Source organism: Vitis vinifera, chromosome 1 (assembly GCF_030704535.1).
Source record: "Vitis vinifera cultivar Pinot Noir 40024 chromosome 1, ASM3070453v1".
Taxonomy (NCBI): domain Eukaryota; kingdom Viridiplantae; phylum Streptophyta; class Magnoliopsida; order Vitales; family Vitaceae; genus Vitis; species Vitis vinifera.
The window spans coordinates 23,815,065-23,949,525 of NC_081805.1; the positions used below are offsets into that span (position 1 = coordinate 23,815,065).

At 34.9% G+C, this 134,461-nt stretch overlaps 9 protein-coding genes across 24 annotated transcripts; 3 read left to right on the forward strand and 6 right to left on the reverse strand.

Annotated features, from left to right (window-relative positions):
- Positions 1–17,697: 17,697 nt before the first annotated feature.
- Positions 17,698–60,584, forward strand: LOC100264763 (protein ACCUMULATION AND REPLICATION OF CHLOROPLASTS 3, chloroplastic). 8 transcript variants are annotated; one of them, XR_009466924.1, is made up of 18 exons: positions 17,699–17,858; positions 18,041–18,444; positions 32,025–32,083; positions 33,676–33,740; positions 37,604–37,738; positions 42,262–42,310; positions 48,671–48,783; positions 48,875–48,946; positions 49,226–49,336; positions 49,646–49,827; positions 54,855–55,139; positions 55,243–55,331; positions 55,482–55,882; positions 57,686–57,790; positions 57,903–58,040; positions 58,747–58,913; positions 59,530–59,681; positions 60,155–60,584. XR_009466924.1 is itself a non-coding variant. In XM_059740784.1 (17 exons), the coding sequence occupies exons 2-17, from the start codon at positions 18,104–18,106 to the stop codon at positions 59,600–59,602; spliced, it is 2,373 nt and encodes a 790-aa protein (XP_059596767.1). In that variant the 5' UTR covers positions 17,698–17,858; positions 17,984–18,103; the 3' UTR covers positions 59,603–59,936. The 8 variants fall into 8 exon arrangements, 7 of the variants coding, with proteins under 7 accessions (XP_059596767.1, XP_019077224.1, XP_059596707.1 ...); XM_059740784.1 differs by lacking the exon at positions 60,155–60,584 and having other exon boundaries at positions 17,698–17,858; positions 17,984–18,444; positions 32,037–32,083; positions 59,530–59,936; XM_019221679.2 differs by lacking the exon at positions 60,155–60,584 and having other exon boundaries at positions 17,698–17,858; positions 32,037–32,083; positions 59,530–59,936.
- On the reverse strand, positions 60,515–76,370 carry LOC100263129 (uncharacterized protein At4g15970). The gene is made up of 4 exons (XM_002273178.5): positions 75,922–76,370; positions 72,564–72,929; positions 60,982–61,463; positions 60,515–60,853 (listed from the first exon to the last, which is right to left on the reverse strand). Exons 1-4 carry the CDS (start codon positions 76,255–76,257, stop codon positions 60,790–60,792), a joined length of 1,248 nt encoding a protein of 415 aa, XP_002273214.2. The 5' UTR covers positions 76,258–76,370; the 3' UTR covers positions 60,515–60,789.
- Positions 76,371–76,861: 491 nt separating this feature from the next.
- Positions 76,862–84,276, reverse strand: LOC100247607 (regulator of G-protein signaling 1). 2 transcript variants are annotated; one of them, XM_002267821.4, is made up of 11 exons: positions 84,010–84,275; positions 83,013–83,133; positions 82,820–82,883; positions 82,611–82,695; positions 82,029–82,102; positions 80,566–80,757; positions 79,017–79,105; positions 78,635–78,873; positions 78,182–78,306; positions 77,340–77,461; positions 76,862–77,246 (listed from the first exon to the last, which is right to left on the reverse strand). In XM_002267821.4, the coding sequence occupies exons 1-11, from the start codon at positions 84,084–84,086 to the stop codon at positions 77,034–77,036; spliced, it is 1,401 nt and encodes a 466-aa protein (XP_002267857.1). In that variant the 5' UTR covers positions 84,087–84,275; the 3' UTR covers positions 76,862–77,033. The 2 variants fall into 2 exon arrangements, with proteins under 2 accessions (XP_002267857.1, XP_010654971.1); XM_010656669.3 differs by lacking the exon at positions 79,017–79,105 and having other exon boundaries at positions 78,635–78,890; positions 84,010–84,276.
- Positions 84,277–87,123: 2,847 nt separating this feature from the next.
- Positions 87,124–93,127, reverse strand: LOC100252714 (uncharacterized). Of its 3 annotated transcripts, none has more exons than XM_002273007.4 (8): positions 92,889–93,127; positions 91,757–91,815; positions 91,181–91,480; positions 89,867–89,927; positions 88,617–88,741; positions 88,268–88,330; positions 88,038–88,162; positions 87,124–87,526 (listed from the first exon to the last, which is right to left on the reverse strand). In XM_002273007.4, exons 1-8 carry the CDS (start codon positions 93,004–93,006, stop codon positions 87,391–87,393), a joined length of 987 nt encoding a protein of 328 aa, XP_002273043.2. In that variant the 5' UTR covers positions 93,007–93,127; the 3' UTR covers positions 87,124–87,390. The 3 variants fall into 3 exon arrangements, with proteins under 3 accessions (XP_002273043.2, XP_019077240.1, XP_010654976.1); XM_019221695.2 differs by lacking the exon at positions 92,889–93,127 and adding an exon at positions 92,829–92,853; XM_010656674.3 differs by lacking the exon at positions 91,757–91,815 and having other exon boundaries at positions 92,889–93,023.
- Positions 93,128–94,420: 1,293 nt separating this feature from the next.
- Positions 94,421–103,041, reverse strand: LOC100257864 (trans-Golgi network-localized SYP41-interacting protein 1). The gene is made up of 9 exons (XM_010656680.3): positions 102,894–103,041; positions 102,545–102,743; positions 102,123–102,389; positions 98,710–102,048; positions 97,330–98,185; positions 96,605–97,236; positions 95,285–95,429; positions 95,125–95,206; positions 94,421–94,782 (listed from the first exon to the last, which is right to left on the reverse strand). The coding sequence occupies exons 2-9, from the start codon at positions 102,713–102,715 to the stop codon at positions 94,680–94,682; spliced, it is 5,595 nt and encodes a 1,864-aa protein (XP_010654982.1). The 5' UTR covers positions 102,716–102,743; positions 102,894–103,041; the 3' UTR covers positions 94,421–94,679.
- A 6,704-nt stretch (positions 103,042–109,745) lies between these two features.
- On the forward strand, positions 109,746–110,958 carry LOC100263223 (GDSL esterase/lipase At3g48460). The gene is made up of 2 exons (XM_019223320.2): positions 109,746–109,922; positions 110,277–110,958. The coding sequence occupies exons 1-2, from the start codon at positions 109,770–109,772 to the stop codon at positions 110,787–110,789; spliced, it is 666 nt and encodes a 221-aa protein (XP_019078865.2). The 5' UTR covers positions 109,746–109,769; the 3' UTR covers positions 110,790–110,958.
- Positions 110,959–112,293: 1,335 nt separating this feature from the next.
- Positions 112,294–114,983, reverse strand: LOC100240870 (E3 ubiquitin-protein ligase AIRP2). 4 transcript variants are annotated; one of them, XM_019221717.2, is made up of 6 exons: positions 114,640–114,983; positions 114,006–114,099; positions 113,395–113,557; positions 113,158–113,224; positions 112,827–113,061; positions 112,294–112,702 (listed from the first exon to the last, which is right to left on the reverse strand). In XM_019221717.2, exons 1-6 carry the CDS (start codon positions 114,659–114,661, stop codon positions 112,492–112,494), a joined length of 792 nt encoding a protein of 263 aa, XP_019077262.1. In that variant the 5' UTR covers positions 114,662–114,983; the 3' UTR covers positions 112,294–112,491. The 4 variants fall into 4 exon arrangements, with proteins under 4 accessions (XP_019077262.1, XP_019077258.1, XP_010654999.1 ...); XM_019221713.2 differs by having other exon boundaries at positions 114,006–114,102; XM_010656697.2 differs by having other exon boundaries at positions 114,006–114,123; positions 114,640–114,733.
- Positions 114,984–116,055: 1,072 nt separating this feature from the next.
- On the reverse strand, positions 116,056–121,569 carry LOC100240962 (probable LRR receptor-like serine/threonine-protein kinase At1g67720). The gene is made up of 15 exons (XM_002267632.4): positions 121,183–121,569; positions 120,421–120,955; positions 119,807–120,318; positions 119,553–119,685; positions 119,326–119,397; positions 119,166–119,234; positions 119,010–119,081; positions 118,751–118,819; positions 118,220–118,389; positions 117,875–118,128; positions 117,471–117,597; positions 117,306–117,371; positions 117,032–117,218; positions 116,809–116,941; positions 116,056–116,572 (listed from the first exon to the last, which is right to left on the reverse strand). Exons 1-15 carry the CDS (start codon positions 121,250–121,252, stop codon positions 116,249–116,251), a joined length of 2,793 nt encoding a protein of 930 aa, XP_002267668.1. The 5' UTR covers positions 121,253–121,569; the 3' UTR covers positions 116,056–116,248.
- A 7,356-nt stretch (positions 121,570–128,925) lies between these two features.
- On the forward strand, positions 128,926–131,266 carry LOC100245965 (E3 ubiquitin-protein ligase AIRP2). 3 transcript variants are annotated; one of them, XM_002272481.5, is made up of 5 exons: positions 128,926–129,241; positions 129,763–129,934; positions 130,084–130,150; positions 130,264–130,498; positions 130,603–131,266. In XM_002272481.5, the coding sequence occupies exons 1-5, from the start codon at positions 129,156–129,158 to the stop codon at positions 130,808–130,810; spliced, it is 768 nt and encodes a 255-aa protein (XP_002272517.2). In that variant the 5' UTR covers positions 128,926–129,155; the 3' UTR covers positions 130,811–131,266. The 3 variants fall into 3 exon arrangements, with proteins under 3 accessions (XP_002272517.2, XP_019077281.1, XP_019077283.1); XM_019221736.2 differs by lacking the exon at positions 128,926–129,241 and adding an exon at positions 129,274–129,446; XM_019221738.2 differs by lacking the exon at positions 128,926–129,241 and adding an exon at positions 129,478–129,669.
- The last annotated feature ends 3,195 nt before the right edge of the window (positions 131,267–134,461 follow it).

The following is a 134,461-nucleotide window of genomic DNA, read 5'->3' on the forward strand; positions in this document are numbered from 1 at the left end:
AACGACTCTAGGTCGTGAGATCTGTGCTTTAAATGGAAAAGAAATGACTCTAGGTCATAAATGAGAAAAAACGACTATGGGTCGTGAGCTTTGGGCTCTAAATGGAAAAGAAATGACTCTGGGTCATAAATGAGAAAAACAACTCTCGGTCATGAGCTTTGGGCTCTAAATGGAAAAAAAATGACTCTAGGTCATAAATAAGAAAAACGACTCTAGATCATGAGCTCTGGGCTCTAAATGGAAAAGAAACTACTTTGGGTCATAAATGAGAAAAATGACTCTCAGTCGTGAGCTCTGGGCTCTAAATGGAAAATAAATGACTCTAGGTCATAAATGAGAAAAAAGACTCTAGGTCGTGAGCTCTAGGCTCTAAATCGAAAAGAAATAACTCTAGGTCATTAATGAGAAAAACAACTCTGGGTCATGAGCTCTGGGCTCTAAATAGAAAAAATGACTATGGGTCATAAATGAGAAAAACAACTCTAGGTCGTGAACTCTGGGCTCTAAATGGAAAAGAAAAAAAAAAGACTCTAGGTCATAAATGAGAAAAACGATTCTAGGTCATGAGCTCTAGGCTCTAAATGGAAAAGAAATGACTTTGGCTCATAAATGAGAAAAATGACTCTGGGTCGTGAGCTCTAGGCTCTAAATGGAATAGATAAAGAAGACCAACTCGAAAGTGGATAGGAAGTAAATAGGCTCAATGTCGTATACTCGAAATGCTAAGGGTCGGACTACTGAACTTAAGAAGAGAAATGTGCCCTAGTATCCAGGGTGCTCGCACTACTGAAACAATCAGTGAATCAATCATTTGTTGAAATCAATGGGTTATAAACCAATGCTTCGTGACGAACCTCTGAAAAATCTGAATTGAAAGAACTCTCTATGTCTCAAGAGCTGCTCTATCGATGAATCTCAAAAAGTAAATCTCGGAGTGTGTATATCGCGACTCATCTAAAAGCAAATATCAAAGTGCACAAAAATACTGCTCATCTGGATAACCCAATCTACAAGGTAACAATGACGAAAGCAATCTATCTCATGAGCATCTGGCTAAAGGATCCACCCATGCTTCTCAGGTGAAACTTGATGTGATTCATCTCTATCTCATCAAATCCATACAGGGCAATCCTGATACAATCAATCGTCGAAAGCCCCAAACTAGTACTCAATCTAAAACCAAGTTGGTCGTTGTCTCAATCTCAAGGATACTCAAAGAAAACGGGGAAATATGTCCCAATATAAGATCTGATGTCAAAGTCATGAGGTAAATAACCAACACTAATCATCCATCTGTGTACCGCTGCCCAAACACAATCTCACCAAGGAGAGGAGAATATGCCCCAATATGGAATCTGATGTCAAAATCATGAGGTAAACAACCAACAATAATCATCCATCTATGCACAATCTCATCAAGGAGAGGAGAATATGCCCAGTATGGATATCTGATGTACAATAAAGAATCTGTCAAAATCAATCAAACATCTCTATAACCATAAATAAGGATAGCCATACCGTCCAACAACAACTAGGAATCTCGAAGAAAAATGGGAAAATATGCCCCAGTGTGGGTATCTAATGCACAACAAAAGGATGAATCCAACATCATCAATCAACTATCTCCAGCTCAACAATAATCCACTAGTCCATCTCAGAAATACTCCGCAAAGGGAACCTAAAATCATGAAAACTGTCAATGAGCTCAACAATGCTCCACTAGAACTGATGTCATCTTAACATACTCTATTAGGGATCTCTAATCGGTGAAAATGCCTAGGCTCAAAGTAGAGGCTCATCTTAACCAAATGAAAGGGGAATATGTCCTAGTATGATAGTTGATACACAATAGAATGGGAAACCGAACAACGTCAAATATCATCCATAAGATGAAGCAATCATCTACATTCATTACTAAATCATCTCCAAGCATCAATGAAGCATATCCTAGAAGAAGAAACGGGACGACGTCTATATGTCAACCAAATCCCAAACACCAAACTAAGTAGAAGTTGTCAAAGATAGCATCTAATCTCATGGCCTCAGGGTGGTGTTAAGACACGGGACATAACGTAGGTCAAGGTGATATGGTGAAAGAAATGAAGGGAAACTAGGCTCAAATACCTAATGATCAAACTCATACCCTCATGTACAACATGTAATGCATAGAAAAGTCTCATGAGCCATGGACTTAAAGGTAACTAAAGAAAATGTCGATGGAAAAACAAGAGAAAGGATAAGTGGTCCAACCATCAACAAAACATGTGAATGATGTGAAGAAGATATCGAATCAATAATGTGTATAAATATGTAGGGAATGGATAAAATGTGAAACGAAGATCTGGAAAGAGGTGATGAGATACAAAAGAAGACAATGAGAAAGTGGAATGAATGATGATCAACCCATATTAGTACAATAAAGAAAAGTCATATCACCAATGATGGAATGATGGATAAGACAATGATTCGAGACCCTAGTAAAAGGTCACTCATCTCTCATACCTAATACATATCTACCATGATCCAAGAAGCATAGGATCTCATAGAACTCTCACATGAACCCTCGACACTCTAAATGCATAACAAGAGTGGCTCAAGGAATGAAAACTCATATAAAAATATCACAAGAACCCACAATGACAAATATACCCAGTAAACATACCTCAAAAGGTGATATAAGTGCCCAATGGAGCAAGATACCATACACAAACATATCATTGCGATTTTTTCTTTTTTTCTTTTTTTTGAATGCGCCTGCTCTGATCATCAATAAATCGAACTCCAATGGGAAAGATATAAGGAATTAACAAACTCTCTCAAATCACTGATGCCTACATGAAACCCAACCCATGAGACAACCTCTCAAACTAAAATCTCTGAATCAATGCCAAATGATGGGATGAATTGAGTGATATGAGGACCCTCTTTTGCACCAATATGTGAAGAATCATCAACCCAAGGAAGAGAAGAGATAAGATGAAACAAATACTGATAAAAACAAAAAAGAGAATGAAAATGTGGTGATAGTAAAATAGAACAAATTGGGTAATAAGGGGATGGTAACAAGAATGAGAAGATATGTTTATAAGTCTAAAGCTCATGAGACTTTCCTAGCAAAGCATGCATTACATCAAAGAGCCTCAACCCGAGTGTAGAAATGGTAATCAAGGTTATAAGAAAGAAAGAAAAAGGCTTTAACGTACCATGTGAGGCTCAATGGGCTAGCAACGGTCTAATATATAGATAGAGGTGATAAAGTGTAAGGCTAACCAAAATTATGGCCACCCATCCTACGATCATGGTCTCAAATGTAATACTTCTTTAGCTTATCCACATTGGTAGGGTCTGAGAACCGGTCTCTATCCAGATATGTCAATCATATTTCCTCTCTGTGGTCAACTCTTTAATGACAAGCAATGTATTCCAAGTAAGTCCTTAGGGTCTCCTGAAATAGATGAATCTCCATGACCATAACTGGGATAACATCATCCTCAAGCATATCATTAACATAAGCGGGATGCCCCAACATAAATAAACTGAATATCTTCTGAACTCTCAATGATGAAGATCTCAAGCATATCAAGAGAATGAACTATCTCTGGCTAATCTATGCTAACCATCCAATTATCATCCAATATGTCCATGTCATGCTCGTCATGAAGAAAACCATGTCAATCAAATCTCCCAACTTAGAGAAAAAACTAACATCCTCTATAAGAACTCTCATCTTATAAACTTTGACTCAAAATCCACTAAACTCATCATATGTACGACGTCACCCTCAACAATGTCACTAGCTAACTGGGTGGTGGGGGGGCAGTAATGAATCACACGACATATCATCTTGAACTAAAGGCTATCTATCTCAATGTCCATCAATCATTTGGCTCAAACCTGCTAATGCCTCCTAAATGAAGTCATGGTGACTGTAAGTTGATCAACTGTAACATGCTAAGGATCCATACCTGACTACTTTGAAACCTTGATCAATCTATCTCCAACTCTAATCTAAGAATTCGAATCCAAACCACAATGAATAACACTTATATAAGGTACATAGGCACGAAAAGAAAAATGACATGAAAGAATCTCAGAAGATGTGGAAACGCACTAATCACAATGCAGAATGGTGGCCCAATTGAAACTTAAACATGACCAATCTTTGAGCGCACCAAAAGGAGACCATGAAGAGGATAACTGAACCCAATTGTGACCAAGGCAGCTCTGAAGGTTCACAGATGCACCCACTTGTAGGGATGAAATCTTAATTGGGTCTAGGTTAACTTGCAAGGTTGAGATGGCTCTATAAGATAAAATGGGTGGGTTAAAGGATCCCTAGCAGAAGCAATTGTACTCTCCGATGGTACGCAACCCTCTGCACGCCTCCAAGGAGATGGGGTGCTTTCATGCAAGGTGGTCATCACCTTCACACATACACTTCCTCGCTTTCCTAAGGGGTTTCCTAACGGTGAAGACTCTCCCATCTCTCAACACTTAGGGATAATCTAAAGTACACATTGAAGGATGCGGGTGCATCCGAATAACCTAAGATCTAAAGTGAGATAGTAAACAGAGACAAGGAATCATACAATCATGCAGGAGCAAGGGTTGTCATGCAACAAACAGTCATACCAAGCAAATAGATATCATACAAACAAAGTTCTATCTAACATATGTGAGAGTGAATCATGCTAAAGTGAGCAAGCAATCAAATGATCATTCAAGGCAATCAAACGTGTTAAGATAGCAAAACAAGCAAGTAAGCATATTGGATTACCTTACCTAAAAAGGAGGTACCCTCTAATCGACCAATTAAATGCCACATTCTCCTACACTAGTGTTCAAGCTTGATCCTCAAGATCCCTAGCGGAGTCACCAATTTGTGGACCCACATTTTTCACATGTGTCCCCACTCTATGGCGAAACTCATTTTTACTGGTGAAAAATTAGTTTTTGAAAAATTGGAGTCGTTACTTATTTTATTTTTTATTTTAAAAGGAAAATAAAATAAAAAAGAAAACCCTAAAGCAATACATAACGATCATGTATAAAGCAATACATAATTTCTAGAATTAAGATACAAAGGTAAGAAGCGTACCTGGATAGCATAGGTAATAAATAATAAAATAAAGAAATCCTAGCATGCTTGTTATCTAATTAACATAGCAAAAATTATCAAAGTATACAAAATAATCAATTATCACATATATATTATATATAATTCCTAATAAAATAAATGGATATGATTACGACAAGTAGCAAAGATGAGTTTTGAAAAAAATGATTTTATATAGGGGTTTCACCAATTCCCCAATTGATATACACAAATTTAGCCAAGAATTAGCCTCTTTGTTTGAGACCACTAGCTTGGATTCATGTCTTACTCAAAACCATAATTTTTATTGAAAACTGAGAAATATGCGAACCGATCAAGACATGGTTGCATATTATTTAAGAAAATTAGATTTTGATTCTAATGACTCTAAATGAGTTTTTGAAATGCACTTTAATGAGGAAAATTTTTTAGAAAAGGTTTCTTTTTAAAAGGAAAGACATTATTCGCAAACGACAATATGCAAAGATCAAACATAGGCAATCCAAAAGAAAACAAAATCACAAAGTAAAATTTTTTAGTAATAAACAAAAACTAATAAAGGTGAGGGTAGAGGCCAATCTTCATGATTTTCCAATGGCCTTTGAAAATTAAATTGCACAAAGAACTATCAAAGCAATAAACTAAATGACTTTCAATCAAATAAAATTAGAAGATATTGATCAAGAATTAAAAATGGTGAATCAAACACATAAGTTGAGAAGAATAATCAAGAACTAACATAAGATCAACCAAACACATAAACACATCTAGACTAAAAAAGTTGAACTATATCAAAATTAAAAACATGAACTTTATCTAACCTAATTAACTAAACTACTGGATTAAAGTAACTAACACACTTGAACTAAAAGATAAATTAAAACTGAACTAATTCGGAATTAAAAAACATGAACTTTATCCAACATGATTATTTAAACTAATGAATTAAAATTACAGACACACTTGAACTAAAAAATTGGTTAAAACTAAACTAATTCTGAATTAAAAAAACATAAACTTTATCTTATAGGATCAATTAAACTAATTACCTAAAACTCCTAAAAACACACGAATTGAAATGGGACCAAATTAAATCAAGGCAAACTAAAAACATGATTCTCAAACATAGAATCAATTTTATTAATGGTCTAAAACTATAAAAGTATTCAAACTAAATAGCTGAATTAAATTTAATCAAAGTAGACTAAAAACATGATTTATTCACATAAAATTGATTAAATCGAAAAAATTAGAAACTCACAAACACATCATGAAGAAAAATCAACACTAAACTAAATCGGAATGAAAAATAAGAACTTTATCATGTAGAATTAATTAAACTAATTATGAAAAAACATTTAAACTAACGAAATAAATTAAAATTAAACTAAAATAAAATTTTAAAAAAGAAATTACCTTCAAGAATGCATGTTGTTGTGTCTCATTGGAGAATGGTGCGACCTATGTGCTTTCCTTGATAAATCATTCAGATGACCGCCCTTCCTTTTAGAATGTGTGCTTTTCCTTCCACTAATGGAGCGACCTAGTGTTTTTTTTTTTTTTTTTATTCCCTTGTTAAATGGCAGCCCATTTTAAAATTCTGGTAGTGGTACCCTTAAAGGCAAAAGCCCATGGAAATCTATTGTGTGTGTGATCTCATTCCCATATAAAGTGGATGGTGTTCCTTTAATAGAATAGTGGGTTGCTACTAGTATGCCTCTAAAGTGGCAACTTGTGGAGAATATTAGAAGAATAGGAAACAAAGAAATCCAAATCCAAGAATTCCACATCCGGCCAACTGTGTGTGCTGTTCTCCCACTCTTCTTCAAACTCTCAATGGTAGACTTCCACAATTTGCTCATTTAATCACCCTTTCATTAACCAATGAAGATATAAAGGAAGATCTCAATGGTATAAAGTTATATAAGGCTCAATACCTAAACATCTGTCAGTAGTTTGCACTCTGCCAGAAAATTTAATCTATGACCAAAATTAGGGCAATGATCATAAAGATACCAATCATCAAGAATAACATCTTCATATGGTAATCTGCTTGTTGCCCTTGAGTTGGTGGATGCTGAGGGAATCCATGAGCATATCTACCATGAAATAAATTAGAAAATCCATATGGGAAACCAGCATCTGGCCCACACATGGTAGCATCAGGGAATCCATGCACTTGAAGGTTAGAAAGCGATGGGAAAAACCCACCAAAAGCTGCAGACAACGTGAAGTTCCCAAATCTTTCAATTTCCATTGGTGCAAATCCCCTTAATCCTCCCATAAACCAAAACCCATGTTGTAGAAAATGATTTGCATCTGGTGGAATAGTCATTTCAAGTCACTGGCCTGTTGGACGATTTGGAATGTTAATACCTAGAATGGACTTTGATCTTGGATTTGTTGATGCAATTACTCATAGGGACATCAATAAGCCTATGACGACCTCCAATTGGAACAACTGGTTTCTTCATTCTACTGGTAAGAGAAAATAATCGAGTCTCAGAACCTTCACCCAATATGATTTCAACCACGTTATTTGGGTCAGCATGTTGTTTCTCAAAAACTGGTCCTTCAAATATCATATTCCCTTGGTCAATATCCGGTGTAAGAACAACGCGGTTAATCGTTTTGGCCTTTCATTCACTTCTCAAACTTTTCCATTGTCGATTGCTGAAACTACTATTCCACAAACTGGCCCTAATTCTTTGCCTAAAACTTCTCTAAGTTCCTATAGAGATGAGAATCCTTACACTTAATAATCTTAGACACGATACTCAATTGTCTTCGAATCCCCACTTCATCAAGCCAGAAGTTATGCCAAGTTTTCTTCATAAAACCTACGAAGCACTAGAAGGCATCATGGTCCTCCTCCATCACCGAAATTATTAGGGAGAGTAAATCACTAATCCCTTGGCAATAACCAATTTCTGAATCATAGAGTGTATAGGCTTCTAGAATGGAAACTAAGCACGCAACATGGAAAATATTGCATGGCTCCAAGTGATCATAATCCTTCAATCCAACACTCTCTACAAATCTCTATGCCTTGATCTCTGACACATCAACCTGAGATGGTGAATAAATGATCTATTCAGCATTCGCTCGCACAACATCAAGGCAGATGATCCTCTGCCATGTTGCAAAATCGTCATTCATGCGGAATTTGGAGCCACTTTCTGTCTCAGATGGAAAAGAATTCTCCTTAGCATGATCACCAAGATCATTTTCTTCAGTTCCTTCAGCAACAAAGAGAGGTATGTTGTCAATTTCTCTAGAAGAGTTAGAATCACAAGCCTGAGTAACTAGTAGGGGCATCTTCACAGGTAAATCCACTTTTTTCACCATCCTCTTCCAGTTGTGGTGCTGTTGATCCTTCTTCTCACCTCCCAAATGCTCAAAATTTTGTTTCCTTGGTGCAGCTGCTTCCTCTTCTAGTCTTGGTGCTCAGCTAGTCCTTCCTCCACTCCCTCATTCTCTATTTGAAACTAATTGATGGCGAATGTCCAGAATACCGCAATTATCGGCGATAAGAGGAGAGAGAGAGAAAACGTGGTGGTAGTGTGTAAACCCAAAAGTTTATTAGTTTTTACAGGATCTAGAATAGTGGAAGAACTCTACTATGATATGTTTGTTTTCATCCATCTGCAAGGTCAACTGTAAAACACGATTCTCAAGCATTGTCGCTCGCTCCATAAGTGTGCCTTTGTGATGAACTTCCTCAAGTGCAGATGACAGAATCTTGAACTCCTAATCTTCTGGCTAGCTTTGTCGGATGGCAGAACTGGAGGAATTTTGCTTTCTCACCGAGCAATGCTTCTCTTCCAGAAACTGCAGCAGGCGATCAATGCAATCTAATCTTAGGATAATAGGTAGGGGTGAAGGGGACTCCTGCTTTTTTTCTTGCTCCATCTGAAAGTGCACCTGTCCAAAAACTGACAACCAAGTTTTTTTTTTCCAGCCCCCTCCGGTCTTCTTTTCTATCGTGCTGAAAATTTTCCACTCTCTCTCTCTTAACACAGTCCTTCTTCCATCCCAATACCTGCTGAATCATTTCCTCAAAAAATATGCTAAAAAACCTTCCAAAGTGTGGTCTCAAGCTTCCAAAAAAAAAAATGTGTTTGACTTTCCTTCTTCATGGGCTCCTCCAGGATTCCTTCCAAGTCTCTTTATTTAGTCGTGATCTAATATCCTTGATGACTCCCAGTCCCATGCAAAATTCTAAAATAAAATTGAAATAAGAAATCATGTAATTGGAAGTCAAGATCAAAATGGAATAGAATAAAAAAAAATGTTAAATCATATAGCCACAAAATCTAAGATATTAATTCATGGAATTAAGGAATGAATAAATAAGTAAATAGACCAATAAATTGATAAAGGTATAAAAATAAATATTAGACGTATGCAATTAGAAAAAAAAAATCAAGAAATTAAATTAGTGCAATGGATTATAATAATTTAAACGTCAAACTCAAACTATAAAAAAAATAAAAAAAAATTCATTTCATGCAATAAAAAGTCAAGGCAATACTCATCTTATCTCGATAAAATAAGTAATCAAAATTAAGAACATGCCTAAGTGAACTATGCTAAAAGAAGTGTCCAAGTGACCTATTATTAAAAAGTGCCTAAGTAACCTAGGGTGAATGTGTGCAAGTTGGAAGGTGTCTAGGTGAATCTAAGTGGGTCAAGGTGAACCTAAGTGGGCCTAAGGTGGTGCCTAATGGGCCAAGCACACCTAAATGGGCCTAGGGTGCCTAAGTGGTCCTAAGGTACCTAAGTGGGTCTAAGTCTAAATTAGGACTGCCAAGAGTCATAATGGGGTTAGATATATCCCTTAACCAAAGTCCCTAAGATGGCTCAGAAAAGATAAGCTACACAAGTAGTAATGGGTCACTAGGGAATTGTTGTAAAGTACCGAACAAATATCTAATAGGACATGTGCTAAGATGACAAAATGGAGGGTCTACAATAGTATTTTCTTATGGATCCGAATGGTCCTTACTCAAGCTCTCACTCCTTAATGGCATGTTATTTCTAAGGATTTATAGGCTTTTATTTATATATGTGCATAATTTTTTTTTTTTTGTAAAAACACAAAACTACACAGGAGCTAGCTTATGAATGGTTTTTTTTTTAATTGGGTCAATTAATTAATAGGAACTCAATAGAGTCAATTAATCAATAAGGACCTAGTGGGCTAGATTAAGTAAGCCTAGCCCAATATGGGTTTAAGTCACTTAAACCCACAAGGAAATCTATATAAATCCCCTAAGCGTTTAAAGTTTGAGACATTAGTTCATTATTGTCTTCCAAAAAGAGAGCCCTAGCCTTCATCTCTATAAGGAGAGAAGTTCACCCTTCTCAAGTGCCAAGTTTTAGGAAAGAGCTATTGGGCATAAGATCTTTGGTTTTCGAGATTCTTTTCACCAATTGGAATTGATTTGGGAATATTTAGATCAAAAGCAATATTTTTAAACCCCCTAGATCTAAGGTTGTTCATATAAATGCTTTAGAAAATCATACACATGCACCTTTGTGATCCAAGGCTTGGATTGAGTTTATCCAAGGTATTCCTACAAGAATAAGGTCAAATTTCTTAAATATGAATTTCCAAAAAAAAAAAAAAAATTCACAAACCTAAATTTAGCTTGTGTACCGAATTTCTTAAGTTCCAATTGGTTTTGCGAATTACATTTTGCAGACACAAGGTCATTACCCTTTGGATAATTGCTCAAACTTCTATCAATCATGTATCCTTAATTCTCAATTTTTTATTTTTTATTTTTGGATTATTTCCCTTATAAGTGTTTCATCCTTGTTTCACTTAATAAAAATCCTTTTCAACTAAGAAAATCTATATTAACTTGGTTACCATATGGGTATACTATGCTTTGTGTGTGCTTTGAAACTTAAGCAAAAAATAACTAACAAAAGAAAAATCTAAATACTAAGTTATCAACCTGACTAACTATATATCTTTATGATCCTAGGTATAAAAAGACAAGGTAAATGAACTACTATTCTTAACTATCTATGTTTTATCTCAAATTATAAAGAAAAACATCATACTTAAAAGGATTTTATGTAAAAAAAAAATTATGAGTCACTATAGAAAAATAGGAATCTCATTAACTTACCAGAAGCATATTATAAAGTCTCCATATTGTCCCCATAGTACATAATTTTGATCATATTTGGTGTTCCTCGCTTCATTCCGTTGCATAGTATACGCATAGGATCCTCTTTGACTTTTCTATTCTTCTCACTCCTTGGTGGTATGCTTGTTACTTGCCTTTGACATTGATTCTTGAGTCACTTTTGGAGACCTTTTAGAGGGGTTTTTTTAGATCTATTACATAACTTTAAAAGTACCCAAGGTTCCCGTAAAGTTTTAGCACAATCGAAGCTTATTTTGACACTTTTTGATTATCGAAACCTTTTTTTGGTGTGTTGTCAAGTCCACCGGTAGACTTTTAGAGGTCAACTAGTTGCAATCAGGTTGACCAATAGACTTTTAAAGCTCAATCGGTTAAGTCTAATTTTTTTCCTTTTTGCCTATTTTTGGCTCTTTTTGGAGCCTTTTTTTCCCCATTTTTTAAGGGTTCCTAAGGGTGTTTTTTTTAAGACCTTTAACTCTAAGATAGTGTATCTTTGGGTTTAGGTTTAGTTTAAAAAAGTTCTAGGTGTTTTCTTAATCTTTAGGTAGATGATGATAGCATTCAAATCTCCACTCTTCTTTGCCTTATAAGAAAGGGCCTTGGAAGCTCAGTTTTAGGGAGGATTTTCTAAGCTTTAGAGATGAGACACTGCCAAAATTGTAAGAGGAGGAAGAAGAGCTCTCTTGGAAGGATTCTTGGCATTGAAGCTTGCTTGAAAAATAGGTTTGGTTACTTGTGATGAGAAAACTTTGTAAGCATGATTTAATTTCACTTTTTATCTTTCAGTTATAATTCATTCTTCTTCTCTTTTGATTCTTTGAGGATATATACTTGTTGGATGTGGATATTAGAGGTCACACATTGGATTGTTGGTTATTTATTTATGATCTATGATTGTTTTTCTTCTTCTTTTTTTTTTCTTTTAATTCTCCTTGATTGCTTGAAAGATAACTTAATATTTGATTTATCTTATTGTATAGTGGTTTTGAAGTTTGATTTTATTTGATTTTGGTCTCTTTTGGTTATTTTTACCCATTTTCAACCTCATTAATGATTCATGAAATGATGATTTGCTTGATTTTGATTTTTTTTTTTTTCTCCTTAGAGATTTTGGTTTATCCATCATTTTAAACGATTTTTGAAAACCTTTTTTTTTTTTTTTTTTTTGATTTTGAAATAAATTTGAGACTCATATAAGTGTTTGTTTATTTGTCAAAATGAATTTTTTATATAAAAAAATACCTTTTGAACCCTATTTTGTTCATTTGCTTATTTTCTTTTCAAATTTGGTTGTAGAAGTTCTTTTTCAACTCTCTTTGGTTAAGTTTTCAGACATTTTTTTATGGCTACTTCATGGTCAAGGATCAAGTCTCTCACCATTGGTTTTGATCTAACCTTTATGGTTGAGAAAAATCAATGGTTGCTCTTTTGGTTTTTATAGGTTTTTTAAAAGGTTTGTCGAATTGATTTTTAATGAACCACTCTCAACTCTTTTTATCCCCTTTCATGGTTATTTAAGGACTAAGATTACAGTTGTTTTTATGGTCATTAATGGTTGTCATGATTTATGGTACATTTTTCATTCATATGAGAATATTCTTACTTATTGGTATTTCTTTTTTCATTTTAACCCTTTTTTTAATTGTGAGTGTCCATTGGCCTGCCATGACTCTTGATTTTAATTCCACACTCATTTGAGGGTTAAAAAGGATTGAATGCCATGTGGATTGATTCGTGACTCTTTCCTTCGACCTACATCACTCATTTTTAAAACTTGTACTTTTCAAATTTTCTTAATTTTGAAAACCTAGATAAATTTCACAAAACTCAATCTAATGGGATTATCTTTAACCCTCATGAACTTCCTTTCATTATCATTAAATGGTTGAGGATGTGGATTAGTCCATGAAAATTAATTTGGTCATTGGTAAAGCCCACATTCTTTAATTTTTAAAGACTCACTCACTTATTGAATAAAAATACCCTCAAAACGTGTGCCATGCACCCCATAGGAAAAATAATGACTCCCTCATAATCCAATTCTAAAGTTGACTCAACACTATACTAAAGAAAATCAAGTGATCTCCAGTATCTTATAAAATTACAATAAGACAAAGTTTAGGTTAATGACTTACTATCCATTGTATGTAGATTTCCTATGAACTAGTGTTTGTAATCTAACAGGATAGTATTATCAACCCATCAAGATGACCTCTTCAAGCATTGAGTTATAGATCCTTCTATTATGTGGTCAACTCTCATACTCTACCTTTAATGAGCATATGTCAAATTCCATTAAAGGAATTACTATGACCATAAATTTCATGATCACATGCCCTTTGGATCAACTAAGGGGGCACATTGTTTCAATCCTATAAAATGTCATGATGCCCTTATAAAGAATACTTATTACCACCAGGCTCCATCAATAATGACCCAATTCGTAGAGGTATATGACCACATTAGGGTCTCACCTATAGGTAAAAGTCTCATATTGATTTCAGTATAGACTTAGTATCCTCTCAAGATTGAAAGTTCGTACAACATAATAGCTTAGTAAATCGTGACAACCCAATAGTCTTACATTATGATTCACCATAAATTTTGTCTAATATATAACCATACATACTAATGCGCTCACCATAGGAAACCTATCTTGATAACTAAGATAAGCTATCCATCCAATTATGATATAGTGCATTACAATCTCCATTGAATTGCTCAAATCTATGAACTAATTGTGAACAACTTATCATTTTGCAAAGAACTTATAACTTGTATCTTATGTGTAACTCCTAATATACCCAAGTTATGTACAATGCAAGTGATATGAATCTGAATACTTAAATCAATATCAATACATACAAAGAATAGTGAGTGAAAACTCAAGTCTAACTTTATCACATCACATCTTGTTTTTAAGGGTTTTGTCCCAACAATGAAGTCTATGAAACAATATTTATAGATATTGGTTTTTTGACATCTACCACAATTGGAGAAGCAAAGAGGGATTTACAACATACTCAAAGATTTAAATCCTAGATGCAATATTATATAAGGTTTGGGATTTTGACCCTAATAAGTCAAATTATCTTAGAGCCTATTTGAGAATTATTTTACAAAATAATGTTCTATTCTTAAAAATAAATAATTTTTTTTTCTAAATTAAAAAACATGTTTGGTTACTTTTTGATAAAAATAGTTTTTTGAAAACTTGTTCTAAAAATAGAGTGTTTTCTAATAATATATTTTAATTGTGTATGGTTGTTTACACTTGTTTTCTATTTTAAAATATAATTGTTCAAATATGAAGAATGATTAAGACTAAAGTATTATATATATAATTTTTTTTAAGAGATATTTGGAAACATAAAAAACAGGTTCAGAATATTCTAAGTTTTCAAACAAATTTATATTCTAACATTAGACAACTAGTTTTAAAAATTGTTCTCAAAATCTGTTTTTTGATAATTATTTTTTAAAATGTTCCAAATTAAGCCCTTGGACTTTCTAATATATGTTTTATGCTATCAAAATGATCAAGTTTCTCATAATTGGTAAATCCAATATAAACCTTAAACCTAAAAGATACAACAGATTGGTTTAAGTATTGGTTGAATTTTGGAGACCAATTCAAGATACATTGCCACAATCATTAAAATAATTTCTAGATAAATTTAAATCTACCAAAAAGTAGGTGGCTAATAATCCATTATTCCTTTGGCTCTTTGCCTTATATAAGGTATCATGGATTCTAAAATTACTTTGGATGATGGGGGGTTAGAGACTTATGTCCCTTACCTTGAGTGACATACCTAATTAGTATTCAATTTCTCAATATTGTGTTCATATCCTTCCTTCTACCTCAATAGGCTTGCCAGTGTTAATCAAACAAATGTACCATCCTTATCAATCCAAATTAAGCAAATTTGTGCTTAGCAACAATCCTTGTCTAAGAAGAATTGGAAAGAAAAAATTGATGGGTCAAGGATTTAAATTATTTGTGAAACCAAGGTTTGGTTAATCATGATTTTGATGATAACAAAACAAGGTTTAGAACTAATGATCATATTTCAAGTGTGATTAGGCAAGACAACTTCCAAAGTGGCAATCCAAAGACAAATCAAGCCAAGGAGAAATCATGAAGAAGAAGACCACCTCAAAGAGAAGAGTTTTCCAACACCAAAGCTTCTTAGGATCTCTTTGTAAGGTTGTTGGTGCACTAGGATTTTCATGCATTTCATTCTTTATTTATGCACCAAAATCATCCAAGAATAATATTGTTTTAAATATCTTAAGAATTGGATGATTTCATGTTTTCAACTAAAACCTTGTGTTAAATGATTTTCAAACTTGTGTTAAAAGGTTTTAAGTTGAAAAAGGTTGGGTGTTGAGCCAAAAAAATGGCTCAACCGGTTCAACCGGTCGACCGGTTGTGCTCGTCCGGTCGAGTACTGGTCGAGGGAAGCCAAAAGTTTCTCTCTCTCCTAGTGGCCTTCTCTTCCCGGTCGAGGTAACTCTCTTCCCGATTGAGGTCCGGTCGTGGACCGGTCGAGGTTCGGCTGAGGCCCAACGGTCACCTGCCAAATATTTAATGCTAACGGCTAGTCAACCGGTCGACCCCTAGCTCGACCGGACGAACCCCCAAACGGCTAGTTTGGTTTTTCTCTTCTATAAAAAGGCTCCAATCTTCATTGTTTAAAGAGCTTAACCTTTCCAAACATTTCTTGAATATATTTGAGCCTTAGAAGAGTGTTTTTGAGTGCACCATTATTCCAAAACTTGCGTATCTTTAGTGCACCATTCAATCCTAGTTTTTCTTGTATCATTTGAACTTAAAAGTTTTGTGCTAGGATTTTGTGAGATCTTTATTTGTAAACCTTTGAGAGAAAGTTCTCAAGTGTGTGGTATCACTTGAGGGGTTGTTCAAGAGTGGAATATCTCTTGAAGAAGTGTAAAGGGTGCTTGGAGCCAAAAGTCCAAGAGGGTGAATTGGAACCATAATCCAATTGTATAGCTTGAAGGCTTGGTTTGGAAACCTTGAATTAGTGAAACCTCAAGCTCGGGATTGAAGCTAGAGGAGAGTGGATGTAGGCCGGGTTGCGCCGAACCACTATAAATCTTGTGTTTGCATTCTCTCTTCCCTACTCTTTTAAATTATATGCAATTGTCTTTATATTGTCTATTATATACTTGCATATAATTGTCTCTTACTTTCACATAGTTTAAATTTGTAAAAAGAGACCATCACCCTATTCACCCCTCCTTTAGGGTGATTACCATAGGTTGGATTAACCTCAAATTCCTAACATTATTGTTAAAACATAGAAAAGTGCTAGGATAGTTATTCGATACCCATCCAACTTGTAATTTCAAATATTGAAAATGTATGATAAAATCTGCGTCATTGGTTAATGATTTTAAATATATGGGATCACAATATTAATAAATGAGACCAAATAATACATGTGACACATTGTGATTGTTCCTATTTTTTTTAATAGATATCGATTCAACACAATAATGAGATCTTAAAAAATAATTAATTAATAGAATGGTTTCAAATTTGATATAATGTTTTTTTTAATAAAATTAGATTTATTTTATTTTATTAATAATATTGTATTTTTTTTAATTTCAATAAGAAAAAGAAAAAAGAAAATAAGTCCTTGTTTATTCTTTAAAATATAAAAATAATAAAAAATGATTTTCTCTTTTGAAAAATAGAAACACATGATGTTATCATATAACATCTATATGTTATTTTAAATAGTTTTTACTTGTTTTTTTAATAGTTGTTTTAAAAAAATGATCAAGTAAATCTAGAAAATGATTAAAAATAATGTACTATTTTAAAATATATTTCAAAATATAAAAAACTTAAAAGTATTTTAAGTTTTCAAATAAAATTTTGTTTTATAACATATTAAAATTAAAATGGCTTTTAATAATTTTTTTCGAAATACTTTCTAAACAAATAGTAGGGTTTGAAAACTATTTTTTAGAATAATTTTCTATTATCCAGAATACAAAAAATATAGAAAACACGTTTGGTAAATCAAACTATTTTCCGTTTTTTTTTCCAAAACAAAAAATAAGTTGTTTTTAGAAAAAAACAATTTTAAATTATTTTATGTTGTCTTCACTTGTTTTATATGAGTTGTTTTAAAAAAATAATTATACAAATGTGTAAATGATTAAAAATACTAAATATAAAATTATTTTTAAAAATATTAAAAACATTTTAGATTTCTAAACAAGATTTTGTTTTATAAAAATTTTAAAATAATTTTTAAGAATAGTTTTTAAAAATTATTTTTCAGAATTATTTCAAAAATAATTTACAATAACCTATTAAACTTTTTTAACGTCATTGATATCAAACTATGATCGACGAAGGACAAACTTTCTTATGTTCAACGAGCGAAGACACAATAACAACGTTGTTTGATGTTCGACCGGACCTGAACCGACCCGAACCCATTATCAATATCAACGAGCAAGCCAAGCCCCCCTACGCCAGCCACGAATCCTCCACGACAATTGGCCTCTCTCAGTCCGCTCATATATTTTTCTGGTTTCGGATATCTCAACGACTGGTAAGATACTTTCACACCTCAGTTTGAAAATAAGCACAAAACAAAAAAGAGAAAGGTGTTAATTTTTTTTTTTAATGTGTACATTTTTTGAATCATAACTTTATTCAAATTCAAAATAACTGCAGACCCAGATGGCATTTCACATATTCACAAATGGGTCTGGTTTTGATTCCTCTTTACAGGTCTCTGCTATTGAAAATTTAGGGTTCAGAAGCTGGGGATATGGCTGTTAATTGAAAATAGCCATGAAGTCCATTTCCCTGGAGCTTCCTCTTTTTACGAGGTTTTGCAGTTCGTCTAGTGGCTCAAGGTCGAAATGGGTCTTTTATGGAGGCTTCTCTGGCTGCCTAATGTTCTGTAGAAGATGGAATTGTTATCCGAAGCCTCCCAGACTTTTTTCGAGTTGGGAGAAGGATTGTTCGCTGAACTTGAATAGGTGTAGTGCTATGGGAACTCTAGAGGAGGATTGTGGGAGTGTGTGGGGGGACTCTGAGTTTGTGGAAGTGATTGGCATTGGCAGCAGGAAGGATGCGGTCATCGATTTCTGTTTGAATTCGCCTTTGCAGTCCTCGTCTGTGAGGTTCTGGTATGATCTCAAACACCCTCTTAATTTGGTGCATATACTTCTCTCTCTCTCTGTATATATACTTGTGTATGCGCATGCCTATTCATATATATTTGTGCGAGTATGTGTTTATGTGTGCGTTGTCCGCATAAGTATATGTGTGTGTGTGTCCGTGCAAGTGTGTCTTTTTATGTGTGTCTATATATTTGTGTATTATACACATGTTGAACTTGCTTAGCACCCACTTCAATCCAATTTGTTGCTAACTCGTAGCAAAGAAATCTGCAAGTTGACCTTGGTTTTTGCAAATGAAATGCTATCCAGCTTCTCTGTATTTTTCTTAACCAAATTGCCGATGCACCTCATTATGCTTAGTTTTTTCATGACAAACTGAAGTATATATATTGGTCATTTAGCCTCAAAATTGAGTTCTTTAAGAAAAACCCGCAATTGTACTTCATAAGTATCATAGGCTATCATGTTAAATTCAATCTCTACTCTTTGGCTTGATATTTGATTTTTCCAACTTTATCAAATTATAAAGTTATCATCTAACACGTTACAATGTTGTGAGATACATCTTCCCTTGATGATAGAACCAGCCCAATCTTCACTTATAGGGACCTCAAGTCTCACATTCTTTTGTTGTTTGCATAAAATCCCCCTACTTGGGTATGTTTTCAACTACTTGAGTATCATACAACTCTATGTGGGCTTGAGATGTTCATTAGTGAGGAAATGCACTTATTGACTGTTAACACTCATTACATAAGTAACATGATACACAACCAATCTATCAAAGGAGTTTCACTTGCATTACCTAGTCTATGATTTTGTCAACTTAAGAGTATTTCTTTGTTTTCACATGAGATGATTTTCAAAAAATCATGTAATCTTGAACAAAAGATAATATTTCCTCTTGGAAATCCCAATTTTATCTAGAGTTCTCGTACATAATTGTTGATGAGTCATACCATGACCAAATAAAAAAAGTGAACAAGCTTTGATTCATGTATTCACTCCCATGATTGGGTTAGACAATCTTAATTTTGTCATAAATTTTGAGTTGCTACCATGTTATGAAAAATTTTATTTTTCGAAGGCCTAAGATAGGTGGTAGCCTAGTCATCCAAAAATCAGGCCAACTAATGATATTTAGTTAGTAGTGGAGGAGGTATCCAAAAATTAGGATGAAGAAGATAGGTTGGACTAAGGCTTCAAGGGGTTTAAGATATGGTGATCCACTTTCTCAATTTGTTTACTATTATGGCAGATTTTTTGAGTAAACTGACATTGAGAGTGAAGGAGTGTGATATTTTTTAGGGCTCCTTGGCCGTAGAGTTGGATGAGGGTGACTCACTTACAATTTGCGGATGATGCCGTATTCTTCTCAAGTTCCAGTTCAAATGACTTACAAAGTCTTAAACTGATCTTCTTAGTGTTTGGCCACTTTTGGGGGTTGAAGATAAATCTAGATAAGAGTACCTTATTGGGGTATCAATGTTAATCTAGACCTAGTCCTTGAATTAACGAACTCTTCAGAATGTAAGGTTTCCAAGTGACCCTTATTGTATTTAGGTCTTCCTTTGAGGGCAACCTTAGAGCCATATCTTTTTGGGATCCAGGTTTGGATAACATTTCCTGACGATTAAATGGTCGAAAAGGAGGCTTACTTCAAAAGTAACTCCTCAACTTGCCTTTTAAGCCTACATTGCTCTAATAGATTCATTTAGAATGATAGTAGGTTAGGTAATTGAGAACCTGATAGCAAGCAATGGCATATTGAATACTTTGCATTAGTGGTAATTCATTAGGTAAATTTTCTGGTGCGACATAAAAAAAAATTGGATGGTAATGCAAACACTTTTCAAGGTACTTTTTTGAGGTGATGTAGGAGTTAAATAATTATTTTCTTTGGCTAGGACAACATACACAATGCCATCTTTCATCTTCTCTCCTTTGAACTCCTTGGTAAGAATAAATGAAGGCTTCTTTTCAGCATTAGCAACATTCTTTGGCTTCTCTTCTCGAAATTTCTTCATTTGCTTCACACACATAGGCTTCATAGTAATGTTTTCTTTGTGGAATATGAAGGACTAACTGTTGGCTCTTCCATTGTGATAACATCTTGATCATACCGACGCTTCTCTTCTATGTGAATAAGGATTTTAAGTGTCTTTAAGTGTGTCTAGTAGCTGTCATGAAGGAAGTTCCTAGGGGTGGAAGAGTTTGGTTTGCTGTGGAGTCAAAATCTTTTGAGATTTTGATTGATGAAGTAGGTGGTAAACTGAGAGGGTGCATTTGGGAGAGAAGCAAAGGTATAACATCTTGGATCAGATTTGGGGATGTAAGTCTTGTAGGTTGCTGGCTGGAGTTGAGTTTTGTTGCAGAGGTAGAGATGAAAAAGGCTGGTCCCATGCTTGGGAGGAGGAGGATAGGAGTTACAGGCTGGAGAAACGTTTAAATGAGGCGGGAAGATTTATCCTTTGCTCGGTCTGTGATATAGAGGCAAAACATTTTTGCTTAATCTTCCCAGAAGGAAAGGGGCTGTCCGGTGGGTGGAATATTTTGGTAAAGAAGCTGAGAGTGGCGGGAGTAGTCCCCATTGGAAGCTTAAAGACTCCTCTGTTTAGAGAGGTGCAGAAGAAGGAAATGGAACTAGAACCAAGGACCTATGCGGATGTAACAAAATCAAGAGCGGGTAGAATAGGAGATAAGGTTTGGTTGGAGGTGGGAAGGAGGGTGAAGCTAGAAAGATTTGAGTTGTTGGAGCGATGTTTAGTGGGCAGATGGGAAAATGGTGTGAATCCATCCCTCGAGCTGGATTTTCTGAATCATTGGGCGGGTCAAGCTTGGCTCCTTAAAGGAAAATTGAACATAAGTGCTTTGGGAGGAGGGCTTTTGCTCTTTGAGTTTGAATGTTTAAGTGAAGCTGAGCGTGTCTTGTCGAGAGGGAAGAGAAGAGTGAAAGACAATGTATTATTTCTGGAAAAATGGCATCCGGAGGTGGGTTGTTTTGGTAATGAAGTCAAGGCTAAAGAGGCTTGGGTGAGAGTGGTGGGCCTTCCCCTTCATCTATGGAGTCGAGAGGTGTTTAAATTGATTGGGGATGGCTGTGGTGGTCTTATTACAGTGGATGAAAAAATGGTTTCTATGGCCAATTTACAATGGGCTAGATTGTTGGTGAGGGTGGTAGGAAGGGATTTTCCTTCCTCAATCCAGCTGGTGGAGGGATCGGGGTGTTATTCAGTCCAGTTGTGTTGGGACATCCCGCCCTAGTTTTCTCAAGTGATGTCGGCCGGAAGTGGGTGCGGGAAAGGTGATACAGAGTTTGAAGATGAGGAAGGGAGTGGGTTAGGTGACATGTGCAGAGGAAGCGTGTTGGAGAAGGAGGTGCAACTTGTGGAGTAGATGGGAATTCAGAGTGAGCCGCCCTGTGGAAGCTCCTCAAAAGGAGCTACAGTCTTCTCTATGGAGCCAGTTGCAAGGGGGCCTGGTTTGGAGGAGACTGATGGAGAGGATAGGCTAGAGAATAGGGGGCAGGGAGCAAGTAAAGTGGTCAAAAGGGGTGGTGTTGGGTTGGGGCCTGCCGCCAATAAGGTTGGGCCTGATATTGGGGAGGCCCAGATTAGAAGCGAGCTTGGGGAGAAAAAGAGTAGTTCAGACTGTGAGGAAGCCCAGGTGTTTGGGCCGATGGATGCAAGACCCATTATATTAAAAGGGTGGCAGATGGGCTGTGAGGAGAAGCCCTTTTATATCAAGGGCTCTTTAGTGGGCTAGGAAGGTTTGGCTGAGATGGGCTATGGGTCGGCGAAAGAGGGGTTAAAAGGAGTTAGGGCTATCTCTCTTGCTGACGAAGCGGAAATGGAAGTTAAGGCTACTGAGGAGGCTTCGCGGGTTGGTGTTAGAGATGACGAGGGGGTCACCTGCTGTCACGGAGGGGATTGGAGGGTTTCTGAGGCTTTTTCAACAGTGTCTAGGGCACGGTTAACCGACGAAGCACTGGCAGTCGAGGCATCCAGGTACGAGCCAAATCTTGTTGAGGATGGGGGGGTTCGGGATTTCTTCTCTTCTACTCCTTCTTTTGGGTGTGATCGGGCTTTGGTGGTGAGGGGCACTTCGGGATTGGACGAGACTGTTGTTGGTGTTGGGTATCAAACTCCGTTGTGTGCAATGTTGAAGGATGGCAGCCCGTGGGTGATGGACTCGGTGAAGGAAAAGTCTAAGGGTAATAATATGTCAGGTGCTGTTGAGGTGATGCAAGAAAGGGTGAATCTTAGGAATAAGTGGGATGAAAGTAGTTTGGTGAAATTCAGTAAGGTGTTGGGGTTCTCGACTAAAGGTGTTGAGGGGGAAATCCTAAAATTACTGCTAAAATTGAAAACCAGAAGAGACCAAGGCAAGAAAAAGGGAACTCTAGGATTGACTAGGTTTGATCGGGAAGTAAAAAAGCTAGAATGTTCGATTAATTACGATGGTGAGAGCAGAAAGAAAGGGTCAGTCAGAAAAGGAGGGGACAAAGCTTTGTGTATTAATTGAAGATAAAAATTCTCTCATGGAATGTTCGAGGGGTGAATGACAGAAATAAGAGGAAACTAATTAAAGCCTTAATTAGATCCCAAAATGTGGATTTAGTTTGTCTGCAGGAGACTAAAATGACTGAGATGTCATTAGGGGTGGTGCGGAGCCTAGGGGTGGGGAGATTTTTGGAGGGGAGCTTTGGATGCCAGTGGTGCAACTGGAGGGGTGGTAGTATTATGGGATAATAGGGTGCTAGAGCTAATGGGAATGGAAGTGGGACTCTTTTCCATTTCCTGTCGTTTTAAGAATGTTGAAGATGGATTCAGATGAACTTTCTCAGGAGTGTATGGCTCTACGTTGAGAAGATACAGAGAAGTATTTTGGGAAGAATTAGGGGCCATTCGTGGGCTATGGAATGATCCATGGTGTATTGGAGGTGACTTTAATATGATCAAGTTTCCGAATGAGCGAAGAAGAGGAGGCAGAGTGTCTTCTTCAATGAGAAGATTCTCGGAGGTGATTGATGAGCTGGAGTTGAGGGACCTCCCTCTTCAGAGGGGCCCATTTACCTAGAGTGGAGGTTTGAACAGTCAAACCATGTCAAGAATTGATCGCTTTTTGGTGACAGAGGACTGGGAGGGCTACTTTAATGGGGTGGTGCAGAGTACACTGTCCAGGCCAGTGTCGGATCATTTTCCCATCCTTTTGGATAGGGGAGGGGTGAGGAGGGGGCCTGTCCCCTTTAGGTTTGAAAATATGTGGCTTCAGGAGGAGGGATTTAAGGAATTGCTTGTCGGGTGGTGGCAAGGTTTAAGATTCAGTGGTTCATTCAGTTTCATCCTTGCAGAGAAATTGAAGGCACTGAAAGTCATCTCAAAATCTTGGAATAAGGATGTTTTTGGGAAGGTGGGAGTGAATAAGAAACTGGCCTTAGACAAAGTGGATTTCTGGGATAATTAGGAGAAGGGGCATGTTTTATCTATGGAGGAGCTGGAGGCTAGAAAGGAAGCAAAAGGGAATTTTGAAAAATGGGTTCTCATGGAGGAAATTTCATGGAGGCAAAAATCAAGAGAAGTGTGGTTGAAGGAGGGAAATAAAAATACTGGTTTTTTTCATAAGATGACCAACTCTCATAGAAGGGAAAATTGCTTGTCTAAGATAAAGGTGAATGAAACCTGGTTAACAGAGGAGTAGGAAATTAAGAGAGAGGGGCGGGGGGGGGGGGGGGGGGGGCGGTGGGGTGGTTGGAGCATTTAAGAATCTTTTGACAGATCCTGGTGAATGGCACCCATCTATGGATGGATTGGCTTTTAATAGGATTGATGGTGAGGAGGCAGCTAGGTTGGAGGAGGCGTTTACAGAGGAAAAGGTCTTTTCTGCATTATCAGATATGAATGGAGACAAGGCTCCTGGTCCAGACGGGTTCTCTCTCAGCTTTTGGCAATTTAGTTGGGAGTTTGTGAAAGTAGAGGTTATGGGCTTCTTTAAGGAATTCCATGAGCGTGGCAGATTCGTAAGGAGCCTTAACTCAACTTTTCTGGTCCTGATCCCTAAAAAGGCGGGTGCTTAGGATCTTAGGGATTTTAGACCGATAAGTTTGGTAGGGAGGTTGTATAAATTGTTGGTGAAAGTGTTAGCTAACAGGCTTAAAAAGGTCGTGGGAAAGGTGGTGTCTTCAGCTCAAAATACGTTCGTTGAAGGAAGACAGATTCTAGATGCAGCCCTAATTGCCAATGAGGCAATTGACTCAATGCTGAAAAGAAAGGAGAGCGGGGTGTTGTGTAAGCTGGATATAGAAAGGCTTACGATCACTTAAACTGGAATTTCTTGTTGTCGGTTTTGCAAAGAATGGGATTTGGGGAGAAGTGGACTGGTTGGATATCTTGGTGCATTTCCACAGCAACTTTTTCGGTATTAATCAATGGTACTCTAGAGGGTTTCTTCAATAGTTCAAGGGGTTTGCGTCAAGGGGATCCTTTTTCTCCTTATCATTTTGTGATTGGAATGGAGGCCTTTAGTAGGCTTATTCATAGGGCTGTGAGAGGGGGGTTTCTTTCAGGCTGCAGGATAAAAGGTAGAAGAGGAGACGGGGCTTTGGTTTCTCATTTGCTGTTCGCTGACGATACTTTAGTTTTTTGTGATACGTCCCAAGATCAGATGACTTATTTAAGCTGGCTGTTGATGTGGTTTGAAGTCATATCAGGTTTGAGAATCAATTTGGATAAGAGCGAAATCTTGCCAGTTGGGATAGTAGAGAATTTGGAGTTGTTGGCTCATAAGGTTGGTTGTAAAGTGGGTAGGCTGCCAACTTCTTACTTGGGGATCCCCTTGGGGGCAAATCACAAGTTCGTGGCCGTTTGGGATAGAGTGGAAGAAAGGTTCCGGAAAAGGCTTGCCAAGAGGAAAAGGCAATTTATCTCCAAAGGCGGGAGAATGACCCTAATTCAGAGTACCTTGTCAAGTATGCCTATATATTTGATGTCGTTACTTCGAATTCCTAGAGTGGTTAGTTTAAGATTGGAAAAAATTCAAAAGGATTTTTTATGGGGAGGAGGAGCTTTGGAGAGAAAGTCTCATCTAGTAAATTGGGATACCGTGTGTTTGGATAAAAGTAAGGGTGGTTTGGGAGTTAGACGTTTGTCTATTCTCAATAGGGCCCTTCTTTGTAAATGGAACTGGCGCTTTGCGAATGAAAGGGATACTCTTTGGAGGCGCGTCATTAGTAGGAAGTTCAGGGAGGAAGAAGGGGGGTGGTATTCTAAAGAGGTCAGGGAGGGCTTTGGAGTTGGCTTTTGGAAGGATATAAGGAAGGAAGGTGCTCTTTTGCAAAACAAGGTGGGCTTCTCTGTGGGGAATGGTAGAAGGGTGAAATTTTGGAAAGATAATTGGTGTGGGAATTTCACTCTCTGTAATTCCTTCCCCTCTTTGTATGCCTTTGCAACATATAAAGAGGCTTGGTTAGAGGAGATGTGGGATCATTCTGGAGGAGAAGAGGTTTGGAGTCCCAGATTCTCTAGGCCCTTTAATGACTGGGAGGTGGAGAGATTACTTTTGATAATTCGGGGTAGGAGGCTTAATCCTCTTTTGGAAGATTGTTTGTTGTGGAAAGAGACAAAGGATGGGATTTTCTCAGTTAAATCTCTTTATAGTATTTTAGATTCAAGAAGAGGTGTTCAATTCCCTATCAACATTATATGGAATCCTTGTGTGCCTACTAAAGTGTGTTTCTTTGCTTGGGAAGCTTTTTGGGGTAAGGTGTTAACTTTGGATCAACTCAAAAAGAGAGGTCGGTGTTTAGCTAACAGATGCTTTCTTTGCTGTGAGGAAGAAGAGTCTATTGATCATATTCTTATTCAGTGCTCTAAGGCAAGTATGTTATGGGAATTATTGTTTGCTCTTTTTGGTGTTACTTGGGTCCTGCCTTATTCGGTTAGAGATACCCTTAGTGGGTGGAGTGGCTTTAATATGGGTAAGAAGCGCAGAAAGGTGTGGTAGGCAGCCCCTTTGTGTATCTTTTGGGCGGTGTGGAAGGAAAGAAATAGGATTGCTTTTGATAATGAGGAGCTATCGATGAATAGGTTGAAAAATTCTTTTATTTGTAATCTTTGGGTGTGGATTAAATTGGTTGTAAATGAAGGTCCTCTCTCTTTACTCGGTTTTTTTTATTGGCTAGGTGCTAGGTGAGGGCTAGTATTGTATTTCTGCTTCTATTTGTGCCTTAGGGCGCCTCTTGTATACTCCCTGTATGCTTTTGGGCCTGCTTTATGGGGCTCCTTTCTAATATATGTTTATTGTGTGTTTGCCAATCAAAAAAAAAAAAAAAAACTAAGGTTGACCAAGTAAAATATGCATAATGGTCATAGTGATAATATACACCATATGGACTCATTATAACAACCATAACAAATATAAATCATACATCTTTTTGTTACAAAATTAGAAGTTCTATTGATTTATACAACCTTGTATGGTTGAGGATGTAGCTCCCTTAGCATCTTCAATCTTGCAGTGGTTGCTTCAGACACCATATTCATGTTACTTCAGAAATCGATAATCTAACTTACGAGCTTTATTTCCACATTGTACAGTGATTTGAAATATAGAAGTATGCCTCCAACCTTCACTTTCTTGCTTTGGCAAAGCAAGAATATGTCTCACAAGGAACAAAAATGAAAAATTGTTTCTTGCTTCTTAAGAACATTTAAAAATCCTTCACTGAAACAATTGCATCATTACATTGTTGATCTGCTAATTCCTTTTTAAAACTGTGACTTCTGGTTGTTGTCATAGCGTTGTTCGTATGCTTTGATACCAAATCTGATTTTGGACCAAAAAAATTTAGTACTATAGAAGTTTTCCTTGTTGTATAATGAGATAAGAGATCAAGGAAGACAAAAGAAAAGGGGAGAAGAGAAAAAAAAGAAAAAAAAAAGAAAGATAATCCTTGGTAATCATATCAAGGGTTTAGGCAATGACACCTAAGGTTTCTTAAAAATTCGTACTTAGAAAGAAAACAATCACACCCTAAAGGAAGCAATGATAGATATTAAAAACTTTTTAAGTAAAATGTTGATTCTCTATTTTGAAAGGCTACATATCGATTCTCATGTTACTCTTCTCTAATAGGACAACTTTAACAATTCTTAATCTTTCCTTGCAAGAATAAGTATAAGAAATGAATATTATTCATTATTCAAAGATTAGAAGAAAAAAAACTTCCTAAATATAATATGTAAACTAAAAGAGAAAAAAACCTCGACAAAATGTAAACCTTCAAACCAATTAACATAGAAAATCAACAAACTAAAATAGAAACTCGATAGAAGAATCAACTTAACATAAACTATGGTAAGTTCCTAGATTAGTTGCTGGTAAATCTAAGATTATTGAGTCTTAGGAAATCTGTGTATGACTATAAATTCAAACTAGAGTAGTTTCCCATTCAAAACAGAATAATCTCTGATTTATGGGGATTAATAGAATAGTCAAAGTTTCCTAAGTTAGCCCATTTATTCTGTATATAAAGGTTGTACCAATTATTCTCTTTGCATATAAGAATTATCATACAACTTTCATTCCTGAAATTCCTTAGAAAAATTATATGGGCATCATAGCTAACCTTCTTTGCCTTATATCGTTCAAATATCTCCAAGACCTCCAAAGTTAATTTCCTTATTCCAACCACTAAAACTTAGCAGAACAAATCAATGGGAGAACTCTAAAATCTTCAAGCCATGTATCAATTAAATGTAGCACCATGAATAGTGCATAGCAGAGCAGTGCCTGACAACTCATAGGTAGTGGCTTGGTTAAGGGAACCCACTAGAAACATAGCGAAAGCAAGCCTAACTGACTTGCTTTCTTCCTTCCCTTCCCTTACCCCAATATGTTATTACATGGATTGATATTATAAATTATCTAGTGATTGACATGTCGTAAATCCTCTTTCAGTTGGAACTGCCTGCAATGGTCACCATTAGTGAAGATGTTTCTAAAAGGAAAAGGGAAGTTGAATCATTTGATTGGGATTGGACCAAATCTAGATGACCCGAAGTATAGCATATGGGATGAGGAAGATTCAATGGTCATGTCCTAACTTTGGAATTCTATGTAGCCTGAAATTAGTGGAACCTGCATGTTTCTTACAACTACAAAGGAGATTTGGGAGACAATTCGCGAAACCTACTCCAAGGTGCAAGACGTAGCCCAAGTTTAAGAAATTTAGACTAAAATATCAGCCACCAAACAAGGTAACAAGGTACACTCAATTATTGACGATTACAACATTATGAAAGGATCATGACTTAAATTGAACTATTATCAAATTTAAAATAAAGTGTAGTGAGGATGATCAAAGTGTTCTCTAAATTTTTCCCTGATTTCAATGTTTTTTGCAAACTTACTCCTAAGATCTTTGGATGTGTATCATTTGTACATATTTGCACCCATAATCAAAATAAACTTTATCCAAGGGCTTTAAAGTGTCACTTTGTGGCTTATTTGCATCCATGGATGTAACATTTGCTGAAAAACAATCTTTCTTTCAAAATCTTTATCTTCAAGGGGAGACATCATCATCTATGGAAGATAGGGATCTGTTCCTACTTGACTTTCCAGCAGGTTCTTTTACACCCAAGTTTGAAGCCGCTACCATTATTCCAGCAGCTGTTCCAGAAATTCCAGCAACTGTCCATTAATTCCAGCTGTTGTTCTAATTGAATCTTGAGTCTGAAACTGTCATTCCTGCAGCTGCCAAGTCTGGTCCCATTGCTGCCCGGCCACTTGAAGTTTACTCTAGGAGAAAAGTGCCTGATCCTTAACATATGCAGGTTCAAGAATCCAAGCCAACACTAGGTAATGAACGTAACTTTTGTTGTTAATGACCTAGACCTACCCATTGCCAGTAGAAAAGGAACTAGGAAGTGCACTAAATATCCTATATCTCATTTCATATCCTTGGAAAAATTATCCCCAACACACAACTTTTCTCACTCAGTTGAACTCCCTTGATATTCCCGAAACACTACATGAGGCACTTAGAGATAAGAATTGGAAAAAGAACATGAGTGAGGAGATGGAGGCACTAAATGATACCCAACCATAGGAAGTTGTTGATCTTCTAAGAGAAAAAAGATTAGTAGGGTGTAAATGGGTGTTTACAATTAAATATAAAGTTGATGGGTCCTTGGAGAGATATAAAGCAAGGTTGGTAGCTAATGGCTATACTCAAACCTATGAGATGGATTATCAAGAATTTTTTTGCCCTGTGGCAAAAATGAATACTGTGTGTTTTGTTGTCTTTGGCAGTTAACCTTGATTAGTGTTTGTAGCAATTTAATGTTTAGAACCATTTTTGCACTGTGACTTAGAAGGAGAGGTATATGTGGAGGCTCCAAAGGCATTATATGGGCCAAAACAATCTCTTAGAGCATAGTTCAGAAGATTTACTAAGGTCATGTTGGAGATGAGGTATAAGCAAAGTCAGGGTAACCATGCCTTGTACATAGAGCACTTAGCCTCAAGGGAAGTTACAATCTTAATTGTGTGTGTCATGACATAATTGTGAAAGCAATGATCCAAAAGAAAGAGACTTGCTTTGAAAACAACTAGCTAAGGAATTTGAGATGGAGCTTAGGAATCAAAGTCACACATTTGAAAGAGGGAATTTTTGCATAGCAACAAAAGTATGTGGTTGATCTTCTCAAAGAGATAGGAATGTTTAGATGCTAATCAGTTGATACACTTGTTGAGTTGAACCATAAGTTGAGTGAAGCACATAAGAATGCATCAGTAGACTAAGGAAGGAACTAGTGGTTAGTTGGCAAATTGGTTTATGTATCACATATGTGGTTGGATATAGCCAATGCTTTAAGTATAGTAAGTTTATGCATAATCTGAAAGAAACACATTTTCAAGCAGTTTACAAAATCCTATACTGTCTTAAATCTACTGTTAGATAGTGTATAGTTATTTAGGTTATTTTTTCTCCCTTGGCTTTGATACCATGTGAAGAGAGAGAAAAGGGAGAATCCTTAATTATTGTTATTGAAAAAGGGTAAAGAATACACATTGGACTTGGGTATATATATACATGTTAGTGGGATCCACAATACAATAAGGAAAGAAAAGGAAAAGGAAAAGGAAAAGTAAATAACCTAAATAACTATACACTATCTAACATCTACCATAGGGAAAGGAATATTGTTCAAAAAGACTGTAGAGCTAAGTATAGAAGCTTATACAAATGTATATTGGGCACGATTTGTTGTGAACAAAAGGTTGAACCCAGTTTACTACACTTTGCTAGGAGTAAACTTAGTGACTTGGAAGAGTAAGAAGCAAACAGTTATGGCAAGATCAAGTGCCAACACTGAACTCCGAGCCATGACACATGGAATTTGTGAATTGCTATGGCTAAAAATCCTTCTCGAAGAGATTAGAATCAAGTGGCAAGGGCCAATGAAACTCCATTGTGATAACAAGTTTGCTTTCAACATTGCTCATAAACTAGATAGTGGACTGATATGCACACCATATGTTTCAACAAACAGACAACTTGTAGACATCTTATCTAAGATACAAAAGTTATGGAGAACTATTTGCCATTCAAATATCTTCTATACCACCACCTTTTGGTTGTAAAAATTGACAGTATACTGGCATACCAGGACTGGGAAATCTCGGTTATGGAACCCAATACGTCAGTAGTCTGTGCAAAACCTCAGTTATTGATCATTCCCCACTTGCAACCAAATATAAATTCTTGAAATCATCTGCCAGACTGTTTCTGACATAATACCCTGTCAAAACTCCATCCGAAATTGGATCTAGTAGTAGTTCAATTGCTCTCAAACATTAAACTTTATAGACCATCCTTTTGGTTGTTGTAGATCTCTGCATCTTTTGTAATAGCATAACGGAACAGAAAATTAATTAGGGCCCATCAACATGCCATGAAATTTATGAAAAACATCACTTGATGGGAGATCCTCTAATAGGAACCAGGTCTAATTCTTGAATCATCTGCTAGACTGTAACTGACATAATTATTCTAAAACACCAGCTGCAAGCAGGTAAAGCCTCTTAGGCATCCCTATAAATGGTGGGCTTGTTATTGGGCAGAGCTAAACTTCATAAATGTTGAAAATTCAAACTAAAATCTCTGACTTAAATTCCCAATAAGTGCGTCATTTTAATGGATTTTGAGCAAGGGCGCAAGTTCTTCATTTCTTTTTGTGAAGTAAATAATGTCTGCTGGACTTCTTGGTAGTCATGTCAAGGAATACCCAGAACCATGGACCATTGAGTGCATGTTAGATTATTCTCAGTTTTCTGAAGCTCATACCTAAATCATCATTAATCAATTTATTTTAAAGTTTTGGATGCAAAGCTTGTACTCAGGCTGCAATATGTATTTCATCCTTTCAAGATATTCTTATAATAAGATATATATATAATGAGATACCCATCTATTATGCATTGGACATTTGTTTTCTCTCATCTATGATGAAAATTGATACCTGTTATACATTTAATATTTCTGTTTTCCCTTATCTATGTGGAAACCGACTGAAATGCAGGAATATTTTCAGGAGAGATTCATTGAAGGTGCATTTACAACAAAGATCCATTGGAAGAGGTTTTTTTTTTTTTTGGTCCTTGGTACTTTAGTTGATAAGTGGTTGTTATTCCCAATTCTCAAGATTCTATTTACCTTATTCTTTTGGAAATAATTTCTTTGAATTGGTTAACTTCTGAAAATTTGTCTCCATTTTCATGTGAACAAATTTAAAAAAAAAACTGGACTTTATCATCATCACAACTTCATGAGATATGAAGGAATTTTCCATTTCTGTTGGCCACAAACTCTAAAAGTACAAAGGAAAACTGAAAACACTTCTCCTGTCTTGTTCTATGAACTTCTTCAAATTTTCATGTCTTGTTCCATGAACTTCTTCAAATTTTCATGTCTTGTTCCATGAACTTCTTCCATTTTTCAAAAGCCTTCCCAGCCATGAAATCCTAGGGTTGCCTTTTCTCTTCCATTGATATTCATCCAATTACTGCCATCCCATCCATGACCTTTAGTGGGAAGACTTGAGCACCAAGAACTTGTCTGTTTAGTCGTTTGGAAGTTGTGGGGAAAGTAGTGAAAACTGAAAATTCCTCAAGTAGCAAAAGTTTGAGAGCAGAAACTCCAAATGGCACCTCTATATGGCATTCCTAAGCTCTCACTGCATTTCATAGACAATAGTAGGTTGTGCATGTAAGGAATAACTAAGTTTCCCATAAGTTTATGATATAAAAAAGAATACAACAGAGGGAAAGAACTTTCCATACAAGTGAATGAAACATGAGGGAGACCAAGACTGCAGAGAATTGAAGGAAATCAACAGCAGTGCTCATGATAAACCTTGGAATTGATTTCACTGCCATTGCTACAGATTCCTGGTTCTGTAAGATCCTTCAAATACTTATACATCAATTAGAGCATGTCACATTTGCCTATGTCTTTGTTCTGTTAGTGACCATTCTTTATAGACAAAGTCTGAAACTAAACAACTACTTGGAAGCAATATTTTGCAGTATGGTAGATTCTTCCTGATGACACTTGGAAGATCCTGAAGAAAGTTAAAGATTTTATTTCTACAATCATATTATGATTTGTGGGCATGGACTGTGTGTTACACTGATCTATATTTTTAGACACTGCAATACTGCAAGATGAAGGTGCATGATTATGACTATGTATGGCTATGTATATAAGCTCATTAATGTTAAGTTCGTGCATGTAGGTGAAGAATCACAGGACAGAACAAGATGAAACTAGTAACTTCATATTTTCTTTACAATGTAGACATATTCTTGAGGATAGGCTCTTTTGTGCATCAAAACAATTGTCAGACAGGGCTAGGCACATTGTTGTGTCTAGAAGTGTCAGACATGCCAATTATCAGCAACAAGAACTGTCCTATATACCATAAGGGTCAAATTTGTTAACTTAACTGAAATGAATCCTTCTGAGTATTATTTATAGGATGCTGGTGACTGAAAGATTGTGAATCCTTTTTCTAGCTGTTCCTTCAAAGGAATGAAGCATTAACTACCTGTTTCAAGTCAAAAAATAACTTGATGAGTTCTGTATTTGGCTATATGCAGAAAGTTTTCCCTTTTCATGGAACTTTTCTTAGTGCATAACAGTGAGGCTTGTTCCTTTGTATTCCTTTGCAGATATTACTCCAGTCCTTGTGGAAACCTTTCTATCTGCGCAGCAACATTTGAAGACTATTGTCCTTGTTTGTACATTCCTTGCCTCATATTCTTATATTTTCTTCTAATTTTTTCAGTAGATAATGATTATAATTTATTAAGTACATGAAAATCCTGTAAGATTGTTTATAAGAATGCTGTAAATATGTCCTTCAACTAGAAAATGAGACCAAAACATCCCCATATCCCCTCATCTGAAAATTTTGATTAAGAAAACAACAAACTAGATGGGCACTGGTACTTATAGGAATGATGGAAGCAGCAGTGAGTTGATCATCAATATCACTATATTTTAGTTATTCTGCATCCTGAAGTTGTGAAAATTAACTGTAGAATGGAGAAAATACCTTTTTGCTATGTCCTGTTTGTAATTTTGCTGGTACTTCCATTGCTTTGGATCCTTAACTTGTAAATCCTTTGTTGATGTTGGTTTGAAGGATAGCTCATCCTTTGTGATTTGTTTCTTTTATTTTTTGTTTTGATAAGAATTGTGAAATACATTATCATACAGAAATAAAGACATATATAGGTGGATGATAGATTCTTCCAGCAAAAGGTATGAAAATCAACATGTGAATGGGCTAATGAATAGATCTCCAATCTTGCAAAAGAATGCTAAAAGGAACGCCTGAGAAGTGAGAACTCCTTGATAACACATATCCAGAAAAGGTCAAGAGGAAACAGTCTTTTTCAATGAAATTCTATAATTCCTCTCAAGTCAGATAACACACAACATAGCAAGGATGGCTCCCCTTAACAAATCCAAGGAGATAACCATCATATTCTATGATGCCTCTAGGAACAATCCATGTGATATTGGCTTGAGAGAAATAACATCCACCATAACTCTAATGCTAAGGGGCAATGAAGGAAGATGTGATCGGCCAGCCATCTACTCATCAAACAAAGAAAGCAACTAGTAGAGCTGATGATTTTACAAGGCCTACCATGTTGAAGCAAATCATTAGTATTGATCTTTTTTTTTTGTTAGGCTACCAATTTGACCAAAAAGTTTAAACTATTAGATAATAGAACACAATGTATATCAAGCTGATTTGGATGAAAGCCTTGACATCCCATCTCACAAGCAGCTTTCTTTTGGCTTGCAAGTGAGCTCAATAAATGGAGGAGATAACATCATTAAGGTTTGAATTCATGACCTGCTGTAAACCAAGGTTTTGATACCATCTATAACTACCAGTTTGACCCAAAAATTTAAGCTATTAGGTACTGGACTGACAATACATATGAAACTGACTTGGGCTAAAGCCCTAACATTTCTATTTGCCAAAACAACTATGCAAAGGCCCTTGGTTAGGGGAAGTATTAACTCCTAGATGAACTTGGCTTGAAGGAACCAAATTGGTGGTTCAGATTTAGAATGAATGTAGAAGAAAAACTTTATTCCTCACAAAACACCCCTATGTCTAGTTCTCTTTAAGATTTTGGCCTAGAAACCTAACTCTACTTTATTGAACAACCTTTTCTATGTCCAATTGTCTTGACCTTAAAAGTCCCTTAGGATATACTCTAATCTCAATGCTACTCTATATGAATGGTGTCGGTCCCCATTTAATGATTCTTGTAGGCTATGAGAAAAGCTTACTTCCCATTCAGTGGAAATAAAAAAATCCTATCCAAGCTTACTTCCCCAAAGAATTTTTGCTCCCTACTTTCAAGTGGGCCCTAGTTTTTTTTTTTTTTTTTTTCCAACTTCTGGCTAAATTTACAGCCCTCCCACTCAATGTTAAATAAAGGATGGCTGGTAACAACTGTATAGCCCTTCCACATACGGTGTAGTCAGTGGTACATGCCTTTGAGACCATTGCAGCATTCAAAAATCTGTTCACTTCAAAGTGTGACTCCAATATTCTTCGACTAAATTGAATGCTTGGTTTACACTTTAATCTCTTTTTCTGTTTCATTGCATCAAATGGGAGCTCAATGTTATTCTTCTACAACTTGCACTAATTTGCATTAGCATTTGTGGTTGAGGGGTTATTATTTTAAAGATCATTAATGTTGACTATTAAATTGAAGCTTCTCTTTCCATTTAATGCTACTGAGATATCTCTTGTTATATCAACCTTTTCCCCCAAGTTTTAGGTCATCAAAAGTGAGACTATTATAGAAATTTGCAATCGTGCAGTCATTGGGATCTTTTAGGAAGAGGGGAACAGAAGACATTTTAACAATTAATACTCTTTCACAAAGCAGATTTAGCGATTGCTCCTCTCTTTCACAAAGTAGATCATTGACAGGATCAGATTTACAGCCCTTTATGTATTTTTGTTTTCCCAGCATTAATTTCCTTAAATATGTGTTTCGTCAATATGCAATTTAAGTCCTGCCTTCGTCAGCATCTAATATTTCTATCCCATGGAAGCTATGTGCTCCCCTTTATTTAAGCTTGATGTCAGTGGTTTCCTTTTGGGTCATCCAGATCTAACAACAATAGGAGGTTTACGCAAAAAATAGACCAACCACATTTTGGTTTCCTGTTCCAGGCCAGCTGCATTTGGCCTTTCCTGTCTTACTGAGTTTTTGGCTCTTATATGGGGTGTGAATTAGATGCTGAGAGAGGATTGTAAACCTTCTGTATGGAGACTGACCTATTTGCAGCAGTGCAATTGATTAACCACAAACTTTATAGATCTATGGAGGTGTAAATTGACTAGGAGATTTATGCCTCACTAAAAATTGGGGAAGCATCATTGCTATTTCTGTTTCCTAGATTTCTCAAGTTGATGAATATTAAGCCTGATTGCTCGCCCAAAATTGAAAGTGAGGAATGCTATAGAAGATATTTTATGCTTGAATAGATTTTTGTGTTAGTTGTTTGTCCTCGATTTTCTTTTCGTGTTCTTATGTTCTGTGTTTAACCTAGGTTAGCTCCCTCTCCCTACCTCTCTCTTCTCCCTTTCAGGAAAAGCTTTATTTTAAAGCTTGAGAAGTACAGGAAAAAGAGCATAAGATCCATAAAGAGAAAGAGAAAGCATGATGAACAACAAGAAAATTTGTACCGTACTCAACCCATAAGCCCCTCAAGGCGGATAATAATGCCCCATAAACAGTCCCACAGGTCGAGCCCCCCTTCTTGATCAGCTCATAGGCCTCCTGATTAGGCAATCAGGGATTCTAGACAAAGGAGCTAAAACCATATTTCTAGAGAGGTAAAGACTCATTTTCACCAAATGATCACGTATATATGGACCTTGAGATCCAAGGAAGCCCAACATATTATAACTGAAAGATCCATTTTCACAACAAGACTGCCAAACCCCATAATAAACACCTCTTCTTAAAAAATCCAAAAAGAAAGAAATGGTGAAATAAGGGAAGAAACCATAATAATCTCATGCCAGCACCTCTTATTTCCAATTGGAGTTGTTACTTGCATATTGTAGTTGTGAAAAGAAGCTTGCTATTTAGGGGCAGTAATGGTAGTTCATTTGAATTCATGTATTGTCATCTTAAAGCATCATGACATGATACTGAGAAATATCTAGCTGGTTTTCTTTTCCATGTTTGACTAGAAAAGTATAGTTTTGTACTGTATAATGTGTTAAGTACCGTAGACTTCAATGTCTGTTTCTTTTGCATGGCCCTTTCACGTCTAGCCTTTTAAAACCCTAATACTGCAGAGAAAATTTTACGGGAACATAATTCATGACATGGAATTTTGATAGGTGTAGTTACAAGGATACAAAAGATTTTTCATTGCATGCATGCACTAAATTTAATCTTAAAAAAAGTGCCTACCTATTCAAAAAAGAAGTTATGTTGGATTGTACAAGGAATCTTCAAAATATTGTGACCATAAAATTATATTTGTCCTCTGTGTGAACTTCTGGTGATAAACTCTTCTTTCTTTCATTGTCTTCTCTAGGTGGCCAGTGCAGGATATGGCTCAGATCACATTACAGCAATTGATATTCTTAGAACAACAAGATCTGCAAATGGATTAGCTATTGGTGTTATTTTGAAGCCTTTTAGCTTCGAAGGAAAAAGGCGCCAAAATGAGGTAGGGTCTGCTTGTGAGCTGACTTTACATGCTCTTTTTCTATGAAGAGAATAAGAAATAGAAAAATATGATGTGGCCATTTATGGAAGAAATGCAGTACTGTTTTATATTTGTCATTTGTGCATGATATCAAATTCAGTGGTAGCACAAATTTGGTAGTTGTTTGCAAATGGATCCCCATACTCAAAAATGTTAGTTTATAAAGTTGAAACATTCCATTAATTCTCTTTACTTGACAAAAGATTATTGTAACATTCTCAATGGTTGCACTAGGCTTATGTCAAAGGCCTCATGAGGGTGAGCAAAAGGTTCAATTCTATAGTCTGAGTTTTTAGGCTACAATTTGGAGTGAATCTCATAAATGTTTATGAATCTGCTACATGAAGGGTATTTTTGCAATAACAGCAACCATTTGGAGATTGCTGCACTAATCCTAGTGCACAATTCAACACCCTATATAGGGTGGGTCTACGTCTTTGGTCTCTGTCTTGACTGAAATTCTTTTGGGTATGCCTTTCATCTTTTTAGCACCTTCTAAAAGAACTTTTTCCTACTAATTGGTCTATTCTTGGTTCTTTGTTGCAAATGTCTGAACAATCTTAAATGATTCTTTCCAACTTGTCCTTGATTAAAAGGGGGCCCTATCTGATTTGAAGCACCTTGTCTAGCTTGCTCATTTATTTTATGTCTTTGCTATGCATCCCAAGGTCAGTTTAGATTGAGGTTTGAGTAGATTTAGAGGGACTTTCTATGGGGTGGTGGGGCTCTCATGTGAAAACCACATCTAGTAAGGTGGGAGATTGTTTGTTTAGACAAAAGGAATGAGGGATTCAGTGTGAAGTGTCTTTCAATGCTCAATAAGCTCTACTTTGCAAATGGAATTGGCATTTGCGAACAAAAAGGGGGCCCCATGGAATCAAGTTATCAATGGGAAATATGGGGAAGGAGGGGGGTGGTGTTCATGAGAGGTGGAGGGGTATGGTGTTGGATTTTGGAAAGCCATAAGAAAGGACTAGGATCTCATGAGTAGTAGGATCTCTTTCTTGGTGGCCAATGGGTGGAGGGTGAAGTTTTGGAAGAATAAGTGGTGTGGGGCAGCACCTTTGTGTAGCTCCTTCCCTTCCTTATTTGCCTAAGTGGTTTCTAAGGAGGCATGGGTTGAGGATGATTGAAATTCTTCTGTTCAAGAGGTAAGGGGAGGGGTGGTGGTGGAGCCCTTGTTTCTCTAGACCTTTCAATGATTAGCAGGTGGGTTGTAAGGATAGGTTTCTATCAAGTTTGCACGAGTTAGGTAGGTGGGCTCTATCAGGTTTGCATGAGGTTTCTATCAGATTTCAATGATTAGTAGGTGGGTTCAAGAGGAAGATAGGGTGCTTTGGGCAAAGACAAAGAGCAGCAAGTTTACAGTTAAGTCTCTCTATACCACTTTGGAGTCAAGGACATACATTTTTTTTCCATTGAGTTTCATATGGAAGGCGTGGGTGCAACCTAAAGTTAGTTTCTTTGCTTGGGAGGTGCCCTAAGGGAAAGTTTTAACCTTAGATCAAGTTCAAAGAAGAGAGAGGTCTTTAGCAAATAGATGTTTTCTATGTCATATCGAGGAAGAATCCACAAACCATCTCCTTATCCACTATGTAAAGGCAAGGGTCTTATGAAAGTTGCTTTTAACCCTTTTTGAGGTGTCTTGGATGCTTCCCTTGCCGGTTAGAGAGACCCTTCTAGGTTAACATGGTTCTTTTGTGGGCCAAAAACGGAAGAAGGCTTGGAGAGCGGACTCCTTATGCATCTTTTGGACAGTTTTGAAGGTAAGCAATAAAATTGGCTTTGTTGGTGACAACCTTTCACTCCAAAAGCTAAAAAATTCTTTTGTTTATTTTCTTTGGTAGACTAAGATGTTTATAGATGATGCTCCTTCAACTCTCATTATAGCTTCTTGGATTAATTGGGGTCTTGCTGAGGGTGGCGTTGTTTTAGTCATTCCTATTTTGTAGTTATGGCTTTTGGTGTTGCCGCTATGGTTGGTGTAAACGTTTTGTATACCTTAGGTCGCTCTTTTGGCAGCCCTTTTTAATATATTTACCTTTTTATCTATCAAAAAAAAAAAAAAAAAAAAAGGAAACTTGTTCTTGATCAATGCTGCCTCTAGCCAATGGGTGCACTTGTTTCTTACTATATCTTTTTCTTGTTTTTATGTCATCCATCTTGGCATCCTCATTTTTGCTAGTCACATTTTAAACATGTTTCTTGATCATTGAACTTTCTAACTCAATAAAGAAAAGTGTGTCTTATAGTTATGGTTATTGCTCAGATTTTAGTTCAAATTAACTTGATAAACGTTATTGGTTTAATATCTAACAATTTAATCTTTCAAGTCAAATTATTAGCTTAATATAGAATTGAAGTCTTGGCTTACCGGAGGTTATGAGTTTGAAACTTACAAATATTTATTTCCCCCATTTTTGAGCCAATTTACAAGTAATGTTTTCAAAAGCACACTTCAGGCATGCTCCATAGCAAGGAGCTCCTAAGATGCATCAAAGCGGAATAAATTAATCAATAACCCTCAAGGTAAGGCACATGCTTCCTTGGAGGCTGATGTGGATGATAGTGATGAAGAGGACTTAAGTTGATGTGCTTTTGAGTTATATGTGTTTGATTTATTATGTTTGTTACTTTGTGACTTTTAAGACTTAAGTGAAAATATGAAACTATTAGTATGGTCATTTATTTTTTTTTTATGTATATTTTAAACTACTTTTAATATTTATTAATTATAAAAATTAGAGTCTCAAAAGACTTGCGCCTCTTTGCCTCAAGACTTAGCCTCACCTCACAAGCACTAAAACACCTCATCTTCTACTTTCACCTTTAAAAACTGTGTACAAGCACAAAGGTTGCCTGGTAGACAGGATGTTAAGATTTAGCCCAAGTTGGCTTGATATACATTGCTAATCCATTACCTAATAGCTTAAGATTTGGGTCAAATTGGTAGCTTAGTAGTTACCTTGTAAAATTTTCCCACCAATTTGATGGACATTCAAGATAACACAACACTTTGCAGGCATCTATTGGCTTCAACCATCCTCCAATCTTATGTGCAATGGCTTTTTCAATCTTCCATTATGATGAATACTAACATTGGGCGGGTAAAAGTTAAAAGAGGTCATATTAAATATCTCCTTTAACACCATTGTTAATTTTTCCCTTATATTTTTGCTAATATTATAGACGCTCCATTAAGGTCCTATGTATCCGAAAACCTTTAAATTCTAAATCTCTCTGTAATTACTTGATTGGAAACCATAGATTTATTGATATCCATCAAAGAGAGAAGTACAAGGATGAAAAACTCTTCATAATGGTTAGAATGTAAAGTTTTAGTAATTACTGCTTTGAGTCTTTAGGTGGAAGGTTACAAAGTTGCGCTGAAATTTCAGCTTATCAAAGCAAAATTGAAAATATAGAATAAGGAAGGTTTTGGAGATATTAGGGCTAGGGAAGCAACTGTTCTCCAAGACATTCAGTTGGTAGATTCTCTAGAAGGGATAGATAACTTGTTAAATGATTTGCTGACCCTTAGGGTTCGGTATTTAGCAGAAATGAAATTGTGGAATTGGAATCCCAAGTAGCTCATACCAGCATTTGGTTGCTTATAGTAACCATGAAAATGAAATTTTCATTCTTATTCATACTAGCTCCTTGATTTTCATTTCTCCACACCCCCTAGTTATTCTTACCCCCACTCAAGACCCAACAGCCTCCTCTTAAGAAGAATGGATCGTGTGTAACAGCCATGCTGGTAGTATTGTAGTGTTCAACATGGTTTGTGACTTGAATAAACTTGCATGTTATTTCATATATTTATTCATCTTCCAAAGTGATCAAAGTCAATCTGAACTCAAACTTTTACTAGATTTATGATCCAAACTGGACACATATTAGGTAAAGGAACATCTCAATCAACTCATGGATGGATTAACTTGTAGAGAGAGTAGAACCCAAAGGAATTGTGTTCAATTTTCATGTTGAAATGATTCAAAGACTGGGAAAATGCATGCTCCAGCCCTTTTAGCTTCCACCTTCATTCATTGATATTTCTTATTACAAGAACTATCAAACGATATTTCTTAAGGTCATCTGAAAATGCACCAACTAATGCTATTTTTTTCCCTACTTTTTTTCCCTTGGCTGTATTTTTTCCTACTAATTTGCCTCTATGCTTAGTTTGCAATTATTAACCAAAATTTACATGAGTCACAGTAAACGTAAGATTGCAGACCACCTCCAAAGAGATAATGACTAATGACTCCTTTGTCATGATTAGAATTACTAAATGTTGATATAGATTGTTGAATTTGTTTTATTTTCCCAAACCCCTATGTGTACTTGAAATTAATTTTTGATTAAACTTTTTTCAACCTGAGCTTTTTAAGACTACCCTCTTCATTTGTAAATACACTTCTGTGATCTTCTTTAAAGCTTGTATATTACCTTCATGTTCTTATTGTTAACCCAATTTGCAGGTCAAGAATTTGGTAGAGAGACTTCAGGAGCATACAAATTTTTGCATCGGTGTGTTATTTGTTATATTTTTTGTTTCTTGAACATTTTTTCTACATTTTGTTTTTTGGATGTTGAGTAAGAAGATAATATTGTTAAATTTCATTTTGATTTTTGCAGTCAAGATACTCTTTTAACAAGACAAATTCATGTTAATTTATTCACAAATTTAGATCTTTATTGCCAACTTTCTATATGGAAAGCAAGGCATGTGTATCTGTTAGTATTTCTTTTACCCTTAAGCCATGTTTAGGAGAGCTTCTCAAACACTATAAGCAACATTTGAAGGTTAAATGTAACTTTTAAGGGTGTTTGGATAGAATTCTTAATCATGGGCCTTATATTTCCCAACATGATTTATCCACATTTTGAAGTAGAGACCCATGCTTTTCCTCAAACACGATGTCGGAAGCAAATTTTTGTTTAATTAATTTTTTTTTTTTAAATACCATAGTTATGCTTATCATTAATAAAAGCATTTTTAAAATATAGTTACCAAACATAAAACTCAATCTCTTGGTGATAGTGGTTGCTCCTTTTACTTTTTCTGTTGTTAAACAAAATAGTTAAATGCTATCCCACGTCAGGTTTTAATCCTATTGCAAGGATGTGATGTTTGGAATTGTCCCCTACTTCTTTTCACCTTTTTTTGGGATTTCTTGCATCATATTTTAGGGCTAGCCAACTTATTCATGGAAATGGAATGTGTTTACAAAATACTAATATGAGGCATGTAACTATTTATTTTTCCTTTCTTTAGGGCCTTAGTTATTCCATGCCTAGCCAATACTGAAATTTTCTTTCTTTTCTTTTTCCCAATTTTTATTAGGATGATGAGGATATATGTGCATGTATGATAGGAGATGGCCATCTTTGGTTGTTTTTTTATTTTGGAAATTCAACTTTAGGATAGATGGTGTCCTTTAATATAAAAATATAGAATACCAAAATTCTGAAAAACCTAAGCAGGCCAAGTAGGAACTATAAGAGCTCAAGACCAAAAGATACTGTGGAGAAACATGTTTTTTTAGTGGTGCTGACTTTGTATTTTTTGTAAAGAGGTTCAACGCTAGGAGATAATGTAATCCCTGATTTATAGGGATATAGTTTACTAATTTATAGGGATTTGGTTTGGGGTAGTTTCCATTTTCTATAGCATGCCTATAGCTTATCCTTTTGTATATAATTGGATGTGTATTCTTCTTAAGACCTAGTAGTTTCAATTTTTTCCACATGGTATTAGTGCTTTAGGCTCTCAGAATTCACATTTTTTCTATACTCCGTCAACCCGGTTTTCTTCTTAAGATCTAGTAGTCTGGTTTTTTCTGCATTGTTTGTTTGTCCTCCATTCCCTTAGTCAAGTTTCTGGTTCTTGCCCCTTATTTAATCTGAGTTTCTAGTTCTTTTCTCCTTATATGCAATCCAAAAAAAAATCCGCCTTGTTTGAGACATCCAAAGCCACCAACATTTGTGCAGTACAAATGATTGAAGCTCTGCCAAATCAATCTAATGAGGAGCTTCAAAACATTCACACCACTTATCAATTGAATGGGAAGAATTATTGTAGTGGTCATAAGTTGTGAAGACACTCTTGAAGGAGAAAGGAAAACTCGGTCACTTGTTGGGTACCAGCCTGGAGAAAGGAAAACTTGGTCACTTGTTGAATGGGAAGAATTATTGTAGTGGTCATAAGTTGTGAAGACACTCTTGAAGGAGAAAGGAAAACTCGGTCACTTGTTGGGTACCAGCCTGGAGTAGGGTGATCCCAAATTCCAGGTTTAGGATGAGGAATATTTCCATGATTATGTCATGACTTTGGAATTCGATGCTACCTGAGATTAGTATCACTTTCATGTTTTTGTCCATGGCTAAAGAAATCTAGGAGGCAATGAAACAGACTTACTCGAAGGTGTGTGATGCAGCACAAATATTTGAGATAAAGATGAAGATTTTGGCCACCAAACAAGGTGAGCGGTCCATGACTGAATATACCAATCTTCTGAAAAATTTGTGGCAAGAGATAGATCATTATCAATGCATTCAAAAGAAGGATGGTGAGGATGCTACCATTTGAAAAGATTTGTTGAGAAAGAAAGAATTTTTGCATTCCTTACTGGTCTAAATCTGGAGTTCGATCAAGTCCATGTTTAGGTCTTGGGAAATGGGGATCTACCATCTCTAAATGAAACTATTCCATAATTCAAAGAGGCGAAGGAAGAAGAGGTGTGATGATGAATGGAATACCTGCGGAAGAGAGCTCAGCTATGTTGTCAAATGCTGGAAATATGAAGAATGTTGGTGCAGAAAATCAGCCCAATGCTGCAAACAGACAACCAGATTCGTCCAAGTGGTGCGATTATTGTAAGAAACCAGGGCAGACTAAGGATATGTTCTGGAAGTTGCACAGGAGATCACCAAACTTCAAAAACAATAATACGGGATGGAGACCTAATGGCGGACAGTAGCAAAAAGGTCAAGGATAGGCAAATCTCATTGGCAATAATCCCCCAAACAATGAGAATCAGACCCTGGCACGTGGAGAGTTCAAGGAGGATATTGAAAGGCTGAAAAGTTTGTTGAGATCATTAGAAAAACCTTTTGGTGCTTGCTCATTAGCAGTCTCAAGTAAGTACTCTGTTTCTCATGCATTTTATGTCTTAGTTTCTCCTTTTTCAGATTCCTGGGTCATTGATTCAAGAGCCATGGACCATATGACCAACTTTACTTTGATATTTGATTACTACACACCTTGCCCAAGTAATAAGAAAATTTCCATAGCAAATGGCTCTTTGACAATAGTAGCTAGTCAAGGAAAAATTCATATAAATTCATCTCTTGCCTCAGAGAATGTCCTTCATATTCCAAAGTTTTCAACTAATCTTGTGTCCATACATCATACCACCAAAGATATGAATTTTTGTGTAGTCTTTTACACTTCTTATTGTGTTTTTTGGGACAATGCTTTAGGGAAGATGATTGGACTTGCTAAGGAAAAAACAGGCTCTACCATCTTGATGTACTAGGTGATCAAAATAGGATTAAGAATGAATTTTCTTTGTCATGCCTCACCAAAAGCTCCATCTCAAATAAGGACAAGATTTGGCTTCATCATCTTCGTTTGGGACACCCTTCATTTAATATACTCAAAAGTTATATTTCCTTCATTGTTCAAAGAATTGGATGTAGATAGTTTCATTGTTTGTGAACTTGCAAAACATCGTCATGCTTCATTTTCAATTAGCAATAAAAAAACCTTTGTTCCTTTTTCTCTTATTTATAGTGGTGATAGGGGACTCTCTAAGGTTCCTAATATTTTGGGGCTAGATGGAAATGAGGCCATAGTTAGTCCCAATCTCATTCTAGTTTGCCTATTGCCAAACCATCCTCTTCTAGTCCCATGTCATTGACTAAGGAAAGTCCAATTCGCAATCCTACTCAATCACTACAGGTATACTTACGGAAAAAAAGAGTCCATTGTTAAACCTATGAAAATTCAAGAGTTGGAATTGATCTTTGGAAATGAAGTCAATGCTTTACTTGAATCTTCTTTTGATAATTTTTGTGCTGCCATTGATAATAATGATCTTGATCTTGCCATTGCTCTTAGGAAAGGTACAAGAGAGTGTACCAAACAACTTTTATGCCCACTAGCTTAATTCATGTCCTATAATAGATTGTCACCTTCCTACCAAGCCTTCCTTACCCAAGTAAACATTGTTACTTTTCCTAAAACCTTATATGAGGCATTAAATAGTGAAAAGTGGTGACTGGTTGGGTTCTTCATTTGTAATCTCTTATCTTGGGCTAATTCTTCCATAGTTGAAGGCCCCCTTTCTTTGTTTAATTTTGTGGACTGGTTGGGTTCTTGTTGAGGACTGGTAAGGGTTTGTCCTTTTTGTTTCCGGTTTTTGTAGGTGATGCTTGTATACTCCCTGTATACTCTGGGTCGCCTTTCATGCCCCCTTTTTAATATATTTCTGTGTGTTTATCTATCAAAAAAAAAAAAATAGTGAAAAGTGGTGACAAGCCATGATTGTTGAGATGGAAGCATTAGAATAAAATAGAACATGGGAGATATTGAAGTTTCCAAAAGAAAAGAGTCTTGTGCTTTGTAAGTGGGTTTTTCTTGTAAAAGACAAGACAAAATGTATTAATTGAGAGGTATAAAGTAAATCTTGTTGCCAAGGGATATACCCAGACTTATGGAGTAGATTATTTAGAGACCTTCACACCCGTAGCTAAGATGAATACAGTTCAAGCGTTTGGGAGATTCTAGAAGGTAGAAGAGTGTGTAAGCTTAAGAAGGCAATCTCCTCATGCTTGGTTTTGGGAGATTTGCTAAGGTGATGATTACCAATGGATACAAGCAAAGTCAAGGTGATAACACTTTATTCATCAAACACTCAGCTTTAGAGGGAGTTACTGCCTTATTAGTTTATGTGAATGACATAACTGTGATTGGAAATGATGAAAAAGAAAATGATAGTTTGAGAAAGTGTTTGATAAAAGAGTTTGAGATTAAAGAACTGGGTCAGTTGAAGTACGTCTAAAGTATTGACGTGGAACGGTCACAATAAGGAATTTTTGTATCCTAATAGAAGTATGTGCTAGATTTGTTGAAAGAAATTGGGAAGTTAGCTTGTAAACCAACAGACACACCTATTGAGCCTAATCACTAGATTGGTGATAATAATAGCAATGCTAGTGTGGATCGAGGAAACTATCAAAGATTGGTGGGTTGATTGATCTACTTGTCACACATGAGACTCAATATTGCATATGCTATCAGTGTGGTCAGTCAATTTATGCATAATCCTAAGGAAGCACATCACCAAGTAATTCACCAAATATTGCACTATCTCAAAGGAGCACCAAGGAAAGGGATTCTATTTAAGAAAGGAACGAGTTTGACACTTGATGCATATATAGATATTGATTATGTAGGATCAGTGGTAAATAGATGCTTAACATCATGTTATTGTACATTCTTGGTGAAAACCAAGTAACATGGAGGAGTAAAAAGCATAATATAGTAGCAAGATCAAGCGCCTAGGCAGAACTCAGAGCAATGGCACTTGGGATTTGTGAATTACTATGGCTGAAAATAATCCTACAAGATCTTAAAATTAACTGGGAAGCGCCTATAAGACTCTACCACAACAACAAAAATCAGCGATCAATATTGCATATAATCCTATGCAGTATGACTGAACCAAACATGTGAAGGCAAACATACACTTTATCAAAGAAAAATTGAATTGTGGCCTCATCTACACATTGTAGGTATCCTCAAGCAATCAACTCCTAGATGTGCTGATCAAGGGTCTGAACAATACTATTTTTCAAGCAATAATTGGCAAGCTAGCAATGCATAATATTCACTCACCAGCTTGAGGGGGAGTGTGGAGAAACGCGTTTTTAGGGGTGTTGACTTTGTATTTTCTGTAAACGAGGTTTAAAGCTAGGAGATATTGTAATCCCTGATTTATAGGAATTTAGTTTACTAATTTATAGGGATTTGGTTAAGGGTAGTTTTTGTTTTCTATAACATGCCTATGGCTTATTCTTTTGTATATAATAGGATATGTATTCTATTCTAAATGAATGAATTTCTTCTCAATTTGTTCCACAAATACATCATGGAACGACTAAAGCTCATATCATATGAGTGGATGGTAGAACAAGTCTGTCTATTGCATCAGCATCTTTAAAAATCCAAGATAATTTTAAGAACTACCATGATTGCAAGACAATCTTGCCCCAAAAAAATATGTTACACTTGTGGATCATAATGGAGGATTCACCCTTCCCAAAACATATAATGAAGCTTCCATGGATTAGGGCAACTTGATTCAACAGAGACATCATGACCCATTTATCACATGGTAATGAGAAGTTAGTAAAGCCATATTACTTGCAAAATCTAAGGCCCATGAGAATCTGTGACCCCATAGGAAAAGATCCAAGAATGATGCATGGACAAACCATTTCCATTCCTAATCCCTAACCCATCTGTTCCACCTCCTGCTTTCCCCCAACTTCAATTATCTGTGTTCAGGTTGTATAACCAAATTTATTGTTTAATCCACCAATAGAACAAGATAGCATTCATACCCATCTCCTTAATGCTAATGATGAGGCCTTGAGGTGATGGTTGTCCAAAAAGACCACAAAGATCTTTGCCACTTTAGACGCCACGACACTCTCTCTCTCTCTCTATCCACCTACTGATCTTTCTATTCTGAACTCAGTATAGCAGCATCACAGTTCTTTCTTATTTCTCATAATGAAAGTTCAATATTTCTTATTAATTGTCACTTGTACAATGCCTCCTGATCTTCATTTGGCACATAATGTTCTTCTGCCTGGCAGTGATTGACACTGACACACTACTCAAAAAGGATTTAGTAACCCTAGATGAGGCTCTGAAGACTGCAGATAATGGAGTTCTATTGGCCATAAATGCTATTTCTGTTCTCATATCTGTAAGTTTATCTTCTTTGATTTCTGTCGGGCCCTCATCACCTCATGTTTGTATTATCCTTAGAGCCTCTATTATTTCTATGACATTTACAGGGGATGCACAAAAAGCTTATTGATGCACCACATGATAATATGAAAGAACTCAAGGGTCCGGAAATTATAAAAGTGAGCTCATTCCATCTCCTGTTGTATGAATATCATGTTTGTTGAATTTTTAAATTTCCATACATTGTTTTCTATTATCTGCATTCAAGATTTCTATTTTATTTCTTCATCTAAATTTCCAGTTTCAGCTAATATTTATACTTATTTGATTGAGCTTACTGGAAGGAACTGAGTCTTTTATGTCTTTCTGTTCCTTTTTAAGCTTATTTGTTACATTCCTTGTCCCTTTTGTTTCTTGCTCTTTTCTGTCTATTCTGAAGCTTATTTAACCATATACAGATTTTAGAAAGCCACAAAGAAGCAAAAATCGGATTTGGGGCTGGCTACAACATTGAAACTTCAATTTTACAAGCTATATATGACTGCCCTTTCCTTAGTGTGTGTTTAAAGGTATGATCAAAGTGAATTTGAGAGCATGGTTATGACTTTTCATCTTTTGGCTAAATTTATTCCTTTATTTAACTTGTTACCACTTTACCTTTGTGTCCTAGAAACAATTTGTTTTCATTTTGAGTTCTCTTGGCCATTAAAATTTAACTAATTGTGCTATTCTTTTCTTTGCTTTAAAATATTTTATCTTGCTCTTGTCAAGTTCTACTGCCTTAAACATTTCATTGCAATAAAACTTCTATTTTGGCTTGTAACAGTGTTCTAAAGTTTTGCTTACTTTTTGTTCTCTCTCTCTCTCTTGGTGCACAGGATTTAAATGGCACAGTTATATGCATTCTTGCAAGTTCAGTCATCATCAACAACAGTGATGTGCTTTCCTTTTTGCATGTTTTCCGGAAAACTACAGAATGCACGAGAGAGATCATAATATCTATAATTCATGAGCCCAATCTTGAGCCCAACCTGATAGTGACAACAGTTATTATTTTAGGGTAAGAATCCATGTCTTCAAGAGAAGAATCTTGCTAATAAGACCCAATTTTTTCCAAGGCCATTGATTTGTTTTTCCTTAACTTGTCAATTGTTGATAATATGAATTAGTTGCATGATGATTAAATTGTTCTCAACTATTTTAATCTATAAAAATTGCAATTCACTAACTTGAGTTTGAAAATGTACCTCACTAGCTATTTCCTCCCTTTTCCTTTTCTCCTACTAGAGCCATTTCTCCTGTAATTGTAAAGTAGTTCCTTTCCATTGTAAATAATGCTTAAAATTTCTTCTTGTTTGTCTTCATAATTATTTCATGTTCTTCGTCTTGCTATGAACTTTCTTTTAACGAGTGGCATACAAAGAATATAAACTATAATCTCAATTTTTCAGTCTCACCTTTTATTTGATGATACAAACTCAAGCAAGCTGATTAGAAGTGGCCAAGGTCGATGGTGATGGTTGAACTTTAGTGCATGTTTTTTTTTTTTTTTTTTTCTGATAAATAAGTACAAAATATATTAAGGGGCAAAAAGCCATAAAGCATACAGAAAGTATACATAGCAGCCTAAACCAAAAAACACAAAAAACAAACAACCTCACCGGCCCTTAAGTAGTCGCTAGCCACTCCAAAAAGCCTAAGAGCGAAGAGGACTCCTCTCCCATATACACCCTAGCCCAACTCCACAAGTTACAAACAAAAGAATTTTTGAGTTTTTATATAGCTAAAGAACTCCCCCTAAAAGCTAATTTATTCCTTTCCTTCCATACCGTCCAAAAAATACACAACAGAATGGAATTCCAGATCTTTTTCCCCACAAAAGGGCCCCTCCAACTAAATAACACCTCTTTGACTGTCTCTGGGAACACCCATTGAACCCCAAACAAGGCAAGGACGATCTCCCAGAGGACCCTGACCACTATACAGTGTAAAAGAATGTGATTTACATTTTCCTCTTCACAACCACACAAAAAACAGCGAGTAGGGAGTTGCCACCCCCGTTTTTTAAGCCTATCCAAGGTGAGAATCTTCCCCCACGTGCCCTCCCAAGCAAAAAAAGCAGCTTTGGTTGGGACCTTATCCACCCAAATGCACTTTTTCGGGAAGGCAAGGGCATTGGGAACAACCAGCAAGTATAAGCATCCCTAACCCCAAAAGTGCCATGACCCCCTCCTTTCCATAACACTGAGTCCTCTTCTAAAGAAATCCTGAAGTCTCTCAGCATATTAAGCAAATCTCCAATCAAATCCAGCTCCCAATCATTAAAATCTCTTGAAAATCTAAGATTCCAACCTCCTTGACCAAGGCTTGAGTCCCACACTTCATTGATCGTTGCATTCCTATGGACCACCAAGGCACATAACTGGGGAAAATTTTGGGACAACGCCGCATGGCCACACCAATGATCAGTCCAAAACTTGACTTTAGTCCCCTTACCCACCTTGAACTCTATGTTATCCCAACACCAGTTTGTCTCCTTCAGAATCTCCTTCCAAACCCCCACTCCAAACGTCCCGCGAGCTTCATTAGTCCACCACCCAAAGCCCTCTTGCCATACTTCACCCCGATCACCTTCTTCCAAAGATTGTCCTTTTCAAAGGCAAATCTCCAGATCCATTTACCCAGCAAGGCCTTGTTCAAGAGATCAATCTTCCGTATGCTTAAACCACCCTTCTCCTTTTGAGTACACACCACCTCCCAATTGATTAAATGGACTTTCCTTTCCAAGCTTCCTCCTCCCCAAAGAAAGTCTCTTTGTACTTTTTCAAGCCTTTTTGCTACAATCTTAGGCATTCGAAAGAGGGACAATTGGTAAATAGGTATGTTGGCCAGTGTGCTCTTAATGAGGGTGATTCTCCCACCCTTAGAAATATATTGTCTTTTCCAAAGGGCTAATCTTCTCCTCATTCTTTCTTCCACCCCATCCCACATAGAAATAGCCTTGTGTTGGGCTCCAAGGGGCAACCCCAGATAAATAGTAGGTAGAGACCCCACTCTACACCCTAGCTCCACTGCCATTTCCTCAATCTCTTCAATCTCCCCAACAGGAATTAATTCGCTTTTAGCTAGGTTTATTCTTAGGCTTGAAGCCGCCTCAAACCAAGCCAAAATCCAACTTAAAGAGGTTAGATGCTCCTTCCTTGCTTCACAGAAAATGATTGTATCGTCAGCAAAAAGCAAGTGGGAGACATTCATCCCCATCCTCCCTCTCCCCCGAAGTCTGCAGCTTGAAATGAAGCCCCCATCAGCAACCCTTCTTATAAGTGCACTTAGCACTTCCATACCCAAGACAAAAAGATGATGTTTGTGGTTTGTTTGTCTATGGGCCTATGTATCTCTCCACTTGTAAGTATGGAACCACACATGAGGGAGAGCATTGGAGAGCATGATATATATATTATGGACCCAAACCTTCAAAGCATAAACTTTTAGGAAAATTGGTAGTCTTACAAACTTTATTTACAAGTCTAAAGTCCTTCCTAAAGTAACAACCTTTATTTGGCTTGTTAGTAAGAAGCTATGTTACATGGGTTCAGATACAATTGTTCGGTGTGGGTATGTTTCTAGGCATCAAATCTTTTGCATCACAAAAGCTTAGGACATGGGAATTCGACTGAAAAGATCTCAATTATGGGTGCCAGTACTTGAATGCGACATTAATTATCATATTTTTTATTTTAATTGAAGGTTTAAGTGTAATTGAAAATTTTCTATTTATCTCTAGATTTTTAATATATTAAATGTGATATTTATTTTTTATCTTTTATTTTATTAATTATTATATTTGTCTTTGATTTTTATATTTATTAATTATCATTATTGAAAATTTTCTTTACTTGTACATGTGAAATATATTTAGGTTTATTTTATTAGGATGTGGAGAGAAGTTTTAGGAAATAAATGGGAATGTATTTATTGTTATATATAGTTGATTTTGAGTGAAACTCTATTAGTTGAAAACTTGCAAAATTTATATTTTTAATTATTTGAATTGGATCTAATTTATTTTTAAATTTTATACTAATTAAGTTTTATTATTTTAACATTGATATAGTTCAACTTAACTATAATTTCTATGTAAATATACTTTGTAAAACCTCAGTATTATTAGTTTTATTTTAATATTTTTTTAAAAATAAAATAGATAATTGTTATTATCTATTATAATTTTGAAAAATTAAGAAAAAAAGAGATAAGAATCAAATAACTTAATTGGCACTATTAAAAAAAAAGGTTAAAGAAATTTAAAAGAAGAAGAAAAAGAAGGTAAAGTCATATCAATTGTAATTCAAGCTGTCAAATACAGATCTCACACCTACACTTGTGTCATATCAAATCAACACAAGTAGTTTTGGTTGAAATTGAAGTATCCATGTATCACAGTTAAGAAGATTAATACTAATGATATGCTTCAAAAAAGTGGCCTTTCAGAGTCCACAATTTAGAATAGTGTGTCATGTGCAAGGAGTGGAGAATCAACTAATCATTTGTTCCTTCGTTACTTGATAGCTTTGGTGTCATGGCATAGGTTACTTTGCCCTGCTAGGATTATTGAGTTCCACTCAAAAGGGTGATAGAGATGTTAATAATTTCTTTTAGGGTTTTGAGGAACTTTCTAAAGGCAGGGTTCTATGGAGTATTGCTAGTCTTATCCTTATTTGGACTATATGGTGGGAAAGAAATGCAAGGACCTTTTAAAAGTGTGTGAAGGACATCAAAATGCAGTTTGGAACTTGTTCCCTTTAGGCTTTTGTTAGTGAAGCCTTACAAGGATCCTTTGGGCTTTGTATTATTAATTTGGAACCGTATATGCAGGTCTAAGAGATTAGTTGAGAATATTTTCTCAATATGGTCACCACCTCTAGAGGGTTATGTCAAGTAAATTTCAATTGTTATTCTTTAGGTACCCTAGGACAGTTGTGAACGGAGGAGTGCTTAAAAATCATTCTAGTAGAGTGATAAGAGCATATTTTGAACCTACAAGAAAGAGTTACACTGTTGAGTTTGAAATCCTAGCTTTTCTAGGACTTGTGCAACCCAAAGCTTTTGTCTTTACAATCTCTAGTTGAAGGAGATTCTGTTGTTGTCATTTCTTGGGTAAATAAAAAGAAAAGGCACTAATCAAGGTTTGATGGGTGGCTTTGTCAAGTTTTTAATAGCACTACAAAGTTGGGGGTGTTCTTTTTGTTGGTTCCTCATTTAGTCAATCCAGAGGCAGATTTTTTTAGCTAGAGGAGGAGCAAAAATTTTGGTGTCTTTTTTGGGTGATTTTTTGCCTCCTGAATTGTTATTGGTAAAATTTCGTTTTATCTTAGATTGCTTTTGTTCTTTTCTTAAGCATGCAGCTCATATTGCTTCTCCTTGTAGAGCTTTTCTTGTCTTTTTATCAGGTTTTGTATACTATGGACAAATATCTCATCCTGCTTGATCATTTTATATGGTAGAAATTAATCGGTTTTTTTTTTATTACAAAAATAATATTCCTAGAAATCTTTGTGGAGTTTGTTAAGTAACATGTGCATTATCAATGAGAACCCCTTCTAAGGTTTGCGTCACTTTGATAAATGCATTCTGGGAATGGGCATTAAATCATCTGAAGCTTACTAATTTCAATAAATGATATTAGAAGGACATATAATCATGGTTTAAGATCTCCTCAAGGAGATCAAGATATCTCTTTTACACAAGTCTCTGGATCTCTTCTTCATTTTGGATGTGTCTTCTAATCCCTCTGCAGGATTATGTTTTTGAACCCCTCTAGGAACTTTATGTGGTACTGGTTTGGTTATATTGCCATCTCAAATGTGTAACTATATTTAGAGATCTAAATTATATGGTATTACAGTGACCTGTTTCTGTAATTATGCTCAGAATGATGCTATACTTTATTAGGATAGTGGTTCCTATTCATGCCTCAGATCTAATTACTACTATGTGCTAATCCCTCAAGTTCTCTTTTATGTATCAAATTTTGATTAACTATATCTTAGGTTTTTAAATTCTGATGTTTAAATTTGTAATCACCAGTTCTACTGGGCAACCGGCATCTCAAAAAAGCAGCATATTGTCCCAACTGGCCCAGCATTTCCCTTTTATTTTTAATCTTTTGGGAGGACACCATCTGCAACCAAATGGCACACAAGAAAGCCCTTCTATTGAAGGCCCAGGTCTTCCTAAGTTGATAAATGCACACGACTCTGGTGAAATGCAAACTGGAATTCCTATGGATGGCATTGCTGATGATATGGATATGTACTCTGAAGAACTCCAGATGTTGTTGGGCAGAAATGACCATGAAATCAATGCTTCAAGGTTCTTATTATTTTTTGTCTTGCTTTATTTCACCTTAAAAAGTCTCGTCTTTTACTGAAATTGTGCATAGTTATAAACATTCTGATTGATATGGTAATTTTAGGGATAGTAATGGAAGATATGAACAAAGTGAGCTTGGATGCTCAGAGGCCACTATCGATTCCCTCAACTTTAATGATCAAAATACTGAAGGTAGCAATAGGGAAGTTTCCTTAGTATATTTATGACTTGCATAAACTGACTTCATGTTGACAAATTATGTTCAGTTATACTATCCTTAAACATTTGGATCACTGCTTGCTGGAATAGTTAACCAATGCATTTGACTACTGCATTATCTAGGGATATCTGCTTTCCAAAGAGAGCCGCTTATTGGCTGGAACTTGGGACCAGGAGATCAGATTGCACAGGAGTGGGCTAAAGAAAGGGCAGCTGATTCTGGAGCTACTACAACGCTTGACAACCTAAGCATCTTCCACCTTCCAGTGGGTGTGAGACCTTTAGAAGAGTTGAATGACAGTCCAAATATCTCAAATACCACACAACACCCAGAGACAAAAATAGGGGATGAGATTAAGGCACAACCACTGGTTACTTCAAGGATGCCTTGGGATGAATTAACTGGTGCAGGTTTTGAAGCAGTAATGGATCTATACAATTCTGCATCTACAGTACTAAAGGGAAAATATGCAGATATTCCCAAAAAGCAAGGCATGCTTTCTGTTCGTGCTGCATCTATGCTGGTAAAACTGTATTTTCTTAAAATGTATATTAGACAAGAATGTTTGGATACAAAGCATGCTAGTTTCTTAAAAAGCTCTTTTCTTGAATTTTGCACCGTCTGCTATATAATGCTTTAGTTGTCAAACTTCATGCTTACTTGCAGAAAGTAAAGTTAATACTTTTCATTGATTTTTAGAAAGCATGTCTTTGCTTCCAATTTCTTTGTAATTGATATTTCTTTTATTATTGTCATATCCTAGTACTCGTGCCTATTTTCTGGATCCTTTTTAGCTGAGTTCCCATATCCTAAAATTTGAGTTGTGAAGGATTAGACACCTAGACACGTAGCACATCCAACACCCATACCCAAACCCATGCAACATAAGAGTTTAGAATATTGCTATATATATATATATATGTTTTAGGTATTTAAGAACACAAATAAGATGAAGTAGAGCTAAAAAGTTTACAGAGATGTGAGGAGACGAAAATTTCCCAGTAGAGCATGAAAACATTAGTTTGTTCCATGACTTGAATAGAGCATGGAAAATAGGTTTATTTCATAGCCCATGTGAAGCATGAAAATATAGGTTTTTCTAATGCTTGGATTCTCTATTAATATTTTCTATTCTCTATAAAAAAAATTATGTAGTTTTTAGTGGAAATTTATTTCATTTGTGGAGGCATGCATTATTTTCCCAAACTATGTGAATATCTTGTTCCTTGTATTGAAATAATGCCACTCACACCTCCTCTTCATGAAAAGAACCTCTAAATCTACTCTATCCTCCTCATCCAGCCATTTGAAAAGCACTGCTTCATTGCCAGGAGACCTGGTCCTAAAAGTAATTGCTGAAGATAACCACTTATCCTTATTTTCGACTCTTCCTTTTCCAATAGCCAAGTCCCATCTACCGTCAACCTGTTGATGAAATTTCTCCTCATTTGAGCATTAGACATCCTACAGAAGACCTTGATATTTCTATTCCCGCCTTTAGTTTTCAGAATCTTGGAATTCTGTCACAAAGTTTCTTTCTTCTCTACCAAGAGCCTATAATCTTAAACAGTGGAATTCCTATCTGCCAACTCATTTGCCAACAACCAACTCATCTTTGTTTAAAATTACACCAACTCATCTGAATAGCAACATTACAGAACACAATTTTTTCGAACCTTTTTAAATGCTCTTTTAAGTGACTCAATTTGCTATCTAACATGAAGCTTGGTAATCCCAGAAGAGCGTCACTCCACTAACTTGAGATTAAGCTCCCAGTCCTCCTTAAGCCACATTTTTTTGGAGCTGAAAGGAGATTTCTCACTCAGCCTTCTATTATTAAGTAAAATAGCGTAATGATCTGGAGTACTATAAGACATAAGATCCCACTCCATTGACAATCCCTTGGGAAGAGTGCTGCAAGACACATTAGAAAAATGATTTTCCCAATCCATTGACCATCGCAGCCTCCACACTAAGTACTCTCTCTCTCTCTCTCTCTCTCTCTCTCTCTCAAAATAAAATACCCGTCCAGCCTAGACATGATTGACCATTCTGGCTCCACACTAGTCCCTTCCTCCCTCTCCATGCCCTCCCCCAATGCCTCTCCTTCCCATTAGTTAATGTTTTTATCTTTTAAACCTCCATTCAGCTGATAAAGACATATTGCCAGGTATTAGCTCCAAGATTGTTATGTCTTTATATTTTTCAAGGGATACAGCCTCATCTTATGTTTAAAACTTTTATTCACATATATATATATAGTTTTAGGTCTTACATGTTACTTTCAATAAGATAAAATTAGTCTAATTGTTTAGTTTCCCTACAGGAATCTGAACGAGATTCACAAAAAAAGTGGAGCCCCATTGTGCAAATGCAGTACAGAGGAGGAATCTACCAGGGGCGTTGCCAAGGGGGTCTTCCTGAAGGAAAGGTGCTTGGCTCTAGCATTAGAACACTAAGCAAAAAAAAATATTCAGGGGTTGCATCCTGTATAAGGAATTTATTTCCAGTTTATTAATAAATCTAAAACTTTAATTATGCAGGGTCGTCTTTCACTTAGGGATGGAAGCATATATGATGGCATGTGGCGCTATGGTAAGAGATCAGGTCCAGGAACACTCTACTTCTGTAACGGGGATGTGTTCCAAGGATCATGGAGGGACGACGTTATGCATGGAAAGGTATTCCTTTGAGCATAAAGCTTGCATCTATTTCTCACTTGAGGAACTGCCTCCAAGTAAATATAAGATTACAAAAGCTTCTTACTTTAAGTAAATTCAACTCTTCATATATTCAAACTGTGTTTCAGTTTCTCAACGCTATGCTTGGTTCCAAGAAAGAACTAAGAAAAGAGAAAAAAAAATATGAAAGAAAGTGATTCTCTCATATTTGGTTTTATTATGGAAAATATGAAAGAAAATCAATTATGATTAAATTAATAGAAACTTATAAAAATTTAAATCATTTAATCTTTATATAGAAGAGTAAAAATAAGTGAAATAAGTTTGAAATAGTATATAAAAATAATTTATTGACTTCAAATATTTTTATTTTCCTTTACTTATTCTTTTCTTCTATTTTTTTCTCTCGCATTTTCCCTCATTTCTTTTGGGAATCAAACATAGCCTAAAGGGAATCAAGTCTAAAGTATTTATGTAGGGTGCATTTTGTATTTCTGCTTCTACATTTAGAGCTAATGTATAAATGTTGAACCATGTCTTGTGTTTCTTTCCAGTGAAGATAAAAGAATGTTTTGTTTCCTTGTCCAGATACCAGAAACTAGGGTTTTGAAATAAACAAAAGACTGAATTGTCGTTACCTGAAGATCGAGCCTTAAGTAAACATTGATGTGAATCTGAGTATGGTTAAATTTCTGTCATTTGGTAGGGTTGGTTTTATTTTCACAGTGGAGATAGGTGGTTTGCAAACTTTTGGAAGGGAAAGGCAAATGGTGAAGGGCGCTTCTATTCAAAGTTTGGCGATGTCTTCTTCGGCCATTTTAAAGATGGATGGAGACATGGCCACTTCCTGTGTATCAATGTTAATGGAGAAAGGTATGTACACTGCCTGCTGCCATAAGGCCTTTAACCCCTTTTTTTTTCGCAAATTGTTTATAATATATTTTATCCATTAGGAGTTGCTACCTGATTCCTTATGCTGCTACTAAGATCTCTCTCTCTCTCTCTCTCTATGTGTGTGTGTATATATATATATATTAACTTTCTTCCTTGTCCTAATGCAAATATTTAGGTCTAGTACACACTTGTTCCATGGCACTAGGTTGGATCATCCCCCTTTTTTGGGCACTAAATAGCACTGGATCATTTGTTTATTTGTAGCAGCTGCTGCTGATCACAATTTTGAATAAATGCATACACTTAATACAAGAACCTAAAAGCTTGTTATAAATGTATCAAGATGGGTGACTGCCCTTGTCTCAAAGCAGGAAAAATATGCTCAAATTTGGTGCCAGGGAAATATGCAAGCTTTAGTATTTTCATTGTGATATGAGCTTAGAATTGCTAAACCTTAGGTTGGTCCCAAACTAGCATGAAGCCCTCATCAATATACATCCTATCCAGTCATAAATCACCATAGGAACAGCATATCTGCATTTTGTCTTGAATTTGAATTCTCCTTCTTACTGTTGTCCGTTTCCCATATTTGAAGGTGCGTTGAGGTTTGGGATGAAGGTGTCCTTGTAAGTCGCGAACAGCTGGACTCGGATACTGGCACTGGATGAAGATGCTGCCCATCAGACATACCCTCTATTTTTCTCTTATTCTCGGTCTTATTCACCGACTCTAGTGCTTCCATATTGAGTAAAATTATAATTTCTTATGTAACCTCCATTGGTAGGATTTTGAATCTAACCTTAACTATGGTTTGTTTTAAGGATAAATTTAAAACCATAGTAATCAACTATGCGTTTTATGTTTAAAAAAATTTGAAACTGTAATTATTAACTACAATTTTGTGATGTGAATATCTACATGGATGAGATATATTAGTTTGAGAATTATTTTTGGAAATAATTAATTTATTCATAAATAATATCATTTTGCATTTACTCTAAATTTCAATAAATCAGATATTGTGGTGATTTAAATCAATTTCATTATTTGTGTAAATATTTAGTATTTTTTGTAGATTGTGAAAATTAGAAAATGATAAGATAAATATCTTCGCTTTTAGAATATGTTACACCGTAACCCCTTGGTGCAAACATCTCTAAGTAATTTAAGGATAAATTGCACTCTGCTCAGTTGATCAATCATTTGGTAACATTTTTCAGGTCCAGGGCCAGTGTGAGCCACAAATCAAATCCGCAGTAGCAGTAAACAAGTAGACTGGAAAAGGAGAGGAAGCGAGACTCCAACTCAAGACCTCCAGGAATATGGGGTGTGGTTATTTTAGTGGAAGAGAGACAACAGCTACTCCCAGACGAAGCCAAAGCTTATATAGCTTGGCTCCAAGCTAAATTCAAATTTAAAAGAATGACTGCCACTACACTTTGCATAGGCATCTTAACTACAACATGATATGGCACCGGTGATGGTGGGGTGGGGAGGTTGGGGGGGCTGTTTTACAAACCCCAAGTGGATCCACTGTTTTACTGCCTGGAATTCACAGGCATAAAATGAATCCATGCCCAGCTCATAAAGCATTCTCTAAAACTTCAGCATCAATCAAAATTCATTATCAATGGTGCCACATTAGATTTACAGACTAACAAAATTCAAAAAGAGACCTTTATTCAGAGGCATCAGGCATTCTATCTGTGTGTGATATCAGTTTGTTTTGAACTTCTTACCGGTTTGGTAACTCTCTTTATCCCAGTGCATGACCTTCAACATCCCAACAGAACATGAAACCATTCCAGGGAGAGACAGATCTGACTGCATATGCTCAATTCTAATTTCAATCCTTCTATCCTGTTTGAAGGTACTTGTCCTTTGAATCGTACAGCTGAATTGATTGTAGAGCATCAAGACTGGGAATGAAGTACCACAAAATAATAGGAGTATTTGTCAGCAGGAAACATAAGAAAAGTAAACAGTATTGGAAACACAAAAAAAATATTTATACAGAAGCATAAAGCATGGTGTTGTTGGATCTTACCTGCAGTTTTGAGGAACCCTCCAGGTGGCTTCTGATGACCTCTTTAAGCTTGGAGGCAAAGACATATATTCTTTCCAATCCTGAAGCATAATTCTAAGATCATGAAGCTTGCTTTCCAAACCGAAACAACAATTTGCATGCATGGTAGATACTAGATTCAAGTCTTTGCTTGGTTCACAGAGCCCCCCAAAGTGTGCAGTATCCAAGAATCTCATCTCCAATCCAATATTCATGATAAAAGGATCAAATTTTATGATATTAAGCACATCCTGGTCATGCAGTCCAGGATAGGTTTCTCTTGAAGAATACCAGAACTTATAGAACTCTATGGACCGGTTGTTTGACCTTACATAATTAAAGCCTCCATTAGGTCTGTTATTTACATTGTAAGGGTCGCCTAAGAAATGATCACATGCAATCTGGAAATCAGCATTTGGCAAAAAGTGTGGAAATGGGTCCCTGAACCACATGATATCAGCATCCTGAACAAAGGAAAATCAACGATAAGAAAGATAATGGAAAACAGGGGAACAAAAGGTACATAGACATTAAAAGAAAAAGCTAAGTTCTTGGCATTCTAGAAGAATCCCCTCATTCATTTGGTAGGATGATAACTCCTATTCATGCTATCTTTGATTTTATCCACATCGATTTTTTTCTCCATTAGCCTCTAAGCAAACAGATACAGTAGTGTCCTTGCTTGAAAAGTATCATAATGTGTAGAAGAACAAGTGAATATTGACATCATGATACAAACCCTAATTTAAAGTTTCCCCTTTTGTAACTATATCTTACCATAAAAAATAACAAATAAATAAAAATAAATTAAAAATTAAAAATTAAAAATTAAAAAAAAAAAAAAAAAAGGTTCTTCCAGATACACATAATACTCGAACAGAATAAAAATAAATGTTTATTACTTAGAATCCCCAGAAATGTGCATACTAGCTGCCTCCCCATGTCTAGATTTTGGGGAATTTCTATCTCTAATACATCTCATCCATACTGGAACACAACACTAATGCCCATTTCCACAATGCAGAAGATAACCAAGAAATATTCAGAATTGGAAAATAACACCTGAAGCACAACTTCTTCCAATTCATCAAGTAAAAGTGAGGATGAAGATAAGTGAATCAAGAGGTTGGAATCATAAGTTGTGTGAACTATGAAGGATGAATCCGTGTCAAATTACCGACTTTAATCATCATTTTATGAGTGGTAAATGGAAATTTTACAGCTAATACCTAATGGTGAGGAGTGAAAATAGACAGGGCAATAGATAACAAATTAGCATCAATAAATGGTCAATGCGATGAAGCAACCAAAATAAAAGTACTAATTATTGGTTCACATGATTAAACAAACCGACATTTTTTTCTATAGGCAAAAGAGTAAGTGTGTGTGCGTGTGTGTGTGTAAATATGAGGATAAAGGCCTTGATCAAAAGAGCGAACATGGTACACTGTAAGTATACATGTGCGAAAGCAAAAAGAAGCAACATACAACAATAACCCTAAACAAGAACTAAGTACAGAACCCCTCTAAAAAATCTATCAAGGATAGTGGACTAATTTGACAATCAACTAAGAGATGCCCACAAGACCACATGTACCGATTAGAAATGACAGAGTCCTTAAGAGCCTAGTTAATGCATTGCACCCCTTCAAAGGTCTTCAGTTACATTCCTTTCATATTGTCCAAAAAGGGAAAAGAGAAGTTATTCTCCAAGCCTTTCTTCTCTTCTTACCCACAAAGCACCCATTAATTAAGTTCATCACTGAATATAGAAGAGCCAACAACATGTCGAATAAATAGCATAGCAAGTGTCATAGCTCTCTAGCTATCCCACAGTGGACGAAAAGATGGTCGATTCATCTACATTTTTTGCACATACAACAAAAACCTGCCAAAAAGCACCCTCTCCTTTTCAGTTGGTCCATAGTTCGAATCCTTCCCAAATAACTTCTCATGCCCTCAAAAGATCCTAGCATTTCTCTCTCACCACACCATCCAAATCAAAGTAAAACAAACAATCTTTCGATGTGTCTTACCTCTAGTAGAGTTCCCAAAACTCATAGGAAATAGATGTCATATCACTGAAACTCATAGGCTAAACACACATAAAGCTTGTGCTAGAAACCCAAAGTGAATGGACAATGTAAAAATAAGTGGTCGCTTGTCTCTCCAATCCCCCTACATGGTATACACCACTCCGGCCTAAGGGCTTTGGAAGGTCTTCTCAACTAAAGCAAATAATCGGTATTCACTTTCTTGTGTGCCACTAACCAAGCAAAGGCCTTGACCTTAGATGAGACTTTTGATTTCCAAATAAAATTGGCAGGATGAAAAGGAACTGATAATTTGGACAAAGCAAGGAAGAAAGATTTTACAAAGAATAAGCTTGAAAAGTCCAATGTCCCTGCTCGCACATCTGGGATAGATGTGGATAAGTGTACACAAGTAAGAGAAGTCATTAATTCTTCGAGATCCTCAATCTCCGAACCTGTTAAATTGCGGAGAAAAATTAGATTCCAAGCGAGAGAAGAGGCATTACCATAGATAGCCAAAATGGAGAAGTCTCTAACGGTGACAACAGTATAAAGTCTTGGAAAACTGTGAACACAACGGTTGATCCCCCTACCACAAGTCTTCCTAAAAACAAATTCCGATCTCATCTCCCACCACAAAGTGAGTGTGTACATAAAAAAGTTAGAATATATGTGCAATGGCCTTCCAAGGACCCCGATGTGGCCATCTAACTAAAATATTGGCATCTCATCCATTAAGATGTGTCCCATAGATACTCAAAATAACTTGATGCCAAAGGGTGTGCCTTTTCTTAGAGAACCTCTAGTCTATAATAAAGTACGATTCTTCATAGAAAACTTTCCTAAACCTATACCACCAATCTCCTTAGGCCTACACACTTGATCCCAAACTTATTAGATGGTCCTTTTTTACCTCTCCATACCCTTATCATAGAAAATCCCTTTTGCATTTTTTCAATCCTAGAAGCTAAAGACGCAAGAATCTTGAAAAGAGATAAGAAATAACTCAGAATGTGAGACAAACAAGAAAGGATTAGAGTTATTCTACCCCCTAATGACAAAAAAGCCTTTTTCCAACCATCCAATCTTCTAGAGACTCTATCAATCACTGGATCCCAAAACGATATTGATTTCGGATTCCCCCTAAAGGAAGACCTAGGTACATTAAAGGCCAATCAGAGACTGTACATCCTAGCATCAAAGCTAGATTGGAGATTTGATCATGACTTGTGTTAATGCCAAAGTGAGTGCTCTTGTTTAGATTAATCCTAAGGCCCGAAAAAACCCCAAAAACCAATAGAATGAGCTTCAGATTTTGCAAATCTTCCATAGAAGCCCTAGAGAAGAAAATAGTGTCATTAGAAAACTGTAAATGGGACACTCTAATCCTATTTCTACCCACTAGAAACCCCTCAAATAAGCCCCTCTCCTCCGCTCTAAGCAACATCCTAGTTAAAATATCAGCAACAATGATAAAAAGAAAAAGGGAAAGAGGATCTCATTGCCTTAACCCTCTATATGCCTCAATCCAACCTTTGGCTGCACCATTCACTAACACCACAAAACTTGTCGAGGACAAGCAGCCCTCATCCAAGCCCTCCATTTCGAGCTGAGAACAATTCACTATCAAAGCAGCCCACAAGATCACTGTTGAGGCATTGCTTGCAATCATGAGATTACTAAATCCTCACACAGTGGTTTCATTCAAAATCTCAGCAATGCCTTAATCTCCATCCCAATAGTCCAATCATAACCACATGGTTTTAAATGACCAATGCATCATCCTCTAATTCTTAATAATGCTCCTGAGCATTGGCCCAGATCAACCCAGATCTTCTAAACATCAACCATCAAAGTTAAGCTTTTGTGCATCTTACTTATCCAATTCAATACAAGTTTCGCTTCATTTCAAAAAGAATAAAGGGTGGAAGAAGAAGAACAATCTTCACTCTTCCCTCGTGTGAAGGACATCCACACTGGGAGAACCCTCTCCTGCTACTATCTGAAGACTGAGAAAGAAGCCCAATCTGCCTTTGGAACGGTAAAAGAAATCGCCATAGATTCTCTGTGGTGGAAGCATATAAAGACCATCAAGGAAGTTGACATATCCCACACCTCGTCTCAAGGATTATTCCTTTCATTGCACATTCTAGTGTCTCTCCTTCCAAATCACCAAAGTAGCTAAGAGAGTGAAGTTTCACAACTTTTGGATCCTTCTCCTTCAAAAGTCTCAGAAGGCTATAACTAAGGTCCTGATAACATTCTTTTCATACCTGCCAATGATACAAGGAATAAGTGCTAGGGTACTGTATGAACAAGTGACCCACCATCTCCCCACTAATCCTTCCTATCAGACAAATATCTGGAGAGACTCAGCATGGATTCTTCATTTTTAGTCAAGGCCTATCAAATAGGCTTATTTTAATGCAAGCCTATCAAGCCTTTCATTAGCAAGGGCAAGTGAGAATTAGAAGTCACCAGTCACATATCAATTATCACCAATCCAATAACATAATTTCTCTATAACTGGATCTAGTCATTCTATATATACTCTATTATATTGTACTTATGACTATTAGTTATAATATGCATTGAATGGCAATCATTTGAGGAAAAGAGTACAAATAGCTAATTATCAATTACTTCAAACAAATTCAAGATTACATTCACATATGCCTGATAAATGAGCAAGGAAACTAGGTTTTATATCTACACTAACTCCATTTTCTTTTTCTTTTTTAACTTTGTCTGTTACTTTTCTACCTTCACCAACAAATTTTGCTTCCACGGTGTTCCATATCATTATGATGCAAAGCGTGTAAACAGGAAAGGGAAAAAGCGTCTGTTTGGGATGATCATTTTGCATTGAAAAACTTAAAATCTATATGAGAGAGCAGGTAAACTAAGGTACTTTAGATAGTATATAGAGTGAGGGGAAAGCATTAGTAATTATTTAACAACATTTAGCTCATATTGCTGTGTCATAGTAGTGTGGCAACCAGCAAGTTTCTATTCAGATCTGTAGCAGGGGACCATCAGCATTATTGTGGCAATGATGTAAGTCTTCTTTTTTTCCTTTCTTTTTCGGATCCTACTTAAAGCTTAATTTATGCATCTTTTCTTGGGTTGTTAACCACTCCCGTGGCTGCTCTTAGAAACTTTTTCTTTCTTTCAAGAAATTGAAGTCCTACTTCATTATCTACCACCTAGCCTTGTTCTAAAAGCACTTGTACTTGTCTCACAAACTTTCTGAAGTCCATTCTATCAAAAAAGTTTCTTTGCATGAGTTACTTGTCTTGGAAATCCTTGGGATTTTCCAGCTAGTCTCTCATCTCCTGCTCTCTAACATTTCCTCATTCTTTGCTGCTTCTCTCTTGTTGCCTCTCAGCAACCTCCCTCTTACCATCTTTCTAAACCTCCTCTCATTTCTAAACATATCCCACCACCTTCTTTTGTAATACAAACCATGGCCTCAAGGGCACAAAGGCCATCCTGCATCACCTTACCTTATTCACACTAAAACGATGTGTTTCTATACAACTGTGACATCCTTCTTATAATAATAAAGGTAAGTTAAATTACAGTTTCACCTTACAGTGCATGCAGTGCTTCAATACCTATTATCCTTAAAAAATTGTCTGGATGAAATGGAAGAAAACTTAATTCTGTTGGAAATCAAGCCCACGTCGCCTTCCTGCCTGTGCATGTTCCTCCCCATATTTAGCATCCTCTGTTTACTTCCCTGAATTAGTGTAATGTACAGCCTTTATTATAATTGATTTAAGAGTAATTCTAGCAAGGTAGTTTATTCACTTTCCATGTAAGAGTTTATTCACTTTCCATGTAAGGGAAATTCCGTCCGGTGATAGTGTACCATTCCGGAATTGTCTCATATCTGTAGGCTATTTATTTATGCTTTCATTCATTGTAAAAAAAAAAAAAAAAAAGGTATCACAGAATAAATTGAGTCTGTGTTCCTCCATAGTTTGTCTTCAAATTCTTCATATTTTAGTCTTCAAATTCTTCATGGTATCAGAGCAGGTTTAATCCTGTCTTATCGTCTTCATCTTTAGTCAGTATTTTTTTTTTCCTACTCAATTCATTCTTCTAGTTTATGCCTAAATACGGTCCAGCCTTTGGAATGGCTACCAACTCATCATCCTCTACTTCTGATATCATCATCTCATCGTCTTCATCCTCTCATCAGATGGAAACCTCTCATCTTCCAATCACAGCCCATAAACTGAATGGGCAAAATTATTTGCAATGGTCTCAGTCCATATTAATGTTTATTCGGGGAAAGGAGAAAGATGACTACATCACCGGAGCTTCGGCGGCACCAGAAACCACAGCATCAACCTACAAAAAGTGGATAGCAGAAAATAATATGGTCATGTCCTGGCTAGTCAACTCTATGACCACTGACATTGGTGAAAATTTTCTGTCATTTGATACTGCCAAAGAAATCTGGGACATTGCAAAAGAAACTTTCTCAGACAAGGAAAACACATCTGAAATCATTTAGATTGAAGGCATCCTCCACGATTTGCGTCAAGGAAACCTTATGGTAACTGAATATTTCAATACTCTTACTCGTCTATGGCGTCAACTTGATACGTTTGAGGTTCATAACTGGAATTGTGTTACAGATGGTTTGTTGTATAAAAAGATTGTCAAAGGGAAACGCGTGTTTAAATTTTTGTTAGGCTTGAACAAAAATCTTGATGAAATCAGAGGAAGAATCATGGGAGTAAAACCTCTACCTAGCCTCAGAGAGGCATTCTCTGAAGTCCGTCGCGAAGAAAGTCGGAAAAATCTCATGATGGGATCCCATCAACAACTGAATATGGCAGAAAGCTCGGCTCTTAAGACTCAATTCGCTCCTTTTGACAACCGTAAAAAAATTAAAGGAGGTAGACCTTGGTGTGATCATTGCAGAAAGTCGGGACACTCAAGAGAAACTTGCTGGAAGATTCATGGAAAGCCAGTAGATTGGAAGCCACGTCAACCATTTGAGAAAGAAGGACGAGGCAATCATGTGGCTACCGATGAACAATCGCCACAACCTGAAGCTAGCCCTTTTAATAAGGAGCAAATGGAGATGCTTCAGAAACTACTGTCTCCTCTTTTGTCAGTACAGTCACAAACTGGCTCATCTTCCAACCAGGTCATTGGTTCCGGAACCTTGGCTCACAAAGGTAATTTTTTAAGTGCCTTCACTGCTGGTAAGAAATGTAAAAAACCTTGGATCGTGGACTCAGGAGCATCTGATCATATGACGGGAGATGCGACAATTTTTTATACATATAGCTCGTGTTCAAATAATTTAACAGTCCGAATAGCAGATGGTTCACTATCAAAGGTTGCCGGAACAGGTTCAGTTGTGCTATCAAGGGATCTTACTCTCAACTCTGTTCTCCTTGTTCCTAACTTGGACTGTAATCTATTGTCAATTAGTAAACTCACTAAGGAAAAGAGGTGTATTACTAATTTTTCCTCCACTCACTGTGAATTTTAGGATTTGGATTCGAGGAAGACGATTGGCAATGCTGAGGAATGCTCTGGACTCTACATCCTTAAGGAGCGCCACGATCCACAAGAACAACCTCAAATGACAGTTGGTGGTAATTCTATTTCGGTTTCATGTCAAAATAACGATAGTGCAATTAGGTTGTGGCACTATCGCTTAGGTCATCCAAATGTTATGTATCTCAAGCATTTATTTCCTTCATTATTTAATAAAAATCCAAAATCCTTTGAGTGTGAAATCTATCAATTATCAAAACAAGTCCAGTCTCATTTTCCCATTCAACCCTATAAAGAGTCTAGTCCATTCTCAATGATTCATAGCGATATCTGAGGTCCGTCAAGAATAAAAAATGTAACTGGTACTAGGTGGTTTGTCTCATTCATAGATGATCACACTAGATTAACTTGGGTATTCCTCATGAAAGAAAAATCTGAAACGAGTCAAATTTTCAAAAATTTTAAAAATATGATTCAGACCCAATTCCAGTCAAAAATACAAATTCTAAAGTCTGATAATGCTAGGGATTATTTCAACTCCATTCTAGGAGAATTTCTAGCACAAGAAGGGATAGTTCACTTAACTTCATGTGTTGATACCCCACAACAAAACGGAATCGCTGAAAGGAAAAATAGGCATTTGTTAGAGGTGGCTAGATCACTAATGTTCTCCATGAATGTTCCAAAATTATTCTGGGGGCAAGTTGTCCTTACGACAGCCTACCTCATCAATAGGATGCCGTCTAGGGTACTAAAATTCCAAACACCTTGTCAAACACTCCTAAAATCCTTTCCGACTACTCGTCTCATCTCCACCGTCCCACCCAAAATTTTCGGGTGCTCTGTCTTTGTTCATATCAATCAACAACATAGAAGTAAACTTGATCCTAGGTCACTCAAGTGCATCTTTCTTGGGTATTCTTCAAATCAAAGGGTATAAGTGTTACTCTCCGATCACAAGAAAATTCTACAATTCAATGGATGTCACCTTTTTTGAAACCCAGCCTTACTATCCCAAAAACGATATTCAGGGGGAGAATTCAACTCAGGAATATCAATTTTGGGATCTTGAGTCATTCAGTGAGTCACCCATCACCACTGAAAATCACATTCCTCCAGAGTCATTTAATCAACCCGAGTCCATTGTTGACTTGTGGGATAAGGAGCACATCCAAGAGGAAACGGAGGAAGGAGCACTTTCTCAACAAACCCATGAGGCTGAACCGGGTCCTAATCCAAGCAAACTTCCAGGTAACAACGCTCCTGATGGTACTGTTGATTCCGAGTTAGAAAATGATATTCTTAATATGCCCATAGCTTGGAGGAAAGGAGTTAGATCATGCACTCAGCATTCCATTGGAAATTTTATTTCTTATGATAAGCTATCACCTACGTTTCGTGCATTCACTTCTAGCATCACAGAGATACAAGTTCCTCGGAATATTCAAGAATCTTTCAAGTATCCTAAGTGGAAGGCGGCAATCAATGAGGAAGTTCGGGCGCTGGAAAAGAATGGTACGTGGGAAATTACTGACCTCCCAAGAGGTAAGAAACCAGTTGGGTGTAAGTGGATTTTCACAGTAAAGTACAAGGCAGATGGTAATGTGGACAGGTATAAGGCTCGGTTGGTCGCCAAAGGATTCACCCAATCCTATGGCATTGACTATCAAGAAACTTTTGCTCTAGTTGCCAAGCTCAATATTGTTCGTGTACTTTTATCTTTGGCAGCTAATCTCGATTGGTCGCTTCACCAACTTGATGTGAAGAATGCCTTCCTCAATGGTGACTTAGAGGAAGAAGTTTACATGGACATTCCTGTTGGACTTGAGACGACATCAAATTTCAACAAGGTTTGCAGACTCCGAAAATCCTTGTATGGTCTCAAACAATCTCCCAGGGCCTGGTTTGAACGGTTCACTAAGGTAGTGAAAGGGTACGGATTCGTTCAATGTCAATCCGATCACACATTATTTGTGAAACACTTCCCAGAAGGGAAGCTGGCAATTATCATTGTATATGTGGACGACATAATTTTGACAGGTGATCATGAAGAGAAAATTGACTTACTTAAAAAATTACTGACAAAGGAATTTGAGATCAAGGATCTTGGAACCCTCAAGTACTTTCTCGAAATGGAGATTGCTAGGTCAAAGAAAGGTATAGCAGTCTCACAACGCAAATACGTTCTGGACTTATTGAATGAAACAGGAATGCTAGGATGCAAGCCGGCAGAAACACCTATGGATACAACTGTCAAACTGGAAGAAAGTGATGGAAGTGCGCTAGTTGATAAAGGAAGATATCAACGTCTTGTGGGGAAACTCATCTATCTTTCTCATACAAGGCCAGACATCGGCTTCTCCGTTAGTGTGGTAAGTCAATTCATGAATAATCCAACCGAAAAACACATGACTGCTGTGATCAAAATATTGAGGTACCTCAAGATGACACCGGGAAAGGGTCTCTTCTTTCAAAGAACAACAAAGAAAGAGATTGAGATTTTTTCAGATGCAGATTGGGCAGGTTCAATGACTGATCGGAGATCAACTTCAGGCTACTGTTCATTTGTCTGGGGGAACTTGGTTACATGGCGAAGCAAGAAACAGTCGGTGGTAGCCCGTAGCAGTGCTGAGGCAAAATTTCGTGCTATGGCACAAGGTATCTGCAAGGGAATCTGGTTGAACAGGCTGTTAGAAGAATTACGGGTTCCATTGAAGCATCCCATGGTGTTATACTGCGACAATCAAGCTGCCATCAGTATCGCTAAGAATCCGGTTCATCATGATCGAACTAAGCACGTGGAGATAGATCGACACTTTATCAAGGAAAAGATTGAAGAAGGAGTTTTCAAAGTCAGCTACACTCCGACAAACTGTCAAACGGCTGACATTCTCACAAAAGCTCTTGCTCGAGTTAACTTCGAAGATCTGACAGAAAAACTTGGAATGATCAACATCTACAACGTGGCTTGAGGGGGAGTGTTGGAAATCAAGCCCACGTCGCCTTCCTGCCTGTGCATGTTCCTCCCCATATTTAGCATCCTCTGTTTACTTCCCTGAATTAGTGTAATGTACAGCCTTTGTTATAATTGATTTAGGAGTAATTCTAGCAAGGTAGTTTATTCACTTTCCATGTAAGAGTTTATTCACTTTCCATGTAAGGGAAATTCCGTCCGGTGATAGTGTACCATTCCGGAATTGTCTCATATCTGTAGGCTATGCTTTCATTCATTGTAAAAAAAAAAAAAAAAAAAAAAGGTATCACAGAATAAATTGAGTCTGTGTTCCTCCATAGTTTGTCTTCAAATTCTTCATATTTTAGTCTTCAAATTCTTCAAATTCCATATCAAAATCCAAGTGCAGCAGCATAACGTTCTTTTTAAATCAATAATTGACATAATATAAGCCTGATGAGGTAGTCTCCAGCCCTGGAAGGATTAAGCCTCCTATGTACACAACATAACCATAATCAAACTACATGTTATGCTTCTTAGAGCAATGGTTACGGCTGACCAATAGAGAAAAGGATTGACAATGTAGATTTATAGATGGACAAAGTAGAGAAAGAACCCACCACAAACTAGATAAGGCTGTGTTAAAATTCAGCTTTAGTTATCCCTACATCTCAATGATTCCAGATGAAACTGCTACTCAAAACATCTGACATCTAAGTTTGGTTTCTCTGGATGCTCCTAAACAGTTTTTCTGGTGACGGTAATTTGGGTAAGGTTTGAGAAGCAACATTGTTAATCAAAAAAACAAACTAACAGTCACCAAACATTGCAAAAATTTCAGCCATGAGAAGAAATCAAATAATAGCATGACACCGGACTTTTGGATCAAAGAAAATACATGTCTACACATTCATGTGAGGGTATGTGTATGCACACACAGGCGCATGAGCTATACATGCACATGTATGTTTGTACTCACAGGCATGCGCATGTTCACTGGCACATGTGTGTGTGAGAGAGCGAGAAGAAAGGGGTAGAGAAAAAGAAAGTACCGAGAAAATGAAGTTGTACCCCATCTCAAGAACAGACCGCAGGAAATCAATCCGTCTCCACATCATCTTCAAGTAGTCAGAAGTCATAAAGTATGCCTCCCCAGAGAAATCAACTCCTTCAGTGACAAGGGTAAAGCAATGGTTGTGTAAAATCAAACAACGAGCAAATGCCTTTTGATCCAATGCAATAATTACTAAATGGTTCAGATATCTACGGGTGTGATCTCCAATCCTAAAGCTCTCAAGGAAAAGATCAATAACTGAATCTGGGGCTGCCCACGCTTCATTTAGAGTTGTTAAAATAACAGTGTGATCTTCCATGGCAGCGTCCTTCAAAACTCTTTCAAGCCTAAGTTCCTCATTTTCCTATAATAGCAACAAGAATTAAATACAAAACATATAGTTTAAGATGATAAATCTTGAAGTTGATTCAACAGTATATGAAAGATACTGAAAAGAAGTCATTAAATAAAAAGAGAACAGATGAAGAAGCAGCATAACAGCATCATGACAGATAACAGAAGTGGCATAATCTATGGTGATTTTTTATTTTTTTTTAATATATAGCTACCTTAGACAACATGGGTGCATGTGGTATTATTGGTTTTTTTTTCTTATGTAAAAGCCCTGTTCCAGTTCTCAACAGGATACTCCTTGAGACAGTTGAACTAGTGCAGGCCATAAAAAGGTGACCAAAGGAGTCTTTTGTGTAGTATGGATCATAAATAGTGGAATGGGGGGATGAATTGCTCTCTTAATGAACCAGAATCCCTGATCTTCAACCACCCTGTACCTAAACTCTGAGAGCAGGAACCTCTATTGTCATCCCAGATTCCAAAATGAAACCGCTCACTTTAATTCTATTTATCTCCTCAACAATAGAGCCACTCCTAGTTTCCCGTCGATGGAGCCACTACCATTCCTCTTGCTTGGAATTTATTAGTAGAGTGAACCCCAAGTCCATTTAGAGCACACAAGGCTAAGATGCTAAAAAGTAATGTAAGGCAAATGAACACCGGAAAAAAAATTAAAACACAAAATAAATGTGATGTGTGAAGCCCACTTTGAGAAACAACCAGTCAGAAAATATATAACTGTACTGAACATCTCTGACTGGGGCACCTGATGAAAAGGCTTCACCCATGCAACCTTGGACGGTCACAACTCACATTGATTTAAAATAAGAACTAAAGAAAAAAAAAATATGAGCTCCATTATTCACTCATCAGTATCAAACAAAGGAGGAGAATTAAGAATTCCACTAACTAGGATAAATCATAACTGTGTATGTGTAGGGTTTCCAGACTGTGCATGCTCTGCAATACAGAATGTTATATGAAATATTCCGAGTATATATGAACTAATCTAACAATTCCCATAAGGATCACCATCATGAGTGCATCAAGAATGATAAAAAATATCTATTGTACATATTCAATTGTTTACATTTGAAATTCTTCCATTGCAATTATTATTTTTTAACGCTTCATTTAACTGGAACAGTGTCTACTTTAACAAATGACAGTACAAATTTTTAAAAAATAAAATTAAAAAGTTGTTTCTTTCTGAAATCCAAAGAAGTAAAATTTTTTAAAAAATAAAAACAGTATTTGTGTAGAATGACATGGAAAACTGGGAGACTTGCCCCTGTTTTCTTTCTGGTGCCAATTCACTCAGTTACTAAAAGTATGAAAAATGAATACAAAACAAAAATGTGAGCTCCCAAACTATGAAAACAGAAACTCTCTAGTTTTTCCCTCAAATGTCTTTTTTTCCATTTTTCTTTTTTTTCTTTTTTCTCCAATAGGTAAAGAAAGAATCATGTAAGAAGCACCTAAGAAAAGAAGGTGGAGCACAAGCATTCCAAGTACATGCGGAACAAAGGGGTGACAATAGAGGAGCTCTTTCCCTAGATATCTTACATACCTTTAGACTCTTAAACATCCCAATATTATCAAAAATAAATAAATAAATAAATTTCTTAAAAAAAAAAAAAAAGTGCTAAGACCATTTTCTATTTCAAACATAGAAAAGATCAAATGATGATTATAAAAAATTTATAAAAAAATTGAAAAAAAAAAAAAAAAAAAAGCAAAGAGTTTCCAAATGTGCTTTTCAAAAACCCTTTTTCTGAAAACCATTTCAAGAAAAGTCAAATTGCGGCTTTTCAAATCTCCAAAAATCCAGGCACCGTAATAACTAAGACCGACCAAGAAACGGCAAATTTCAAAATATCAGTTTCGTTTCCACAACCAAGCATAAGTTAACCACCAAGCTGAATATACTCATATATTTTTTGTCCCTTAATGATCCCATGCTTCTCATTCATACTCAACATTTGCAAAGGGAAAACAAAGAAAAAACAAAGAAAAAACAAAAAAAAAAAACAGTTAGCCATTAAATTTTTCCAAAACCACCCACCCCCTCCTTGAAATCAACTAATAAATGAGGTTTTATTTTTTTTTTTTGATGGGTAAAAAGAAATATATTAAAATCAACTAATAAATGAGTTAAATGAACCTTAATGATCTATTTCCTTATAATGTTGCAAATTCCAGGGCAGGCATAAAAAGTAGCAAATTGAACCAAAGAAAGCTTGAGGATGTGATAGAGAATATTAAAGCGTTATCATATCACATTGAATAGTATATAAAGCAGATATGGAAACCAGAGAGATGCATTATAAAATAACATCAATTAGTGTAGTAAAAAAATGTTGAATAAGCTACAACTATTCCTAATCACAACAAACTAAAAATTTAATATATGAGAAACCCATTGACTATATGATAATAAACCTAACTCTTACATAATATATTCACAGGCGGTCAGGTCCTTTATCAATTAGGAACAAAAACAAAACAAGAACACCATCAGCATCAAGCAATGAGTATTTTACAAAACAGTATATTACAGAGAAAAAAAAAACTCACTAAGAGACACGATATCTAAAGAGCATTTGCTATCGTGCGCCAACGACTATGCAAAAATGCGCCCGGCACTTGCAGGTTGCAGCTAGCGCGAAATTTATCTAAAAACCCTAACTCGCTGAACAAAGAAAACAAAGAAACTCAGAATCGGTGGAATGAGGCAATCGGACGATGCAAAAAGGAAAATTGTTCCACAGAGAAAGACGCATGGTAGCATGCACCGATTTTGCTAAAATGCGCCGCAGTTGAACACAGAAATGTCCGTAAACCTCACAACGTGGTGATTAAAGAATAAAAATAAAAATAAAAATAAAAAACCAGGAAATGCTGAATATCTCACACACATGACGAAACCCTCACTCCCCTCACTGCAGAGACAACAGGAAACAGCATAAGGAACCCTACCGACAAGCGAAAACCGAACTCACCGGAGGAGAATTGCCGACCTCGGAGGGGTCCGAGGGGAGAATGAGGCCGAAGGTGGCGGGCCAGTTGTTGTTGTTGAAGGAGGAGGGGGCGGCGCGGGGAACGGGGAGCGGGAAGGGGAAGGGGAGGTAGAGGGAATAGTGGGCTGAACGGAAGAGCACGAACCAGAAGAAGACGCCGGCAGAGATGAAGAAGAGGAATGCGAGGGCGCGGAAGACGAAGGCGCCGGAGTCCGGCAGCATATTTCCGGCACAGAGCTTAAGGACAGCGGAGCGAGTCAAGGCAGCCGTGGATCGCCTCCTCTGGAACGTCACCGGTCGCGAGATCGATTTTTTCATCGACGGTTGAGAAGCTTTTCATGTCCATGAGAGAGAGAATGCCAGTGAAGTAGTTACGATTCGATTTTCTATTTTGGACTGATTATTTGAAACCATACTTCTCAGTTCTCACTCATACTTGGTTTTCACTTTTCATCGCTGGTTTACTGCACACTGAATTAACGACCTGCATCGCTCTACTTTTTTGCCACCTGGCTAATTTTTGTGCCACATCAGCAACGAAGAAGAAGTCACTTACAAACTTCACCTGGGCTTTCAATTACATTTATTCAAACTTAATCATAAACTTGGTTTAATTAAATTATATACGATAATGAATTTGATAATTTCAGTTCTTATAGTTAAATGCATGAACGATATATTAAGTAAAAATGGGAATGAAAAATATATGATTTAAAATATTTTTTATTTTTTATTTTAAAAAAAAAACTCACATAGTACATAATTAAAAATAATTTTTTATTTTCATTTAAAAAAAAAATCCTTGAGAGTTTTTTTTGGTTAAATAATAAAAAGTTTTTAAAAATTTATACCATTATTAAGTTGATGTTTTTAGAAACAATTTTTAAAAATAAAGTAAAATAATTTTTTATTTTAGAAACAATTAATCAAAGAAACGTCCATATATGGTTGGTTAGCTATAAATTATGATTGGGTCTAACAATAAACTCTCAACCACCATCTCTTACAAGAGCTGTGTGTTTTTTATAAGAATTTAATTAACATATGACGAATTTTCCACCAAAACTGGGAAATTCAATTGTTGATACTTCAGCTCATTGCTGCTCTACATCCTGGGTATTAGTATCATGGGCAGAGCTTTTTGAAGGATGTTCTTCGTGGAAAGGATCATCTTCACCATGTACACAGCTCAATCTAGGAGAGTAGTTCCAGCCCGTCACCACTTCCAGCTCATGCCCATTCGATCCTGTGCCATCTTCTCTCAACTTTTTGAAGAACATGGACGACCAGTAATCCTTTGCCAGGTTCTTCTCCCATGGAAAGTAAGAAAGAAATGAATGCATTAGAATATGATAGTATGATACTACTCCTATGGCAGCTAGAAATCATTCAGAACCCACCATTTTCATCAACTGCAGCAATTCATTCAGGGCATTGTTGAAAAGATCAGGGTGTGCCAGATCAGGAGTTGTCAAGATTTCTTGCCGGTTCCGGTGAGATATGTTTACCTCCATTGTTGCACCTGCACAAATGCAAAAATGTGCATGATGTAAGATTAGAATATGTTCCCACATACTTGGATGGTCCAAAAATAAGAAAGAAAAAAATGTACACTCCAGCAGTGACTATGAACTTGGTTTAGTGCAGCCAGCCCAGCTCTGAAAAATTTCCCCCAATAAAAAATCTGATTTTTCTCTGAGATGAATGCCAACAATGCATGCCATGTTCAGTTCTCATATATTTACTCACTAGTTTGTCAAGTACCAAGTATTCAAAAAGAGAGAGAGAGAGAGAGAGAGGGAGGGAGAGAGATTGGGATAATCCCACTTCAAATGGCAATCAAGAAGGAAAAGGAAGTCGCAAGCAGAGAAAAAATATAGAACAAACTAGTGTGAAGTGGAAAGCCACCATGGGATCACAAAGTGGAACTAGTTTTGACTTTCAGAATTGCTTTAAACACATAACAAGGTAGCATATAGAGACCGAAGAAAGCAATCCTAAATCCTAAGATTAAGGAAGAGTCTAAATGGGGCCATGGGCTTTTGTTTTTGCATTTTCAGAAAAGGCCTGCGCATGCTAAAAAATTAAAATAAGGTCCAAGGTACGTTGCCTTTCTCCCACCTAAAACTGCAAAGGGATTGGATGAACTTCTGTCTAGTATGAGAAATAGGTGGCAAATCCTATCCTTCAGAATGATGAACTTAACTTTTATGGAAAATTTTCATATATAGAACATTCATACCTGCAATTACATACTTCTCAATAATGTGCCGTGCCATGTAGATTCTTCTCACTGGGTCATCCACAGGTATTTTAGCAAGTTCATGCACTTCATCATAAAAATGCACACTCTCCCCAGCCAAACAACTACAATGATGGAGAATCAAATAAGGCAACTTTGGTATCAGATTAGATTGTGTGAGTTTAAATCTTAATTTCTTGTCATCTTTTTTCTCTTCATAAAAAAAGTTCCTGGAAGGCTTTCCCAGAAAAAATAAAAATTCCATTTAAGGATCCATTTATCTTAATGCATATTTTACAAAATATTCATGGGGAAATTCATCGTGTTTCTTCAATTAACTTCAGGAAACTACCCTATTCACAGTTCAAAGATGAAATTTATTATCCTTTTGCACCAGAAAATTTTATTCAGAGATATATCCTCTCGAAATAAAGTTAAGGATGGGAGAGGCACCTGTCAGCAAATGCCATGAAGGACTGACGGAACCCTTTGTTCAGAAGAAGCTTATCCAGAGGTTCGTTAGGGTCTATGTCTGGTGCTGGTTCCCGTTGTAATAATAGTCCACTATCGGGTATGCCCAGGGCACGGCCCATTGTCTCAAATTCTGTGGCTTCCCTTTTCCTCAAGCTCATTTTTGAGAGCAGAGGTTGTGAACTTGACATGGAAAAGAAAGCCAGTACAAGAATACTTGCCTGTGAGACATAATAACCTGAGTAATATGAGCAAATACATCCAGCATAAGCTTAAGGTTTAAATAACTCTTGTTCCCAATCAACTAACAATGACAGGGATGCACAAAGCTAACAAATAAATAAAGCAATGATTATTATCATACCATAATTAAGAGCAGAAATCTAGAGGTAACTTGAAGCCATTCGATATCATCATGGATTTCATTCAAAATGTAAGCAGTAACCCATAGTCCTGAAGAAAGAAAAACTATGAGTAAAATGTGACGGGAGATAAGTATTTGGGAAGCAGCTTGATAGGGAAACTGAAAAAGTTGATCCTAAGCTCTAACAACTGAAACACCCGGCTTTGTGTTTATGCCTGCTAGCAAGCAAGTTCTTGTATTTTCAAATATCAACCAATAAACATCACTGATATGCTCAAAATTGGTCTAAAACATGCAAAAGAATTTGCACACTGAAAAATGGAAAACTTAGCAAAATTTTTGAAATAGAAATTATCTTTGACACATTTGAAAATAACTGTCGAAATATTTACCAAATATTCAAGGAATATTAACATTGACATCATCATAGGGTTTGCTTTAAACATGACGTTACACTGAATCTGATTGACTGTGTAAAACAACACATACTGTTCTAATATAGGAAAATTTTACTGTCTAACATGAATAATCATTGATTAATTGCCCTTTCAATAAATTTTATAAGGAAAAGACAATCTCAACTAGGAGTGCTGTACATCCATATGTTGAACACAAGTTGCACCTAAAGCCATAAGACCAAGGGCACGTCTGTCTGGGCATCATGTGCACATCATAAAGTAATAAAGAAGTCTATAAAAAGGTGAATTCATAGTGCTAATCCTTTTTTTGATAATAACTATTATTCAAGCTACTTAGTTTATGAAGAAGTCAACTGCCTGACTTAGAGGACTGCGGAAGCAGTCAAAACGGCTTAGATATTGGTGCTTTCATTTTTCAAAAATTCTGAATTCACATAATTTCAAAATGATCAAATGACTGAAGGTTCCATAATCATATCATACACATAAGTTCATAACAATTTTATATATAAGATTACTGAGTAACATACTTTAGGTTCCGTAATAAAGTCATATTGAGGCTAGAGTAATCATTGCCTTCTATATTTATATTGGATTCTTCCTCTGGATTTCGACGACTTGTAGAGAAAATAATGTATAACTACATTTAATAATACTCTACACTCTAAAAAATGTCACACAATGCAATGCAAACCTTTTTAGTAAAATCTGGAAAATGGTAATTCACCTCCCTAGGAAATATTTATGCCCACTGCCTAGAAGCATTCAGCCAAAGTGCTATGAAACTACAGAAAACAGAAATCATGTAAAAAGATACCATGAAGGCCTCTATTTCAGATTGAATCCCACCAAGAGATGTCGGGTTAATTTAGAGCTTGTTTAACAGTGATTCTAAGAAGTGTTTCTAACATTTTTAGTACTTGAAAACAACCTTTTTGATAAAAAATTTCAAGTATTAGAAAGGTTAGAAGTGCTTCCTAAAATCACTACCAACCAGATTCTTAGGGTAACCAATGAAGGGCTATAAACTAAACAATCCTTCTCCATTATTAAAAATATAATCCTACAAACATAAATTAAATAAAAAAACAAATTACAGAACTTTGTATAGAATCTAGATAAAAGTGTACCAACAGAAGAAGTGGAGACAAGTATTCCCCGCCACAGGTCTTTGAGTTCGTGAAACCTGAACTCTATATGTCGGATGGCCACCGTGAAACCAACCAAAGCAGCAACATATGTTGTGTGGAGGAGCACAACTGGAATAATCCATCGAGTCCCCAAGTGACATCGTTCATTTAGAGGCTTCTTCTTATGAAGCACTACAGTACAGACAAACTCTGTTGTTAATTTTTTGACAAGCGAGCAATAAAGATGTATTAGCAATGACTATCAAGAAGAGTACACCAGAGTACACAGGCCATATACAAGGGCACCAAAAGGCAAGTTCATGAACTCTGTTTATTTTTTATTTTTTATTTTATCAGAGACAAACTCTATTGTTAATGACAACCAATTTTTGTAAAAACAACGTATGAAGCAGAAGCAAACTTCAAATTCAATAATCGGTCATAAAGATGACCAGGTTGGCAACAACAAAATGCAGTGAACTGAAAGCCAATCATACAAACAATAGATTTCAACCTAATCTGCATGACTGTTATGGAATGATACTAAAGGGAGCATGCAAATCAGAATAACATGTTGTTAAACCACACAAAATATGAACATGATGAAATGAACGAAAATTAAACAACTTTTTTCCATGCCAGGAAAGGATTTCACTTCTCAGATGTTATGGACCTATGGTTCATGACAAACCACTAACCAATACTGAGGAAGGAGGATTAACAGGGAAACCTGTTGATTTCTAAGCCAATACAGAGCAAAATCAGATCAACTAATTAAAAAACAGGCTGAAGGCCCAAGAAAATAACAAAAATGGGTTTCTTGAGCTTCATTATATGATAATAACCTATAAAAAAAAAAAAAAAAAAAAAAACATTAAACTTGATAATTTTTAAGATCCTTGATTCTGAAACACCATTACCAAATTCAGTTGGGCAGTAACTAAAGCTGGGTGATGATAGGGCTTGATATATGTAATATGAGAGTGTAAACCCTTGATTTTTTTCATGGACTTTTCTGGCCTTACTCTGAAGTTTATTCTATGCTGAGTTATTCACCAACTCTCATCCTTTATGCCATGATGGAAGGAACTTATCCTTTGAATGTGGAAGTAGCCCCAATTAACATAATGCTAGACACACATTCTTAGATGTAAGTGCATGCTATAAGATATCCACCAGAAGTATTGATGAGGAGGCCTGCAGTCTAACCTGTCTAGCCCTTCTGTCACAGAGGGATATTCAATCTGTTTTATACAAACATGAAACTGATTCTAAAGATATTAAAAGAAAAAAAAAAAAAAAAAAAACAAAAAACATGGGCTTAGAAAATTAAAAAGTCTATTTGGACACACACAGACACCCAGAAGGATGCTCCAACTGCAGCATATTTTTCATCACAATGAATCTACCTAGTCCATCTGGATTTCTAAATCGGAAAAGTGATTTAAATCAGTGATTCTTACATGCAGCCCCGGCAATCCATGGCAAGACAATTGTTGGGAGAAAAACATATGATCTGATAGGTGGTAAACGTCTCCTGAAATATCAATTCACAAATGAGTGAAGCAAAAATTAGTAAGATATTGCACAAACTGATGAGACCATATCATGTAGTATGATGCAGTAGAATAACAAAAGAGCAAGGCAAAAAACCAACAATTATGTGATGTACCAACTGTGCATTATTGTAAAAGAACCCTGGGCCTCTTACCCTCTGATCAAACCTTTTCAAGCTTTAGGCAACTACCTACAGGAGCATTATGTAATAATTAAACTGACTGCTCATCCGAAAGAATGTGTCTGCTTAATATGTCTTACAATTAAAATTAATGTTCTCCCATCAGTTTATCATTTTCCTCATCCAATTTCAGGCCCTTTGGCTCTCCTCCCTCCTATTTTGTGTTATTTTGGGAGGGTTATGAATGTTTAAGGGGTAACCCAGCAGCCAATTGTTGGATCAATGTTTGATGGCTGAGTTGCCACCTGATGGCAAGGTGGATCAAGGTTTAACATTGATGTCCTGAGTTTGAAATATGTCAACTTACTTGACAAATATGTAATATAGTTGAAATGCCTGCACTATACGACAGCTCAGCAGCAAACCGAACCCAAGTGGGCCTTCAACCCAGACTGAAAGAAAACCATACTCAGAAAATATATCCTCGATGCACATGAAAATATTACCAATTATGCGTTGTGACAAACTAAAGAAATAACTTAAAAGGTTGTATTGATAATATAAGGAGTGAATAACCTGCCCAGAGATAACAAGACTGCCACCAATGCTTCTTCTTGAATTTCAGGAAATTGATGGACATCTGCATAAATTGCAGGATAACACTGTTGTAATGATCATTGCTAAGAATCTCATAACAAAAACCTTAGTGGATGACTTAAATGAAAACATGCTAAGCTAGACCATGTTATGAAAAACCCTGCAGCCTTACCACAATCGACAACAGAAGGTTGAGGCTGGCAAAAACTTGAATCACTGGAATCCAAAAGCCACTGCCTTTAGGACGAGGAACTTTGTGAACCAGAAAGGGTAATGTAGCTTTTATTAGTAACCTGAAAGAAGTAGCAATAAAAAGGGACATAAGATGTACTATAAAAAAAAAATAGTCACATTACTTTGGATTTAATGCCAATTGGGGTTCATCAGTAACCAGGGAAGATCAGAGACAACTGATCCTATTTCTCAGAGTCGAACATTGTTTAGATCCAATGGAAAGGTTTAAGGGGTTTGCCCAGATTTTGTTTAAGGCTATGGCCTTATGAGATTTAAATTCTTTATAGTCCTTTCTTCTTACTAAAATTTTTATCCCAAAAAAAATGAAAAAATATATTCTCTGAAGGAACACCCTTTCAACAAGAAGTATAAAAGAAAAACAACTTCACTTTGGCGTACATCAAGAACGTAAGAGGTAACCATGGTTCAAAATCTTTTCCTTTCTTCAACCAATTTATTATTGAAAATGATAGGCAAAGAAGAGGAAAAGGAAAAAGCCAATCCATGGATCAATCAGAAAGCCAAGGAATCACAATCAGCATCAATTTTTGCTTTGGCCTTTCGGCAAAAACCCCAAGCCAAAACCCTCAACCCCGTGGCTCTTACTCTCTAAAATCACAGAGAAAGTAGCATCAAACACAGACACATGAAAATTCTGCACACACAGCTGAATTCAAACAAACCCCATCAATGATTTCATAAGGAACAGAATGAAACAGAGACACCCGCAAGGAAAATCCCCCCACACAACTCAAATTAATACAAAACCCATCGATGATCTCATATACAACAGCATCAGACAGACACACCCACATGAAAAGAAACTCCAAACAGACCCCAATTTAGACAAGCCCATCAATAATTTCAGATAAAATCATTTAAACCACAAACCCATATAACAAAATTAAACAATCCACCATATCTTAAATTCTTACAGGATGAAGCAGAGGAGGGATATGGCAACGGCTATGTAATCAGATGGACAACCTCCATTCTTGCCACAGCTGCCCATTGCATGTGGCACCTCTGTACTATCAACCTACAGCTTGTATAATCAATTTATCATCCACCTGTGAACTATGGAAATTTTTTTTATCATTCACAGTTACGATGAGCCTCATTTGTTTGACCAAATGCGTGTGAAATTTGGTGAAGTAGTCCTAGAACACTGCTTTGGTCATGAGTTTAGACCCAGAAATCTATGCTTTGAACCACCTTACTTTTAATTAGGAGCATTTAAAATACTTTTTTGCCCATTGAATTAGGTATAAGTTGTTGGAACCCGAAGGGTAGAATCGACTTTTAAGGATCATTTTGATTTTTTTAATGAAAGGCCAATATGAATTTGGGATTTGTCAAAGACCCACATTTTTAAAAGTAGTTATTAAAAAATAGATTTTGAAATTAATTGATTTTATGAACACATTTTTAATTGTAACTCAAATATTAAAAATAGTTTTCAATACATCAAAGTTATTATATATATATATATCAAGCGTTTTTATCCTAAAAAATATTTTTGAAAAAAATTTAAGTATTTGAAAAAATTTAAGAAACAATTTTTAAAATCTGGAAAATCCTTTAGATTGTGTTTGGTACACAAGAATGGGGAATGAAAATGAATATTTTGATTTCATTCATATTTTTTTATGAATGAAAATGAATTTGATGATTCTATTACTAATATTTGAATGAACTTAGAAATTAAAGATTTGAATGATTATTTATTTTTATTATAATATTTGGTAATAATAGGAATGAGAATAAAAAAGAAATAAATTAATAATAATACCTTTAAATATAGTTTAAAATGATTTTTTTTGTTACTAAATAATAAGACTAGAAAAATACTATTATTATTAGATGAAGAAGCATTGGGGATTGCCGAATGAAATTAAAGGGTAAAATAATAATTTTATATCATTTGCTTGTAATGAATTGAAATCTCACTTATAAGTGGAATTTGATCTATATCGGAATCATTTTTTATTTCATTCCTATCTTCATAAAATTTATCTAAAAATAGGAATGAGGGAGGGAATGAATGACATGTCTATTTCTAGTTATCATTCTCATGTACCAAGCACCCCTTATAGTTTCAGAAAATCACTTGGTGTTTTTTTGGATAAACATTGAGAGTCCATTTGGTAGTGATTTTAGAAAGCACTTTTAACATTTTTAACACTTCAAAAAAATTTTTATTCAAGTATTAAAAAGATTAAAAATGTTGTCAAATCACTACCAAACACACTCTTAGAGCCTGAACACTTGAAATTTTTTATTATTCAAGTGTTAAAAATGTTATAAACGTTTTTTAAAATCATTATTAAACATAATTTTAACTTGCGTTTGATAATGATTTTAAAAAATATTTTTTGTCTTTTTAATACTTAAAAATTTTTATATTTCAAGTAGTAGAAAAACTAAAATCACTATCAAATGCACTCAGAAATGCCTTTAGCATTGATTCTTAGAAGTATTTCTAATCTTTCTAATATTTGAAAGATAAAAGTTTTTAAATGTCAAAAAATTAGAAACATTTCCTAAATTTATTGTTAAAAACACTCTTAATAGGTGATTTTTTGAAAAAATACTTCCACTAAATGCACTTCAAGTAAGAATACATCAAAACGCAACTCTTAACATCAGTTATAAAATGGGTGGATGTGTTATTTTTCTCTTTTTACATCTACCACTTTTTCCCTTTTTTCTTTTTTTCAACTAAGACAAATATAAAGAATAAAAGATGAATATTGAGTTTATTTTAATTTATTACACATCAAATTTTCAGAAGTTAAGGTAGTTTGGAAATAACAAAGGAGGCGTGTAACACATTCTTGATAGCACGCTTATCAAAAACCTTTGTACCAAGAGTTCGACTCTTGGAACAAAAAGTAATTTTTAAAAGAAATCAATATAAGTGCTAATATAAAAAATAAAAATAAAAAATATTTTTCAATAATTATTTAAATTTTTTTTAAAAAAATAAAATTTTATCGAATACCACAAATTTAATTCATTTCACGGCTCAATGTCACAAGATGCTTCAAATGACCCTCCCCATGGGCTTATAGGAGGTGGGAAGCTTCTAGAGACCCTTGGAGACACCTACACTCAGCTACAAAGTGGAAGAGTATGGAAGCTTTTAGAGAGAGCTAAAGATGTCCACACATCTCTACACTTGGCTAAGAGAGCATTGGAATAGTGTGGGGTGTTCTAGAATCTTCCAAAAGTCATCTTGTACATACCCTTGTACATAGACTAGTGTAGAGCTTCTAGATTATTGTTGATTTGCAAGGAACCTTCAAGGTTCTAAAGACTTCCTAAGGTGCCTACAAATAGGGTAAGGTCTCATTTGATCAAAGCACCACCCAATAACCTAACCAACCAAGTAAATGAGCTTCCAAGTACTTGTAAAGCTTCTTTTGAGTAATAAAAGTTTTCTATTCTTTAAATGTTGTCTACGATTCTCTTAGCTTCCAAATCGTGTACATCTTAGCCTAGCAAACTAAACATCAAGGGGAAGGCTGACTTAGCAACTTTCAAGCGGGTGAGTTGTCTAAGTGCCGCACGTGAACTTAGGAAAGGCAAGTCCGTGAAATCAAACTAATCTATCTGCATGCATATGGCATAAAAATCTGAAAAAATACATGTACTAGAAATTAATAAAAAATTAGAAAACTAGGATAAAAGCTGGGCTTCCCTAGAAGGCTATATTGAAGAATGAGAACTTCAAAAACCTCTTTCGATCAGCATAGTTGTTGTTACCATAGTGCTAATGGTTTTCCAGGAGGCTCCAACAACTTCCCAGTTGGCTCTATCAGCAGCACTGTGTTAGAATGTTACCTGGTAGTCCCACTCTGAGCAAGCTATGGCAGAGGGATCACAGGGAGATAGTGTCAATTACCTTCCTTGCTGATGATTCAGCCAGTGTAAATTTTTGTGACTTCCAGAAACTCATGGAGTTAAGACTTTGTTTTCCATCTCCTAAAAGAGAAGCATGCATATACAACTATACAAGAAAACATCCAATATTGTTAGTGTAGCAATAAGCAAAACTATGGCGACAAGCCATGAACAGTGTTGACATTGATGGATGGTACTAGAAATTGCTCATCAAGCATGTTCCGAATCTATAGTTGCATATCAGATTTTGGGCAGAAAAATGGTTATACATGTATTAAGTGTAATTGGAGACAAGAATAATGTACATTGTGTATATGGTCCAGGCTAAGCTTTTGTCACCCGTTGTTTTCGAAGGTCAAAGTGGTACAAACTTGGAAGTAGATGAGTAGATTGAAACCATCTGACATCTTCTATTCCAATGATTTTGATGTGTACCGCCATGATATCCCTCCTATCAGATTGTTGATGGCATGAGAAGCCATTGGCACAATGAGGTTTGAGGATGCAATTGTTGCATAGCCATACAAAACCCCGACAAATGTTGCCCTGAAAACAAGTCCATTGTTAGATCATGGCTGTGCACCCTTCTAGTAAAACAAATATCAACTGCACCCAGAGGCAGTTCTTGAATAATCTTGAAAGATAGTTTGATTTCTCCTAAAGACAATTGATTCAACAGCACACACTTCCTTAAGTTTCTAGTTTATAATGATCCTTCATTACTTGCAATGTGGAATAGATTCAAATGGGACTTTTCAAAAGTTGAAGTCCTTGGTTGGAAACACTGGCTGTAGAAGGATGTGAATGAGAAGGATGTGAATATGCCTAACAATAACCTAAATTAAACATCCAAGCTGACATATCTTCTTCGGTGCTTAGAGAAACAAAACAAAATAATGAAAAACAAAAATGGTTGGTATGGTAAATGGGGAAGACAAACCATAATATAGACTCGAACCAAAGTCAACTGTAAAAGTATCTAAATCAACCAAACAATTCATGGGATTCACTTCTATTTTTATTCCCACAAAGATTTCCTGATCAAGAAGATGGCTACCAGATTGCAAAAGAATATTTTCTGCCACCGCCCAAGTGAAGAACACCAAAAATGGCAGCAACCACAAATACGCTCTTCCAATTAACTCCAAAAAGTGGTAGCAATGCACCACGGAAAAGGAGCTCCTGGGCAACCCACACAAAATAAGAATGTAACATGATATCATTCTGAAAAACCAAAAAAACAAAAAGAGAATGAAAATGTGAAGTAAAAGATTTTGCAATGTATACCTCACTAATCCCTGGAAGAAATGCTACAACCATGTAATCCAAAGGTTGTAGTGAAGAAAGGACCTGCACCAGAAATGGAAATGTAGATCAGGAGTTCAATAAAGCAGCAAAGAACCATAACAGACTTGCAGCTGCAAGGATGGGCAACATGCAACCAGGGGCATATCTTTTATAGCTGACTTATCAGGACAAGCAGAAAATGGTCATTTTAATTTGAACCTATAAACATCCCATAGACGCTTTACTGAATATGCATCTACAAGTGAAAAGATAGTTGACAGACACAGAAAAGGAAAGCTTGAACAAGTTGAATTTAAAGATCCACGCCAAAAGAAGTGAGTACAGCTACCTGCTGATTAGCTGCTTCACTAGACTCAGCAAAATCTGGCCATGTTTTCAGTAGTAAGAATCGGCATGATGATACCATTATAACCAATCCTGCTATTAACTCAAGATGCCACATCTCAAAGCCAACTGTAGACAAAACAAAAATACATAAAAAAAAAAAGTGACTTTGTTGAGGTAATGAAACAGCTGATTATAGTCAGCACCATGAGAAGTAAAAAAAAAGAAGAAAAAAAGGAGAAAACAGAGAGCCGATTTTACATGAAGATGAAATTATCCAGAATTTTCCATGCAGCATTTGAGATAAATATGTCTCTTTAATATAAACTAGAGAATTCTCCAAAATTTCAAGAAATGAGGCAATTTTGATAATTTAACGAACAGGTTTCTTAAAAAAACCCTTTTTTGTTTATCAAAGAGCAATTCTTTTTTCCCTTTTTTTACCTTAGATTTTAAAATCAGAGATTCACTTTCAATATCTGTAGAACACATAGAAATGTCCAGATCCTTCAACTCAAAATTGAATGCTTTTGTTTCCTCCCAACGAGTCAATGAAGATAATACACGAGTAAAGAACAACACTAATGTTGAGCCAAAAGGCTGCCTCTTAAGTGAAGTTCATCTCCACTCAATTAGGGGTTATCTCAACTATTTGGGACCAGCCATACATCAGTTTTCACCATTAAACAGTGTCTAGGGCAAAATGCATCATGATGATTTATAGGTAGCACCACAACTGAGATCAACATGAGAAAGTGAGATGAGCTGGCTTGGACATATGCAATGTACACCAAGGATTGGATTGATGGCAACATATGTATGAACAATGTTAAAGCTAGGCAAAGAGCTGCCTTCCTAGTCCATGTCATTAAGTAGCAGATATACAATGAGATGGTACCCACTATTCAATATTGTAGTAATGTGGACATTGAGGCCCAGTATCATACTGCTTGAATGGCACTTGGCATCCTATTCATGATATTCTAATGCTTCATCAACTACATTCGGATACCAACATAGGTCATAGGACAACTTTGCACGCCAAATGGCTAGATTTATCATGTCACCAATCTGTTCAGTTTTTCCAACATTTTATATATATATATAATCCTTGACTAATGTGGAAAGTTTCAATCACAGGGTGTCACTACAAACATGAAATTGCAGGAAGAATCTTAATTATCATCAAAAAGAGAGAAAAATAGTAATAAAACTTTGATGCAGGAAAAGGTAAATCAGCATGGAGATTCATACATGATACTTCCATAGAGCAATCAAGAATTGGCAATCCTTCAATTGATGCAGTATGAGACACCTGTAAATTATAATTAGGAAAGAGAATTTAAATTCAAATAGTTTACCATGTAAAGAAAAATGCTTTTGATTTTCCTAATATGCCTTGTGGGTTCACATCCTAACAGCTCATGCTTTTAGGAAAGTTGGTAGTTTAACATAATATCATACCTATGATTAATTAGAGGTATCTAGGAAAATTAGTAGTTTAGACCCTATTTGGTAACTATTTTAAAAAATAGTTTTGAAAAACAGTTTTTAAAAATTGTTCTATAATGATTTGTAGAAAAAATATATGTTTGTGAACTTGAAATGTTTTTAATTTATTTTCAATGTTTTTAAAAACAAATTTAATATGCAATATTTTAATCACTTTCCATATTTGTATAATTATTTTTAAAACAACCCTCATAAAACAAGTGAAAATAACTTAAACAACTAAAAGATGTTCTCTAAAAACACTTTATTTTCTATTTTTTGTTGTCAAACATGTTTTTCTAATTTTTTTTGGTTCTAGACAACATAAAACTACTTCGAAAACATTTACCAAACAAACCCTTAATTTCTCACCTTTTTTTTTTGTCTCATTTAAAATGAATTTGAGAAAATCTTCTCGTTCAATACCAAATCACAAGAAGAAATTAGAACCGCTATACAGGTCGAAGTGTATTTTCATGCTTCAGTTTCATGAGTAAGGTGGTGTTTGTTTTTTTACTTAATTCTAAATAGAACCTTAATACTTAATAGTATTAAATATTAGGTTGTTTGTTTTTGTAGTATTTTATTTCTATTAAGTATTAAAAAGTAAAAAAATCATTGTTTTATTTTTTCTATTTAGAATTAGTAAAAAGTTTATAATAAGTCATGAAAAAGTAAAAAAACAAACAACCTAAATTCTAAAACTAAATGGTTTTTAGCAAAAAGTCAAAAAAACAAACACCACCTAAGTCTGGTGGAACAGGAATGATAAACAAATTGAAAAGAGTAACAGACTAAAATAAATGCTGACATATCTGAAAGTAAATACTAGAAACATGGATATATAAAGTGCTTCAAATATAAGTGGAGAAGACATCACGTTCAAAACTAAATGTTTGATCATTTGGCTAAGTGGTAAAGCACAAGGATGTAAATATATTTCATTAACATATTAATTATAAGCACTAGTTAGAACCTAAGGGATGAATTTAACAGTGACCAGTTGGCTTATGGTTCTCCAGTATGACTAAGAAATACAGAACACCAGACCTAGAAATGAATGAAAGGGAATCCTACCTGTCGAATGATTATACCCAAAGCAGCTATCAACCCAGAAGTGACAGTGCAAGCCTGAAGCACAGCACCCCTGGAAGGGATGGTGATTGAGCCTTGTGCAGCCAAATTATCAATAGGGGACACCTTCTTGTTATCTGGAACACTATCATCTTCTGATGGAAACCTATCTTCCAGCCCATTATCTTCATTGGGTGCAATCTTATTAGTTTGTAAAGTTAAATTTTTACGTGCTTGTCTGTCTTTTCTCAATTTCTTCACAGAGTTGCGACTTGCAAAAGCCCTTATTTTACCTCCAAGGCCCTGCAGAACAAAGATAAAAAGACAGGTTCTAAAAGAGGTGAAAGAAAGGCACTGTGCTTTGGTTTTGTAGACTTGTTTTTGGAATTCTAACTCTGGAATTAAAAAATCCTGCTTATATTATGGATTTGTTCATATGGATTTCCAGTCAATTGAATTTAATTCAATTATGCAACCACTAGCCTAGAAAAGCAATTATTTAGTGGAAGCGGCTCCCTATTCCCGTTCCAAGGAAAATATTTCTGGAATTTGGAAAAGTGATGAAATTGGGAATCTTACACAGAAAAATTTGGTGGGTAAAATCTTCTGCTTGTCATGGAGGCCAATTAACTTCCTACCTAATCAAATGTGACCAGTTTTCACAATTAGAGCAAGAAGCAAGGTATTAAGTATCTAAATAATTCATATCTAGCAATATCTCCAATATAAATGAATGATCAACAAGTATAACCCCAGATATATATCTCATCAAAATCCTGAAAAACCATTAAGAATATGTAAAAACTTACATGCATATATTAATCAATATATCCATATCATTTTTTGAACCTCATTAGTATTGCCCATATAGTTAGTGCATCCTTGGCAAGAAGCAAGCTACTAAAAAAACCATGTGTAACTGTAGAGAAAAATAAAGTATTGCACAAGTAACAAGAGAGTATTGGATATAGGAAACAAGGACAATTTTAACTCTTGCAGAAACCATATCCAATCTAACTTGGACACACAAACCAAAAAGAAAAAGCAAAAGAAAAAAGTATATATATATATATATATATATATATATATATATATATATATATATATATATATGTATGTATATATACTGCCATTTCTTGATTTTGGTTACTGGGAGACCAAAAAGAAAGAAAGAACAAAAGAAATAATTGGTTAAGAGGACGAAACGATAGAAACTGAGATCAACCCAGAAAGGCCATTAAGAACACAGAGAGCATTGATGGGACTAACATATGAAAATAGAGATTACCCAAGGTGGGTGAATTCCAGTTACACTTTTATATAGGTAAGTTTGATGCAGCAACTGTTTGTAGTGAGAAAACTATATCCAGTCTTGCTTAAACACACTCCCAAATCAAGAAACAAGGGTTTATTCATTTGTTTAAGCTCAACTTCCACGCAATAACATCTCTTTTTCTGAATTGGTTAATAGGGAATTACTGAAAGGAACCAAAAGAAAATGAAAATAATTGGGGTTAGAGGGTGAAGCAATGGAAACTGAGAGAAACCCACAAAAGATGATAAGAAAGCAGAGAGCATTGAGAGAACTAACCCATGAAAGTAGAAACCCACAAAAGATGATAAGAAAGCAGAGAGCATTGAGAGAACTAACCCATGAAAGTAGAAACCCACAAAAGATTATAAGAACGTAGATAGCATCGAGAAGACTAACCCATGAAAGCAGAAATTGGCCATGGTGAGTGAGTTCCAATGCCATTTACATGACAGTTTGCAGGGAGCAAACCCATAACTAGAGGGCTTTGGCAGGAACCCAAAAGAAATGAATACATGGGTGTTTTTTTAAATTAAAATAAAAAAAGGAAAGAAAAAAGAGCCACATGTTTCTAGGGTATTTTGGGCAATTCTTCTTCCTCCATTTTTATCTGCTTTATTTTAGGTCCTCCCTTCATGTTTATGATAGTAGCCAATGGGTTGTTTTTCTCCATTATATTACTTTTCTAAACTATGAAAAATAAAATATTTGGCACCTAAATTGGTTTGTCTTTCTCCTTTTTTTTGCTTTTCTAAATTGGACATCTAATTTGGTGTTTTTAGGCTCCCATTACAAACAAGAATATCTGTTTGATATTGAAAATAATTTTGTGTTTTCTATGATAAAAATACAGAAAAAACTCGTTTGAAAATAAAAAACTGTTTTTTATTTTTTAATATTTAAAAACAAAAATATGATATTTTTAGATAATATTTTTAGTTGTTTTTTATTACTTTTACTTGTTTTTTAAGGGTCTATTTTAAAAAATAATTATACAAACATGTAAAATGATTAAAAATAAAATAATAGACATAAAAATTATTTTAAAAATATAGTAAAAAATATTAGAAACGTTTTAGGTTTTCAAATAAACTTTTGTTTTACAAAACATCATAAAACTATTTTTTAAAATTATTTTTCAAAACAGTTTTCAAAAATAGTTACCAAAATAGGCTCTTTGAAAACTATTCCTTTGAATCCATTTGTTGCTTTTTATTTATAAAATAAAAAATAATAATAACTTTTATACAATTATATTAAAAATTATTTAAATAATTGAGATATTTAAAAGTGATTTTTAAAATTATAAAATAAATATTTTTTATAAAAAAAGTTTATCTATATATATGGAAAAAAAATTGTGTTTCCACACACTCATATAAAAATAATTACAAAAAATAAGCTTTTTTATTGGTCAAATGTAATAAATAGGATAATCAAAGTTAGTACTTAGGATAGTCAAAAATAATATTTATATCATTGAATGGTAATACTTGAGTAGTTAAAGGTGATAACTTTGACTAAAAAATATATGAAATGTTAATTATTTTTAGATAACTACATGCAAATTATATTTTCTAAATTTGATTTTCTATTTTGTGATTTTTTATTTTATTTTATTATGAGAGTGTATGGATGGCGTTTTATCACCTAAGAATCAATTTGCAACTGTTAAAAGGGCCTTACAAATTTGGAACTGAAGTTGTTGAATGCAGCAAGGAAGCATGAAGCTTCACATGATAACAACTCCATTATAATCCCTGTAGTCTGCATCATCATATTTGCTTGCCTCCCAACATGTCATCAAGCTCAAACAACTTCTCATACAGGGCATTTCTACCAATCTCAATATACCTTCACTTTGAAAATCAAAGAAGACAACAGATCCAGAATACAAAGAAATGAAGGAATAGTATCATTTCAAAGCTGGATTCAGTGTTCAACTATCTTGTATTAATCTATAGTTAAATATTCCAATTGGGAACAAAAAGATGGAAAAATATGGAACATTATGGAGGACTGGATTCTCTGAAACCCTAAAACGTTCAGAGAACAAGGGTAACAAATTTATGAATATGGACGGTATTGGACAGAACTATGTAAGCTGGGACAAATGGAGAAAACAACATGTATCTATGGTACAAGATAAATCGTGTGGGTGTTTTCCAGAGGGAAGATGGTCAGGCTTGGTTACAAAATGGTGCCCAGAAGCCATATGTGCAAGAAGAGCCAATAGGCAATGAGGCCTAGCCTTGCTCTTGGACGACTCATCAGAATTCGGCCACCAGATACCCTGCATAGATTGGAAAATGACTTAGACCTTGACACAAGTACCCATCTGGTGAAATGCAGTCTACGCCCACTTATTTACCCAATAACATTCTTCATTTTTTTATTTTTTATTTCAGATAATTGCCTTAATATGAAACTAAAGCTTATGATCTCAGTCTGACAAGAACAATGGTGAGCATTAGTGGCAAGTGGTAACAATTAAAACCTTGTTCAATCTTCCACCATCTGGATTTGCTCTCATTAAGTATAATTTTCCGAGTCTATGTTCTTAAAGATGTGATCTGCAGGTTGTTTAACAGAAAAGGAAATGTAGCAGAACTTAAGCAGACGGTTTAGTGGTTACCAAATTCCATCAATTCGATCTGCAATCATCTTTCCTTGTTTCGGGATGAACCCTGATGTGTTAAGAGACTTGAATACATGACCTGCAAAATCAAAGCTTAATGTAAGTCACCTAAGCACTGGTACTGCTTAGGAAATGTGGAAGCTCTTAAACAGCAAACCTTTATCTTCATCTGTTTCTTCCTTGATTAAATGATCAGATTCTGAATCAATATTTAGTGCAAGGTGGTCAGTTGATCCCTTCCGCAGAGTTCTCACGTGAGCAGCTGATGGGACAGGTGATACTGTATTCGTCCCAAGTGGTCCCTGCATAGCATTAGAAGGCTATAGCTTTAAGAATGCAGCTAGAGAACATTAAAATTCACATGAGAGCAGAATTTGGAAGGGCAAGCATAAGGAACATGTACATAAGCACATGCTTATAAGCAAATCTATCATGTATGGATCACCTCACCTACTTGAGAATCATCTTAACTTTACATGTTGGCATGTATTAATATCAAGGAAAAGCCCCAATCAGCCATCAGACCAGACCATAAATAAACAGTAGAAAGAGTTGTAATATGACAATTGAAAAAGCAATTACCCAGCATATGTCCCATCAAGTGAGGTCTGGGAAGGGTGACATGAAGCGTCTGTGGATTTATATTTGTTAAATGAAAGGAACTAGATCTAAGAGCACATAGGTAAATACATGAGCCACAAGGTTCCCACAATGGGCTTAGCATGAAAATTGGACTCTGTATGGAACAGAAGTGTGTTGCTCTTATCAGGGCAACCTAAAGATAGAGGATTGCATGGCACATGATCAAATCAGACAATCATCCAACATGGTTAATGGAAGTCCATGAGCTGTCAAGCATGGTTGTGAGTTGACAAACAAAATGAAAGACTGATCCAGTCAAGATCCAAACTATCAAAGGAGCTTTAGTAATTTAAGTCATTAATGAAAAATCAATTGCTTGAATAAGAAAGCATCCTGCAACTAATATGATATGCCTAATTTTTGTCTAAAAGACAACCAAGAAAAAGTTCCATTAACTATGAAGGAATACAAAGGTATCACTAGCGTCTACATGCCAAGAATATAACATGGATTAAAAAGAGGAAAGGTCCAAAATCATCGCAACAGTGAAAGAAACAAAATATGGGGAGATAAAGATAAAATGAAATTTGAATAGGCATTCTCAAAATTGGATGCCGATGCTCCTTGGAATTCAGCGAAAATTATATATATACATACATACATACATACATACATACATACATACATACATACATACACACATGCACACAGTAAATGATGCATAAGACAACCGGATCAAATCAACTTTTTACAGGTGCATAACAAAAGAAAGGTGAAAATAAGAGAAAAAAGGTGAGCTAATGAATATGCATCAGATTTCAAAGCAAAAGAATTTGGTGATAAACTTCATGTACAAGAAGAAATTATAACAGGGAACATGTAAAACAATATTTACCACATCTTCAATTTCAGATATTTCTGATCCAGACGGCACTGAGGGTGCTTCAAAGATGCCCCTTTCCTGGACTGCCTCTGGTGGAGATGCCCTAGCATGAATTGAATCTTCAAGTAATTTGACCTTGGTTGATAATTCATCCACAACCTTTTGACCCCCAAGCAACTTGGCACCAAGTTCCTGGGCTTTGGATTTTGAATTTTCAGATTCCAGGATTATATCCATAGCCAGCTTTTCTAATACCGTCAATAGTTCCATCACTCCAGCAGATTTCTTGTCTCCAACTAAATCATTACCCCCCAACTTCTGGATGATTTTCTCCAGACTTAATTCCAGTTCATACAAATCATTTTTCAACTTTTCTGAGTCCTGCTTATCATTCCTCAGATGTTCCATTTCAAAAACCTGTGTCGCAAGTGTTGACTGCAGCTCTTCTTTTTCATGAGACAATAAATTCATCTGATGCTGCAACTCAGTAACACAGTCAATTACATGAAACAGCTTCTTTACATAAACTGCATTTGGGGGCTCCAATTCTTCTGCTTCTGACTCTGCAAAAGGGATTTTAATCTCATCTATCTTGTCAAAGAGAGCCTTCACTTGGGATGCTGACAGGAGAGAACCTTCTACCTCTGGAACAACATACATAGACAGAGTATTAAGACTAAAGCGATTAATGAAAAAAACAAAGTAATAGGCTTAACAAGACTAAATGATTGATGTACCTCGTTCTTTCATCAAAACCTGATTGGAGAATGATGAAAATTCTGCTTCTCTTGCCTTCAATTTCTCCTCTATTTCCTGATAATCCTCTAGTCTAAGCTTCATGTCGTTGCATTGGTTTTGTAATGCTTCTGCATCAGCCTCCAACTTGGAAACTCTTTTTTGGTTTATATCCCTCTCTTCTATGGCTTTTTCAGAAGTTGTTCTCATTTCATCCAATTCATTTTGCAAATCTTTAATGGTGGTGGCTGACACATTCCTTGCATTCTCAAACATTTGAATCAGAGTTTGAACTTTTCTAGTAGCAACTGACAACTGTTCTGCTGTCTTTGCATATTTACTGCTATCAATCCTTTGTTGATGCTCTGCTGCATCTCTTTCTCCCATAAATGTGAGCTGGCTCCAATTAGAACTTTCCAACTCAGGGACAGAGCTCAGTTTTGGTAGATTGTTCTCAAATTCAAGCTGTAATTCTTGATTAGCATCAGTACAAGCAGAGAGTAAAATCCCAATATCATTTTCTAACATGGTCACTGTATTCTCTTGGGCCTGTTTTTGGATTTCCATATTCTTCATTTTCTGTTTCAGTGATTCCACGTGGTCAAGCACAACTATTACTTCATCCCTCGTTGCCTGTAACTTCTGCAAAAGAACTGCAATAAATCCATCCATAGAAGTGGAGAAGCCTTCAATCTTATCTGCAAGAATTGTGTTTCTAGAATGGAATGCATCCACTGTCTTTCTAAAATATGAAGAGATATCATTGCCATCCGCAGGATTTGCCTCATCATTAGCCATTCCAACATTCACAATACCATCAAGGCCATCTGAGAAACGCTTTGAAGCAGAGGAATCTTCCTGGCATTTTTAGAGGAAAAAAGGAGCTGGTCAGAGAAAAGTTGCATGAAGATTAGCCCAGAGCTAAATAAGTTGCAATTTTGAAATTTTTTATTATAAGACACATAACCACACATAGGAACAGAGGAGACAGAAATAGAGAGATGCACATAACACAGAGTGAACAGAACCAAAAACTTAACGCCAGAAACTAACAGAACCAAAACTTGAAAGTACCAGCTGTTTTCAGGAGAAAAAAAAAAAAAAAACACCATGATCGTTCATGCCCATGTATTCAAAATTTTGTATCATCAATAAATATGAGTGAAATGATTTTTATCCTTACCAACAAATCTGATTGTTTAATTAGTCATTTAATCACTTTAATACATTCAAAAACAGAACTAAAAAAATTACTGAGAAGAAGAGGTAAAATTTCAGAAGAGCACAAGACAGAATGTAAATGCACACAAATACAGCTCAAACATACAGGCACACACAAACATACAAATATTCAATACTAAACAAGAAAATTTTGAAATTACCTCCACAAAAGGATTATTTCCCAATTGTTCAGAAACCTTCTCAATAAGAAGTTCCCTTATGTTCTTGAGAACAGAGTCCATGTCTTTCAGGCTCTCAAATTTTTTCTCAAAGGTTTGTTTCAGTGAGGATAATAGAGTTTCATCCTTCAAAAGCATCTGAAGATCATTAAGGTGACCAAAGAGCTCCACAGACCTGCTTTCTAAGCTGCCATGTGTTCCAGCCAACTCTTCCATACATGCATTTAACCTGGAATTAAGCACTAAATTCTCCTGTTCAACCACCTTTTTCCCATCAACAAGTTCAGCAATACTATTCTCTGCCTTCGATAAGGTGCCTTCCAATGACTTTACAGTGGTATACACATCTGCCAGCTCTATAGCCTGGGAAGCAGCTTCCTCTTTGACCTTTCTTAGCTCATCAACCAAATTGGCTCTATCAACTTGTGCAGCATTCATTTCTTCTGCTAGCAAAGCTGCATTGGCTTCAGCATGGGCAAGTGCACCTTCAATTGATTTTATAGTTGCATAGGCCTCTTCCACTCTGTTGGACTGAAAAGCAACTTCCTGTTTCACTTTCTCTAGTTCTGTCTCAGCAGCAGCTCTAGTAGCTTGAGCATCCTCTTTCTCATTCATTACAGCAGAAAGATTCTTTTCTGCAATCGCTAACGCATCTTCAAGGGAGGTATGGGCGGAACAAACCTCAGCAAACTTGCTAGCCTGGAAAGCAGCTTCCTCTACTGCTTTCTGTAACTCTTGTTCAACATTCGTCTTACCAACTTCAATTTCCTTCTTGTCTTCAGCAAGCCTAGAAATGTTTTCTTCTGCAACTAACAAAGCATCTTCCTGTGATTTTATAGTTGTGTAGGCTTCAGCTAACTTGCTGGAAAGAGTACTGGTTTCCTCTCTCACTTTCTCCAGCTCTTGCTCTGCATGTGTCTTAGCAACTTCACATTCACTAAAGTAAGCTGCAAGCCATTTCACCTTCGCTACAGGTTCTTCAAAAACTAAACCACCGGGCACAACAATACCATCGATAGACTCGATTACTCTCTGTAATATGTTATTGCTCTCCACTAAGAACTGCTCCAATTGATCCCTCTGATCTTTTATAGCCACAACATCAGCCTCCAATCCTGGGATGCGTTCCAGATCAGTGGACAATCTATCAACTTGATCCCTGTGGTCACCAAATGCAGACTCCAGCTGCTGCAAATCAAGCTTTAACTTTTCAATTTCATTATTCTTTTCATCCAAAAGAAATTTCAAGCTTTCCTGCTCTTGTTCCCTTCGGTCTTTTAAAGCAAAAAGATCAGCCTCCAACTTTGGAATGCGTTCCACATCAGCAGATAATTTATCAATCTGACCCCTGTAGTCACCAAATGCAGACTCTTGTTGCTGCAACTCCAGCTTTAACTTCTCAATTTCCTTATTCTTTTCATCCAGAAGTTGTTTCAAGTTTTCCCGTTCTTGAACCAGTCCCTTGCCTTTCTTAACTGCCAAGGATAACTTTTCCCTCAGTAGAGCTAATTTCTCCTCAGATCGATCCAGATCTTTCTGCAAAGAACTCTTTTCAGCTTTCAGTGCTACAAGTTCTTGGGATACCATTCTTAACTTATCCGTCAAATTACTCACTTCCAACCTCATCGGCATCTCTTCTTCTAATATTTCCTTACAAAGCGTCAACTCCTGATCTCTTACATATAAGAGACTTCGAATTCTTTCAAACATTTCTTCATCAGCGCGAGCAGATTCAACGGAGATCTCACTTTGTTCTTTTATCTTCCCCAAGCATCTGTCTATGAGCATGGTCACATCAGAAGAAGGCTCATGGATCCCTTCTTCATTGTCCATTGTAATTCCAGAAGCATCCAGCAATGCCCTCACCATGTGATGTTTCTCTGATGAAATTTGCTGCTCTCGTTCAGTAATTTTTTCATGACTGAATGTTAGATCTTCCAATTCCTTTTGAAGATAATCTTTTTCCTGTATCTCTGCCAAAAGGGATGTGGTCAACTGGTCAACCTCATTTTGTGCTGCTTCCCTAGTCCTAGAAATTTCGTCTTGTAATTTATTTATTTCATCTCTGGCCTGGTAAAATGATTCCCCAAGCCAACGGACTTGAGATTCCAAGTCTGAAGATGAAATAGTTTCTGGTAGATCAATCAAAGATAAGGCATCCCTCAATTTGTGGAATTCCAAGGAAACAGTCTTCAGTACATTTCTCTCATCCATGAGCCATCCAAGTTTCTCTAAGATATCCGTTGATTGAAGCTCCTCATTTCTACTGGTCCCAGACAGGACTTCTTCAAACTTCTCCACAATTGCATTCTTCCATGAAAGTTCTTGCTGAAGAGAAGATGCCAGACTTTCACTTTTGGCCAACTCCTCCTTGCTCAGTTCAGCAGCCTCTAAGGCACTTGACTTATTTTGCAAATCAACTAAACATTTCTCAAGCTCACTAGTTTTATCAGCAAGAGACTGTCTCAGTGCATCACGTTGTTGAACCAATGCCTTCCCTTTTGTCACAGCCAAGCTAAGCTTCTCTTTGGCATTAGCACATTTATTCTTTTCCTGCTCAAGCTCCATTTTTGTTTTTCCAAGTTCTGTACTCAGCATCTCTGCTGTCACTTTGTCATTCTCAAGCTGTCCAACCAGTTTTCTATTTTCCCCCTCTAAGTGGTTTAGTTTCTCAACAAAGTCTGCTTCCTTTCTTTTGAGCTCTAGCAACTCAGCCCGGACAGCAAAAAAAATTGTCCCAGAACCCTCTTGCACCCTGATATCAGAGCCAGTCTCAGTCAAAAGCTGCCTAAGTAGATCAATTTCAGAAAGGAACTGGCTATATTTCTCAATTAGTTGGGTGGTACTTTTCTCAACATGAGTTATTTTTCCACTAACTGAATCATCCCACAATTCTTCTTGATCAACAACTGAGCCAAGAGACGCAAACATCCTGTTTGTGGCACCCTCAATGTGCTGGTTCTTTTCAAGTTCAACCTGAGAAGCAACATCGTGTGATACAGAAAGTTCATTGACCTTTCTGTTGAGATCCTCAATCTCTTGATCCTTCATAACTAGAATTGCATGGAGTTCTCTAATTGTGCCTTCTGTCTGTAACCGTTCTTCCAAAGCACCTCTAACAAACATAGAGCACTCATTTATCATCTCACTTAAGGGGGTATCAAACACTGGTTTATTATCCTCAATTCCTCCCCTTTCTGATGTATGAAGAAAATCAACCAACCCACCATCATTTCCACCCGGCAATTGCAGCTGAACTGTCAGAGCCTTGAGCTGGTGGTGAAGACTAGCAAGTTCTTTCCCCAACATCTCTCTTTCTTCCTGCATAACATTTACAATCAACACCAATCCTGAACTTATTCATTAAAACAAACAAAGTTCCATAGATATTTAACCTCATATTCTCGTGGAACACTTCCTGTCTCATCCACAGTTTTCCCCAAATTGCCCAGTTCAAGAAGCCGACCATCCTGTGCAATGTGCTCTTCATCGGAATACTCTTGGACTGATCTCCCTCCATCAACATTCCTCCCATCATAAGCGGTTAACTCCTCAGGAGCATCAACAAACATGTCCTCCTTTCCCGCATCATCTAATTTCACCAACACCCCATCATCATCATCTTGGTCAACGTAATCCACCCGCACCGGAGATTCGGATCCCTACATTCAGTGTTACTTAGCACATACACATACACAACAACATACAAATACAAATGAAAAATATGCATATACATGCACACGACAATCAATATACTTCAATACCTCATGCAACCAAAAAAAAAAATTCACAAAAAGCTAAATTTGATTGTGGGTACCTCATTAGCTGAATCACCCATGTCAACGGGGACTTGGGCGGCCGAATCATGCTGTGATTCAGAATATTGTACGGACATCCCATCTGAATCAACACCCACCACGTCTAAGCTTCCAATATCCACTGAATCCAACGCTACAGTCGGTTGCTCTGAATCATATTCTCCAGACATCTCAATTGATCATAACCCACATCCAGATCTGCAAAAACAACAACATATGCACTTCAGAATAGTGAATTCGTTCAATTCAACACCAAAACAGTATTCAATCAAATGTATTGAAAAATGAAAAACCCCAAGAAATTGAGCGGAGAAGTGTGAGGGAAACGAGTGGAATTGAAGGACTAACCCCTTGGAGGATATGGAGGAATCGATGGTGTTGTGGATCTGGTGTTGGTTAGGGTTGTTGAATTGCGTGCGATGAAGACGACAATGGTGATGCGTTCTGTGTCCGATGGGAGTGCGCAACACAGTAAAATTGCCCCTTCGTTTCGTTCATGGGTACAATAAAACGACGTCGGTTTACCCTCCCAATAGACAATGACGTCATTTTCTTAATTTATTTATTTATTAAAAAAAAATGTAGTTTGTTGTTATTACATTTTTAGAAAAAACATTTATCATGATTAATTTTGGAATAAAAATAAACGGATAATTTGAAATTCTTTGTTGTTTTGTAAAAATTTATAAAGCTATAAAAGCTTATTTAAAAAAAATTCAAACATTTGGAATGTGTATGAATTTTGTAATTTTTGGAAAATGAATTCGTTGTGATTGTATTATAAGCTAATAGGGAATGGTTTGGTGACATTCCGTATCCTAATTACCATACGAAATATTCTCATTTATACTATATATTCCACTTCTTTGCATCTATATACATATTTGGGGTCAAAATAGTCTATTTGACCAAAAAAATATATGTGCTCCTTTAAAAACTTATATCCAATGTGGCTTCTTTCACATCATGTAAGTGTTACATTATCTTTTCATAAAAATAAAATCTCAATTAACAATTGAGGTTTTAGTTCAAAAATGAAGTTTCAATTGATAATTAAAATTTTTTTTAATTAAAAACTTAATTTGTGATTGAGACTTCAACTTATATTACAATTTTTTTTTAATGATATGACTACTATAGGGCAATAAAAAATACATTTTGAATATGAGTTTGGCAAAATATTAAATTAAATTTTTTTTTCCATAAAAGGGTTATTTTAACCCAAAACTCCATATACACACACTAAGCAATCACTATATATAACCACTATTGTAAAGGGTATGAACTTTAGTCCTAATTTGTATGCAAATCGTGATTTTCTAAGACCTTAAAATGATTGCTTTGTGAAAGAAAAACATATAAATTATTTTACTTAAGCCTATGTTTTGTTAGTACCTATTTAGTGGTTACTACAAATATTTTAAGGTTGTATGCATCAAAATGAAAAATGAAACTCTAGAATGGTGTTTGTTTTTTTAACTTTTTGTTGAAAGTAATTTGCTTTTAGACTTTAGGTAATTGTTTTTCTATTTTTTTTATAATTTATTATAAACTTTTTATTAAATAGAAAAAGTCAAAATATTTGACTTTTTCTAAATGAAAAAAGTAATATGTTGATTTTTATTTATTTTTTAATGTTTAATAAAAATAATATATTACAAAAATAAACAACATAATACTTAATACTATTAAGCATTAAAATTATATTTAGAATTAAAGTAAAAAAAACAAACACCACCTATATTTTGGTTCAAGTTGGAAAGCGAGCAAGGGAACATATGAAATGGCAAAGGAAGGAAAGCTGAAGAGGGAAATTTGACCATGGTTCAAAAATTCAAAGCATAGTTTGATGTCAAAATCGATAGCACCTGGTAGCATACTTTAACGAAGTTGAGCAAATTGATACAAGGAAGTTAATGTTGAATTCAACTTGATACCTTACTTTTTTGGGTAAGAATCAGAGATTATTTTTTTGAGTATCGAAAAATGCATTATCAATCAAATAGTATTATGTATATATTTTTAAGTTATATCTTAATTTCATTTGTTTGTACTCTTATATCTTACTCTCATTTGTTTGCACTTTCATTCAATAGCCTAAATATAGTCATACATCCAAATTTAGCCTTTTATAAGTACCATTACGGTACCTTAATATTTTCCTTCCGTAATAGTTGTAAACAAATTTAAACTTTATTTGGTAATTGTTTTTAAAAATAGTTTTATATTCTCCAAAAAAAAAACATAATGCTTTTTAAAACATACTTTTAAGTTGTTTTTACTTAAAAAAATAAACAAATATGGAAAATGATTAAAAATAAAAAAATATATTTAAAAACATAAAAAAACAGGTTAGAAAATATTTTCAAGTAACCACATGTGACTACATTTTTAAAACCCCATATTAAAATATTTTAAAAAAAATATTAAAATATTATTCTTTTGCATTTTAGAGATACAATCCTCTCAATTATTCAAAATATTAATACAACATATTTACTGTGTTGTCCCTACAATGTTTTGGGGTGATTGAATATATTGAGCAAACAACAAACATCCCAAAATAAGTAAATAATTTTATTAAATTACCATTAGATTTTATGCACGTGTCACCTCCATATGCCCCATCATCTCCATAGAACTATGCCTTGAAGGTCATTGTTGATTTTCCAGCCATGGTTGATAGTACACTGTCACAATGTGGAGCCAGATAATTTGGTGAGGGGTAAAATAGAAAATTCATAAATTATAATAAAAGTATTATTCCGTATAATAAATAATTATTAATATTAACTATAAAAAAATGAAGAATTTATAATATAATAAATTAAATAACAAAAATTTATTTCATTTTACTTTTTTTTTTTTACTTTCTAAAATTCCTAGATAAAGGCTAATTTTGTGATTGAGGAAAAAATTGATAAAATAAAAAATTAGATAACTGTGAATACTTATTTTAATTTTATTTTATATTTATAAAATTAAATTTATTTTAATCCTAATATATATAAAATAAATTATAATAAAATTTTTTTTTTATAATTTTTTATTTGATATCTTTCTAAATAATTATTTTTGTCGTGGGTCATGTTTTATTTGATTTTGAGATTTTTAAAATGTTTGAACTTTTAGGTTTAATCACATAGTTGTTGATGTATGAATAACTGTATAATTGTTTAAATATATTTTATTTAATTAATGGTAAAATTTAATCTTTTTTAAAAATTTGATATTTTATACAAATATTTTTTTATTGGTAGGTTATTTTTAATATGATTTGAAGATTTTTGTAAATGTCTAGATTTTAACTTTAATAAAGCATTTATTAATTTAGAATTGACTACCTAAGTTTTAATTATGAGATTATACTTATATTATAGATATTTTTTAAATATAAATTTTATTATGATAAAGTGATTTATATTTAACTATTTCAAAAAAAAAAGTTAAAAAAAATCATTAGTGAAATTATTAAAGTTTTCTAAAAGTTCTCAAGCAAAATATTTTTAAAAATGTTTTAGTTGGATTTCTTATTATCTTTTTTTTTAAAAAAAAAAATAGTAAATGTTATTTGATTTTTTTGATAAACTTTTAATAAAATCTTCAACTCTCTTGTCAATATTTTGAATATTTTTATTATTTAATTTATTATATTATAAAATTTTCATTTTTTTAAAGCTAATATTAATAATTGCTTATCTTATTGAATAATATTGTTTCTAAATTGATATTTATATAATTCATGTTTTTCTATTTTGTCCCTCTCACCAAAATTTCTGGCTACACCACATATGTGGAGAGTTTTTATATTCTTCATTTATGGTTCAACCTATTAGGGTTTTGTTTATATGTAAATACATAAGAAGATTCTAATTTTACACATCACCCATCCTAGAATTTATTATCATCATTTTTAGGTAATATTTGTTTTTTAGTTGAATAGAAAAAATCAAAATATTTAGTTTTTTCTATTTTGTTAAAAGTAACCTGTTTATATCAACCAGCATAATCAAAATAAATTTGTTATCAATAAGTTTAGTTTAATCATGTTTATCAACAAGTTGAAAAAGCTAAATATTTTAGCTTTTTCCATAAAGTTAAATATTTTGATTTTTTTTTATTTAGTTATAAAATAAACATCATCTTAGTACATCCATGCAATAAGATTTTTCATCAATTTTTCGATATCCATGTGCCTGTCTTCCTCCTTGTACAAGAATTCTATCAGACGGGTGAAATTGGCAACATGTGTGAGAAGAGGCATAAGCACTTGTGTGGGTTTGCTCAAACTATATAATAAAAAAGGAAGCATATCAAACAAATTCTTTTGTATTAAGCTTTTTATATTTGCACCAAGAATTTGTTTGGTATTGATTTTAGAAAACACTTTTAATTTTTCTGTCATTTAAACTTTTTTATTAAAAAGATTATTTTCAAATGCTATAAAAATTAAAAACGTTTTTTAAAATTACTATCAAACAAACTCTTGAAAATTAAGGTTTAGTGGGTGACTTTCCCTTTTTAGATTGTTTGAAGACAACGGACAACTTGTTTTGGAATTAGATAAACTTGAGCTTGTGTTTCTCATTTTGGATTGGAAACAAACACTTATTCCTTGCTTTTTCCTTTTAATTTGAATGAAAATCTTGTGTTAGTCCTGCATTTTCAGGGTAGTCTTGGATATTTTTGGACCGTTTTGCATGGCTGATGCCAAAAAGTGGGACTATCCTCTCCCTTTTAGTGTAAATACACTAAGGCTATGTTTGTTTGCGAGAAAATTTGAATGAAAATGCAAATGAAAGAAAATAGAGAAGAAAAAGTGTAAGAAAGGAAAGGGTGAAGGAAAATGAAAAATAAATTATTTTTATATGTCTTTTTAAACTCATTTTACTTATTTTCTAATTAAATAATTTAAAAATATATAAATTTTTAACTAATTTTAATTATATTTGTTTTTCTTTTCTTATTTTTCATAGTGAAACTAAATATAAAAAAACCAAATATTTTGTATTTTTTTTCTCATGAGAAAATATTTGGGAAAATAATTTTTTTATATTTAGTTGTAATATAAAAATATCAATTAAATATAATTAAAATTAGTTATAAATTTATATATTTTTAAATTATTTAATATTTATATTAAAAAGTTAAAATAAATCAAATGAGTTTAAAGTAGGATATAAAAATAATTTATTGATTTTAAATATGTTTTTTCTTTCTTTCTATTTTCCCTCTTTTACTTTCTTTCCCTTACATTTCCCTCAAATTTTCAAGAAACCAAACATACCCTAAAATGATAATTGGTTTCAAATTTTGTTGATTAGCATTCTAATAGATATATTTTATATATAAAATTTAATTTTTTTGAGAATAATTTTTTTTTAGCAAATTATGTAGCCAAGAACAAAATAAGCGTCATCGCCCTACTAAAATAATTTTCAAACTAATGCATCTCAACCAACTGTGTATTCATGCGACCTAAAAATTTCTTTATTTCATTTTTTTGTCATAAAATTGGAGTTGATAGTATAATTTTTAATTTTTTAAATGTAAATTGTAGTTGATGACTACGATTGTTTTAAACTTAAATTTATGATCATTTTAAAAAATTCAAAATCATAATTACCGACTACGGTTTTGTGACATGGATATGACGTGAATGAAAATCACTAGTTTAGAAATTATATTCAGAGAGAAGTTAATTCGTGAAATTTTCTTTTAAAATAAATTATTTTTACTCAAAACTTATTGACTTGAAGTATTAAGTGGGTGCAGTCCCCCTCAACCAGGTTGGGTATAAAAAGATGTCAAGGACTCATGCCTCAACAATGATAACATCTCTCAACTACTATCACACAATCTTTCTTTCTTTTGTCATTATTAACCATTTTCCAACCTTCAATCCATTTGTTATGATATTCATCATGTTTGGGGGAAATTAAAAATAATGGTATGCTCCTCAAACTGAAACATTCGTTGTGCCCAAGATCAAGGTTGGGCAAGCTTGCGAAATTTTGTAAGGGAGGGGAGACTTTTCCCAGAATCACTGTTGCTGATGAGTTTCAAGCAACTCAAGGCAGTGAAAACATTGCTTTGATAATCCTTCTCCAAATAGTTTGTTCACAGGAATGAAACATCCTTCCAATGGATAGGGATTTAAATCCTGCAATATCAATGGCCCCTTAACATACTGGAAAGGTGAACATACTATCTGATGCTGCCAACCTCTCTGCAGAATCATGGTTGGTAGTTACCATTTGTTTGTTTTTTTCATTCTATAATCTTTATCTGGTTTTAATTCTATAGCATTGGGAGAGATTGGCGTCAGTCCCCTTATTAAAGTGGGGTGTGTGAGGAGAAAAATAAGAGGGAGAAATTGGTCTTGAGTCTCCTAGGAAAAAGGAGTGTTGCTCAAATGTTGTGGCACTCATTGCCTATCCATGGTCAATGTAATATCAAATCCTGAGCTTTAGGAGTTCAACTAAAGGAAAAAACAATGGCCGTCTATACTAGTCCCTGATATTAAGGGCCTTTTTTTAGATCCATTGGCACCAAAATCTTCTCTCTGGACAAGTATATAAATGCTTCTTTTGACTCCTCAAAGAACAAAAGATCATTCCCCATTTGAGGATTTGCACGATGATGCATTCAAATCAAATCCTTCTCCCTTTTGCAGTCTTCATCTTCATCTTCATCTTCATCTTATGCTTCTCTCCTTCCTCTGCACACAACAAGACCCACACTCCTTCAAACCCTACTCCCAATCCCCCTCCTACTTCCAATCCCACACCTGATCCTTCTTCATCTGTAAGCTACAAAGGTGCCTTCTCCAAGGTTTATGCTTTTGGAGACTCCTACACCGACACTGGGAATGCCCGCTTGTTGGGTGGTCTCACCTCCTTCATTGGTGCTCTAATGAGAAACTCCCCCTACTGCTCCTCCAGCTCCAGCAGTGGGCTCCATAATCGATTATCTGATGGCAAGCTGGTCATTGACTACCTCTGTGAAGCTCTATCCCTTCCTTACTTGCCACCCTACAAAGACACTTCTTTAGACTTCTCCCATGGTGTCAATTTTGCAGTAGCTGGCTCTACAGCTCTTTCAACTGACTATTATATAAACAACAGAGTTGGTCAGACCCTTGTTTGGAAAGACATACCTCAGACTGTGCAGACTCAAGTAAACTGGTTTAACAAGTTTCTCCTAAATGTAGAATGTAATGGAATGAATCACCTAGCATGTAAGGGTCAGCTGGAGAATTCACTCTTCTGGGTTGGTGAGCTGGGCATGTATGACTATTCTCGTACTTATGGATCTTCTGTTTCCATCAAGTGGCTCATAGATTTATCAGTTAGTAGTACCTGCAGGCTTGTGAAGGTATGCATTACATAAAAAAACATGCTTTATCATATCATTGCTTGGAAAAAGGGACTTGACTTCTTAGTTAGCTAAATACAAATCTATCAATAGCCCAACTTGGATTAAGGAATTATACTTGATATGAGACACTCTGGAATGGTTGATCATCTTTTTCCCTTCAAAGACTCTTCTAAATTAAGCCATAAACTTCTTGCCACATAAGAAGATGGTTCAAACAAGCTTTTGTCAGGAAAACTCAAAATCCGAATTCACTCATGACATAAGAACTTTGGCATATATCAAACTTGAATTTGAGTACTAGGAGGTTTGGATAGGAAGAGTGGGACTAACCTAGCCTGTGTTATGTGACAGGCATTGTTGGACAGGGGTGCAAAGTACATTGTGGTTCAAAGCCTTCCACCGACTGGGTGCCTCCCCTTTGACATTTCATTATCCCCAGTAAGTGATCACGATAATCTTGGGTGTGCTGATACTGCAAACACGGTCACACAAACCCACAATGAACTCCTTCAGGCCAAGTTGGCAGAACAACAGAAGCAGTACCCTGACAGCATTATTGCATATGCTGATATTTGGAATGCATACTACACGGTACTGAAAAATCCCAGTCAGTTCGGATTTTCAGAGCCTTTCAAGGCATGCTGTGGATGTGGGAAAGGAGACCTCAACTTTGACTTGCGTTCGTTGTGTGGTGCACGCAACACAAGAGTCTGCAGTGACCCCAGCAAGCACATCACCTGGGATGGGGTTCACCTCACAGAAGCCATGCATCATGTTTTAGCTGATCTCTTGTTAAATAAAGGTTACTGTAAACCATCATTCGATCAGCTAGTTAAGAAGAAAAGAAGTTGCACAGCTAACTAGCTTTAAGTTAGAATTTGCCAGGCTCATTTTAATAGAGTGTATGCCGCATTCAGACAGCTAACATATATGTTTTGTTTCAGGATGATTTGCATTTCATTTGACTTTTCGTGCGATATGTATTTGTTAATAAAATGATCAATTTCCTCAAGGAAAAGGAAAATCCAGAAAACACACTGTTTATGCAGGTTGATTGATTGATTGTTATGCATGTCTCCATTGTATTGTTCTAGGCTTTAAGTTTTGTAGCCATTGAACCATCACATTGTTTTGAATGGTAAAAAGAAAATGCATTCAGAGATGCTTTTGTTTCTGCTGGAAGCCATGTTCTGCAGAAGATGCCTCTCAAAGAAAGCTAATCTTCAGCTTACCTAGGTAGTGAAGACTCTTCATAATCAGCTGTAAGTCCTATTTTCTGTTTTTTTTTTTTTGTCTCACAGATGATGCCTAACATTGCATTTCTGATATGGATATGTTAGAAACAGGGTTATCGAGAGGTACCTCAAGGCAATTGTTTCAAGTTTTTCAAGAGAAGAAGCCTCCCAATCCTCTGAATCAGGTCACAGCTACACTGGGTTTCACCTGCTTTTCGCATGGAGATGCATTCCATGTATTTCCTGTCCTCATTTTAGTAAAATGTAGTACAAAGAAAGACTATATTGACACTTGAAACCTAAGGAGACTATAGTTTTCTAACCGGTCATTGCATCATTTAGATCATGCTCATGATAGTATCCAACTGCCACAATCCCTGGAGAAGACAGCCTGGAGGGTTATGTTGTACTAAAACCTATTGAAACGACCAAAAGATAATAAATAAATAAAAACATTGCATCAAAGAGCAGCTCAATGGTTCTTATTTAGCAAACTAGTCACTTAAGGTAGTGTCAGCTGTGAATTCATGCATTTTGAGAAAAATTTCCCATTGAAGCAAATGGATAAGAATCAGCTTCATTCATGCATGGAAAAACAAAGTGAATGTGCTTTGGTTTTTGTGTTGATTATGATAATTTCATTTCCAAAGAGGCTTGATACTGTTACTTAAATTACAGTTTGATATGCATACCAGCAGGAGCAGCAGTACAAACCCAGACAGCTTAACCAAAAGTTCTCTCACCATCCTAAGACTTGTGATCAAATTACTGGTGACCCTTCCAGACACCAAATCCTCATATGCTTCATGGGTGGGGTTTCAAGAGTTACCTCTAAGAAGAGTCAGCATATACACAGAAAGTTGACACTGAAGGGAAACAAGTGCATACAGGCATTTCACTCCATAAACTAGGCAGCTCATGTATACAAGGCAGGGATGACAAATTTTGGTAAGATCAGAATCAGAATCATTTAGGAGCCGCTTAATAGAGAAGATAAAAATGTAGCCGAACTACAACAAACTTGAACTTTAGAATTTTCTGTTCAGTATTTAGCCTTCTTAATGTTTTGGTTTATGTATAAAAGCTATACAAGTAGCTTTTGGTCAATGAATTCTCAAGCAAGTAGACCAATGTAAACAGGAACGAAACGAAATTTTTTAATTTTATTACAATGTTGTCATATATTAATGTTTATGAACTTCTGTGTAGGTACAAATGGGAATGGTAATGGCTGAATAACAATCTGAGAAGATTTTCTTTACCAGACTCTATTTACATTTAGGTCGGCTTTTCTTTTTTCTCTTTACACCATTCTTCTCATTTACTTCTAATCATATTAAGTATTCATAATACACTAAGAAAAGAGCATCCGGGTAGTGTTTTGGGAGGTGGTGGATATAGAGGTAGAAGCGCAATAAATCTTCCCTGCAAACTGTTTCTGTGTTGACCACATCGTCACCACAAGTGAGAACCCATAAGTCTTCTGAATTAACTCTCTTTATGCTGCCACGACAAAAGGGGCAGGACTCTGATCTTGTGTTCCTGTAATTTGGATAAAGAAGAGGAAGAGTGTAAAGAAAAATAGCAGTCTAGAATCTCATGTATGCAGTTGGAAAGTGTTAGAGACAGAATAAAGAAAATACAATCCTTGTAGTTACCAACTTACCAGTCACGGTAGCAGTTGATGCACATTGCATGACAGCAATTAGGCAAGACCATTTTGGTGCAAGGCTCCAAACAAATTCCACATTCATCTTCCCTTTTCAAATCCATATTGGAAAGCCTGCCATCTTCTTCTGTTCTTTTCTTGCCGTACATCTCTATTTCAGGATGGCCATCTTCATCATTATCCAGCTCCATTATGTTACCATGGATACGTTGAAGAGAAGGTAATATGACAGCTGCAATTTGATTTTCATTGAAGCAGAAACACATATCAACAAATGCATACACCAGATACAAAGAAGACAATACTCATAGGTAGACAGTTTACGGACCATAGAAGTCCCTAATAGTTGCCTTCCTTCCATGTGCAGATATATTCGGCCTCCCATCTGTGTATACCTGTAGAATATAAGAACGAAACCAACAGAAAACATTCATGAGCCACCTTGTGGGAGGTCTGGTTTCATTACAGAAGAAAAATGAAAGTGGCAATCTGCTAAGCCATCACTTCTGATTTCTCTGACCTTCATGTCAGAAGCAAATATCAACACCAATAAACAGGAACCAACCTTGTAAATGAGTATGTGGAAGAGATCGAGATACTTGGGGAGTAGGCACGTGCATGAACAATCCATCCACTGGAGCAAAAACAAAAAGACTGGCGCCAAGGGATTGTACGCTAATTTCATTTGAAGTCGAGCACCACCCTTCCCTCTTGGAATTGCAGCAGCCCTGAAAACCGAAATCCCAAATTCGAAGAAAAATCAGTTCCAACACTTCAACTCACCAATAACAACAGTATCTCTGCCTTGCATTGATCAATTCCATCCAACATAAGCTGTAAAAAAATTAAATAAATAAAATAGGCATTTTATTTCATCTTATTTTTAACTTATTTCAGTTTAATTTTCTAATTTTACGTCATTATTACAGTCAAACACCCTGCACTATAATGGAAGAGGTAACTATAGAAAATCAAATTTGTCTAGTTTTGCCGGTTTGAAATGGAGCTTATTACATGCTAGCACAAGGATTTATCCACAAATTCCAATTCTGTTATCACCAGCTAGGCTACCACAACTATACAAACCATAATATCCTCAATAGAGCTAACCAAGCATAACCCTCAAGCACACTCACAAAAAAGAAAGAAAGAGAAAGAGATTGGAATGTGTCCTACATTTGAGAAATCATTCCAAAGTACGGAAACCCAAATGGGGCTACATGTTTCCCCTCAATTTGCACAGCAGTAAAATTATGATCCACCACTGCAGCTGCTGTTGATGATGATCAAAGACCTCATAATATAAATAGGAAACCAAAGAGGACAAATCAATTGCACTACATGCTGGAATCCCAAATGGGCATTTATTATAATTCCTTGAAAACCTGAATCTGACATTACACAGCCGGTCCCAAAGAAAAAAAGCATACAAAGACAGAAACCCCAGTTAGGAAAAAACACACAAGCAGGCAGAGAATTGGGAACTCAGAAAAAGAAAACCCAGTTGAGGGCAACGATAACAATCAGACAGAGAGAAGAGAATAGAGAAGAAGAAAGTTCATTCAGAGGACAAAAAACCCGAGTTGAGGAAAGGAACAACTGAAACAGGCAGAGAATTGAGAATTCAGAGTAGGAAAAGTCATTTAAGAGGATAGAAAGAGAAAACCCAGTTGAGGATAACAGGCCGAGGATTGAGAATTAAGAAGAAAAAATTCACCAAGAGGACATAAACTAGAGAGAGAGAACAGGAACCAACAACAAACAGGCAGAGAACAGATAATTCAGAGCAAGAAACCCAAAGAAAACTCACAAAGCATTGGCATGCTGTACATCAGCCTCCAGAACCTTAATAGAATCTTGGTAAGAACACCTAGCAAGCTGATAATGCACCACCTCCATCCCTATCCTTCCCTCCACAGCAGCCCTGGTTTTAAAGAACCCAATCCAAAACCAACTTTCTTGTAATCTTTTTTAGATTATGCTTTTGTGAAGGCGAGTCTTTTGGTTTTTTCCCTTGCTTCAGTTTTTGGTCAGACTCGGAATAATAAAAGAAAAAATATACAAGACAGGAGGCTTGGCTTCTTCTGAATTGAGATGCTCTGTCACATTAAATTCAAATTATTAGCTTTTGCTTTTGTGGTTGGCTTTCTTCTACCAGGCTACCAGCAGCCCCATATTTTGGGTCTTTTTTGTTATTATATTCTAGTGTATTAATCGGATAATGACCTGTACCCATATGGATACTATATAAGTCTCTGAATTATGTTATCTTTTAAGCTGGACTTTATTGTATAGATGAGTCATTTTGTTATCCTGATATGGTCCAGCTAGGCTTTTTTTTCAAGGTCCCATTTGGGGTCAGTCAGATTTGGGGGGCTAATTGCTCATTAATTGAGCCTCCCACAAGGAATAGGCTATGGGGTATTTAATACCTTTGACTAAATTTGGGTGTTTCCATTAAAATTTGCCTGGATGACAATACAAAATAAACATTCATTCGTATTAAACTTAGATTCTTTGAATGCATAAATGTTGTCATGGGAGTTTCTTAACTTTTCAAAATTATACCAAAAGTATTATCTAACAAAAAGTGATCAGATATATGAAAATAGTCTTTGAACAAGTTTGATATGATCATGAATGAGGGTAAATGTTGGGGAATCTGTTGATATTAACAGTACATAGAGCAATCCAATAATACATCCTCATCTTTTTTTTTTTTCTTTCTTAATATGACCTAATTTTAGTGCCATAAAAAACTTGAGGAGTTATATAATGAAAAATTAGGTGTACCGTTCTTTTTTGAGGAGATGATAATTAATGCTTGTATGATTAGAAATAAGAGTGAGTAGGTGATGCACTGCATTGTTTGTTGTAACAAACCCATTCACTTGAACAAAGTCATCATTGGTTTTGAAAGCTATTTTCATTCAATTTTCACCCTTTTCTTGGTTGTTGTTGGTAGCCCAACTGAACCCTTTGAATGAGTGAAAAAGGTAAAATCTAGGCCCCTTGAATTTTCAAAAGTGGGAAGGGCCTTAAAGGCCTGTGCCTCCATCCCTTGAACAAAAGTCAATTGAGGAAGGCACTTGGTACAACAAATGGGCCATGGCTGAGAGGCATGAAACTCCTTTCCATGGTGGCTTAGCCTACCAAAATAAATTTTCTGGCCCTCCATGGTGGGCTAAAGAGCAAAGCTTTTTCATCAGGATGTGTTCAATGAATCTTCAACCAAAGCAAGGTGGTGTGCTTTTCCTTTGTTATTTAATGTGACTACTGAAAAAAAAGGAAAGAGGGCTTAGTTTATACTTACTACTCTCTGCTGTTGGCATATTAGCTACAAGCAAAACATCTATCACAAAGAGAAGTTAACAGTATTTTTCTACTTATACAAAGTAATAGATGGTGTGGGATCATGTTTATCTTGCAGAAGGGACTAGGCAATCATTTGATAAGTCAGGGCTTTCGATGTCAAGGAAGTTTGTTAGTAATGTTTTGCGCGAAGATTGTCCTTTTGAACTACCAGAACATGCTTTGTGGTCACCTTCATTCCCCCTTTCAATCTTGATGGCATCTTGAATAGCTAAAATTATTTCCTGCATTTTAGGCCTGGAAGTTCCATGTTGTTCTACACATAGTATTGCAATCTCAGCAATCCTCCAAATGGACTCAATTTTGACATTTCCTAGTAGAAATGGATCCACTATACTGATCACATCTCCGTTACAAATTAATGACCTTGCCTGCAAAACCACCAAGGGGATGAAATAGTTTCATAATCTGAGAGAGGAGTTCATATTGGGTTGTCTTAGCTTATGGATGTATTAGTATAGTAATTGTCTTTATTATCTTGGCATTGTCTTGCCCAATGATCTTGTTTGAGATTGTATGTTTACCTTATTGTTCTTTAAATTAGAGAGCAGTTCTAAGAAAAAAAGCCTTCTACAAGTTGTGAATGAGAATTGTGAAGGGTGCATACCCAATGAACAATGTTCCATTCAGCACCATAATCTTCTGGTGAAACTGGCTTTCTTCCAGATATCAGTTCAAGCAGGACGATTCCAAAACTGTAAACATCACTCTTTTCTGTCAGCTGTTGATTTGCATAGTACCTATTGGAAATAAAAAATAAAAAATTGTTAGTCTTAGAACTAGATGCAGGAAACCACCATAACTTGGCACAGAACTTAAAACTGACTTACTCAGGATCAAGGTAGCCTACAGTCCCTCGTGCGACACTTGATACATGAGTTAAATCTTCTTCAGCTTGCCTTGAAAGTCCAAAATCTGATACTTTTGCCCTCATATTAATGTCTAATAGAATATTGCTTGTCTTTACATCTCTGTGAATGATACTGGGGTTGCATCCAGTGTGTAAGTACTCAAGACCTGCAGATAACTCGATTTTTGTGATTATAATATGGACGCGAACTCTAGTTTATGCATTATCAAGTAAAAAGAAGTTTCACATCAAACCTTTAGCTGCATCTTCTGCAACATAAAGACGACCAAGCCAGTCTAAACACTTCTGGTTTGTAGAATCTGCAAGCAGGTTAATTTGTTAATCAGTTGTTTCCATTGCAGCTGATAAGAGAAAATGATAGAAAACAAGATTGTTAAAGTATCTGCAGAAGATCAGACCATGTATGTGATTGCGCAGGGTTCCATTGTGCATGTACTCATAAACCAGAAGATGTTGGTGTTCGTCCTCACAGTATCCAATGAGAGGAACCAAGTTCCTATGATGAATTCTTGACAAAAGGGCAACCTGCAAGTATACTACTCTGGTTACTGAATTGGAAATCATGATAATGTTCTTCCTTTATTCATGTGTGCTATCATTTGAAGGTCTAATGATAGCTTTTTTGTAGTACAATGAGGATTCTTCCTGGGAAAAGCCTTCTTTCAAATGCTTTATTCAGTCAGCATAGAAGTTTGATTCACATGACAAGTAAGTTATTGAGTAGCATTTTCTACTAAATCTGAGGATCAGAAGCAGTAGAATGTTGGATTTTGCTAATTAATAACAGGGTATACGAATCTACCTCAGTTACAAACTGCTGGGTTCCATGGCTGGATGAATCAGCCATGATCTTAACTGCAATCTCTTTTCCATCTGGCATCTTCCCATAGTAGACAGGTCCAAAGCTTCCTCTGCCAATTTGCTTTGCAAAATTTTTAGTAGCTTCCTCTAGGTCAGAGAGTGAAATGTAGCAAGCTACTCCTTCATCCATTAGATTTCCACCTCTTGCAATTGAGTAAGAAGTAGAAGCCTTCGTGCTCGTACGCAAAGAACTTCCTGATGGGCACAAGAAAAATATGGAGGATACATAAAATGTCCTTGCAGAGAACATGAAAAATAACAGAAAGGGTTGGTTGCCCTACACTACCTTTGTCATTACTCTTGCTTTGCGATTCCTTTCTTCGAGTATTGCACAATAGGAATAAACTTCCTATGCAAAGAACTAAGAGAAGTGCAAGCAGTCCAACTGAAGCTCCAAGTATCAACTTAAAGTGTGTCTTGTGTGCCTCTTTGTGTAGTTTGCTATTACCTTCATAGCTGCAAGAGAATACAAGTACATCTGTCAGAAAATTTTCTGCACTACAGGATTTGGAATGCCTCTCTTTTCATCATTCTCATCAATTTATTGTTTTGTCCCAGGATTATTATGCCTGAGTAGTGCTTACTGACTAAAACTTTTCTCCTTTTAATGAAAACTCTCTCTGGAAATTCTGCAGTTTGCTTTATGTCTTATTAAGTGTATAAGGCATTGATTTCTCTCAGCCAATTTTTGCACAACTCTATTCACTTTTCCAAGTTCACATTGTAATTGCAGTCTTGGGGTTTGGATTGAGCTAGGATGAAAATTTGGAGATTTTAGCTACATTTTCATATATGCATTGATTACAAGCATACTCACTTGAAAATTACTTTTCCGGTTAACAATGCTGGGGGTATTTCTCCACTAAGAAGGTTGTTCTGCACATGCCTGCCATGTATGGATGTCACAGTTACTGCATACTCGAAAGGTGTATCAGGAAAAGAAAACATCTCTAGTTTGGATTAGATCAGATCAAGGCAACTTCCCAAAAATTTGAAACTTGAATTTTACCAAAAAGGAAGCCTCTAACCCAATCCAATTGTCAAGCAAAAGTTAAGAAATCCAGGTTACTGCATACAGTTCTTGTAAGCTTGGCAAACTACCAAGGTAAGAAGGCAATGGACCAGTCAGTCTGTTGTTCTCTAGATGCCTGCACATTCACAAAAGATAAGCATATATCATCACTGAAGATATGGAACTTTCTTAGTGTGAACTTATGAAGTGGAGAGCTTACACAATTTTCAGACTGATAAGATTACTCATGTCTGGGATTGGCCCTGTGAGGTAATTTCCATCCAGCCACCTAAGAAAATGAAAAACTCGTACTCTAACTATGACAGACAGGAATAATTAGTATAGAAAAATAAGTCCTTGTTGAGATTAATAGCACTTACAACTCCGTCAATCCCTCCATGTTCTTAAGCTCAGATGGAATTACACCATTCAGATTCTTTCCAGATAAAGTACTGTTCCACCAATGAAGAATCCATTTTCAGCTTAGCTCTTACAGAGATGCAGAATGCTAAAATGTTGGGTGCTTTCCCAATGGAATTGTGAGTAGTACTGCACTAAATTCTGAAATAAACCAGAAGTGTCACTAGTAAAACATGGAAGGACATACATTTTTGTAATTCTTGGTGTGGTTGTTGGGCTGCAAGCCACCCATGACCAGTGAGCTGGAACACATGGATCACGTCCTTCATTCGACCAAGCACTTTCAGTAGACATGGCGCAAAGGGCATTCAGAACAGTCACTTCCAAATGATAAAATTATTAGCAAACAGCTCATACTGGTAAAGCACATGAATGGTATGTCAATTATAGAAGGCTCATTAGGCCTAGTTGAAACCAAGCATACTGTGATCATGGACTTACCATCTCCCTTGTCCGTCTTTGGGGCAATCTGCACATATTTACTTATCTCAATTGCACTTAAGAGTGGCCCTCGCGTAGAGTCTCGGGTCTTTACAAAAGAGAATGATAGAACAAAATCCATAGTAACATTCATGTAACTAGGCTCATAAAGAGAGTAGCTCCCATTGGCATTCTCAGCAATATTTACCACTGCATTGCTATAGTCAGGCAAATAAGGTCGCTCCATTCTGAATTTCCGTGTTTCATTCACTCCCAACTCTTCAATTTCAGCAAAAAATGCATAAGCCCGAGCGTTGGCTGGGAAATCTTCCAGGTTCAACCTGTAGCTGAGCCTTCCTCTTGTGCCAACAACTGCAGTTTGCATTACTTTAACAGGTGGGTACTCTCTTGTTCTTACGTCTATCTGCTTTGATGTATTGACTCTTTCTGTGCCTGGAGCCACCCCCACAAGATAATTTTGCCTTTTCACAAGATCAGATTCCCATATTCTGTCATATGGATCATCAGGGTACCTGAGAAAAACAGAGTTATTTTCGGTACTTTAGAAAAGGGCTCCTCACATGGGGCTTTTGGATCAAACTACTGTCAAATTTGAACACCTCAAGGAATCATACCTTATGGGGTCCTCACTTGGAGCACCAAAGTTCACTCTAGCTGAAACTTTCAAGAAGAAACCATCTTCAAAATCGGTGGCATACATTGAAAGGTTGAGAGGTCTCAACTCAAGAGTAGATATGAATGGAGAACCAGTAGTAGCACAGCAGAGACAAACGTCTATGGAGCTCGAGGGTGCCCTGATGATCATTTCCTTCACATATACTCTCGCTGATTCCAAAACTGTGACAGTTGCCCACTTGGTTGCATCCAAGTAGAGCTGAAATTTCGGGTATGTGCCTTCACTTTCCAAGCTTCCATACTGAAATGTGGCCCTGACTAGGTACCTTCTTCTCTCTTCTGTTTTCAGAGTGTAACAATACTTGCTTTCTGTGGGGAAGTCTCTGCGTTGCTGATACTGAAGCCAGCCCCCATATGGATTCTCAACTTGTACTGATTTTCCATAGCTAATGGCCCCAGTGTCTGAAATCCACTGCAGCCCTGTCCTTGAATCAGTGTAATTGCTTGTGCCTCCACAGTCTATACTGATGAACTCTGCATATCAAATTGCTTATTAGATTAACCCGAAAAATCAGAAAATTGATCCATATAGTTAGAAGTGACATATTAGTATCATTCACCATGCTATCTGGTATACATAATCCTGTTTTTCTCTTTAGAATCTGTACTTCTATGCATATATTTATATGCTCCTGATGGTGAAAACTCGGTATGGGTAAAATCTTGTAATTCTGTAACTAAGGATTGAAGAAGAAACATACCTGTAACTTGGCAGAGAGTAGTTGTTATTAAGCATAGAAAAGAGACCAAGAAATGGGAGAATAAGCCCATTGAAGAACAGGGAGAGAAACCAGAGCTTTTGAACCTAGTTTTTGTTTAGCATCTTCAAGTATTGAGAGAAAATCAAAGGCAGTTCTCAACTGGCTTAAAGTTCAGCATCTCATCCCATCTTTCTTCCACTAGCTCTTCACTTTTGCTGATGGATTTGTGAGTTTGGGCAATGTTCAATCACATTCCTGAACTATTCTTTAGGTTTTGGAATCTTCTTTTTGGGAGAAAAAGATTTCGCGTTCACTTTTTCTTGCTTTGGGAAAAGCATATTGTGACAAACACTGAAACACACAGCTCAAGCTAGAAAAAGGAGGTGAGAAAATAAGAATTTGAGGTCAGTCGCTTGAAGGAAAAATACAGAGATGAAAAAGGAAATAGTAATGGTAAGATGGTAACATGTGAATGACATGAGGAAACTTCCCACACTTGGCTGAGTCTGTCCAAAAAACCTGGGTAAGTGTAAGTACAACTAAGTTATGATTGGGAAAAAGGAAAATGAGTGGTTGGGAAAAAGGAAAATGTGTGATTTTATGGGTAAAATTTCTTTTTGGTTGTGTGTGCCTTGGACATGGTGATATTTTTGTCTTTGAAAACCTAAAAATCTAGTTTCTAAGATTTAAATCACATGTCTTACTCTGAAAAGTGTGATAAATTTAGTAGTATATTATGAAGTTACCCATAAAATTAAAGTCCCATCAACTATTAAGAAAATGTAATATTCATATTTTTTAAAAAGCTATTAATTGATCCAAAAATTTAAGCAAAAATAAAGTTTTTAGGCAATACAAATAAAGTTTCAAGCAAAAATAATGTATTTGAAAAAAAAATCACAAACTTAAACCTTAAACCAAAATAATTCCCAAACTAACCATTTCAGCCACTTTGGACATCCAACGTGGCCTGAATTTTTTTTTTCTTTCATCACAAAATTATAATTAGTAATTATGATTTTGAAAAAATTTTAAACATAAAACCGTAATTGGTGACTACAACTTTAAAATTAAACATAAAATCGTAATTACCAACTATAATTTTAAGCTTAAATTTAAAGTTATAATCACCAACTATGGTTTTGATCATTAAAAAAAAATCAAAATTATAGTTACCAATACGGTTTCATGACATGGGTACCCACATGAATAAAACATATTATTTTGGAAATTATTTTGAAGATGAAATTATTTTGTGAAAATATTGTTTTAAATAAATCGTCTTTGTCCAAAACTCGTACAAATAAATACATATTTAATCTATGACTTTTTTTTTTTTTTACCAAAGCCTCTCTCTTATACTAAGGCATACAAGTGCATCTTAAAAGCAGGAAAAGGTAGAAAGAAATTGAAAGGGGGAATTTTTATTATTAACCCATCTTTACTTTAGTCTTGAAATGCTTTGCTTTTTAGGTAATGACAACAAAATCTATTTCATTGTCACTTTGGACGACTTGTTTTCGCCCTTTAGCTTTTCAAAGGAAGAAGAATGGGTCCACTTTGTGTACATGTTTCACACTCTTCACTCCACCAAAAGGTGAGGGAGATGTAAACCTACTCTCTTTATTGCCTTTCCACTACTATTACTAAGGGCCCATTTGTCACTTCTTGTCAAAGTGTTTTCTTTCGTAATACTTCTATAAAAATGTTTTTATAAGAATTTTAAAAAATGATTTTAATAATATTTTTAGAATGATTTTAGAAAATATTTATAACATTTTTAATATTTGAATAATAAAAATTTTCAAGTATTAAAAACGTCTTTTAGAATCACTATTAAATAGGTTCATAACAATATATCGGATAAGTAGAAAAACACTTTTAATAATAGTACATTACTAAAAAAAAATATTTATTATAAAAAGAAAATATTATAATAAATCAAAAAATTTATTACAAATATATATATATATATATATATATATATATATATATATATATATATATATATATATATATATTTAATTGTTAAAAAAACTCAAAATTTATTTTTATATAAGGGAAGTTAAAAGAGGAGGAGGAGGACGTTGAGAAGGAAGGAGAGAGTGAAAGGGAAATAGAGGATAGTGGGGAAGGATATTTTAGGAATTTATGAAAAATTTTGAAGTGTTTTTTTTTTTTAAGAAACACCTCTCAAATAATTTTCTAAAAAACACGTCAAAGTGTTTTTTCTAAATTTTCAAAAATATTATCAATTACCTTTTTTTTATCTTAAAAATGTTTTTAAGTGTTTTTAAGGTTAAAAATACTTTTTAAAAGCACTGTCAAAACAAGTTCCAATTTGTTTTGTTTTTTTTTAATAAAAAAACCCCTTCTAAAAAATTAAAATTTCGTTCCCTCAAATTTGTTAAATATTGAAGACATTATTTTTTACTTAAAAATAAATTAAATTATACATATTTTTAATTGAATATATTAAATTTGAATTCTTGTTTTCCATTTTTTTTAAAAAAAAAGTGTATACCAATATACAATGTTAAACGTACATAAACTTACTTACTTAATATAACTTAATTTAAGTCATTTAAGCTCTATTGGGATAACTTTTCTATGTTTTGCTTTAAAATATTAATTTTTTTTTAAAACATTGATATTATAAAAATCTCATTAAATATAAAATAACTGTCCATAAAAACCAAAATAGAAATTATATTAAAAGAAGTTTGTTTTTTTCAAATTTTTGTATTGAATTCTTTTCTATAAATGAGTTGTTTTAAAAAAATAATTAAACATATAAAAGAAAAAAATAATTTTAAAAAAAACTGTGAATTTTTTTTTTTCCTTCAAACCAACTCAAGATTCAATTAATAATAATAATAATAATATGTTTTAAAAAAAAAACAAGGAATACATGTATAATACGTTGGGGATCTATATCGTGTGGGTCCAAGATGCACATTGTTGTTTGTCTCTGAAAGAGCTGGCCCACATTGATGGAATCTGTAACCAATTTTGAAAACCGCTCTAACAGGGGGGGTCCATCAGTCGTCTATGGGCTGGGCTTAATTTAGGCCCAGATTTAGTTTAGGCTCTTGATTTGTAAAGACTCTTCCACTCCAAACCCATTCCAATTATCCAATTAGAAATCGATCCTGAGCTGGGACTTCGACCGGGTCATGTTGTCTAAAATCCTCAAACCCTTCAGGCCCTGTTCGAAACTATTCTTCTCACTCAGAAAACCGTTTCGCCAAAGAAAATTGAAAAGGGAATGAGACATGATCGCGATTTTGGTTTTTCCGAATGAGAGCAAGAGGTTAGGATTCTTCGGTTTTTCGGAACCAGAGGGAGGAAGACAAGGCAAAGAGTTTCCGGAATGAGAAGAAGAGGTTAGGGTTTTTCAGTTTTCTTAAATGAGAGGAAGACGAAGAATTTTAAGACTGTTTGGTTGCTGTTTTGGAAAACTATTCTAGAAAACAGTTTTCTGTGTTTTCATAAGAAAAAAATTGTGTTTGAAAATTGAATTCTGGAAAAAAGGTTTTTTTTTCAAATAAAAAAAATATTTAATTGAGTTAATCAATTTTTTATTTAGAATAAATAAAAATAATTAATAAAATATTTTCTTCCACTAATTTGCTATTATAAATATATAAATAATTTTCATATGCATACTTTATTTAAATTAAAATATATATTTAATTTTAAAATTTTTACACTAGTTATAATTTTCTTAAACAAATGATGACTTTATAGTCATGTGTAAGTATATTAATTTCAATAATTTAAGGAAGAAAAAAATATTTGCGGATGGGAGTGTGGTAGTTAGGTGAAACTCACCTTTGTGGAAACACAAAAAATATTTTTTAAAAAATATGAAAAACAATGTATGCTTTAAACAGTGAAAAAACAATAAAAATATCTTTTTATTATTGTCAAAAAAATGATTTTTGAGAACACAAAAAATATAAAAAACAAAAACACATCTCCTTCATCAAACAAGTTTTTTGTGTTTTCTTTTCCAAATAAATTTTGTATATTTTTTATTTTTAAAAACAAAAAACAGTGCTTGAAAATAGGAACCAAATAGGCGTCCTTAGGTTTTTCGGTTTTCTAAAATGAGAGGAAGACAAGAAAGGTTAGAGTTTGGGTTTGAAGAGGGAGATTAATTTCTCCTTCGGTTCAATGTCTGTACTTTACTTTCGATTTTTCATTTTTTGGACACGTAGGACGCTTATGTGGCAGACTCAAAGGCAAGCCAACCAAACCAAGCTGAGAGCGCATAAATCCCAAAACCGGCCTAAAACGTACTTTTCTTATATTATAACGTAAGGAAAATAGAAAACATAATTAATTTAATTATGAAAAAATAAATGGTCATAAATGGTGTCATTTGACATAGCATCCAGAGCATTAAATTTTAGAAAAAAAAGGTCCATTGAATTCTAATGCAATTAATATGGGGTAGGAAATTTGGACCTATGGAAGTGGGTCCTTTTTTTAAAAATACTATTAAAATATGTTGACTTAAAAAATATTGAGAATTAAATAATGGAAAATAATTTTTTCTTGTTATTTTTTTTAATAACATCTTTTAATTCTTTTTAATGATTTTTAGGATTTTTTAAATAATTATTCAAATATGAAGAATGATTAAAGATAAATATGGTAGGGAAAAGTGGGTTTTGACTTACCAAGTTAAAAAAATATTAAAAAAATTAATTTCGGTTTTTTTAAATAAGTATTATTTTTACCTATTTAAAAGTAATTTAAAATACATTCATTTTTTCATAAATGGATATTTATTCTTTAAAATAACTTTTTTATTTGTCATATCAACAATACCAATTGATAAGTAGAATTTTCTTTACTTCTTCTCCATCTAGATTTGTTATTATTATTATTATTATTAAAGTTGGGACTTTCTAATTTTTTTATATAAATAAATATTAATTAACAAGTAAACTCTAACTTTTCTTCCTTTTAAATCTATTGCTTCCTTTCAAATATGTTCTTTATTATTATTATTATTATTTTAGATCTAAAATGAAGGAAAACATTGGAGGAGTCTACTTGTCAATTGGTTTTTATTGATATGACATGTAAAATTGTTATTTTAGGGAAGTATGTATTTTAAATTATTTTTAAATGGATGAAAATAATATTCATCTAAAAATTTTATGCTTTTTTTTATATATTTTTTAATTAGTGAGTCAATACCCATTTTTTCTAACATAGTAAATAATTTAAAAAAAAAATTAAAATGGGTTATGTATATTTTAAGTTTCAAATATACTTTTATTTTACGAAACATCATAAAACAACTTTAAAAAAAAAATTCTCAAAAATTATTTTTCAATTTTTTTTATATAAAAAGTAGTTATTAAGTAAAGCCTAAATTTTTCTTTTTAATATGAATTCAATATAAAAAAATAAAAATCATTTACATTAAGTCTTTTTGAAGGATGAATTCAATGTAATAATACTTTAAAGGATAAATTTAATGAAAATTACAAAATTTATAAGTTCAAAAAATAAATTCAATATAAAAATACTAAACTCATAAACTTCTATATATATATATATATAAATTTCTCTTAATCATATAGACGTATAAAAAAATTATGAGGATTTATTGAACTTCTATTAATCAACATAGTTTGGATATAAATCATTACAAATGATATTAGAGTTAAGTTTCTCAACTTTGGTGTATGAATTTATTTAATCCTCGAAATACTATTAAATACAGTATGTACATGATCACATATGAAGATTTTGTGTTTGCATAAAGAAATTATATAAATACATTTTAAAGTCGTAAAACTCATAATATTTAAAATGATCAATATTTATATGATTATTTAATAATTTTAATAGATTCGTGTAATACTAAATTTATTTTTTTAATAGACAAGTTAAATGTTAAAATCATTTTCTTTTATATTGATAATAGAATCGTTATTTGAAAAAATGAATTTGAGGCTATGGTTTTACCATGAAATTCTTAATAGTTTATAAAATTATTATAGTTTTTAATAATATTTTTAAAAAATTCCCTAGAAGTGGAGGGTAGGAAATTTGGACACGTGGAAGTCCTAGTGTACACATATGGGTTAGGTGTAATCATAATAAGGCTATTATTACACACGTGTGGGCCATTAATAACACACTCACACATCTCTCGTAGTCAACCTCTATCCATATTAACCATACCAACGGTTGCCAACACATGTGTATCATAAATGGAGGGTCCTGATCATTCTGCACTTATCTGTTTGGGAAGATGGAAAATTGTTTCCTAACTAACTTGTGGGTTGGTACAACCTGTTTATTATTGCTTTAGTTTTGATAATGGTTGTGCCATCAATCATTAAACTAATATTTTTTATTTTATTTTTAATGATTAGATCATAATTCATAAGTATCAACCCTCATGCCCCATTAATCTAATTTAGGTCTGGCTTCAATTCCATGAGAAAAAAAGAAAGGTGTTTTTCATCAAATTATTTTTAGAAAAATCAAGATTTAGTGTATGGTTAATTTGACTTTTATACAATTTATTTTTAATTTGAAATTTTAAAAATAGAAAAAATAAAAATAACTAATTTTATTATACAATTTGTTTTCATTTTAAAAATTATTTTATTAAAAAATAAGCATAAATTCCCACAATTTTAAAGTTTTAGAGTCTGTGTGGTAGTAATTATAGAAAGCGTTTTTAACCATTCTGACATTTGAAAAATAAAAATTTTCAAGTATTAGAAAGGTTAAAAACACTTTCCATAATCATTACTAAACATACTCTTAATCGACTTTTGTAATTATAAAAATAGGGATAAATCAATTTGGAAAATGTGAGATTTATGTTTTTGAGTTTTATTCAAATATTAAAAATTATTTTATGACATTTAAATATAATTTTTAATATTTAGAGTGCGTTTAATAGTGTTTTTATTCGAAATGTTTTTTGTAAAACTGTTTTTAGTAGAATTATTTATCAAATGTTTTCTTAAAAAAAAAAAAAACACTACAAGTGATTTCAAACACTACTTATCTGACATTACTCAAAGGTATTTCCTAAATTTTGTCAAATACTTAATTTTTTTTTCAAAAACATTTTTTAAGTTAAATTTTTTTCCTAAAATATAATAAATTTCTTGTTATAATGATCAAGCAAAATCAAATATATAATAAATATTTTTCCTTATTTATAATCATAATTTTTTCAAACAGCATAGTAAAAATACATTTTTATTTAAATAAAAATTTTAAGAACATCAAAATTATTTTTATTTTTAATAATATGTAAATTAATGACCGATAGTAAATTTAATGATTCATTGTATTTCATATAAATATTATCCACTCTAATACAATTAGACTCTCTTAATTTTTGAAAAGATAGAGTTTTATAACTATTTCAAGGATTGATTTTGATATTGTTTATTTTAAGTTTAATTACTTATCATATTTTTAAAACACGTCTACATATTTAAGGAAAATTGATTAGATAATATTAGCAGAATTAAAATAAATGACTACTTGGACTTTTTTTTTTTGTGTAAAATGTTTGAATACCCAATTCTATATGTGATATGTGAAGGAGAACATTAAGAAGAGGAAAATAGGGATTTTCCCAAATTATGGAAGCCAAAAGGTATGAAGATGGAAGGGGAATTAACAGGTGAGAGAAAATAAAAGGCAAGGTGAGAAGGACACATAAGAAAGAGAAGGCATCCTTTTCTTTTCTTGGAGGTGCCAAATGTTTCAATACCAAGCAACCCCCGTCTCTCTCTCACCCTTTCCTTTTAAAACTCTCCCTTATGCCCCTCTCTCAACTCCTCCAAGTCCTGGCTTCTCCTCCAAATTTCTTCCTCCACTAAAGTAAACCCCACCAAAAAAGCCCACACTTTTTCATCATCCTTTGCTCTAACTTTTGTCTTTCTCCTCAGAACCCCCAACAAAAGGGTTGAAAAATGTGGCAAAAGCAACACCCACATATGTCTTCTTTCAGGGAATCTGTGAAAACTCTTGAAGCTGATATACAACATGCCAATAACCTGTGAGTTCTTGCAATTTCTCTTTCTTTCCTGTTTTTGAATTTATTTTTTATTTTTGGTTTTGTGTTGATGAATCCATCGTTGAAGAACTGGTCAATTCTCTTCCTTCCTGGTTTTCTTTCTTTTTTCCCCCCTTTTTCTGAGGTTCTTGTTGGATAGTTGGTTCAATTCAATGTGGTGGTTAGGTGGGTGTTTGTCATAAAGAAGGTAAAGAAGTTGTTTTTTCACATATCAATTTGGGATTGAGGAAATGCGACCTTATGTTCCCAATTTCAACTCCTCCTGAAATTCCATCCCTCTGAAAATCCAAAAACAGAAAACCCATTTGGACTTCACCACCTACATTTTAGGATTTTGTTTCTCAATTCCTTTGGTGCTTTGTAGTTTGATAATTTGGCCCTATATGTAGAACTGGTTCTGTAATTTAATGGTCTTGGTCTTCACCTAGATGAAATTCTTTTTATGTACTTGTTTGGTCAGGCCAGAAGATTTTACCAATTTGCTTTTTGATTGGGGTTTGCAGGGCAGCTGCTCTTCCAAGAGATTATGGTGGGGAGTCTGGGGACCGTGTCCAGATGAGATTGTCCTACAGCCCCTTTGCTCCTTTCTTCCTGTTTCTTATAGAATGGCTGGATTATAAATGCATGGATACCCTCCCAAGTTATTTAGGCCTTCTCCACATACTTGTGTATAAGGTGGGCTGTCATTTGTTTTAGCAAACTGTTTGAAATTAGTAGGATTAGTCACATGGGCTGCTTCTGTTTCTGTAACTTTGTCCTCATCTCTCTTCACTACTCTCTCTACTTCAATGGAAAATCCCAAATCAAGCTCCCTAATTGTACAGGTCTATGTTGATGGAATGCCAACGATGTCCTCACAAGAAAGGAAAGCCACCCTGAGGGAATTCTATGGTGTGTTCTTTTCTCCTGGGTTCACCCTCAATGATCATCCAGCTTTAATGGTTGTCATAGTTTTAGATAAATGCATACATTCTGTACTAACTTCAGTTGGGAACATTTTGCAGCTGTGATATATCCTTCACTCAGGCAACTCGGAGGCCAGTTTATCGAATTGGAAGATACCAATAAGAGAAGTCGATGCACAGAAGTTTTGAGCAGAAAGAGAGTGGAAGACAGGAGGAAGGTTTCTGATAAAGAGATCGATAGGGATGATGAATGTGGGATCTGCATGGAAACTTGCACCAAGATGGTGTTACCTAACTGTGGCCACTCTATGTGCATCTGCTGTTTTCATGACTGGTAGGCATCCATGAATTGCTTTCGGTTTTCTCCATTCCATGACATTTTACATTATGAACAAAACTGTTTATGTTAAATGTACTCAACGTTGAATTGAATCACAGGAATGTGCGTTCTCAGTCCTGCCCTTTTTGTCGAGGCAGCCTAAAGAGAGTTAGCTCTAGAGACTTATGGGTTCTCACTGGCAACATTGATGTAGTCGATACAGTTACTCTTGCGAAGGAGGATTTGAGGCGTTTCTACCTTTATATCGACAACCTTCCTCCCCTAATGCATGATACTCATTCGCTTTTATATGATTACATGATCTGAATCGGTGTAGAAGAATGAAGTAGTAAAGTATAAAGAATGCCGACCACCCATTGTACATAGAGTCTGGTGTGGAGAAGTTTGATCTCATCTGCCATATGGAAGATCAGAATACTCTTCCAGTGCAGCTGTATATAATTAACTGAAACTACCTGGATACCCTTTTCCTGATGAACTTGGAACTTGTTGATGATGATCAAGCAGATGGCCTTGAAGATTCATGAAATTCATCAATCAGCAGCCATGGCAACCTGCAAGTATGATGATATAACTAATGTAAAATAAAGAAAAGGTATGCTTGACATTCAACTCAGCTTTTTGGAACCTGAGTGTTGGAATGGAAATAGAAATGGCAAGCTACCATATTTGCTAAATTGGTATGTGACTTTCTTGTTATTGTATTGTGTATGATAATCATAGATCAAATGTATATGTTATTCGAAACTTTCTTTTGGATTTTGTTGGGATGTAATAATGTTACTCTTAAGCTCAGGAATTAGTCACCCAAATGATGACTCTTAGAACAAGCCTATGAGGTCAACACCAATTGGTTTTTGGATGAAATGGTTAAGGTCCCATCCAACAAGTGGTATAAGACTCAAGGGTCATGGGTTTGAGTCATGAGAGCATCATGTTCGGTGGATGCAATAAAGTCGTTTTTAAGTCCAGAGATGGGTTACCCAAATGATGACTCTTAGGACAAGCCTATGAGATGGGTTACCTAAGTGATGACTCTTAGAATAAGCCTATAAGATATGATATTGAATATCATATCACCATAATGGTGGTTCTTAGAGGCTTTTAAGTTATGTTTAGTTAGTTGAATATAATATGAAATAAGATAAGAAAGAGAATAACAAGATAAGATAAGTTGATTTGTCACTATCCTTTTCTATGTTCAACTAAAAATAGATAAGATAAGTGGTGTAAGATATAGGATATACATATCCCATGTGTTATAAATTTATTTTTTTATTATCAATCTTTTATTTTTTATTTTTTTATATTACTTGTTTTGTAAAATAGAAAATTTTGATTAAAAAATTAAACTTGTGGTTAAAAAATGAATTAAAAAAATATTCATACAATATATTAGTATAATAATACTAAAATATGTTTTATTTAACATATAAAAATTATTTTTATATGTTGAATAATATAATATAAAATTTTTATTTACAAATTCTAATATTTTAATCATGAATATTATTAATTAATTAATTATTTACTAAATTTTAAATTATTGAATTTTTTTCTATATAACACTAACCAATTCATATATATATATATATTTTAATAGAAAATATTTGAACACAATATAATTTTTATTTTAATCAAATATTAAACATTAAAAAAAATAAACATTTCTTTTTAAATTTTTATTTATTTTACAAACTACATATAAATATAATATAATATATCTCATTAATTATACTATATATATATATATATAGATGAAGTCAATTGTATAAAATTTCTTATTAAATATACTATATATTTATAGAGATGAAGTCAATTGTATAAGATTTCTTAGTAGGGTAAGATTGTGTTTGAGTATGAATCCAATTTTCTTCCTCATGAAGATTTCTTGCACCAACTAGAAGGCAACCCCAGGTGACTTGATTTTTGATGTACCAATCTTCATTAGCTTATAAGGATTTTGTTTGATTAGGTGAGTATGAGAATCTAGGCTTTGTACCTTAATGTAATGGATTAAGAACACAATCCCCCTTGCAGCAAGCAAATGCTCATAAGTTAATCCTCAATCATCATTGTTTACTTCTTTTGGGTATCCCCATCTTTTAAGAAACCTCCAGGGTCAATGGGGCCTCTCCCTTTTTTTTTAGGGTTTGAACCATCTTTCTGTTAAAAATGTTATCCAAATGTTTAGGGTTTCTAAACTTGAAATATTATTTTTATGGGGTCTTGACTCCCACATGTGGGCAATGAGGAGAGGTCTTGAATTTGAGTCAGAGTGGCCACCTCTTGGGGTGGATTTTTTGTTGTATGAAAAAAATGTTTTGGATCCAATGAAGATAAATCTTAATCCTAGTCATTGAATATATCTAATATCATTGAATTTATAATAATTATTTGACAAATATTTATATCTAAGTGCAAGTTACCTGTCAGATGTGTTCCAATTATATTTTTGATAGGATGAAGATTCTTACCTTTCAAATTTGTTCCTATTATATTTTGATATGATGGAGATTCTTGAAGTCCTATTTGGAATATTGGAATATAAAATGGGAATGGATAAATGTGTAGGATGGAGATTCTTAAAACCTTGTTTGGAATATCGGAATAGGGAATGAGAATGTGACATCAATTTTATTCTTATTCATTAGAGTAAAAAATTCATTGTTATGGAAATTAAAGGTCCATTTGGAAATCGTTTTCGAGAATAATTTTTTATTCTCTAGAACAAAAAGAGAAGAAAACATATTTGGTAACTAAAAATTGTTTTATGGTTTTTGTTTTTAAGAATAGAAAGCATGATGTTTTTAAAAAACATTTTTTAGTTGTTTTTACTTGTTTTATGAGAGTTGTTTAAAAAATAATTATGCAAATATGTAAAATGATTAAAAATAAAATATTAGATATATAAATTATTTTTAAAACATATTTAAAAATATTAAAAATAAGTTAAAAACATTTTAGGTTCCAAATAAACTTTTGTTATACAAAAAATTAGAAAATAATTTTTGAAAACTATTCTTAAAAATTGTTTTCAAAACTGTTTTTAAAATAGTTTTTAAACAAAGCCTAAATCTCACTCGTATTATTATGATTTCGATTCGTCTCTTTTTTGTGGTATTTTCATTCCTATTCTTAAATATCAAATACGTAATCATGTGGTAAAATTAAAACCTCTTCAACTATATTTCTAAACTCTATTAAGCTAAGATATTTGCATAATTGATAAAATTTAAGGTTTTTTATGGTATTGATAAGTCATTGTTTAATATCACAGAAAAAATTGGCATATACCAAAAATTGGTAATATGATAACAAATATCTTATTTCTTTGTATTTTAATATCGATCTCACTCTTTTTGTATTTAAATGTTATTTCTTTATATTTTGATCATATTTATTTGTACAAAAGAGTCCGTTTAAGAGTGATTCTAATTAAAACATTTTTATCTATAACACACGTTTCCATTGGAAATTTTTTTATAGACATTTGCTTAGTATTTTTGAAAATTTATCAAATATCTAAATCACGTAAATGAGAAACATTAAAAAAGGCTTTTAATTCATTTTAAAATCACTCTCAAATAGGTTCTAAGTCATTTCTTTTAAAAACTTAATTTAAACGTTTAAGTTTATCTACACAGATCAAAAGTTCGATATGGTACGATATGGTACCAATAGGTAACTTAGAATTTTCCTAATAATTAAATGCCTAGTTTCATTCTTGTCCTAAAAAATTTATTAAAAAATGAAATTAAAAAATCCACCACCAAACATGGTCTTTAAGTAATGCCAAACTGAAGCTTTAGAATATTCCCAAAAACACATAACCCAATTCATAATTGAGAAATGAGTGAGCAAATAAATGGAAGATTAAAAAGAATAAAACAAGGAGTAAAGAGGGAAGAACACCTGAAGCATCAAAAGTAAGATAAATTCTTTAGCTTTAAATTA

Excerpts from the sequence above, each read along its gene's own strand:
- LOC100257864 (XM_010656680.3), bottom strand. The coding sequence starts at position 102,715 with ATGTCTGGAGAATATGATTCAGAGCAACCGACTGTAGCGTTGGATTCA. Across the intron at positions 97,237-97,329 it reads GGTTTTGATGAAAGAACGAG|AGGTAGAAGGTTCTCTCCTG; the intron begins GTACATCAATCA and ends ATGTTGTTCCAG. Across the intron at positions 95,430-96,604 it reads TATCTGAAATTGAAGATGTG|GGACCACTTGGGACGAATAC; the intron begins GTAAATATTGTT and ends AATGCTATGCAG.
- LOC100263129 (XM_002273178.5), bottom strand. The coding sequence starts at position 76,257 with ATGAAAAAATCGATCTCGCGACCGGTGACGTTCCAGAGGAGGCGATCC. Across the intron at positions 61,464-72,563 it reads GGTACAACTTCATTTTCTCG|GATGCTGATATCATGTGGTT; the intron begins GTACTTTCTTTT and ends TCCTTTGTTCAG. Across the intron at positions 60,854-60,981 it reads AGGGTTCCTCAAAACTGCAG|TCTTGATGCTCTACAATCAA; the intron begins GTAAGATCCAAC and ends CTTCATTCCCAG.
- LOC100240962 (XM_002267632.4), bottom strand. The coding sequence starts at position 121,252 with ATGGGCTTATTCTCCCATTTCTTGGTCTCTTTTCTATGCTTAATAACA. Across the intron at positions 118,820-119,009 it reads TTGCCAAGCTTACAAGAACT|GCATGTGCAGAACAACCTTC; the intron begins GTATGCAGTAAC and ends CATACATGGCAG. Across the intron at positions 117,219-117,305 it reads TGCAGAAGATGCAGCTAAAG|GTCTTGAGTACTTACACACT; the intron begins GTTTGATGTGAA and ends AGTTATCTGCAG.
- LOC100247607 (XM_002267821.4), bottom strand. The coding sequence starts at position 84,086 with ATGGGCAGCTGTGGCAAGAATGGAGGTTGTCCATCTGATTACATAGCC. Across the intron at positions 82,884-83,012 it reads ACCTTCTGTTGTCGATTGTG|ATGTCCATCAATTTCCTGAA; the intron begins GTAAGGCTGCAG and ends CAATTTATGCAG. Across the intron at positions 79,106-80,565 it reads TGTCTCCACTTCTTCTGTTG|GACTATGGGTTACTGCTTAC; the intron begins GTACACTTTTAT and ends TTCTTTCTTCAG.
- LOC100252714 (XM_002273007.4), bottom strand. The coding sequence starts at position 93,006 with ATGTATTCATTTCTTTTGGGTTCCTGCCAAAGCCCTCTAGTTATGGGT. Across the intron at positions 89,928-91,180 it reads TGGGTATAATCATTCGACAG|GTGTCTCATACTGCATCAAT; the intron begins GTAGGATTCCCT and ends TATAATTTACAG. Across the intron at positions 87,527-88,037 it reads AAATATTCTTTTGCAATCTG|GGCAACATTTGTCGGGGTTT; the intron begins GTAGCCATCTTC and ends ACTTGTTTTCAG.
- LOC100245965 (XM_002272481.5), top strand. The coding sequence starts at position 129,156 with ATGTGGCAAAAGCAACACCCACATATGTCTTCTTTCAGGGAATCTGTG. Across the intron at positions 129,242-129,762 it reads ATACAACATGCCAATAACCT|GGCAGCTGCTCTTCCAAGAG; the intron begins GTGAGTTCTTGC and ends TGGGGTTTGCAG. Across the intron at positions 130,499-130,602 it reads ATCTGCTGTTTTCATGACTG|GAATGTGCGTTCTCAGTCCT; the intron begins GTAGGCATCCAT and ends ATTGAATCACAG.
- LOC100264763 (XM_059740724.1), top strand. The coding sequence starts at position 18,104 with ATGAAGTCCATTTCCCTGGAGCTTCCTCTTTTTACGAGGTTTTGCAGT. Across the intron at positions 49,828-54,854 it reads ACAACAGTTATTATTTTAGG|TTCTACTGGGCAACCGGCAT; the intron begins GTAAGAATCCAT and ends TGTAATCACCAG. Across the intron at positions 55,140-55,242 it reads CATGAAATCAATGCTTCAAG|GGATAGTAATGGAAGATATG; the intron begins GTTCTTATTATT and ends TGGTAATTTTAG.
- LOC100240870 (XM_019221713.2), bottom strand. The coding sequence starts at position 114,661 with ATGTACAGCATGCCAATGCTTT. Across the intron at positions 113,062-113,157 it reads AACTATTAGGGACTTCTATG|CTGTCATATTACCTTCTCTT; the intron begins GTCCGTAAACTG and ends ATCAAATTGCAG. Across the intron at positions 112,703-112,826 it reads ATCAACTGCTACCGTGACTG|GAACACAAGATCAGAGTCCT; the intron begins GTAAGTTGGTAA and ends TCCAAATTACAG.
- LOC100263223 (XM_019223320.2), top strand. The coding sequence starts at position 109,770 with ATGAATCACCTAGCATGTAAGGGTCAGCTGGAGAATTCACTCTTCTGG. Across the intron at positions 109,923-110,276 it reads GTACCTGCAGGCTTGTGAAG|GCATTGTTGGACAGGGGTGC; the intron begins GTATGCATTACA and ends GTTATGTGACAG.